Source organism: Erinaceus europaeus, chromosome 13 (assembly GCF_950295315.1).
Source record: "Erinaceus europaeus chromosome 13, mEriEur2.1, whole genome shotgun sequence".
NCBI lineage: Eukaryota > Metazoa > Chordata > Mammalia > Eulipotyphla > Erinaceidae > Erinaceus > Erinaceus europaeus.
This window is the reverse complement of record NC_080174.1, coordinates 42,793,671-42,933,519: the sequence shown is the minus strand read 5'-3', so window position 1 is coordinate 42,933,519 and position 139,849 is coordinate 42,793,671. Positions and strand designations below refer to the sequence as shown.

General features: G+C 49.9%; 3 protein-coding genes across 12 annotated transcripts in view; 2 read left to right on the top strand and 1 right to left on the bottom strand.

Moving 5' to 3' along the window:
* The window catches only part of STX12 (syntaxin 12), a 190,939-nt gene extending 179,993 nt beyond the window's left edge, over positions 1-10,946 (bottom strand). The window contains exon 1 of the mRNA XM_060205654.1: positions 10,937-10,946. The gene's annotated coding sequence lies outside the window, so the exon portion shown is untranslated. The remainder of the gene's footprint in view (positions 1-10,936) is intronic.
* Positions 10,947-29,941: 18,995 nt separating this feature from the next.
* Positions 29,942-54,366, top strand: FGR (FGR proto-oncogene, Src family tyrosine kinase). 3 transcript variants are annotated; one of them, XM_007532476.3, is made up of 13 exons: positions 29,942-30,092; positions 38,471-38,533; positions 39,456-39,685; positions 40,327-40,429; positions 41,182-41,280; positions 49,172-49,275; positions 49,525-49,674; positions 50,877-51,032; positions 51,109-51,288; positions 52,064-52,140; positions 52,333-52,486; positions 53,236-53,367; positions 53,462-54,366. In XM_007532476.3, the coding sequence occupies exons 3-13, from the start codon at positions 39,466-39,468 to the stop codon at positions 53,668-53,670; spliced, it is 1,584 nt and encodes a 527-aa protein (XP_007532538.1). In that variant the 5' UTR covers positions 29,942-30,092; positions 38,471-38,533; positions 39,456-39,465; the 3' UTR covers positions 53,671-54,366. The 3 variants fall into 3 exon arrangements, with proteins under 3 accessions (XP_007532538.1, XP_060061636.1, XP_060061635.1); XM_060205652.1 differs by lacking the exon at positions 29,942-30,092 and adding an exon at positions 37,207-37,282; XM_060205653.1 differs by lacking the exon at positions 38,471-38,533.
* An 8,521-nt stretch (positions 54,367-62,887) lies between these two features.
* Positions 62,888-136,549, top strand: AHDC1 (AT-hook DNA binding motif containing 1). Of its 8 annotated transcripts, none has more exons than XM_060205651.1 (8): positions 62,949-63,349; positions 63,584-63,678; positions 87,524-87,652; positions 110,301-110,478; positions 116,708-116,818; positions 116,950-116,987; positions 117,586-122,499; positions 136,129-136,549. In XM_060205651.1, the coding sequence occupies exon 7, from the start codon at positions 117,660-117,662 to the stop codon at positions 122,454-122,456; it is 4,797 nt and encodes a 1,598-aa protein (XP_060061634.1). In that variant the 5' UTR covers positions 62,949-63,349; positions 63,584-63,678; positions 87,524-87,652; positions 110,301-110,478; positions 116,708-116,818; positions 116,950-116,987; positions 117,586-117,659; the 3' UTR covers positions 122,457-122,499; positions 136,129-136,549. The 8 variants fall into 8 exon arrangements, 7 of the variants coding, with proteins under 7 accessions (XP_060061632.1, XP_060061634.1, XP_060061633.1 ...); XM_060205650.1 differs by having other exon boundaries at positions 63,581-63,678; XM_060205649.1 differs by lacking the exons at positions 62,949-63,349; positions 87,524-87,652 and adding an exon at positions 62,888-62,910 and having other exon boundaries at positions 63,581-63,678.
* Positions 136,550-139,849: the final 3,300 nt, after the last annotated feature.

The window sequence follows — 139,849 nt, the reverse complement described above, 5'->3', positions numbered from 1 at the left end:
CAAACCTATTCACCCTAACGAAATTTCTCCAAGACAGTTATGCTACACGTAACCCACACGGGAGTTATTTTCACCTTTTGAAAGCCCCCACCTAGTGCCCACCCCCCAGAGCCTGTCCCAGGCAAGGCACTGGGCGGGGCTTCCGAGGCCTGTTGAGTGACGTTTGAGAGGCGTGGCTATGCAGGCTTCTGACTTCCGATTGGCGGGCGCTGGAGGCGGCCACACCCACCGCCGTCGGGAGTCTTCGCCGCGGGAGTGGAAGGCTCTAGAGCCCTTGAACGTGGCCACCTAGACAACCGCGAGCTGGTGTAGCAGCCCCAGCAGCGACAGCTGCAACGCATCTTATCTCTGGGAGGCTTGTTCTAGAAGCTCCCAGCGCCCAGCTGGACTCTTGCCATTCTGCTGGGAGATAGGACAGAGGAGGGAACGCACACTGCGGCCGAACTGCACCCTGCAGCAGACTGTGTGATCAAGCCTGGGGTGCTCAGCAAAGAACGGTTATTTCAGGCTCTGACCTCAGCGAGGAAAGTCCCAGAAACGCAGCCCTCCCTTCCCCCCTCACTCTCGTGGACACGCTTCGCCTCCTCCCCCCACCCCAATCTCAGGCCCAAAAAAAACTGTGGGAGGAGGCTTGTGCTGACCTAGTTTCCAGCCCTAGCTCTATATGACCCTGAACTGGAGTCGTGCTTTCTGGACCTCAGTCTGCTCATCTGCAAAATGAAGAGGTATCTGCAATAAATGATAGGATATAAAGTGTCCAGCACTGGACAGGTACATACTAGGGCCTCGGTGGGTGAATATTAGCTTCTCCCTGACCTGGATCCTACTGCTGCTTGCTCTGTGGCCTGAAACAGTTTTTTTTTTTTCTTTGCCTCCAGGATTATTGCCGGGGCTCGGTGACTGCACCTCGAATCCACTGCTCCTGGAGACCATTTTTTCCCCTTTGTTGCCCTTGTTGTTTTATCAATGTTGTGGTTATTATTATTGTTGTTGTTGCTGTCGTTGGATAGGACAGAGAAAATGGAGAGAGGAGGGGAAGACAGAGAGGGGGAGAGAAAGACACCTGCAGACCTGCTTCACCGCCTGTGAAGCAAGTCCCCTGCAGGTGGGGAGCTGGGGGCTCGAACCAGGATCCTTACACCAGTCCTTGGGCTTTGCGCCACATGCCCTTAACCCTCTGTGCTACTGCGGACACCTCTGAAACAGTTTTATCTGGCCTTTGGGGAGGGTGTCTCACTTCCCACCCTAGGAAGCAATGGTTCTAGTCCCAGGTCCTGGTAGCTAAAATTTATTATTAGGTGGTAAAAAAAAAAACAAAAAAAAAACACCTCACTGTTTTCAGAGCACTGCTTTGCCATATGTGCAACCCAGTTTCGAGCCCAGCTACCACTGCACTGAAAGAAGCTTTAGTGCTGTGGTCTCTCACTCTTTGCTTCTCTGTCTATAATTCAATAAATAAAAGAAAAAAAAGATCTTAGATGAGTGATGAGCCTGAAGCTACACCCTGCCTCCTGGAACACCATGCTTTCTCCGTTCCTGAATCCTCATTCTCTTTCTTCCTGCCTCTGTACCCATATTCCACCTTCCCACCCCTTTGGAGCCTTCTGTATCACTTCTTGAGCTTCTTCATCCATTCTGAAAGCAGTATAACAAGAATCCCTAATTCTGTAGGGGTATTAGGGCCTGCAGGGAGACCCTAACACTCCTGAAGGGGTACCCCAAACAATACTCCACCAGTCCATTAGAAGGCCTTCAATTCCCACCCATCCCCATACAATACTCTGAAATGAGGTTCAGAGTGAGAAGTCGTTTGTGTGAGGTGTTTGCTTGATGCAGCAGTGCCAGTGCCTGCCCACCTGTCAAGCTAGGCTCACTTAGGGCCTAGGCACCCCCAGATGGCCTGAACACACTTGTATACCTAGGGCTCGAAACATCATCACAGCTCAAGTTTGCTTCACCTAGGAACCACTGACCAGCCTTTGATGGGGCTGGGATACTAGCAACCTAACCTGTGGGGGAGGGGGGGGCGAGGCCAGGAAGGAAGCGCTTTTAGATGGTGCTGGACTCCTAGTGCCTTCTTCAGTCCTCGAGCCTGGCCTATAATGCAGTAGGCACTGCTCCCAGTTGCCAGAGGCACAAACTGAACCTTCTGGGTTGGATGTTCTTCACTTAAGGTCACACAGTGAAATAGCAGCAAAGCCAGGTCCATCTTCAAATCACAACCTCTTTCCTCTGTCCCTCTACCTTGGTGCTTCTTGTCTACCTACGCCTCTCCATGGTCATTCCAGTCACAGAATCATGGGGGCCTGAAGGTTCCCATGGCTCCTATTTCCATCACCATATTCCCCACAATGGGACCTCACAGCTGTGCCTGGGCAGCAGCTAAGGGCTGGCTGGACACCAGGAGTCATTCCTCCTTTTTGCTCTTGGCTACACTTCTCAAAAGTGCAGATGGACTCAGACCCAAATTAGGCCAAGAGCTGCCCACTGGACATAAAGCCCCCACAAGCAGGCTATTGCTGTGTGACCTTGGGTAGGTACATTTCCTGCTTAGGACCTCAATTCATCATCTCTAAAGGGGGTAAATTATCCCTTCCCCAGGCTTCAGTGTGCCAGAATTCAGAAAAGCTACTCTTCTTTCTCCCAGACCAATCAGCTTACCCCTCAACAATCTCACCTTAAAAAATAGGGTCCTCTAGGCATGAGCAGTGGTGCACCTCTGTTGGGTCTACATATTACAATGTACAAGGACCCAGGTGTGAGCCCCCACTCCCCACGGGCAGGGGAAAAGCTTTGTGAGCTATGAAGCAGTGCTATAGGTGTCTCTTTATCCCTCCCTTCCCCTGGATTTCTTTCTGTCTCTGTCCAGTAAATAAACACAAACAAAAAGAAAAAAAAAGAAAGAAAAGGAAAAAAAAAAGGGTTTTCCTTCTAGCATCACCCAAGTTGGCAAAGTTCCAACACAAACTGCGTATGGTCTGGTCTTTGATGGGGGTCACTGATCCTGAGTTGAGTGGGCACTGAGCTGGGGAGAGGGCAGCTTCCCCTGTGTCAGCCTCTCTCAGCTTCTGTTTCTGCTGGGGACTCAGCTCCCTCTTCATATCCATTTCCACTACTGCCTGTGGCCTTTGCAGAGCCATTCCCAGGGGAAGCTGCCTCTCTTACCTCCTACTGTTTATCCTCCTTCCCTTCCTCAAGTGTACTCTGTGCCTACTCTGTGCATATATTACAGAATAGAGCTCTGCGCCTGTCCTTGCAAAGCTCATGCAGTTCAGTGGGGGAGACAGGCACAGAGAGCAAGTTACAGTTCATTCACCCGTCCCAAATCCTATTGCTCTTCCTGCTGCTGCCATCACTGGTACAGTCTGCTCTCCACACTGCAGCCTGAGCCATCCTGTGACAAGGGAGGTCAGAGCATGTCACTCTTCTACTCAGCCCCCTCCCATGGCTCCTCGCCTCAAAGGAAAAGCCGGTGTCCTTGCTATGACCTGTGAGGCCTGCTTGATCTACCTCATTGCCTCCCACTCTCCCTTCTGAACACTCCATTCCAGCTGCATTGGCTGCTTTGCTGTTTTTCAACATGCCAAGCATGCTCCTGCCTCAGGCCTTTGCTTTTACCCTTGATTCTGCTAGGAATGTTCTCCTCCTGGTGTCCCTGTGACCTCCTTTGCTTCCCTCAGGTATCTCTACTCCATCTAGGGGCTTGCCTTGGCTACCCATCTAAACAACACTTCCTGCTAACCAGCTGTCCTCTTACCTGCCTTTTCCCCCCCCTCCTCTGTGCTATATACCCCTCATCTATACTCTATAGTATATAGTTTACTGTTTGTTTTCCTATAAGGATGCAAACCCTGGAGGTCAGGCCAGTAGTGCAGTGGGTTAAGCGCACATGGTGCAAAGCACAAGGACCAGTATAAAGATCCCAGTTCAATCCCCCTGCTCCCCACCTGCAGGGGGTTGCTTCACAAGGGGTGAAGCAGGTCTGCAGGTGTCTATTTTTCTCTTCCCCTCCCTGTCTTCCCCTCCTCTCTCAATTTATCTTTGTCCTATCCAACAACAACAACAATAATGACAACAACAAGGGCAACAAAATGGGAAAAAATGGTCTCCAGGAGCAGTGGATTCATAGTGCAGGCACCAATCCATAGCAATAATACTGGAGGCAAAAAAGAAAAAAGAAAATGCAAACCCTTCTGAGGCTCCCCATCCTCCAGGAAAAGAGAGAGAGAGAGATATAAGAGAATAGGGGCTGGGTGGTGGCACACCTGGTTGAGCACACGTATTACAATGCACAAGGACCTGGGTTTGAGCCCCCTGCCCCCACCTGCAGGTGGAAAGCTTTGCGAGTGGTGAAGCAGTGCTGCAGGTGTCTCTCTGTCTCTCTTCCTCTCTATCACCCTCTTGATTTCTGGCTGTCTCTATTCAATAAATGAAGAAAATTAAAAAATGGGAGTCAGGTGGTAGCACCGCACGTGGCGCAGAGCACAAGGACCGGCATAAGGATCCCAGTTCAGGATCCCTGGCTCCCCACCTGCAGGGGAGTCGCTTCACAGGCAGTGAAGCAGGTCTGCAGGTGTCTATCTTTGTTTGCCTCTCTCTGTCTTCCCCTCCTCTCTCCATTTCCCTCTGTCCTATCCAACAACGACTACATCAATAGCAACAACAATAACTACAACAGCAACAAAAAACAAGGGCAACAAAAGGAAAAATAAATAAATAATTAAAAAAAAGAAAATTTAAAAGAATATACCTGGGACCTATGAAAAAAAGAAAAGACTAGTAACTAAGGAAGTGACTCAGTGGGTAGAGCACAGGACTTGCATACACGAGGCCCTAGGTTCAATCCCAGGCACTGAATATGATTAATATGACAGACCAGTAAATTCCCTGGTCTCTCTCTAATAAAAAAAAATGTGTGTGTGTCTGTTTCTCTGTGTGTCTCTGTGTGTGTGTGAGGGAGAGAGCACACTCTGGCTTATGGTGGTGCTAGGGACTGAGCATGGGCTCTCTGGGGCTGCAGGCAAGAAATTATACTGTGCTATCTCCTTGGAACAACAACAATAGTGTGTGTGTGTGTGTGTGTGTGTGTGTGTGTGTGTCTGTATGTGTGTGTTAAGGAAAAGAAGACAGTGGCTACTTGACAGATTATCTAGTAGAGAAATGTACATGTTATCATGCTTTAGGACCCAGGTTTAAGGCCCTGGTCCTCACCTGCAGTGGGGTAGCTTCACAAGCAGCAAGGTAGTACTGTAACTGTCTCTCCTCTCTGTTTCTCTCCCTCTCTCTACCTCTCTCTGTCTCTAATCTGCTCTCTAGAGATTAGGGGGGAAAAATGGTATCTGGAAGGGGTGACGTTGTGCAAGCACTGACCCCCAGCTATAACCCTGGTACCACAGAAAAATAAAAAAATAGAAAGAAAGAACAAGAAAAGAAAAAGGAAAGGGCAGTACTAAACTACTAGTAGATAATAATAATTATAATGAAAGTCTCAATAAGTAAAGAAACTATTTGGATTCAAGAAGAGATAAGCTGACTAAAGGACTAGAATAGAAAGTTCAGAAACAAACCCAATTGTCTTTGAGAAATGAATGTTTAATAAAGTGAAGAATTTAAATTCTTAAACTGTCCCATCAGAGATACTTAGGTAACCAACTGGGTAGCCAGCATGGAAAAAAGTAGATCTGTACCACCAAAGAAAGCTCTGAAGAGGTCAAAGATTTTAATGTTTTCAAAATCAACATACAGATGTGAGGGCGATCTGGCTGTGACATCTTACTGATCAGCAGGGTTGATCAGGCTGATCTGGCTGGCCAGGCGGGTGTCCCTTTCCTCCCTCACCACTCCATGTGCGTCCCTCCTGAAGCTGTGTGCTCGGTCGAAGAGGACGGCCTTCCCTGAATAGAGACGGACCGGTCTTCGGTCGAGGTTATACAAGTAGCTGTGCTCCCAGGCTAGAACCTCCAAACAAGCTGTCAGAATCAAAATACAACCATAAAAGCACTAGAGGAAAACATGGACAAACCCATAACCTCATAGTGGGAAAAGTCAAACCATGACTCAAAAGTTTAGAGTAATTTTAAAGAATTGATGAAGTGAAACAGCCTCTCTCTCTCTCTCTGTCTGTCTGTCTCTCTCCCCCTCTCATGGGAAAACACCATACTATAAGATTTGCCTGAGAAAACAGCCAGGATATAGTAGTTCACTTGGTAGGCTGCATACTTTACCAGGTGCAGAACTATGAATTCAAGACTCAGTACCATGTGGAAACATCACAACATGAGTGGAGTAATACTGTGGTGTCTTTCTTTTCATATGAAATAAAAATAATGTCCACTTGGAATCTGTGAATGCAATCTTATTTGGAAACTGGGTCATGACAGATATAATCAAATTAAGATGTAGTCACACCAGAGTACAGTTGGCCCTAAATTTGATTATGACTGATATCCTTATAAGAAGAAAATTTGGATACAGAGACAGACAAACATCAGAAAATGCCACATAAAGATAGGAGCTGAGACTAGAGTAATGGATCTATCAAAAAAAGTAAGGGCAAAGAATGTTAGCAAACACCCAGAGCCAAGAGCGAGCCTGGAACAAATCTTCCCCAATGCCTTCAAGGAGGAATGAATTCTGAGGACACCTAAAATTTAGATTTCTAGTCTCTAGGACTGAATGAACTCTCCCCTTCCCTTCCCTTCCCTTCCCTTCCCTTCCCTTCCCTTCCCTTCCCTTCCCTTCCCTTCCCTTCCCTCCCCTCCCCTTCCCTTCCCTTCCCTTCCCTTCCCCTCTCTCTTTTATAAAGGTATTTATTTATTTATTTTGATAGAGACAGAGAAATTGAGAGTGGAGGGTGAGATAGAGACTGAGAGAGACAGAAAGATACCTGCAGCCCTGCTTCACCACTCCTGAAGTTTCTCCCCAGCAGGTGGAGGCCCAGGGCTTGAACCTATGTCCTTGTGCACTGTGATGTGTGCACTTAACCAGGTGCGCCACCACCTAGCTGCTTCCCTCCCTTCCTCTCTTCTTTCCCTGCTCTTCCCTTCCCTCCCCTTCTCTCTCCTTCCCTTTCCCTTCCGTCCCCTCCCCTCCCCTTCCCTTCCCCTTCCCTTCCGTCCCCTCCCCTCCCCTTCCCTTCCCCTTCCCTTCCGTCCCCTCCCCTCCCCTTCCCTTCCCCTTCCCTTCCGTCCCCTCCCCTTCCCTCCCCTTCCCTTTCCCTTCCCTTCCGTCCCCTCCTCTCCCCTTCCCTTCCCCTTCCCTTCTGTCCCCTCCCCTTCCCTCCCCCCTCCCCTCCCCCTCCCTCCCCTTCCCTCCCCTCCCCTTCCCTTCCTTTTCCTTCTCCTTTCCTTCCTCCCCTCTTTTTTTTTTTTGGATATGTATTTATTAATGAGAAAGAAAGAGAGAGAACCAGAGCATAACTCTGGCACATTCAATGCCAGGGGTTAAGATCAGGATTCCATGTTTGTGAGTCTAACACTACCCACTGTGTCACCTCCCAGTACATTCAAATAAATTTGTTTGAAACTATCTGGCTTGTGGTAATTTGTTTTGGCAGTCTTAAGAAACTAATAGAATTACATAGAAACTGTGCCATCTTGGGCAAGTTACTCAGCCTTTCTGTGTCCTAGTTTCCTTGTCCATAGAAATGAGAATAATGTTCTTGGGGACAGGGTGGTGGCACACCTGGTTGAGCACACATGTTATAATGTACAAGGACTTGGGTTCAAGCCCCCAGTCCCCACCTGCAGGGGGGAAGGCTTCATGAGTGGTGAAGCAGTGTTGTAAGTGTCTGTATCTCTCTTTCTCTATCACCCTCTTCCCTTTCAATTTCTGGTTGTCTCTATCCAATAAATAAATAAATAAAGACAATAAAAATTAAAAAAAAAAGAATAATTGTTCTTACTTCCCAAGTTTGGGTTATAAGGATTAAATGAATTAATCCTTTAAAGGGTTTAAAATGCTTTAGGTCTGACACATCGCAAGTGCTATATAAATGTTAACTAAATATATGGTTGTATTTACATAATGAAATCTTGGAAGGACAACCAAGAAACTAATATGTGTGGTTGGTAGAAGGGAGGGAGCAGGGAGATGAGGGACAGATGGGAGCAAGACTTTGCAGAGCCTTTGCATTTTTGCAGGCTTCATATGTATATATATATTTTTTTTCTTTTGAACCATATGGATACACTATCCATTTAAAAATTAATTTAAATATTATTTTAAAAACACCAACAGTATTACTCTTCTGCTCAGTGGCTTTCAGTCACAAGGAGTAAAATTCACATGGCTTGGCTGTGACTGACAAATGCCACCTGAGTGTGAATGCTTCCTCCCCCACTGGTGGTTCATCTCCGGCTAAGTCACTCTCTTTGGGCCTCTAAGCAGCCTTGCTGTCCCGAGAGCCTGCCAGACACCCTCCCACTGCAGGGCCTGTGCACTGACTGTTCCTTTGCTTTATTCAGGCAGGTCTTTGCTAAATGTCACCTCTGCAGAGAGCCCTTCTTGCACCTAAAAAAAATTTCAAAGGTTAAAAAAAAATGTTGCTCTGATTCCCCATTGCCACCACACTCCATCTCCTTCTATGCTTTACTCCTCTTTGAGCATGTGTCACCGTTGACATAGCTACTGATGGTCTCCTCCTACTTCCAAGTGGAGAGAAACCATATCTGTCTTGCTCACAGGAACCACCACAATCTCTTATACAGAGTTTGGCCCAGCAAGCAAATATTTATTGAATGAATGAGATATACAAGATGAGATGAGATGAAATGTCACATGTAAAGTGTTTAGCATGTGTCTAGCACACAGAGAGAATTCCCTTGCCTTTTTTCCCTTTCTGTGACTATCTGCACACTCTCTATTTTTCCTTTTTTTTTAAATTTGATAGCACAAAGAGAAATTGAGAGGGGAAAGGGGAGATAGAAAGAAAGACACCTGAGGCACTGCTTCAGCTGCTCATGAAACTTCCCTCCTGTAGATGGGAACCAGGGCTTGAATCTAGGTCCTTGTACAGGGTAATCCATGCAATCAATCCATGCACCACCAGGCACCACCCCACTTTTTTTTAGATTTATTTACTTACTTGTGAAAGAAGAGGGAGGAGGGTGGGATGAGGGAAAGATGGAGGGAGGGAATGAGACAGAGAGAGAGTGAGAGTACACTGGTGCACTGCTCAACTCTGGCATAAAGTGGTGCCACGGATTGAACCTGCAGACACTGGGGTCTCAGGCATGCACATTGCTGTTCTACCAGGCTGAGCTATCTCCCAGGCCCTCCTAGAAACACCACCCATGTGACAGTATTTCAGGGATACCTTTTCCTCCCAAATGTCCCTTTGACTGACCAACTGGCCTTTATATTTGGCTGTTGACCTGGAGATGTACTGCGTCTCCTGTGGCAAACAATGGCTCCCCTGTGCAGAAACTGTGGGAACTACTGTTGCCTGGCTCTGGCTCCCTCCTTTCCCAGGACTCAGCCTGTGGAGCAATGGGGTGGGGGGCAGGAACCACTGTGTCACTTTCTGATTCTGGTATGAAAATCCAGCCTGGTTGCCCTTCTGCCAGTGCGTTCCTTCTGCAGTCTAACTAACAGCAGTCTCCATACAGCGAGTTGCTTCTTAGCTCTCTGGAGCCCCTGAGTGCAGCTGAGCAGACCTTTTCCCTGTCATTTTTGTCGGTTGTCAGGGACTTGGGGGTGGGCCCTCACCATGGAGTCTTTAGTCAGTCACACTCACCAGCTGCTTTATTTCTCCTTTATTCGACTCTGAGAATCTCCAGGATTGTGACCCGTCAGGTAGTAGGGGGTCAGGTACAAGGTATGGTGAACACAGCAGTGACAATTAATGAACCTGGATGAGGGGAGAGAGGAAAACCTGTGACCTTAACCATCTTGCTTTGACTTTCTCTGGCCATCCATTCACTCTGCCAGTGCAGAATAGATATCAGGAAGTCCTACTATGTGTCAAATGTCCAACTTTTATCTTCTCTAAAGCTTCCTTTCCCTGTCTATAAAAGAAAGATACGGGAGTCGGGCGGTAGCACTGCGGTTAAGCACAGGCGGCGCAAAGCACAAGGGCCAGCTCAAGGATAATGGTTCGAGCCCCCGGCTCCCCACCTGCAGGGGAGTTGCTTCACAGGCAGTGAAGCAGGTCTGCAGGTGTCTATCTTTCTTTCCCCCACTTTGTCTTCCCCTTCTCTCTCCATTTCTCTCTGTCCCATCTAACAACATCATCAACAACAATAATAACTACAACAACAATAAAAATACAAGGGCAACAAAAGGGAAAAAATTAAATAAATAAATAAATAAATAAATAAAATAAAGAAAAGAAAGATACTAGACTCTGTCATATGGTCAGTGTGAAGATTAAAAGTGCTAATGCATGTAATACCCTTAACACTATACTTTGCTCATTGTACATATTCCAAAGTGTCCATTATTGTTGTTGTTGTTGTTATCATCATCATCATCAGGGCTTCACTGCTCCAAGCTGACTTTTTCAGATAAAAAAAAAAACAGACAGAGAGATGAAGAGAAAGTCACCACAGGACCAAAGCTTCCCTCAGTGCGTTGGAGGCCATTCTCATGCCCATGACAAAGCAAGTGCACTATCCAAGTGAGCTATCTTGCTGGCCCTTATTTTTTAATTTAATTACTGAGAGATGCCTACTGTGAGTTGGTCTCTCCAAGGTCCATTGGGAAAGGCAGATATAGAAACATTAATAAAGTGCAAGCAATGGGTTCTTGGGGCAAGATAGGGCAGAAAACCCCTCTGTGGCATTCTCTTGGATGACCTTGGGAAAATATATACTCACTCTAGTCCTATCAGGAAGAAGACAGGAGTTAGGGTGAGGACTAAAACATAAAAGGGTGGAGGGAAGAGGAAGGACTTGAGGTTGAGACTGCAGGGCCTGCTGACAATCTGACTCTTTCCAGACCCGACCAGTATAACCTTGGGGAAACCCTTTTTCCTTTGACTCTGTCTTCTTTTGAACAGGGGATCAAAAGATTAAGTAGAAGGAGTTGGGTGTAGTGCAGTGGGTTAAGTGCAGGTGGCATGAAGCACAAGGACTGGAATAAGGATCTCGGTTCGAGTCCCCCGCTCCCCACTTGCAGGAGAGTCGCTTCACAGGTGGTGAAGCAGGTCTGCAGGTGTCTATCTTTCACTCCCCCTTTCTGTCTTCCCTTCCTCTCTCCATTCTCTCTGTCCTATCTAACAACAACATCAATAACAACAACAATAAAAAAACAACAAGGGCCACAAAAGGGAAAACAAGTAAATAAATATGGAAAAAAGAGATTAAGTAGCAAGGCGGTTGTGGTCCAGGAGGTGGCATAGTGGCATAGTGGCATAGTGGATGTGGTGTTAGGTTCTAAAGTGTGACTTCCTAAGTTCAGTCCCCAGCATTACATGCTCCAGTGGTGCTCTAGTTTCTTCTGCTTCTTTTTCTAATAAATAAATCTTTAAGAAAAAAGGTAGCAAGGCTGGGTGGTGTAAAGTACACATGTTATCATGTGCAAGGATCAGGGTTCAATCCCCTGGTCCTCACCTTTGGAGGAATCTTTACCAGTGGTGGTACAGTGATGCAGGTGTCTCTTTCCCTCTCTCCCTCCCTCTCAGTTTCCCTCTGCTTCCCTTAACACACACACACACACACACACACACACACACACACACACACACACACACACACACAACTGGGAGCAGTGGATTTGTTATATAGGCACCAAGCCCCAGCTTGGTGGCAATAAAAAAGTAAATTTTTGTAAGAAAGTAGCATGGTGGTTGCTTATAAGGAGGCAGGAAGAGGACAGATGGCAAACTGGAGGTGCTGAGTCCTTATGTGGAGCAACACTAATGCTAGCCCACCTGAGACTGAGGAAGAATCTCTTCCCCAGCAAGAAGAAGATGGAGCAAGGAGGCAGGGAGCCCTCTTTGCAGTGTAGCTTGGCTTATGCTGGTGGCTGTGCCTATGGCTGTAAAGCTCCAAGAGCCTGAAGACCCCTTCCTACCATTTCCCACAAGGCTGGCTAAAGGTCCCACAGGACATGGCACTGCACCTTGGGCTGAAGAGCTGTGTTTCCAGTTTTCTGAAGGCATGACCCAATTGGCAAGACTCTGGCCCCTGACACTGAGAAACCACAGCATTGTGCCACCTCATTGCACAGGGTGTGAAGCTAGGGCGTGGGCATAGGAGGTGGGAGCACAGGGACGTATGTGCAGGGGTGGTTTGGTGTTCTGGCAGAGAGGGTGTTGGGAGCTCTGTCCTCTGCCCAGTGAGTTCCTGGGGCCATTCGCCCTGAAGGTGGTGGAACAGCAGTGGAAGTAGTTGGCTCATTCTAGCTGGTACTGTTCAAACTTGACAACTCGGTAGATAGCTAAACTACATGAGCAAACAGACATTGTGCTCTGGGGGCCCAAGGCTACCCAGAGTTGACGCAGGTTCTTCCTTCCACCACCTGCTAACACCCTTCGCAGCACTGAGAACATCCGGCCCCCAAGGACCTCAGATCTCACAGGTTACATGACGAGGCCTCTGAAGCAGAGCAGTCTCTCCCACCCCAACACAGAATCTCATATTCAGGAAATCATCAAGCCTTCTACCAAAGCAGGAGGGACCACAGCTGGACTGCAAAGATTTCTGGAGGCAGAGAAGGCTGTGTCCAGCAAAGCTCTTTGTCTAGAATGGGAGTCTCACTCTTGGAAGAAGGCTGCTAATCCAGGGAAGGGATTCATATCCAAAGACAGAAGAATAGAAAAAAATTGACTCAACCCTAGCCTGGAAGCTCCTATGCTCAGATAGAATAATGAAGGAGAACTGGTTTCTCAGGCAGGGGGAGACAGCATAATGGTTATCCAAAAAGATTTTCATACCTGAGACTCTGAGATCCCAAGTTCAATCAGTACCACCACAAGCCAGAGCTGATCAGTGCTCTCACAAATAAATAAATGAATAACTATTATATATATTAAAATATTTAACAATAGGGAGTCGGGTGGTAGCACAGTGGGTTAAGAGCAGGTGGCGTAAAGTGCAAGGACCAGCATAAGGATCCTAGTTCAAGACCCCAGCTTCCCACCTGCAGGGAAGTTGCTTCACAGGCTCTGCAGGTGTCTATCTTCTCTCCCCCTCTTTGTCTTCCCCTCCTCTCTCCATCTCTCTGTCCTATCTAAGAATGACAATATCAATAACAACAACAATAATAACTACAACAACAATGAAAAACAATAAAGGCAACAAAAGGGAATATATATATACATATACATATACATATATATATATAGAAAAAAACTGGCTTCCTTTTGATGGCAGAGACTGGCCCCCAAGGCAGTGGTCACCATCATCATCTTGTAGCCCACACTGAAGGATTGTTTGGGGCTTAGCTGATGGTGATGGCAAGGCAAAAGAATGAGATTGGACTCGCTTGGAATCCTTGGACTGCAGACACAAGGCTGAAGGGAGCTCTCTGAGCAACCTCCAACACTGTTCTCACTCTGAAACACTCCAGCCCTCTCTGTAAAAGGCTCCAGACCCTCTGACATACTCCTATTCCCTCTTAAATAACCCAGCCTTCCCCCAGAAGACTTCAACCTCCTCAGTAATATTCCAGTTTTCCCTCTAAGAATGTGCTTGGAGATACTCCCTGTCATACACCTTTGGAAAGTCCCACCTTCAGTGAAATTCTCTACCCTCCACCCCCTCCCCATTCTGCAACATTCCAATCATCTCTGAAAGACTCCAGGCCCCTGCAGTGAAGCTGCACTTTAAAACATGTGCAGCAGCTTCAGCACTCCAGTCGCTCTGAAACATATCGACACCCTTGACACACTGTGCCTCACTTTCATTCTCTAGCTCTCACTCCCACTGGAGCTCTCCACCCCAGTGAAAATCCTCTAGCCCCTTCAGTGACACCTCAGCACCTCTATAATGCCCTGTCCTGTCCTGAGGCAAAAATGAATTCCAGGCACAGAATGTCCTCAGTCAGGCTCCTGCTGGTTCTCATATCCTCCTGGGCCTGGAGTGGCTCCCTGACATCATTGGAGGATACAGTCCACACCCAGTGTGGAAGGAGGCTGTGGGATGATCCGCCAGCTTCCTCAGAGCGCTCCCACACCAGAAGACTCCTTCTCCAGCAGAAACCCTCCCCCATGCCCAGGATGCGAGCCCCACTGATCAGACACATGGTACTAGTCCCCAAAGCTTATGGGGCATCCAGGCCCTGGGGATGGGACACCTTGACCTGGCAACTGAAATTGCCATGGGCTCCCTGGCTAGATCAGCCTCCCAGAGGCAGTGCTACAGTCACCCCCCAGTACCAAGCCAGGTGCCCTACTGTGTTGCTTTGAGACACCTGGCACATGGCTTCGTAAGTGTGTTGATGAAAGGGCAGTCAGGCCACAGCCAAGTTGTCTCTGCCAAGGAACACAGTGACCTAGCAATGGCTCCGGGTCATTGGAGAACAGAGCTAGATCTCTCGGGAGACCATAGGTCTCTGCCTGCCCTGTTATGTGTTTGTCCAAGAGCCGCTCACCTGGTCCCCTTGTGTAAGGATGAGTGTAGGCAGAGCCTAGCATGTTTCTGACCCCAGGGTCACTGCAACATGGAGATATTCATTATGGGCTCTGCAAGAAGAAGAAACTAGGTCCCAATCCCAGCTGTGCTGTGATAACTTTAGGCAAATCACTTTCTCTCTCTGAACAGTGGTGGTTTCACCACTGAAACAGATATCAAAACTCTTATCTTGCCCTTTGTCAATTTGTTCCAAAATGCAAGTGAGATAGTGGTGATAGAATAAATCATCTAACAAATAGTTGGTAGAGGCTACTATGTGTCAGGCTTCTTTAGAAACAGACATGAAACATTTACCATTTCTTGGCACCAGTCAGCTTATGAGAATTATGGGACCAGGGTCTGAAATAGTGGAGGGAGAGATGCTGAAACTCAAGATCAGATTTCCCTCTCCACCTCCCCACGGCTTCTTGTACATCTGCTAATGGTGCTTTCAAACCCTTTATGCCTCATCCTGGGAGACAGAGATTACTGTGCTGGTTTTATTGATGTGGAACTAAAGCCTAGAGTAGTTAAGTCACTTGCCCAAGAAAATACAGTTTGTCAACTGCAAAGGGAAGGTCAAGCATTACCAATAGCACCAACTCAAGCCCCTGCATTGTGGGGAGATGCACCATGTCTGTTCTGGGTATTCTGGCAGGCAGGCCTCTGTTTCTATAACACTGTCTTCTAAGTAGGGGGAGTGGGAGAGAACATAGTGATCATGCAAAAAGAACTTCATACCTGAGGCTACAAAACTCCAGGTTCGGTTCCCCACACCACCACAAGCCAGAGCTGAGTTGTGCTCTGGCCCCTCTCTCTTTTTCTCTTATAAAGGACAAGGGGAGCAGACTCCAAGAAATATACCTGGAGACCAAACAGGCTTTCTAGGGCATCATATCCCACTCTGTCCTTGTACAGTTTGGGAAACAGGCCCAGAGACAGGCAGGTTCTTGCTCAAGGTCACACAGCTGGCTAGAGGTCCAGCCTCTGACTCAAGTGAGGACTTATTTTCTCTTTAAAGGTAGAGCATGCCAAAGTCTTCCTAGTAGCACAGACAAGAAGTGCTCAAGGTTCAGAGAAAGGAAGAAAAACTGCTGTCTAGAAGGTTGAGCTTGTGCAGAGAGGAGAGAGAAGCTGCCAGTTGCGGAGGGGGAGACCTTTGGGCAAAACTTGGTGGTGAGCCATCTGGTATTTGCATCACTACAGAGCCTGCCCTCTGCCCATACACAAGACCAGGCCATGTGATCCCACTGCTTGCTCACCCCTAGCCTCCTGGGACCAGCCATTCTGCTGCTGGGTTGTTCTGATTTTAACTCTTCTAGCTCAAGAACTGGAAATCTTCCTGCCCCAGCATCCACCCATTAGGAAGAGATCTGCTAGATGGGCCTGGAGGGTGGTGGCAGTAGCATGAAAGTCATCCCAGGACCCAGAGTGGGGTTCTGTCAAGGATTTCACCTGCAAGCAATTTCCTCTTTATCCTTCTGCATATGCTGAGACACTCCTGACCCTGCAAAGTCATTCTTGCCCCCTGACAAAGTCGATTCCTTCTTTCATTCTTGTTTCCAACCAGACAAAGCAAGAACACTATCCAGGCAAGCTATCTTGCTAGTCTTCTCTAAAAAACAACAACAATAAAAACCAGATTTGTTTAAGGTTCAAGAAGTAGCTCACTTGGTAGAGTATACACTTTATCATACTTGAGGATCTAAGTTCGAGCCCCTAGCTACCACATGTGAATACCAGACAGAGGGGAATTGTACATCTTCATAAACTGTGAGCAATGCCGTGGTGTCTTTCCTCTTTCTATTGCTTTCTTCCTCCTTCCTTGACTCTTGCAGTCTATCGGGAAAGGAGAAAACAAAAGAAAGAAAGAGAAAAAGAAAAAAGGTCCACCCAGAGTGGTGGAATCATACAGACAAGCCCCAATAAAGCCCTGGAAGGGGGAAAAATGATTTACCTATTTATGAGAGAGAGAACCAGAGCATCACTCTGGCATATGCAGTGTCAGGGATCAAACTCAGGACCTCATGCATGCAAATCTAATTATCTACCCACTGTGCCAGCTCTTGAGTTGCTCTTTGATCTCTGAATATAAAAGTCTGCCCCCCCAACGGTAGTGCAGCAGGTTAAGAAAACATGGTGTAAAGCGCAAGAACCAGCATAAGGATCCCAGTTCAAGCCCCCAGCTCCCCACCTGCAGGGGGGTCGCTTCACAGGTGGTGAAGCAGGTCTGCAGGTGTCTGTCTTTCTCTCTTCCTCTCTGTCTCCCCATCTCTCTCGATTTCTCTGTCCTATCCAACAACAACAGCAATGACAACAATAATAATAACAACAAAGGCAATAATAAATGGGAAAAATGGCCTCTAGGAGCAGTGGATTCATAGTGCAGGCACGGAGCCCCAGCAATAACCCTAGAGGCAAAATAAATAAATAACTAAATAAAAGTCTGCTCCCTCCCCACCATCTTGCTTAATTCTTTCACTTCAGTATTATTGGTTTATAACATCATGTAAGTAATTTTTCAGCTCACTTACCTTATATCCAACAACAAAATTTTAGTTTCCATCCATCTCCATAAAGTTTGTCCTTTTTACTTGTTTCGTCCACATTCCTTTCCACTTCTCTTCTGGTATTCATTCATTTTTCTTTTCTTTCTTTTTTTTAATTTATTTTATTTTATTTTTTTATTTATTTTATTTATTTATTTATTCCCTTTTGTTGCCCTTGTTGTTTTATTGTTGTAGTTATTATTGTTGTTGTCGTTGGATAGGACAGAGAGAAATGGAGAGAGGGAGGGGAAGACAGAGAGGGGGAGAGAAAGATAGACACCTGCAGACCTGCTTCACCGCCTGTGAAGCGACTCCCCTGCAGGTGGGGAGCCGGGGTTCGAACCGGGATCCTTATGCCGGTCCTTGTGCTTTGCGCCACCTGCGCTTAACCCGCTGCGCTACAGCCCGACTCCCTTTTCTTTTCTTTCTTTGCTTGTTTCTTTCTCAATATTTTTATTTATTTATTATTGGATAGAGACAGAGAAATTGAGAGGGGAGAGGGAGATAGAGAGGGAGAGAGATAGACACCTGTGGGGGTTAGGCGGTAGTGCCCTGGGTTAAATGCATATAGTACAAAGCACAAGGGCCCACACAAGGATCCTGGTTCAAGCCCTTGGCTCCCCACATTCAGGGAGGCCACTTCACAGGCGGTGAAGCAGGTCTGCAGGTGCCCATCTTTCTCTCGCCTTCTCTATCTTCCCCTCCTCTCTCAATTTCTCTCTGTCCTAGCCAATAAAATGGAGAAAATGGCCACAGGAACAGTGGATTTGTAGTGTTGGCACCAAGTCCCAGTGATAATCCTGAAAGAAAAAAAAAGACAGGTAGATAGATAGATAGATAGGTAGATAGGTAGGTAGGGACCTGTAGCCCTACTTCACCACTTGTGAAGCTTTCCCCCTGCAGGTGGGAACCTGAGGCTTGAACCTGGGTCCTTGTGCACTGTAATGTGCCAGTATTTGGACCCTCCACTCATTTATCTTATACTTTAGAAGTTTTCTTTTTAGTTTTATTTATTAGTTCCCTTTAGAAAAAAACTAACTTTTTAAAGCGACCAGGCCAGTTGTCTTACAGAATGTTATACATTGTGGATGAGCCTAAAGTTTATCTTTCAATGTTGTTTACCTTATTCCTTTAAACCCTATATCTTTTTTTAAATTAATTTATTTATTCCCTTGTTGCCCTTTGTTGTTTTTTATTATTGTTGTTTTTTATTGTTGTAGATATTATTGTTGTCATCGTTGTTGGATAGGACAGAGAGAAATGGAGAGAGGAGGGGAAGACAGAGAGGGGGAGAGAAAGATAGACACCTGCAGACCTGCTTCACTGCCTGTGAAGCGACTCCCCTGCAGGTGGGGAGCCGGGGGCTGGAACCGGGATCCTTATGCCAGTACTTGAGCTTTGCACCACGTGTGCTTAACCCGCTGCGCTACTGCCTGACTCCCTATACCCTGTATCTTTTATAACTTGGAATTAGGAAGAGTACAGGGCTTGTCAAACTTTCTGTGAAGGACCAGAGAGTAAATATTCTTGTCTTTACAGATCATACAGTCTCTGTTGCAACTAATCAGATTGACCATTATAACATGAAAGCAGCCGAATGCAGTAAGTAAATGGAGCGTGACTGTGTTTCAATACAACTTTATTTATGGACGTTGAAATTTGCATTTAACATCATTTTCATATGTCATGCAATACTATTCTTCCTTTGATTTCTTTGAGCCATTTGAAAACATAAAAACCATTCTTAGCTCATGAGCTACTCAAAAACCTGCAGAGGGGGCATATTTGACCTGTAGTTTGCTGAACTGTCCATTGAAAAGAGATTTTGCCACATTTATGGCAGTAATGCTTCATAGTGAAGGAGTAGATAAACTTAGAAGTCATCACAAGAAAAAAAAAAAGAATAGCACACTGTATTAGCTTGCCAGAGGTTTTGTGGTGTCCATCAGAACTTTCTATGCAAATCCCCTTTTCAAATACCGAGTCAGAGGTCCCCAAAATCGCTGAGGCAAAGAAGAGTGGTACCCAATGTAAACATTCTGTCCTTTAAAACTGTTTAACTGTGCAGCCCAGGAGGTAACAGTGGGTAAAGTGTTGGACTCTCAAACACTGTCTTCCAATCTCTCTCAAAATAAATAAATAAAATCTTAAAAAATAGGGGGGCTGTGCACTCTCATTTGACTGCACACATTACAGCGTGCAAAGGCTGGGTTGAAGTCTCCCAGTTCCCATCTGAAGGGGAGGGAAATTTCAGAAGCAGTGAAGTAGGGCTGCAGGTGTCTTTCTTTCTCTCCTGCTCTGTCCCTCCTGCCCTCTCAATTTATTTCTGCCATTTCAAAATGAATGAGTGAATGAAAAAATAAAAAAAGGCTGCCAGGAGCAGTGGATTCACCATGCAGGCACCTGAGTACCAGCGATAACCCTAGTGATAATAATAAAATGAATGAATGAATAAAATAAAGTGAAACTGTTCAACTAATGTTTATAGAATCTGCTATGAACTAGTTTATGTTTTCCCCAAATTCATATGCTGAATTCCTTACCCACAGTGTGACTTCATCTGGGGAGAGGGTCCTTACAGAAGTAACCAAGGTGAAATGATGTCATAAGGGTATATCTTGAATCAGATGAAATTGTTTTCCTTTTAAGAAGAGACACCAGGGAACTTCAGGAGGCAGAGCAGCAGGTCAATTTCTCTCCTCTCCTCTCCTCTGCTCTCCTCTCCTCTCATCTCCCGGATCAACTAGGAATACCAAAGGAGACCACCTGGGACCCAAACAAGATAGGACTAGAATGACCACAGGAACCCAGTAAATCACCAGTGAGTACAAACTCATGTGGCTGGTGACAGAGAGGAGAGAGGGGCCTAAGGAGAGATTAAGTGACTGCTAACAGTTCAGCAGTTTATCAGTTGAGACACCACCTCCAGTCTGCTCCACCAACAAGGGGACAGCTGAAGGGAGGAGAGGACTCCCCAGGGACTCACCAAGTGCAACTCTGAGTCTCCATTGCTACTGCCCTCAGAATCTGGAGCAGTGACAGGGAGGGACACCAGGGGACAGAGATCTAACCAGGAAACTCAGGAGAAGACCTATACCTTGGTGGCATAGCTGAGGGGCTGTGAAAGTCTCTTTGCATAACCACTGGATTATCTCTGCCACACCCTGCTTTATCTCTTGGTCAGGAGTCAGTGATTAAGCTAAGAAGCCTATTGATAGTTTAAAAGCCCTCAGGCTCCCATATCCTACAGGGAAGAAAAAAAAGAAAGAGGCTTTTAAACCACTGAGCTCCAACTCAGAGATTTAAATACTATTGAAACAACTGTTAACTTCCACCACTGTGAACCCTTTAATTAGCTTACTTACACACAAGTCAATCCAGGCAATAGTGATCAATAATTTGAAAAGTACTGATAAAGGGAACTCATAACATAATATATAAAATGGTTAAAACAAGAAGAAGAAATATTGGAGAATCGAACCAGGACAAGAGCCCAGCTAAAAGTCCTCCAGAGGGTGAAGCACAAAATAATGAGTTCAACATCCAAACATTAGCTAAGGAAATAATAACAGGAGTGAGTAAAGAATTTGAAAAAATTGTAATCAGAAATACAGGAACAACAAATGAGAATATGGAAGAAAATACTAATTATCTCATGGTTATTAGAGAGCTGAAAGCTGAAATCGCTGAGCTAAGAATGCAACTAGCTGAACAAGCTAAAACAGTATCAGAGCAGGGCAACAAAATAGATGAACTCCAGAAAACAGTAGAGGTCAGAGAGAATAGAATCTATGAGGCTGAAGACAGAATTAGCAAGATTGAGGATGAATTAGAGACAACTAAAAAAGAAGTACGAGATCTCAAAAAGAGATTAAGAGATGCTGAAAACAACAGCAGAGTCCTATGGGATGACTTCAAAAGAAACAATATACACATTATTGGCATACCAGAGGAAGAAAGAGAAGGAGAGGAAGAAAGCATTTTCCAGGCCATAATGGCTGAAAATTTCTCTAGTCTAGACAACATCAAAGACATAAAGATTCAAGAATCCCAGAGGGTCCCAAACAGAATTAACCCAGACCTAAAGACACCAAGACATATCATACTTAGAATGGAAAGGAATAAGGATAAAGAAAGGATCCTCAAGGGCAAGATAAAAACAAAGAGTCACCTACAAAGGAAAACCCATAAGATTAGCAGCAGACTTCTCCATACAAACACTACAGGACAGAAGAGAATGGCAAGGTATCTATCGAATGCTCAATGAGAAAGGCTTTCAGCCAAGAATACTATATCCTGCTAGACTGTCATTCAAACTAGATGGAGGCATCAAAACCTTCTCAGACAAGCAACAGTTGAAGGAATCCACTATCACCAAGCCTGCTCTGAAAGAAGTTCTGAAAGGTCTCCTATAAACAATCAGACCACCACAAATAGGCCATATATCAAAACACTCTAAAACTCTACAAGAATGGCATTAAAATATCTTCAATCTTTGATATCAATAATGTCAATGGTCTGAATTCACCTATTAAAAGACACAGAGTAGGAAGATGGATCAGAAAACACAACCCAACAATATGCTGTCTATAGGAAACCCACCTAACTCAACAAGACAAACACAGACTTAAAGTGAAAGGATGGAAAACTATCATACAAGCCAATGGCCCACAAAAAAGGACAGGAGCAGCTATTCTCATATCTGACATGATAGACTTTAAAATAGATAAGATTTAAAAAGATAGGAATGGACACTACTTAATGCTCAGAGGATCAGTCAATCAAGAGGACTTAACAATTATTAACATCTATGCACCCAATGAGAACCATCTAAATACATCAAACTTCTACTGAAAGAGCTACAGCAATATATTAACAGTAACACAATCATAGTAGGGGACTTCAACACCCCACTCTCTCAACTTGACAGATCATCCAGGCAGAAAATCAATAAAGACATAAGGGAGCTAAATGAAGAGACAGATAAACTAGAACTATTGGACATTTTCAGAGTCATTCATCCCAAGAAACTGGAATACACATTTTACTCAAATCCACATGGGTCATTCTCAAGGATAGACCATATGTTTGGCCACAAAGACAGCATCAGCCAATTCAAGAGCATTGAAATCATCCCAAGCATCTTCTCAGACCACAGTGGAATTAAACTAACACTTAACAATCAACAAAAGATTAGTAACAGTGCCAAAATGTGGAAGCTCAACAGTACACTTCCTAACAACTTCTGGGTCAAAGAGGAAATCAAGGAAGAAATCAAAATGTTTGAGAGTTCAATGAAAATGAAGACACAAGCTATCAAAATATTTGGGACACAGCTAAAGCAGTCCTAAGAGGGAAGTTCATAGCTACACAAGCACACATTAGGAAACAAGAAAAAGCACAAATAAACAGCCTGATTGCACATCTTAAAGACCTAGAAGAACAACAACAAAGGAACCCTAAAGCAACCAGAAGGACAGAAATCACTAAAGTTAGGGCAGAAATAAATAACATTGAGAATAGGAAAACCATACAAAAGATCAACAAAAGTAAATGCTGGTTCTTCGAAAGAGTAAACAAAATCGACAAATCTTTAGCCAGACTCACAAAACAAAAAAGGGAGAAGACCCAAATAAATCAGACAGTAAATAAAAGAGGAGATATCACAACAGACAGTGCAGAAATTCAACATATCATGCGAGGCTTCTATGAACAACTATATGCCACCAAGCTAGAGAACCTTGAAGAAATAGATGATTTCCTAGATACCTACCAACTTCCAAAACTAAGTAAAGAGGAAGTGGATAACATGAACAGGCCCATCACAGCTAATGAAATTGAAGCAGTTATCAAAAATCTTCCCAAAGATAAAAGTCCTGGACCAGATGGTTTTACAAATGAATTTTACAAAACCTTCAAAGAAGAACTAATACCTCTACTTTTAAAAGTCTTCCAGAAGATTGAAGACACTGGAATACTCCCTGCCAGTTTCTATGAAGCCAACATCACCCTGATACCAAAAGCAGACAGGGACACAACCAAAAAGAAAACTACAGACCAATATCTCTGATGAACATAGATGCGAAAATATTGAACAAAATTCTAGCCAGCCGGATACAGCAGTATATCAAAAAGATTGTACATCATGACCAAGTGGGGTTTATCCCAGGCATGCAAGGTTGGTTTAATATACGTAAATCAATCAATGTGATCCACCACACCAACAAAAGCAAGACCAAAAACCACATGGTCATATCAATAGATGCAGAGAAAGCCTTTGACAAAATACAACATCCCTTTATGATCAAAACACTACAAAAAATGGGAATAGATGGGAAATTCCTGAAGATAGTGGAGTCTATATATAGCAAACCTACAGCCAACATCATACTCAATGGTGAAAAACTGGAAGCATTTCCACTCAGATCAGGTACTAGACAGGGATGCCCACTATCACCATTACTATTCAACATAGTGTTGGAAGTTCTTGCCATAGCAATCAGGCACGAGCAAGGAATTAAAGGGATACAGATTGGAAGAGAAGAAGTCAAACTCTCCTTATTTGCAGATGACATGATAGTATACATGGAAAAACCTAAGGAATCCAGCAAGAAGCTTTTGGAAACCATCAGGCAATGCAGTAATGTGTCAGGCTATAAAATTAACATTCAATAGTCAGTGGCATTCCTCTATGCAAACACTAAGTTAGAAGAAATTGAAATCCAGAAATCAATTCCTTTTACTATAGCAACAAAAACAATAAAATATCTAGGAGTAAACCTAACCAAAGAAGTGAAAGACTTGTATACTGAAAATTATGAGTCACTACTCAAAGAAATTGAAAAAGACACAAAGAAGTGGAAAGATATTCCATGTTCATGGGTTGGAAGAATTAACATCATCAAAATGAATATATTACCCAGAGCCATCTACAAATTTAATGCTATCCCCATCAAGATACTAAGCACATTTTTTAGGAGAATAGAACAAATGCTACAAATGTTTATCTGGAACCAGAAAAGACCTAGAATTGCCAAAACAATCTTGAGAAAAAAGAACAGAACCGGAGGCATCACTCTCCCAGATCTCAAACTGTCTTATAGGGCCATTGTCATCAAAACTGCTTGGTACTGGAACATGAATAGACATACTGACCAGTGGAATAGAATTGAGAGCCCAGAAATGAGGCCCCACACCTATGGACATCTAATCTTTGACAAAGGGGCCCAGACTATTCCATGGGGAAAGCAGAGTCTCTTCAACAAATGGTGTTGGAAACAATGGGTTGAAACATGCAGAAGAATGAAACTGAATCACTGTATTTCACCAAATACAAAAGTAAATTACAAGTGGATCAAGGACTTGGATGTTAGACCACAAACTATCAGATACTTAGAGGAAAATATTGGCAGAACTCTTTTCCGCATAAATTTTAAAGACATTTTCAACGAAACGAATCCAATTACAAAGAAGACTAAGGCAAGTATAAACCTATGGGACTACATCAAATTAAAAAGCTTCTTCACAGCAAAGGAAACCACTACCCAAACCAAGAGACCCCTCACAGAATGGGAGAAGATCTTTACATGCCATACATCAGATAAGAGTTTAATAACCAACATATATAAAGAGCTTGCCAGACTCAACAACAAGAAAACAAATAACCCCATCCAAAAATGGGGGGAGGACTTGGACAGAATATTCACCACAGAAGAGATCCAAAAGGCCGAGAAACACATGAAAAAATGCTCCAAGTCTCTGATTGTCAGAGAAATGCAAATCAAGACAACAATGAGATATCACTTCACTCCTCTGAGAATGTCATACATCAGAAAAGGTAACAGCAGCAAATGCTGGAGAGGGTGTGGGGTCAAAGGAACCCTCCTACACTGTTGGTGGGAATGCAAATTGGTCCAACGTCTGTGGAGAACAGTCTGGAGAACTCTCAGAAGGCTAGAGATGGACCTACCCTATGATCCTGTAATTCCTCTCCTGGGGATATATCCTAAGGAACCCAACACATCCATCCAAAAAGATCTGTGTACACATATGTTTTGGGCAGCACAATTTGTAATAGCCAAAACCTGGAAACAACCCAGGTGTCCAACCACAGATGAGTGGCTGAGCACATTGTGATATATATACACAATGGAATACTACTCAGCTGTAAAAAATGGTGACTTCACCGTTTTCAGCCGATCTTTGATGGACCTTGAAAAAATCATGTTGAGTGAAATAAGTCAGAAACAGAAGGATGAATATGGGATGATCTCACTCTCAGGCAGAAGTTAAAAAACAAGATCAGAAAAGAAAACACAAGTAGAACCTGAAATGGAATTGGCGTATTACACCAAAGTAAAAGACTCTGGGGTGGGTGGGTGGGGAGAATACAGATCCATGAAGGATGTTACATGACATAGTGGGGGTTGTATTGTTAAATGGGAAACTGGGGAATGTTATGCATGTACAAACTATTGTATTTACTGTTGAATGTAAAACATTAATTCCCCAATAAAGAAATAAATTTTTTAAAAAAAGAAGAGACACCAGAGTTAGTACTCTTTCTCTCTCTACCCCTGGCATAAAGTGACTGTCAGTCAGGAAGAGAAGCTTCATCAGAAACCTACCCTGATAGACCATAACCTGGGATGTTTAGTTTCCAGTACTGTGAAACATAAAATTGTGAGAATTGTCTGTTGTTTAAACCACCAGCCCACTGTAGTTTGTTATGGCTGACCAGACTGACTAAGATATCATTGATGATTCTCACATGAGGCTATCTCATTAGGGCTGCAAAATGGAGGCTGTCCAGGTTTCACATCCCTTCTAGTATATTTAGCTGAATTTTTTTTCCTACAAAGCTTTCCTTCATTAGCTAGAAAAGTGCTGCAGTTCCTTCCTCCGCCCCCAAACCCCCCAGACAAAACAAACAAACAAAAAAAAACAACAGATAAATGTTTAATTTTCTAAGGGCAGATTTTTTTTTCCTTCACAAATGGGAAATTCTAGAACCTGTTTGTATGCTGACAGGATAGTTTCATGGAAGGTGCGGGTAGTGTAGCAGAGGGGACTACAGGTGTGACACTCTAGAGTACAAGTGGAGAGTTAGAAGCTGAAGACCAGAACAAAAGTTGTGAACTGGCTTGGGTCCTCTGGTGTACAAGGCCATTTTACTGAAAAATGTGTGCCTAACCCGGTGCACCAACGCCCAACCCCTTCTCCGTCCCCTCTCAATATCTTTCTGTTCTACTCAATAAATTAGAAAAACAAACAAACAAAAAAATCCAGGGTTCTAGCCACTGCTTCACCTCCTGAGCTGCAGGCAGTACTCTTCTGAGGCTGCAGTTGTGGCTGTCTGCACTGCAGGTAGTTTCTCCCCCATCCTCATTCTAAGGAAGTGGATGGTTGGATGTGTACAGAGCTAGGACTTTCTTAGGGGGAAAGAGGCAAAGCAGTGCAGGGTTTTTGCTAATATGAACTAGCAACAGAATCCTAGCTGGTTGAAAACAATGAAAAGAACAGGAGGAGGTTAGCGGTTTGATGGGAAATGGATAAGAGGTTGGTCTCAGCAGGCTGTGATTTTTTAGTTTTTTTTTTTTTCTTAACTTTTGGTCTTGATATCAATTTTCAGAATTGTTTTAAAGGAACATGTCAGCATGGAGCTGGAAGAATACTGTGACTCATTGTCCCACGCCCACTATCTCCTATACCACATAGAGAGCAAGGACTGCATCTCATTCCTGAGCCCCCAACACATACCTGGCACAGAGAACTGACAGGAACGGTTTGAGGCTTGATTGAATGAACGGATGGTAGCAAACACATATACATCACTTAGTGTGTGCCACTCACTGGCAGCTCATTGATTTCTTCCAAAACTTCTGTGAAGTGAGAGATACTATTATTTTCATTTTGTTGATGAGGAAACTGAGGCACATAAAGGTAAGATAATTTGTCCAAACAGTCCAGGAGGTGGTATTGTGAGTAAAGTGTTGGACTTGTAAGCATGAGGTACCAAGTTCAATCCTTGGCATCACATGTATCAGAGTGATCTATGGTTTTTTTTTTCTCTCCTGCTCTCTGCATAAACAAATAATTATTAAATAAATAAAACATTATGTTCAAAGAACTAGGCAGTCTGGGCACAGAGTTTGTTCCTAACCAACAGGTTATTCTGAATGGATGGATGATTCACAAAAATCTTGAGGATGCCAGCTATCTTTTTATATCAGAGTCCTGACTGTTCAAGATAGATCCAGAGATAATAAACACTAGACAGTGGAAAATACAAGCCTCTAGGCCCAGGATCATTATGGGTTGCAGAAGGTGGAAGGTCTGGCTTCTGTAATTGCTTCCCTGCTGAACATGGGCATTGGCAAGTCAATCCATACTCCCAGTCTGCCTCCCTCTTTCCCTAATGGGGCAGGGCTCTAGGGAGGTGGGGTTCTAGGACACATTGGTGGGGTCATCTGCCCAGGGAAGTCCAATTGGCATCATGGTAGCATCTGGAACCTGGTGGCTGAGAAAGAGTTAAGATATAAAGCAGAACAAACTGTTGACTAATCATTAATCTAAAGGCAAGAATATTGTAGATGAAGATTGGGGGTCTCCATTTTGGAACAAGCTAGGAAGTCTATTTTAGGTATATTCCAAAGGGCCCATGACTTTACTAGTTTTTGCCTGAGTCTGACACTGTCCAGCCCTCTTCATTGGTTTTTTTGAATCTCACCATTTACTCCTTGATTCTTTATCATCAGAGTTTGGTTTTGTTTGTTTGTTTGTTTACCATAGCACCGTTCAGCTCTGGATTATGTTGGTGCTGGAGACTAGATCTGGGACACTGGAGTCTCAGGCATAAAAGTCTTTTGGATAATCACTCTGCTACAAAAATTTTTTCCTCTCTCTCTTACTTTCTCTTTTTCTCTCCCTCTTTTATTTTCACTGGAGATTCACAGCTCCGAGGGGAATTTTTCAGATAAAAACAAAGAGACAGACAGAAAGGATACCAACCACAGCAGCAAAACTTTCCTTAGTACAGCTGGACTCAAACCTGGGTCATGCCCATGACAAAGCAAGTGCATTATCCAAGTGAGCTGTCATGCTGGCCCCTCCCCAGTGATTCTTACCTTCAATTATTTATTATTTTTTTTGCTTTTTTTTGTTATCTTTATTTATTTATTTGATAGAGACAAAAAGAAATCAAGACGGGGGAGACAGAGGGGGGAGAGACAGAGAGACACCTGCAGCCCTACTTTACCACTCACAAAGCTTTCCCCTTGCAGGTGGGGGCTGGGGGGCTTGAACCCAGGTACTTGTACACTGTAATGTGTGTGCTCAACCAGGTGTGCCACCACTTGGCCCCTTTCGTTGGGATTTTATATGTCCAATTGTTAATTCCTTTGTTCCTTGATTGACTTGTGCACTCCTATGTCTAAAAATCCTGTGCCAGGACCTGTGAGAACTGGGGCATCTACAAGAGCCAGATTCACTCCCTGCACTTGTAGAAAACCTATTCCACACCCACATATACAAAGGGACTAATGGCCACCAGACAGAAGATGGTGAGTGCTCTGCAGGGAAAAGGGTGGCAATCAGGAAAGTCCTGCAGGGAAAAAAACAATAACAATGACACAGAGTCTGGGAGATAGGTGGATCCCCCAGGGGCAGGGCTCAGTCTCTTACATCTCTGGCAGTTAACAGCTCATGATAAATGTCTGTCTGCTTATTCATTGAACATCTAGGCCAATGGCCAGTGGAGGGAGCACTGTCCAGACAGGGTAAGGCCACCTTCCTGAGACCCTGCACTCACCTCTTCCTGTCTCCTTTCTCATTTTCTTAAAAGCATTTGTATCTGCACCCTTCTGCTCTCTGCCACTCCATGATCACATTGGGATACAACTGAACACTCAGACAAATACACACCCCTGTTCACACATACACACTGTTCACGAATACACATGAGCTTGCATAATGTATCCCACTGTTGACTCCAGAAGTTGCAAACACACACACACACACACACACACACACACACACACACACACACACACTTTCCTTCCCAGGCAGGAGGAATTTCTGTGGTCCTTGGCTTAAGGCTAAAGTTTAAGGCAATAAACCAGGCTGAGAGGGGTCTTATTTTGTAGAGAGATTTTTATTTTGTAGGGAAGGCTGAAACTGTCATAACAGGGTGATATTTAGTTATTCTGAAACAAACAGCTACAAGAACAACAGACCTAAGGTGGGGGCTTGGGGGTGGAGGCAGACTCCTTCCCTGTCCCACAGTGTGGCCTGAGGGCTGATTCTTTTGAAAACCAGTTCTGCTCTTCCTACACCCCTTCCTCCCGACACCTCTGTGCAGCCAGAGCACAGCCCTGAGGAAGGCCAGGCATGATGGATGGATCCTGTGACAGGTGACAGCGGTCTGAGGTCAATAGGCTGTGAGAATTTGGGGAAGGTCTCTCCTTATCAGGTCCTCGGTTTTCCCAGCTGCAAAGGGGTGGATGGACTCAGTGAGACAGAAAAGCCCTTCTTGCAGTCAAATGCAGGTGCTGGTGGGGGAGGGGGTTGGGGAATAAGGAACCAGACCCTTGGGTGGTGAGTCTGGGGAAAGCTGTGCTATGGGTCAGGGTAGGAGTTGGGGTGCCTGGAGAGGGTGAGAAAGCCGAGCCCCCGGTAACTGGCAAAGGCGGGGTGTGGGGACAGACGGACCTGGGATTTGAGGGCCCCTCCCCGGCTGTGGGCAGCTGGCTTGGGGCTGGGGCGTGACTGCGAGTTCTCCCAGGCGTCGTCCTCCTCCTCGTTGTCCTCACCACAGCCACCGCAGCCTCTGCAATAAGAGAACTCCCGAAGCAGCTTCCTCCTCCCTGCCAGCGGGGGCAGCGGTCTGGGACTGGCAGCACCCGGTTTACTACACACCCCCAGACTGGTGCGCGGGAACCCCCAGCTGGCTCGCTCTGTGGTGGGTGTGAAGCTGCCTCCCCGGGACCAGGTAGGTGGCCGTCGAGTGGGGCAGAGGTGCCCCGTCCCGGCTTGCAGAAGACTTGGGCTCGGGATGGGGACAGTGAGCCCAACTTGGGGAGGCCAGCACAGGGAGTTGAGGCTCAAGGAGCTATTACACCCCAGAGAGAACTTAGGGAGGAAAGCGGAGAAGCTGGAGAGTGAAAGAGAAAATTGGGGAAAGAACTGAGAGAGTATGGGGCAAGCAAACTAAACGGGTCCCCCCTCCCCGGAAAAAAAAAGTTGTGGTGAGGGAAACCTATAGCGTGAGAATGACATCCGGGGAAAGGGGCTATGCAAAAACCAGAAAAGTCTGGGGGAGACACACCTTTAGAGTGAGGCGCTGAAGGCACTGGGCGGGGGCGGGGGTCAGTTTGCAGTTGGGGGACCCAGGAAAATCATTTCTGGAGAAGGCTGAAAAGGAGGAGCCAATCCAGGGGGCCAGAACCCTCCCCCTCACCCCCGCCACATCCTGAAGTCCCGAGTGAAGCTTGTGAAGAGAAAGGTTGGGGAATGCACCCTTCACCCACCCTCTTGCCCCCCCGAGGGCCAGGGGGCTCCATCAAGGAGCAAGAGGCGTGGGTCCCGGCTTCCTGGGGAAGTCTCCGCCCTGAGCTGGGACGGGCCTCTCTGGGAGCCCCCTCCCAGCCTGCGGCTGTCTGAATTTCTGCACGGTCCCCTCGGGATCCGGGAATTGCTGGCCGCCCCGACGGAAATCCTGCCTTTGACCACTGTAGCCTAGAGGGGATGTCGCCATGGCAACAAGAGGGCGTAGTGGCGGAGCCCGCGCTTCACCAGTGCTGGGTGCATTGCTGGTGCATCTCCCTCTGGGTCACCCTTTCACTCCTCTTTGGGGGAGTCAATGACTGACAGGCCCTGCAGTAGGGCCCCTGGGTTCCAAGGCCTCTAGTTCCGGATGTGAAGGGAATAACCAGAGCTGAAGTCCTATACCTCTTTCATGTCCCCCAAATCTCAAGCAGACCTCTGGAGAGGGCAGTAGGTGAGGTGGAAGTGGGGTTCAGCGCTTGGTGTCTGGCTCCTGCTGCCTCCCTTGGGTGTGAAGCTGTGAGTGAGGATATGAATGTCTGCAAACGCCTTGGAGCTTTGAGTGAATCAATGTGAGCATCTGAAAATGTGCGTGAGTTCTGGTCTTCTCACATCACCTAAGCCTGATATGGCAAATGAAGTGGCCAGACCTCCGAGAAGTGGAGGAGAGGACCCGTGAACTAAGAGCTGGCCTGAGATAGAACCCTGGAAAGGTTTTTCTGTCTGGTTACTCTGTGGAGTCTAGACCTCCACTTTCTAAGAACACTGTGACTACCACCACCACCCAAAGGCTCCATCTTCTGAAAATCTCAGGTCTCTAGGACTCTTATTTTATAGGCTGTGAAGTGGCATTTTTGATAACAAGAAACCACTTTTCTCACAAGAAGCAGAGAAAATTCAGCTGACATCTTTAGGACACACTCTGCTCCACCAACCCTTCCACACTTGTCTCCCACACACCTAGTCCCATGAAGCAGTTAAAATTAGACTAAGGTATGTCTTAGCCCTGGGATTTTCAGGGTCTTGGGGTGTTAAGACCTCGAGACAGAATGGTCAGAGTTTCAGAGAGAGGGAAGGCAGGGTGGTGCTCAGTGAAGGAGATGGGGGCCAGTGAGGGTACTGGAGTTATTGAGAGGCAGCAGGTCTCAATGAGAATTGAAACTTTCAGATTTTTAGACAAGATTTACAAATTATTTTCTTTTTATTTTAGTTTTTTAAATTTTTATTTATAAAATGGAAATATTGACAAAACTATAGGATATGAGGGGTACAATTCCACACAATTCCCACCACCAGAACTCTGTATCTAATCCCCTCCCTTGATAGCTTTCTTATTCTTTATCCCTCTGGGAGTATGGACTCAGGATCATTATGGGGTGCAGAACAAATTTATTTTCTTTTATTTATTTATTCCATTTTGTTTCCCTTGCTGTTTTATTGTTGTAGTTATTATTGATGTTGTTGTTGGATAGGACAGAGAGAAATGAAGAGAGAAGGGGAAGACAGAGAGGAGGAGAGAAAGATAGACACCTGCAGACCGACTTCACTGCCTGTGAAGCGACTCCCCTGAAGGTGGGGAGCCGGGGGCTCAAGCTGGGATCCTTATGCCAGTCCTTGCGTTTTGAGCCACATGCGCTTAACCCGCTGCACTACCGCCCAACTCCTCAAATTTATTTTCATAAGCATGAGAAAGCAGAGCAATACTCAGCTCTGGCTTATGGTGGTGCTAGGGGTTGAACCTGGACTTCTGGCATCTTAGGCACAATAGTCTGGTGCGCTCCCCCTGGGCTGTCTCCCTGGCCCCAGTCAGGTCTTGATGAGGCAGGGTGTATAGAGTAGGGTAGATTTGTACCCTCCCCTCCAGCCTTGAACTGCCTCCGGACTGACCACTCAGAACCTTGAGGAGAAGCCGGAACTCTTGCAGTATGGTGGTTTCCTGCTGCTGTCCAAAGTCCCACTTCCCTTTTGGTGAACCCACCAGGCGACTGGGCCAGCTCAGCCCTCTCATCTCTCCATTGAGACTTCTTCTTGGCCCTGCCTACCTTTCCACTCCTACTCCCTAGGCCTTGTAAGGACCTTCTTGAAGGGAAAGGAGCAGAAGTGAAAGTTCACTGAACACCTACTGTGTGCTGGTGTTTTCAGGGGCTTGACCACATTTAACACTCAAAGACAACCCCATGAAGTAGGGGAAGAAACAGGGAGATGAACTAACTTGACCAATGACTCAAGCTAGTTGTCAGGCCAGCTAGAATTAGAGACTCGGTCTATCCTCAGATCCCACAGATACTTGGCAGGGTCTAAGGACAAACAGGAGTTCCAGTGTCTACATTCAGGCCTGACATGGTTTTGGAAAGTGTGGGCCTCAAAAAAGATGGGTGAGTGACCCAGGAGGTGACACAGTGGAAGAGTCCTGGTGTTGCAGTCGTATGGTCCTGATTTCGATTCCTTGTACTATGCATGCCAGAGTGATGATCTGGTTTTTCTCTCTTTCTCTCTCCTCTATATCTGTCTCTCTCTGATGAAATTAATCTAAAGAAAAAAAAAAAGGATTGGTCTGGGGACCCTTTGCCCAAGAGTAAGTGTGCGTGTGAACTATCTATCCCCTTGCTGGGTAGCCAGCTACCACATGGTGAGAGTGGGTATGTTTTGGCTGGGGGCAGGGTAGGAATGTTCAGTAGTCAGGGACAGCATAACCTGCTGAGGCTTTGGAGAACACAGGCACAGTGTAGGGAATAAAGTCCTGGATCTGAATTAAGTTCCTGGCTTTAAATCCCGCCTGACTGTTTAACCTCTAGCTAGCTAGTCACTTCCCCCCTACACGCCAGAGCGGGGTGGACTGATGAATGGTCCCTGGAGCCCATTCTGGCTCTGCTGCTTGCGGTTCTCAGCCTTACTTGGTTGCTGCATGCTGGACAAGAGCCACATCTCATCAAGCCTTCCTAAGACAGCACAGAAGGGACAGATGCAAACACTGAGGCTTATGGGACTTAGGTCAGCCATCTAAGATTCCAGGACTGAGGAGGGTCATGAAGGGAGATGTCAAAAGCAGGAAGTATCATGTTCCAAGGCTGGACCACAGCTCTGACAGCTACCTCCTGATTCTGACTCAGATGAAACTCTGGAAGCTGACTCCTATCAACCACATTTTAAAGAGACATATTTGTGAATAGACCTAAGTCCCCATAGGGGCCAGAATGCTGTAGCCTTTCTCCAAGCTGCTCCTTTTCTGTTAGCCAAGTTCATCACTGAGGAAAGAGAGACCAGGATTCAGAGTCTTAGGACTCTGAAAACCTATGGTTGCCTGAGAGGCCCTGGGCTGCTCACTTTCCTTTGTGGATGCTATTGATCATGTAGGATATGTACTAGTTCAGGCTGGTGCTCAGTAAGGGACTGAGCATTATTATTGCCTCTAATAGCACAACAAAATAAAATAGTTCTTACATAGGATCTAGAGCCAAATTGATTAGGGCTACATTTTAGTTTTCTTTTACATCTGGTAGAAAGCTACATCTTGTTGACTCAGTTTTCTTATCTATAAAATAAGGGTCATATCAAAATGTCAACAGTAAAGTTTTTCTTTCCAGAAAAAAAGTAGGGGTAACAATAAAACCCACTTTGTGAGGCTTGCTAAATGAGATATGCATGGAACTTACTTGGCACAATGCCAGCTCTGAATGGGTGTCTAATAAGTTAATATTTTTCATCCTGGGAGATGGCATAGTGGATAAAGTTCTGGACTCTAAAGTATGAGGTCCTGAGTTTGATCCCTAGCATCACATATGTAAAAGTAATACTCTGGTTCTCTCTCTTCCTCTTCTTTCTCTCTCTCAGAAATACATACATACATTTATTGAATAAATTAGCATTTCTTTATACTGAAAACTATTGCTGCTCAGACTTGCAAGGAGTCAAATTACTCATCTAAGAATTGATAGTATGTATTTTGTAGAAGGCAAAGGGTTTATTTGAAGAGAAACAGAGTATGATGATGGCAGGAATGATAGCATAGGACAACAAAGAATCCTGGTGCTGCTGTCAGGTATGGCTGAGCAGACAGGACCCAACCTCCTTCCTCTCAGTTTTCCTGTCTTTGTCTTTGGTCTTCCTCCTCCTTCTTTTTTTATTGCCACTAGGGTTATTGTTGGGACATGGTGCCAGCACTATGAATTCACTGCTCCCAACAGCCATTTTTCCTTTTTATTTATTTTTTTAATTAGATAAGACAGATAGAAATTGTGATGGGAGGAAGAAAGAGAGAGAGAGAGAGAGAAATGCCTTCAGACCTACTTCACTGTTTCTGAAGTTTCCCCCCTGCAGGTGAGAAGAGGGGGCTTGAACCCAGATCTTTGCACATGGTAATGTGTCATTTAATCAGGTGTGCCACCATCTGCCCCCCCCCCATCTTTGGTTCTTGACCTGCTTCTGATTAATTCTCATTGTCTTTGCCTTTCTCTTTTTCAGTCTCTGTTCAGTCACACACACACTCTCTCTCTCTCTCTCTCTCTCTTCCTTTCTTCTCTGTCTCAGTTTGTCTTTCTCTCTTTGTTTTCTGGCCGTAATATGTTGGAGCCAGTTAGTGTTGGCTCTGGGGAGCTGATTCTGCGAATCTCGTCCCGGCCCAGCTTCAGGAAGTCACTTCGCTAACTTGAAATTGGCCATGGTGGGAATATTTACACCATGGAAATCAGTAAATACTACAAATCAGGGGTTTTTGGCTTTTTTTCCCCCTCCTCCTCCTGTTAAGAGCCGTGTACTAGCACACCACACTGTGCCTCTTTGTATCTCCCTTCCTTTTGTCTCTGCATCTCTCAATCTCTGTTCCTTCTTTTTCTCTTTCCTTCTCTTTCTTTCTTCTGATAAAAGCCACATGAGTGGGGTCACAATCAGTGTGGCCCCCCCTTACTGCTGTGGGACATGCAGATACCAGGACCTATGTCCCACACCATTGTCTCACACACACTCCCACCTCCCACCCCCAGTTCTGTCAGCACTCTGGCACCTCCAGCTTAGCCTCAGGCTTTGGTTGCCATCAAGCCTGGAAGTGCAGACTCTTAAAATCTGCCTGCTGCTTAAAATCTGCCTGCTGCTGCCTGCTGACCATGCTATCAGCCCTGCCTGGGCTCACCTCACCAGCAGAGCTCTCTGCCCCTTCTCAGAGGCTGACAGTGTCAGCACCCTCACCCCATTCTTGACCTGCAGAATTTCAGGCTCCCTTTAGGCTGAGCCCTGTGCTCGTCTGTGACTTATGGAGGGGTGGTATAGCTTTGTCTGGCTCTGTGTATCTGTGCATGCTTGCAGGCATGGCTGTGCTGTGATTAGCCTTTGGTGACAGGGCAGTGGAGAGAAGTGGATCAGATTCTGGAGCCGAACACTAGGATACATCATATGTGTGTGACCTTGGGCAAGTTTCTAAATATCTGTGTCTCAGTCACCTTGTCAGTAATAATAGTGCTTGCTTTACAGGATTTTTATGAGAGTAAAATGAGGTAATGTATACAAAAGAGTTCAATGCACATCAGAGCTGGGGAGACAGCAGAATGGTTAAACCAAGGCTGAGTCTTGAGGCTCCAGAGTCCCAGGTTCAAGCTCCAGAATCACCATAAGCCAGAGCTAAGAAGTACTCTGATAAATTAATAAGTAATAAATCTAATGCACATACTAGGTTCTGTGAGTTTTGCATATGCTGTTTTTGTGGAGAGACTGTATGTGTGTGTACTTGAAGGTGCACATAGATAGGTAAGGGCCAGAGGAGTTTGTGTATGGGGATAGCTCTCCTTGAAGATTTGCATCTGGGGGCCACAGTGCACCTGGTTGAGTGCCCATGTTATAATGCACAAGAACCCAGGTTCAAGCCCCTGGCCCCCATCTGCAGGGGGAAAGATTTGGGAGTGGTGAAGCAGGGCTGCAGGTGTCTCTGTCCCTCTCTATCATCACCTCCCTTCTCAATTTCTGGCTGTCTCTACCCAATAAATAAATAAAGTTAATTAAAAAATAATAAAAAGAATTTTAAAAAGGAAGAAGATATGCATCTGTGGTCCTATACAGGGGTGCTTGGGAGCTCTGTATAAAGTGCCTTGTGTTATGTGTATTCCAGAATGTGTTGGGGACACCAGCCTTTGGCATACCAAGTAGAGCACACACGTTACCAGAGTGTGTGGAAGGGCTGCGTGGCCCTGAGTGCAGCTCCTGTGTGTACATGTCACCCAAGATGAAGGCTTCCATTTTCACAATTACCTTTGTTTCTTACTTATCTCTCTGTGTGTCCTCAGCACCTAATGTCCCTTCCCAAGGCCCAGGGCTCCTCAGCACCTGTCTCATCTCCCTAGCATTGACCAGCCCCAAACCATCTTGGAGTCTTTCAGACACAGTGGTTTCACCCCCAGGGGATGGCCTAGAGCTGAAGACCTCAGCAATGACTTGGTCAGTAGTGGCTATTTTCATCAAGGCCTCTCACCACAGTCCGCCTCACAGTTTGTCATGTGGGTGTATCCCTACCATCACCCCAATACACATACAAGAGAGCAGTTAGAGTAAAGTGTGACTGGGGGTGATGGACTTCAGCGGGGTTCAGGACGCTGACACAGTCTTTAGCTAAGTTGCTGGACCTAATTAATCTGGGAAGGCTTCCTAGAAGAGGTAAGTAGTATGGGATTAGAGGGTCAGGATGCAGAGAGGAGGATATGCATGGGGAAGCTAGATCAGGTGCTCAGTTCTCCAGAGTGTCCAGGAAAGGCAGGGGGAAAACTAGTCCCTAGGATCCTCAGACACTTCTGGGGGAAATCAGGGTTCACTGGGGGACCCACCCTGCAACTGCACATTATTTTCACATCTTGGGAAATTGGGTGCATATGCTCCCTCCCCCAGAAGTTCCTCTCTGCATGTTGCAATGGCAGAGTTTCTGGTGGGGTGTGGGGAACCCTTGCTCAATAACCCGGGGCCTGCCCTGTTGCTCAGAGGACACAGTTGTTGGGAAAAGCTGGCTTATTTGGGGAGGGGGCTCCTCCCCGGTGGCCTTGCCTTCTCACTTGGGCCTTGCACTGATGTTGGGGTCAGAGTAGAACTCTGGAGGTAAGTGTCACCTTCATTCTGCCACCAGATTTAACTCTAAGGCTAAGCAGGTTTGCCAAGCTCAGGTTGGGAGCAAATCAGGGAAGTGCTTATTATTTGAAGATTTGTTTTATTTATTTCATGAGATAGAAATAGAAGCAGAGGAAAGACAGAGCAGCACTCTAGCATATGTGATATCAGGGACTGAACTCAGGGCCTCAAGCTTGCAAGGCCAAAGCTCTACCATCGTGCCACCTCCTAGGCTACAAAGGATGGGCTTATTTTTTTCTGGCCATAATATGTTGAAGGCAGTGACTGGGAGCCTATGAGTGAAATAAGCACAGCATGAGAGAAATTCAACTCTCTAGGGGCCTAACATGGAACTGTGAGTATCCAAGACTGAGTGGGTGAATCTCAGAGGCAGCCTGCTTACATATATGTGTGCCCAATACTGTGCATTAGAGCAAGACTTAGCTTCTGAGGGTCTGTGGTGGTGGTGTCGAGTACATTCATTCAGGAGTGCTGATGTGTGCACATTACTCTATATATTGGTGCAAGGGTGGATATGAGTGTGTGAGAGATGATGTGGATGGTATGTTCTGTGTGAGTGGGCTGTGTCAGCATACCAGGGGTGACGGGAAGGAAAAATGAAGGCAGAAGTCATGCTGGGGCTGGGCCTAGGCCTTCTGGCTTCTGAAGTGGGTAGGCAGTGGGCAGCTGGCTTGCAGGAACATTGGCAGAGCCTTCACCTCCTATGCCCTTGTGTCTCATCCTTAGGTCTCTGGCCCCTCCCCAGGACAATGTCACAGCCTCTCTGACCCAGGAGCAGGGGCCTGCAGGGTGAGTGGTGACTGTAGGCTTTCATGGTCAGGAAACAGGCGGGGGCAGTTCTTCCTGGGCCCCACAACTCTTCACAGCCCCATCCTCCTATGAGGGCCCTGTTGCTAGGTAACAGATGGGGGAGCCAGAATGAGGCAGCTTGAGAGGCCAGAGGCTGGACCTATGACAGGAAATGGCCTTGATCCCCCTCTGCAGGGAATCTCCAGGTGCAGGCTCACAGCCTTCACACACACTCACACACAAACACAGACATACACGCATTGTACACCCACTCACACAGGCCAGCAGGTTCCTGGACACACATGGACAGACACATATACTTGACAGAGGACTATGCACATGAGCCTGAATGATACACATACTCCCCCCACACACAATCCCCTTCATGTACATATATGCACACACAGAGAACATATATGCACACACACACAGAAAACTGCATGTGAGCAAACCCTCATGTAAATGTGAACACAGAATCATCACATACACTGAAACATGGACACACACTCACAAAGAGCTGTGCACACACACACAAAGCAAACCCACCAACATTCAGAGGCACACAAAAGACTCACAGACATGAGCACTTTTAGGAGTCAAAGAAACACAGCATACTGAAGCAATAGGAGGCCAAACTATAAATAATGACAGCACCATCTTGAAGCAGAAAACCAGCCCCATTGAGGACGCAAATACTCTCTCCAAACGCACACTAAGGTAGCTGGGAGGCAGTGGCCCTGGCTCCCTTTTTATCCCTCACTAGGGAGTACCCCCCACTCTAGCCCTGAGAAGGGATGCCTATGTAAATGTGTGTGTGTGTGTGTGTGTGTGTGTGTGTGTGTGTGCGCGCGCGTGCGCTCACCTGCCTAATAGGCACTCCGCCACCCCACCCCCAGTGAGGAATGACTCTATTTTATAACAGGGTACCCAGAATGGGCTGTGTGTTCTGCAAGAAGTTGGAGCCAGGGCTCAAGGATGACACTGACCTGGAAGGGAACTTCAGGGACTATGGGGCTGCAGACCGATATGGTCCTGATCCCACACAAGCCCGGCCTGTGTCCTCCGTTGTCCACATCCCCAATTACAACAACTTCTCCACTCAGCACACCAGCCCTGCCTTCCTTGATGGGTGCAATGCCAGGGGTGTCTCAGGTGAGTCCAGTGGAGCCGAGGGTAGGATGATGTGACCTGTCCTCAGGAGCCTCCAGTAGGACATGGGAGACACAGTTGCAGGGACTGTTTATAGCTTTGCCCTCAGAAGCCCCAGTCTGAGCTGCTACTCTGTGCCTGGTTAGAGAGGGACTTCAGTGATAGACACAAGTGGTCGAGAGAACTATCTTGGCCTGGGTGCCACTTCCCAGGTGGGAAGTCTGTTCAGTGGGAAAGGAGTGTGGGAGGGTGGGCTTGAAGGTATGTGTCATAAATCCAATGGGGGGTGGGGGGGTAGCAAAGCCATGGAGCCCAAGAAGCAGAGCATTTGGTGAGGATAAGAGAGCAGAGAGCAGGGAATAGAAGTTGACTGGTGAATAGGACTCGGCTGGGTGGTGGTGCACATGTTACAATGTGCAAAGACTCTGGTTCAAACCCCTGCAAGGGAGACACTGTGCAAGTGGTGAAGCAATGCTGTAGGTGTCTCTTTCCCTCTCTATCATGCTCTTCTCCTCTCAATTGACCTGCCTCTGTTAAGTAAATAAATAAAATATTAAGAGACAGTGAGAGAGAGAATATAGGACTCTGGGGATGTCACTTTCCTGGTCTGTACCCTGCTCTGCTGAGTAGTGCTAACTCTGCAGGGCCTGGGGTGACCCTATTCACTGCTCTGTATGACTATGAGGCCCGGACAGAGGATGACCTCACATTCACCAAAGGCGAGAAGTTTCACATCCTGAACAACTCGTAAGTGACCAGGCCACCCAACCTGTGTTGGGAGCAGCACCCAGAGAAGAACACTTCACAATTCTCATCTTCAGGAAGTTCCAGCCTAGATGGGGACACAGACAGATGACCCTGAGGAGACTGTTATTATGTGGGAGGGTGGAAGGAACATGAGGAACTATGAGCACAGAAAGGAATCAAACATGGTTCCCAGGGTAGTGGTTAGGGAAGACTTCCCTGTCAAAGGCAATTTCTAAACAGAAGGTAGACTAATGTAACAGATGTTGAAGGGGAAGGTGAGAAAAGGGAACGAGAGAGAAAATGAGAATAAAGGATAACTTCCGGAAACCGCCCAGCAGTTCACTCCTCACTCTGAATGAAGTATGAGGTGTGGAATAGAGGGAGAGCAGGAGATGGTGAGGTGGGTGGGAACAGATTCTGCATGCTGAGGAGTCTGGACTTTATCCAGGAGGAAATATGTACCCACTGGAGGGTGGCTAGTAGGGAAGTGACCTAGTTAGCTGTCCACTGCCCACTTAAGCCCTGGCCCAGCTGAGGAGACAGAAGAAGAAACCAGGAGGCCCAGACGTCCCCAGACATACTCTTCTTGCAAGGAAAAGTCATCCTGGGACATACACTGTAGATGGGACAGAGCAGACCCAAGCCCCAGGACTGTGTATATGTATAAGGTGCAAGGTTGGCAGGAGCTGTCTCCACCTGGGTAGCACTGCCTGGCCTCTGGCACTAACACCTCTGTTGCTCTGTGCCTGCAGTGAGGGTGACTGGTGGGAGGCCCGGTCCCTCAGCTCTGGACAGACTGGCTACATTCCCAGCAACTACGTGGCCCCTGTGGACTCTATCCAGGCTGAAGAGTGAGTAGTGGCTGGGGGAGGGCACCCTTATGGAATGGACCCTTCAAGTTCTGATTCCAGGTCGCCTCTTGGGCAAGGTGCAGGGTCACTTTGAGGCTGTCCTCTGAGCTATAATTTTGTAATGTTACTGTAAGAATATAAGAAAATAATGATGCTGACAACAGTATTTTTTTAAGTAGCATCTTTTATTTATTTATTTATTACCCTTGTTTTATTGCTGTAGTTATTATTATTGTTGTCGTCATTGTTGGATAGGACAGAGAGAAATGGAGAGAGATGGGGGAAGACAGAGGGGGGAGAGAAAGATAGACACCTACAGGCCTGCTTTACTGCTTGTGAAGCGACTCCCCTGCAGGTGGGGAGCCAGGGCTTGAACCAGGATCCTTACACTGGTCCTTGTGCTTTGCACCACCTGCGCTTAACTCTCTGCACTACAGCCCGACTCCCGACAACAGTATTTTTTTTTTAATTTTTTAAAATTTAATCTCCCTTTTGTTGCCCTTGTTGTTTTTTATTTTTTGTTGTTGTTGCAGTTATTATTGTTGTTATTGATGTCGTTGTTGTTGGATAGGACAGAAAGAAATGGAGAGAGGAGGGGAAGACAGAGAGGGGGAGAGAAAGATAGACACCTGCAGACCTGCTTCACCACCTGTGAAGGGACGCCCCTGCAGGTGGGGAGCTGGGGGCTCAAACCGGGATCCTTAAGCCGGTCCTTGCGCTTCGCGCCACGTGCGTTTAACCCGTTGCGCTGCCACCCGACTCCCAACAGTATTTTTTAAAGATTGGATTTTGTGTCAGCAAAATAGCTCACCTGGATAATATGTCTGCTTTGTCATGTGCGCAGCCTAGGCTTGAGCACAGCCCTCAAGGAAGCTTCTGAGCTGTGATGCCTTTCTCTCTCTCCCTTATGTCTCTTTATCACTGTCTCTTTCTATCTGAAAAAGTTGGCCCAGAGTAGTGAAGCCCTGGTAGTGACAAAAAAGATTTATTCTATTAATTTCATGAGATAAAGAGGAAGAAGAGAGGAACAAGGAAGACAACATAATGGTTATGCAAAAAGACTTTCGTGCCTGAAGCACTAAAGGTCCTACATTCAATTCTCGGCACCACCATAACCCAGAGCCGAGCAGTGCTCTGGTCTCTCTTGTTCTGTATCTTTCTCTCTGTATCTTTCTTTCATAAACAAATAAATTAACTAAATATTAAAAAAAAAGAAGAAGAAGAAGAAGAAACAAGTAGGATAGTATTCTGGCATATGTGATCCCTACACTTGAACTCTGGACTTCATGCTTACAAGTCTAAAGTCCTCCCAGACCACAATGATTGTAGTGTTTAATACTTATCTGCTATATATACATATATGTATGTTCTGGGTACTATTCAAAGTGTTTTCTGTATATTGGTGGAGTTAGAAACTAATTGTCTTGGGAGTCGGGCTGTAGCGCAGCCGGTTAAGCGCAGGTGGCGCAAAGCACAAGGACCGGCATAAGGATCCCGGTTCGAACCCGGCTCCCCACCTGCAGGGGAGTCGCTTCACAGGCGGTGAAGCAGGTCTGCAGGTGTCTATCTTTCTCTCCTCCTCTCTCCATTTCTCTCTGTCTTATCCAACAATGACAACAACAATAATAACTACAACAATAAAACAACAAGGGCAACAAAAGGGAATAAATAAATAAAATATTAAAAAAAAAAGAAACTAATTGTCTTATTTTACATATGAGAAAACCAAGGCCCAGAGAACATAGACATCCTGCTTGAGTTCACATGACCAGTAACTAGAGCCAGTATTTTAACCCAGATTATCTGGCTGCATTTGAAAAACATTATACAAAGAGACTTATAGTGGTAAGCACAGTATATGGGCTTTAAAAATTATAAAATGGTCCTGGTGCGTGATGGTAGAAAATGACCCAAGTTGGGGATGAGAATGTCTTGCAAGCACTTATCATGGCCAGATGATAATTTACTCATGTGTCAGTAACTGTCCTGTTAACCATTAACCTCCTAATAAAGAGATTTTAAAAAGTATAGGGGAAAGGTGACAGTGCAGTTGGCTAAGCGCACATGGTGCAAAGTGCAAGATGGGTGCAAGGATCCCGGTTCAAACCACTGGCTCCCCACCTACAGAGGGGTCACTTCACAAGCTGTAAAGCAGGTCTGTAGGTGACTATTTTTCTCTCCCCCTCTCTATCTTCCCTTCCTCTCTCGATTTGTCTCTGTCCTATCCAAAAACAACAATAGCAATAAAAATAACAACTAGGGCAACAAAATGGAATGGTCTCCAGGAGCAGCGGATTCATAATGTAGGCACCCAGCCCCAGCAATAACCCTGGAGGCCAAATATATATATATGTAACCAAATACAAAGGGACACTAGAGTTAATTTTGGTAAAAATTAACAAGGAATTATTAGAGGCAAGGAATTATTATTTTAGATTGCTTTTATATACTTTTGATACTAACAGCATTATAGGTGGTTTACCTACCTTTATACGTTTAATTCTCACAAAAAGACTATTGATACTGGGTCTAGGAAGTGGCATAGTGGGTAAAACCTTGGACTCTCAAACATGATATTCTGACTTCAATCTCCAGAATTCTGACTTCAATCTCCAATGTGCCATATTGATGCTCTGGTGCCCCCCCCTCAACAAATAAACCTTTTAAAAAATCAGTATTGGGAGTCAGGCTGTAGCGCAGCCGGTTAAGCGCAGGTGGTGCAAAGCACAAGGACCAGCATAAGGATCCCGGTTCGAACCCGGCTCCCCACCTGCAGGGGAGTCGCTTCACAGGCAGTGAAGCAGGTCTGCAGGTGTCTATCTTTCTCTCCTGCTCTCTGTCTTCCCCTCCTCTCTCCATTTCTCTCTGTCCTATCCAACAACAACAACAACAATAATAACTACAACAATAAAACAATAAGGGCAACAAAAGGGAATAAATAAATAAAATAAATATTTTTTAAAAATCAGTATTAAAAAAAATCAGTATTATTATTTTTTTCCCTTCGTTATTGCTGGGCTCAGTGCCTGCACCATGAATCCACTGCTCCTGGAGGCCATTTTTTCCCCTTTTTGTTGCCCTTGTTGTTGTAGCCTCGTTGTGGTTATTATTACCATTGTTGATGTAGTTCGTTGTTGGATAGGACAGAGAGAAATGGAGAGAGGAGGGGAAGACAGAGAGGGGGAGAGAAAGATAGACACCTGCAGACCTGCTTCACCGCCTGTGAAGCGACTCCCCTGCAGGTGGGGAGCCGGGGTTCGAACCGGGATCCTTATGCCGGTCCCTGCGCTTTGCGCCACATGCACTTAACCCACTGCTCCACCGCCCGACCCAAAAATCAGTATTATTTTTATCCCCACTTTACAGATGAAGACACTGAGGCTCTTGAAAGCTTTTATATTTATTTATTTATTTCTTGTTGCGGTTTCACTGCTGACTTTTTTCAGATAGAAACAAAGACAGAGGGAGTTGGGTGGTAGCGCAGCGGGTTAAGCGCAGGTGGCACAAAGCACAAGGACCGGCATATCCCAGTTGGAGCCCCTGGCTCCCCACCTGCAGGGGAGTCGCTTCACAGGTGGTGAAGCAGGTCTGTAGGTGTCTATCTTTCTCTCCCCCTCTCTGTTTCCCCCTCCTCTCTCCATTTCTCTCTGTCCTATCCAACAATGACGACATTAATAACAACAATAAAATAACAAGGGCAAAAATTAAGTAAAAATGAATAAATAAATATTAAAAAATAAAAGAAACAAAGAGAGAGAGGGAAAGATAACATGGCACCGAAGTTCCCTTGAGTGCAGTGGAGACTGGGAAAAGGTCCTTCCTTCCTTCCTTCCTTCCTTCCTTCCTTCCTCCTTTCTTTCTTTCTTTCTTTCTTTCTTTCTTTCTTTCTTTCTTTCTTCTTTTTACTTTTATTAGAGCTCTGCTAAACTCTGGCTTCTGATGGTGCTGGTGATTGAAACTTTAGTGCCTCAGTCATGAAAGTCTTTTTGCAAAGCCATTATGCTATCTCCCCAGTCTGATTTTTCGAATCTGTTCTCTCTCAGAGAGAGAGAGGAGAAAGAATTGCAGAAACTCATAATGGGAGCCACCAGACCTTGCTGACTGACTTGCTGTCGGCCTATGGGGAGTGGGAGGAATGGAGATAAAGCCAAAGTCTCCTCGAGGAAATGACTGGGAGGTGATGTTGTTTGCTGAAGTGGGAAACACAGGCACAGGTATGTGGGTTCTGGGGAAAAGCAGCTGGGTCAAGGTCTGTGGAAAGGAGCACCCAGGTGGAGAAGAATGCAAGTGACTGGACTAGATGGTGTTCATCTAAGTGGTGCCCAGCCCTGTTCAAGCCAATTCTTGAATTAGCCCAGAGAAGGTGTGTCTTGTCCTAACTAGCACCAAGGCTCTTAGCTTTGGCTTTGGATCTTACAGAGGGTGTAGCTGGGCTGGGGAGGGTATTTGAGTCTCTTCAGAGTGAAATATAGTCAGAGGTGGAGAAAGAGGGAGGAGTCTTTGAGGAAAGCAGCTTGTGGGAGGAGGAGGCCCTGGAGAGGCAAAGACCAGGCCAGGCCTCATCAGAACAGCCAAGAGGGTGGAGGAGAAGTTTCCGGAAATAAGAGAGGGAGTGTCAGGCTGATGGATCTGGCAATGGGGGTGACCTCTGTGAAAGATCTCTGTGTGTGAAGTGGTAGGTGGAGGCCAGACAGCAGAGCCTGGGAGGGTGTAGGAGGTGAAGAAGTAGAGACCCAAGTGTGAAGTGCTTATTCAAGTGAAGGGAAGGTGAGATAGAGAGCAAGCAGAATGTTGATAGCAAGACAGGGTATAGAACATTTTTTCTTTGGGGAAGAAAGACATGTGGGCATATGTCGAGGCTGGTGGTATAGCATGGCTGCAGATGGAGGCTGCCTGGTAGGGGAGAGGTGTCCCTGAGCAGAGGGGAGTAGACAGGCTCCAGAGTTCCATCTGGACAAGGCCTTCATCTGGGGAGGGTGGTGGGGTGCTAAGTAGAGAGAAGCCTCAGTGGTACAAAGGGAGGGAGGTTTGGGGGCGGTGGTGCTTGTGTCCACCCTAGGGAGCAAATGTCACAGAGCTCTGAGATGGACGCAGTGTAGCAGTGTGGTTAAGAGCAGTGTCATGCGTGGTTAAGAGTGCAGACAGCTCAGGTTTCTATTCTGGCAACACGACTGAAGAACCATGTGGTGTTGGACCAGTTGCTTAACCACTAGGTATCTCAATTTCCTCATCTGTCTAATGGTGACTAATAATAGTACTTACCTCCCAGCACTGATGTAAGCATGAAATGAAAGCATAGATACATTAAGGGAAAACCTGACACATAGTAAGTGCTATTATTATTCTGCTAATTACTTTTTAAAGATGTATTCATTTTTGGGAGTTGGGCGGTAGCGCAGCGGGTTAAGCGCAGCTGGCGCAAAATTCAAGGACCGGCGGAAGGATCCCGGTTCGAACCCCCAGCTCTCCACCTGCAGGGGAGTCACTTCACAGGCAGTGAAGCAGGTCTTCAGGTGTCTCTCTTTCTCCCCCCTCTGTCTGCCCTCCTCTCTCCATTTCTCTCTGTTGTATCTAACAACAACGACATCGATAACAACAATAACTACAACAACAATAAAAAACAAGGGTAACAAAAGGGAAAATAAATACATATAAACATTTTAAAAAAATATTTATTCATTTTTTTTTTTGAGAGAGAGAGAGAGAGACCACAGCACTTTCTGGAATATGCAATGTTAGGAACTCAAACCAGTCTCACACATGTAAATCCTGCATCTACCACTGGGGCACCCCAGTGGGAGAATGCAATAGTTAATTCTATTAACTATTAAGGAAATCACTGACCATGAAGTAGTTCAGCCAGCAGGGTATGTCCCTTATTATGCTTGAGGTCCTAGATTTGAGCTGCAGTACAACATGGGAGCACTATAGATGGTGGAGCAGTGTTGTTCTCCCCTGTGTTTGTTTTCCCTTGCCTCTCCACACACACACACCCAAAAAGAGGAAAGGAAAGGAAAGGAAAGGAAAGGAAAGGAAAGGAAAGGGAAGGGAAGGGAAGGGAAGGGAAGGGAAGGGAAGAAGTTAAATCTGGGAGACTGCTTAGCAGTATCACAAATGCACAATATCCTCAGTTCATTCCGGAGTGCTGCATTAGAAAAAGAAAGAGGGGGTCGGGCAGTGGTAGCGAAGCAGGTTAAGCGCACATGGTGCAAAGCACAAGGACCAGTGTAAGGATCCCGGTTCAAGACCCTGGCTCCCTTCGTGCAAGGGAGTCACTTCACAGGCGGTAAAGCAGGTCTGCAGGTGCCTGTCTTTCTCTCCCCCTCTCTGTCTTCCCCTCCTCTCTCCATTTCTCTCTGTCCTATCCAACAATGAATGACATAAACAATAACAATAATAATAACCACAACAAGGCTACAACAACAAGGGCAACAAAAGGGGGAAAAATGGCCTCCAGAAGCAGTGGATTCATGGTGCAGGCACTGAGCCCCAGCAATAACCTGAGGCAAAAAAAAGAAGAAGAAGAAAGAAAGAAAGAGGGGTGGTGCACCTGGTTGAGTGCACATTTTACAAAGTCCAAGGACCCAGGTTCGATCCCTGAGTCCCCACCTGCAGTGGAAAAGCTTTGCAAGTGGTGAAGCAGTGTTGCAGGTGTCTCTCTGTCTCTCCCTCTCTATCACCCCCTTTCTTCTCAATTTCTGGCTGTCTCTATCCAATAAACAGATACAGATAATAAAATAAATAAATGGTAATGACTTAATTTTAAAAAGAAAGGAAGAAAGGAAGAAAGAAAGAAAGAGAAAAAGGGGGGCAGAGGTAGACAGCATAAGGTTTATACAAAGAGACTCTCATGCCTGAGGCTTCAAAGTCCCAGGTTCAATCCTCTGCATCACCATGAACCAGAGCTGAGCAGTGCTCTGGTAAAAAAGAAAAGTAAATAAAAAGGAAGTAGTTAATGTCATACGTCATTGGGTGTGGGTGAGGGTAGAACTTTGAAAAAAATGGAGAATGTGTCCCATCTACACAGTCTTACGACAGTTCCTTCTTCCCCGTTCTGCCTGCTTTCCTGGAAACTTTGCTTGCTGGTGTCTTTCCCAGTCGTGTCTAACACCCAGGTGTGGCCTGCCACCTCTCCTGACATGAAAACTATGTTCCTTTTAATCCAATCCAAGGTTTTCAGGAGTCAACTTAATAATAACTGATGTCGGGTTTGGCACTCATGATCACTTCAAATTCCTCTTCCTCGGTGTGCTTTTACAGTAGTTCTATTGCTATGATAAGTCCCAGGGAGAATATTCAAAAGCAGGAATGCTTGAGACTTGAAGTTGAGACTGGAATAGCGTCCCGAAAGGTTTTTGCTTTTGTTTTAGGATTTATTTATTTATTTGTGAGAAAGAGAGAGGAGAGAGAACCAGAACATCACTCTAGCACATTCAGTGCCCAAGATCAAACTCAAAACCTTATGTCTGAGAGTCCAACTCTTTATTCACTGTGCCACCTCCTAGGCCACAACAACCTCTAAACTTCAGAGAGCAGAGGGAGGGGAAACAACAGTCAGAAAGAGAGAAGAGGCAGGAAAGAGTGTCATTCTGAAAGCCAAGGAAGGAAAGGGTTTGGGGACAGGGACTGCTGGAGAGAGAGAGAGAGATCTAAGGGATGTAGGAAAAGAGCTATGGTGGTTGATGAAGGAATGCCTTGACCCAGTCCTTTCTATGTGCTGGACAGTCTATATTCTCTTCCCTGTAGCTCTCACAGCCAGGCCACAAAGCAGTGTTTGTAACCCATCTCACAGGTGAAAAAATTGACTATTGGCTTCTGGGGTGACTTCTCAGGAGACTGAGTTGGAAGTGGGTCTGGGTGTACCTAATGCTTGCTGTTCCTCCCCAAACAGGTGGTACTTTGGAAAGACTGGAAGGAAGGATGCAGAGAGACAGTTGCTCTCCTCAGGCAACCCCCAGGGGGCCTTTCTCATACGCGAGAGTGAGACCACCAAAGGTAGGAGCTGCATGAGGGCCCAAAGAAGGGGCACCTGGGAATCCCAGCATTAGCGCAGGCTAGGAGTAGTAGGAGTAGCAGAATGGTCAGGGTCAAGACTGAGACATGGTTAGAGGGCAGAGCTAAGACTTGGTTTCGATTTAAGTGATGCGGCTGTCCAGCTTCTGAAGCCTCCACCTCTGGGGCCTCTCTTGGCTCCCAGACAGGCCAGAAATGAGGACAAAATGTGAACATGAGCCTTCCCTATAGGTGCCTACTCCCTGTCTATCCTGGATTGGGACGAGACCAGAGGCAATCATGTGAAGCATTACAAGATCCGAAAGCTGGACATGGGCGGTTACTACATCACCACGAGGGCTCAATTCGACTCAGTGCAGGAGCTGGTGCAGCATTACATGGGTGAGAAGGGCCTTTGGAGATGGATTGGGCCTCAGACCCCAGAATTAACCTTTTGAGTCAGAGGCCCCCAGAAATGAAAGGTGTCCTAAAATTGGAGTGGCCCAGCTGGAAGGAGAACCCAGTCTGAACTTCCAGGCAGGATCTGGCTATGTAGGATTTCCAGGAAAACTGCAATGGTGTGAGTCTGTGCCCTAATGTATGAGCTGAGTAGAAAGTAGGATAGAATAGGCTGTAGGGTTGGAGGAAGGTGGAGAACAGAGTCTCACTTTCTGCTTTTATTGATAGGACTAGTGGTGAGGGCTATAGAAGCATGAAGACCAGACTGGCTAAATAGCTCAATTGGGAATTGTGCTGTTTTGCCATGTGCTAGGTTCGAGCCCAGCCCTCACTACATTGAAAACAGTTTCAGTTCTGTGGTCTCTCCCTCTCTCTATCTATCTCTCTCTCTCTCTCTTTATCTGCCTCTAAGAAGAAAAAAAGAAAAAGAACTATAAGTGTCTCCTGTACATACTTTTCTCTGGAGTTTCTAACTCCACTTTCACCTGTCAGAATCAAACTTTATCCTTGGATATCTCACTGGAGGCCACCTTTTATGGGATGGACCCCAATCCTTTTTTTTTTTTTAATTTTTAGGTATTTATTTATTTATTCCCTTTTATTGCCCTTGTTGTTTTTTATTGTTGTAGTTATTACTGATGTTACTGTTGTTGGATAGGACAGAGAGAAATGGAGACAGGAGAGGAAGACAGAGGGGGAGAGAAAGACACCTGCAGACCTGCTTCACTGCTTATGAAGTGACTCCCTTGCAGGTGGGGAGCTGGTGGCTCAAACTGGGATCCTTATGCTGGTCCTTGTGCTTTGTGCCACATGCGCTTGACCTGCTGTGCTACTGCCCAACTCCCTCCCCAATCCTTTTATAGAAAGATTTATTTATGTACTAATGATAGAGGAGAGAGAGAGAGAACCAGAGCCTCACTCTGGCACATGCAATGTTGAGGACCTCACAGTTTTAAGTTCAGCACTTACGTCACTGCACCACCTCCCAAGCCTGCTGACCCCCTATCCTTACAGATGCCACCACACTCATCATGGACCTTGTGCCCTGGTCTGTGACCTTACCTCCAACCCAGCTCCTTATCCTGGAAGCCAGGGTGGAATGGGGCATGTCTAGGGTGACTTGACCCACCTGTCACTCCCTCCAGAAGTGAACGACGGTCTGTGCCATCTGCTCACTGTGGCTTGCACCACCATGAAGCCACAGACCCTGGGCCTGGCCAAGGATGCCTGGGAGATCAGCCGAGACTCCATTGCACTGGACCACCGGCTGGGCACCGGCTGCTTCGGGGATGTGTGGCTCGGTACAGAGGGCCCCAGGGCTGGGCGAGGGTGAGGACTGGCTGGGAGCTGGTACTGAGAACCACCGCTGTTGGACAGGCACGTGGAATGGCACCACAAAGGTAGCAGTGAAGACGCTGAAGCCAGGCACCATGGCTCCTAAGGCTTTCCTGGAGGAGGCGCAGATCATGAAGCTGCTGCGGCACGACAAACTGGTGCAGTTGTACGCGGTGGTGTCGGAGGAGCCCATCTACATCGTGACTGAGTTCATGTGCCATGGTGAGGGGTGGGGCCACAGGCAGGAGCCGGGAGGCAGGAGGTGGAATCTGAAATTGGGGCTAAGGTAAGGTAGGCATTTGGGGAGAGATCCGGGGAGCCATCCGTGATGGGGTGAGGGACAGTGGGCTGAGAAAGAGTAAGGGGCAGAGCTAGAGTCCACCTGAGTGCTGAGTGGGGTGGGGCAATGTTGGCAGGCAGGGTCTGAGTCTGGGGGTGGAGCCTTAGGCCTAAAGGAGTGGGTGGTCTTTGAACAAGGGAAGGAAAGGCGGAATGGTGGAGGAAGGAAGGGTGGAGAAAGGAAAGAAGGAATGGTGGAGTCTGTGAGGCCTGCCTAGGGCGCTGGGAGTAACGAAAAGAAACAAAAAAACTAACAACAATGAGGTGGAGCTGGGAGGTGGTGTACCCTGTAGAGCGCACAGCAGAATGTGCAATAGACCTGGGTTCAAGCCTCCAGTCCCTGTCTTCAGGAGGATTGCTTCATGAGCAGGGAAGCAGTGGAGCAAGTGCCCCTCTTTCTCTCTCCATATTACCCCCTTCCCTCTCAGCTTCTCTCTGTCTCTAGCCAATAAACAAACTGGGATCTGAGATAAAATATAGGCAGAGTCCTGGTGTGTGGGGAGAGGGTCCTGGGCAGGCTGTAGCAGTGGTGGGCACACCTACCAGGATCCTGAGTGACAGCAGATCTAGGCAACAACACCGGGAGCAGGGGGCAGGCCAGGCTGTCCTGAGCTAGCATGGGAATCTTGTTGCTGATTTTACGGGTTCTTTTCCTTAGGGAGCTTGCTGGATTTCCTCAAAGGCCAGGAGGGTCAGGGTTTGAATCTACCTCAGTTGGTGGACATGGCAGCCCAGGTAAACCACCCTCCTATTAGCCAAACATAGATCCCTGTCCCCTGAAACACCTAGCTGAGTCCTGGAAGTATGGGCAGCTCCATCAGCTGTGCAACCTGGGCCTCCTCTCTGAACCTCAGTCTCCTCATCTGGAAAGTGGGTTTTCAAAGGCTCCTGTGTGCATTTCCTTGTCTCACTCCTTTGGCTCTCCAGGTGGCTGAGGGTATGGCCTACATGGAGCGCATGAACTACATCCACCGGGACCTCAGGGCAGCTAACATCCTGGTGGGAGAGCTGCTGGTGTGCAAAATTGCAGACTTTGGGCTGGCCCGTCTCATCGAGGATGATGAGTACAACCCCCAGCAAGGTGCCTGCCTTACCCCACCTTCTAGGAGTTCCCCCAGTGCACCAAGGAACTTCCAGGGGGCCCCATATACTCAGGAGCTTCCCCCTCCCTGGACCATTAGGGACATTCCCATCCTGATGGAACATAAGAGGCAACCCTGCTGTCAGAGTCTAGCTTATTCTCTTAAAGTCACCTGACCTTGGACCCATCACCTAACGTCTGTGAGCTGCCATACTATGAAAATATTCAGGCAGCAGTAAGTCAGCAGATACTTATCAAACACCTACTGCTGCTGCTGTCATGTTCAAGTGAAAGACAATAGGGTGTGATTGCGTGTGAATGCTGTAGCCAGAATGCCTGGATCTGAGCCATCTATATGCTATGTGATCTGGACAAGTGACATGACTTCTCAGTGCTTCCTTTTCCTCATCAGTACAATGGGGATAATAATTCTACCTACCTCAGGCTGTCTTTGTGAGGGTTATGAGTTAATGTATGTAGCTCACTTAAAATGGTGCCTGGTAACTAGTAAAGGCTTCACAGTGTTCACTATTAAGATGATGCGAAGAATTACAATGCGTATGAAGTGCATGCACTGTGCTGACGTGCAGTACATGCAGGCTAGAGACCAAGTGCTTCCTGTTGCTCCCAGAGATCTCTGTGCTCAGGATCCCCATTCCTAAAGACCTCATTCTCTTCCGCCAGCTATTCCCAGCTCCCCCCACCACCACACTGAGACAATCATTTTCCTTCTCCCTCAACCTCTTTAGGGGCCAAGTTTCCCATCAAGTGGACAGCCCCAGAGGCTGCCCTCTATGGCAGATTCACCATTAAGTCTGACGTGTGGTCTTTTGGGATCCTGCTTACTGAGCTCATCACCAAGGGCCGAGTCCCCTACCCAGGTTTGCTGAATGGTGGGAAACTGGGGTGATGGGGTATTGGCTACCTCTGTGGGAAGGACTGGGGTTCCTGACTTACAGAGCCCCCAACTTCTAGGAATGAATAACCGGGAAGTGTTGGAACTGGTGGAGCATGGCTACCACATGCCGTGTCCCCCTGGCTGTCCAGCATCACTGTACGAGGCCATGGAGCAGACCTGGCGCCTGGACTCAGAGGAGAGGCCCACCTTTGAATACCTGCAGTCCTTCCTGGAGGATTACTTCACCTCCACAGAGCCCCAGTACCAGCCAGGAGATCAAACATAGTCTGTTTGGGTAGCAACCACTTCTTTGGAGGTACCCATGGCCTCTTGCAGCCCTCAGAACCCACAGGTGTAAAACCTCTTAGAGTCCTAGCATGTCAGAGGGATCAGGTTGTTCTCATGTCATGGAAGCAATATGAAAGCCATTTTCTTTTCCTTTTTTAATTTAGCCAGAGCACTGCTCAGCTCTGGTTCATGGTGGTACCAGGGATTGACCCTGGAACCTTGGAGCCTCAGGTAGAAAAGTCTTCTGTGTTCTCAGCCCAAGCCAGTCATTTTAAAGATGGAACAAATCAAGGCTCAGAAATCATTTCGTATTGTCTCTGACTCCTGCCCCAAGCACTATCTCTCCCCTTTTTACTTAGCCACTCCATGCCTATGACCTCCTTCTCTTGCCCCCCCCAAGAAATGCTGAGAACTTGCCTAGTTATTTATGAAACTATATATCCTTTCCCTCACTTGTCTCCTTCACCTCCTTCCCTATCCCATTGTCCACCATGACTCAGGCTCCTAGAATTTACCTCCCACTCAGTTCTCTCATGTCTGTAGGTTATTTGGATATGGAAATCTCTGCTGGACCCCTTTATTTCTGGGTGTTAGGGTTCAAGACAGGGGTGTAAGCCCAGGATCAAGAGAGCACATTTCTCTTAATCATGTGTGTGTTTATTGATTTTTGTAAATAAGAAAATGACAGTATGAATCCTTGACTCATAAAAATCCCTTTCTTTGCGGATGAAATGTGGTCAGTGTGTGTGTATGGGGGGGGTGCCGTAAGTGTGGTTGCTTTGGCTGTTGAGGACAAGCGGGAAAGGTGAGCAAGTACCCTAACATCTACTAAGCACAGATGTGCTTTAGGACACTGAAAATTTCTGACTCTAATGCCCATGTGACCTTAGGACTAATTGAGAGAGGGATAAAGAAGACGTAACTGGAGATAAGAATGTCCCTTTCTGTGTGCAGTGGACTCGCCAATTCTTTACTTTACTTGAGTTCAGCAAATTTACAGCTCATCAGAGGCACGACCTTCACTCCACGGCAGGCAGGTAGGAACACTCGGTCTCCAGCTTATACAACAGATTCTTGTGGCTTTGGGCAGCCAAAGACTATGGCTGATCTTTTGTTACAGAAGACCATAGGGGTCCCTCCACAGCTCCCAAAACACAACAGGGGGGGTCAGTGGAGAGATGTGAGAGTTAGTTTTGTTCAGTGGATCTCATTTGGGGTAGCCCCACCTCCCAGGTGGCTTTAGGAGCCATTTGGAGGCAGTTTTCTTTGTGTCAACTTGGGGGATTCTGATGGCATGCATTTATTAAGACTTAGTGTGTTGAGAAATAACCTGCATGTACCTGTGAGTGAAGAATTGTCCCACTCCTGCTCCCCCATTGAGAAACTCTCAGGCAGAGCAAATAGCATGATGGTTATGAAAAAGGCTTCCATGTCTGAGCAACCAAAGGTCCCAGGTTCAGTCTCCAGCACCACCATAAAACCAGAGCTAAGCAATACTCTGGTGTTAAAAAAAAATGTTCTGAGAAACTCTCAAATTATAGTTGATGTATGTGCTTCCATGTAGAAACAAGAGAAACGGAATAAGGGGTCCCACCTCTCCTGTCAGGAAATTGTTGACCTCTGACTCACTATGGGAATAGATGGGTAGAGAGGCAGGGAGCTGAGACTCAGAGCCTATTGGCAAGTGGTTGCTAGGCATTTATTCTACCAAGGCCCCTTTGCCAAGATGAACTCCAGGAACACAAACAGGAGCAAGATCTGTCCCTGTCCTGGATGAGTTCACAGTCAGACTGGGGAGAAAGAATAACAACTCTCTTTCTTTCTTTCTTTCTTTCTTTCTTTCTTTCTTTCTTTCTTTCTTTCTTTCTTTCTTTTCTAATGCCTGAGACACTGAAAGTCTCAGTTTCTCTTTTTCTTCCTTCCTTCCTTTCTTTTTTTCTTTCTTTCTATCTTTCTTTCTTTTTGAGAGAAATGCAGAAATGCAGACACACACACACACACACACACACACACACACACACACAGAAACACCAGAGCACTGCTCAGCTCTGGCTTATGGTGGTGTGGGAGACTGAACCTGGGACTTAGGAGCCTCAGGCATGAAAGTCTGTTTGCATAACGATTATGCTATCTCTCCTGCCCAGTAACTTACTTTCAAAGTGTTTGCTAAATGCCAATTAGGTTTACACCCATCTTTCCATTTAATCCCATCCTAAATCTGGTTCTGTGATTAGTCCTCTAACAACAGGTGAGCAAAACTGAGTTTCAAAGGTTACATTATCTGCCAAGGCCCCATAGATGTTATGTGGCAGAGCTAGGATTTGCACCCAGGCCTCACACCAAGACCTGTGGTCTTTCTACCAGATCTCACTGCCATTAGGGGTTGGGGTCATATCTTCCCTGGATGTAGATGTTTGGAGGATCCTTCACCTTCTAGACACTGGAATAAAGGTTCCCTGAAAACCCCTCAACTCCTCAGCTAACTGACCTAAAGGACTGGGGAGGAGGTGACAAATGCACATTGAGGGTCCCTCTACTCATCCCTGTGCTGGGGTGGCTGAATGGGAGCCATAAGACAGAGAGCTGTCAAGTGACTGTTTATAGAGGTAGTCACAAGGCTGAGAGCCTTAGCTCTGCACATGTAAACTCTCAGGTGCCAAAGCTGAAAGCCACAGTCTCTGGTCAACAAATTCATGAGAGCCTGATGTAAACTCTAGAGACCCAATGTTGCTGATAATATCAGCCCTAGAGCCACAGTGAATTTTGTCTCTGCCACTTGCTACCTGTGTGATTTCTTACAAGTTATAGATCTCTCCAAGCCTCACCCTCCTCCTCTGAAATAACAGAATGCTCAGAGCATGTTAGCTCTCTTTGTCAGTCTCATTTACAAATTATGCAGTCGTCTTCAACCATCTTGCTCGTACATGTTGCCATTTAATCCTCATAGAACCCTATGAGAAGAAAGCTAGTAAATCTTCCTTTTGCTAAGAAGGAAAAGGAGGTGTGGTGAAACCAACAGGTCATAGGGCATACATGCTGGTGCAGGAACCAGGTCCTCTGGTTCCAAAATCAGTGTCTAAGTCTCTGTAGTCTTTCTGGGGCCAGAATTTTTTTTAAACATTTATTTTATTTATTTATTCCCTTTTGTTGCCCTTGTTGTTTTATTGTTATAGTTATTATTGTTGTTGTCATCGTTGTTGGATAGGACAGAGAGAAATGGAGAGAGGAGGGGAAGACAGAGAGGAGGAGAAAAAGATAGACACCTGCAGACCTGCTTCACCGCCTGTGAAGCGACTCCCCTGCAGGTGGGGAGCCGGGGTTCGAACCGGGTCCTTGTGCTTTGCGCCACCTGCGCTTAACCCGCTGCGCTACAGCCTGACTCCCGGGGCCAGAATTTTCTTGTCTGCCCGGTGGGGCTCTGGCTGGTACTACTTAGTTTAAATGAAGGCTTGGAGGGGTGGTGAACGTCTGCAGTTCTCTGCTCTTTGGTAGAGACCAATTCCACCTGAGCCCAGAAGGCCTGAATATGTGGGTTCCCTTCCCTCCCCCCACCGGGGCAAGAAGTGTATGATTTCTCCCTAGCACCCCCTTCCCTGTGCATTCTTCTGTTCCCTTCAGAGAGAGCACAATGCAATTGATTAGGCCTCTGTTTTCTCAATTTCAATCACATCCTCGCCCTGCCTCTCAGAGATTACAGGCGGGTCACCTTGATTGCGGTTTCCACTGCTCACAAAACTCTTCAGTCGTTTACAAAACCATCTCTCGCCTCATTCACTCCCCCACCTGGCTCTTCTCCTCCATGATGCATGGATTTTACTGGCTTAAGATTCAGAGGGCAATTTTATTTCCAAGTTCATGGTAGGGGAGGAGGACACCTAATTGACTAATGCTGGGTGTTTCACAGGCATCACTGAATTTGAGCCTCACCACGGAGCAGCACAGAAGTGTGATGATTTCTGTTCTACAACAGAAGAAACAAAGACTCTGAGTGGCTCCAACACTTGCCCAAGGTCATACAGCTGGATGGTAGAGTCAGAATTTAAATTTAGGTCTGTGTGGCTTCAAAGTCTGCTGTATCCTACCACGTTACATTCCTGTATGTGATGGGACAGCATGAACAAACATTACATTCACCTAGACTCAGGCTCAGGGAGGGTGTGTGTAGTTAGCACTCTGGGGATTTTACTCAAGAAAAAAGAATGAAGTGTGTAAGCAATTTTATACACATTCACTGATGCTCCCTGTGGGCTTGACCTGTCCAGGTGGCAGAATAGTAAAGGACTACATTTATGGACAAGGCCAGTCTGGACTCTGGAGAATGTGATAAAAACATTTGCTTGTCAAGACAGCCAGAGGGGGAGATCCATCTCCCACTGGGGGAACAGCATATGCAAAGACCCAGAGATACTGGTAGAGTGAGGTGAAGCCAGACAAGTGTAAATGGCTGTGAATGGAAGCGCAGATGGTGCAGGTGAGGCCTGGGAGAAGGTTGAAAAGTATCATGAATCATGGGGTATGATTTCTGAATTGTGGAGAAAATTCAGAGAGAAGAAATTTGGGGATCCAAGACCTATTGGGGTGGGGTAGTGAGTCAATCCTGCTTTAGTACTGATTCGGGTAGAGCCATGAGCACACACACACCACCATCCCCAAAATCTATTTTAACACTGCACACTAATACAGAGCAATCACAGAGCAGCCTGAGGTCCTGCAATGAGGTACACGCTCTCTCTAGTGGCGACTCTAGGTACTGCACCCAAATCTGTACACCTCTTTAGGACGCCAGGAGGATCTAGTTTCTTTAGAGCCTTCCCATCACAAGACGGGAGTCAGCACCACTTGTCTTCTCAGAGAGAGCACAGTTTAATGATGATGTAAATGAAGGAGACATACATGGGTGATAAGTGGCAATGTAGCATGTGTGGGTGGAAGACCAGGGAAGGGCTCTCACTCAGTTGGGAAGGAGAAAATCTGGAAAGATTCTCAGTGGAGGTGATGCTTCACCAGAGACTTACAAAAAGAAGAAAAACTGGCTCAGAAATGAAGCAAGAGAAGGGCATTCCAGACTTGGCAGAATTAAGTGAGCTCAGAGACAGGAAATGAGACTGTGAGGGAGTTACAATTAGGTAGGTGTGACTGGAGTGTAAAATGTGAGGGGGCCGTCAGTGGCTAAAGAGGAAGATAGTGAGACAGGCCTGGGTCTTACTGACCAGGCACTTGGGCTTGAATTCTAGTCCTTGGGCTGTGGGGTGTTACAGAAGGGTTTGAGCAGAGGAATAACAAAGTCCGATTCACTTTCAGGAGGAAACTCTGGTGACCAACTGGCCGGGCTTGGGGGGGGGGGGGCGGGGGAAAGGTGGGAGAGGATGTCTGTCCTCACAGACAGAACACAGAGTCACATCAGATGACATTCCTAGGAGGACACATAGCTTTGAGCAGATCTTTGAACCAGATGCAGGTGGTGACATCTATGGACATGTCAGTGGGATTCCAGACTGAGCACCACAGACACAAACATATACTGATGCACACAGAGACACGTAACTCAGGCACACAGGGTGAAAGGAAACTGAGGACACAGGCTGATAGGGCAAACCACATACACCCTGATGGACATAGGAATTTACACACATGCAGTGTGGCTGTCAAGGGCCCTCCCCTGCCCCCTCTGTCTCCCCAGGTCTCTTACCACCTCCCACAGGAACAAAGCTGACCTTTGCCCTCTGGCCTCTGGCCTCTCCTCCCACAACCCCTACCCAGAGGGAGGAGCTGTTTGAAGTCTGGGCTGCAGCTGGGGTTTCCTGTTGCCTGGAGGAATGTGGGAGGACTTGCAGGGGGGAGGGGGGGCAGAGCCAACCCAGAAAAGGGGGGCGGGGGTTAGTTCCTGCTTCCGTGGTCTCTTGGGCCTCAACTCAGAAGCTGTTCCACCCAGAGGAAGGGAAAAGCACAACTAGAATCCTCCAGTCCAATAGGCGTCTTATTCTTAAATCTATAGCTTCCTGGATTAAGACACGTCAGCAACCTCTCTCAGTCTCGGTTTATTCTTCTGTGAACTGGACCGAACCTCTCTCTAGTAATCCACACCTCCCCTGAGGGAGCTCCAAAAGCTAGAAAACTTCTGTAGAAAGACAGTGCAGTTCCTACCCACGGCTCGCCTCATTCTGTCCTTCCCATGAGCCCCAGGAGCCTGGCTCTAGGCTGCTGTGACCTTTTAATTATTGTCATTATTGTCCAGACTCTTTCCTTTTCTTAATTGCCACCAGGGTTATCACGAGGGCTCGATGCCTGTACAATGAACCCACTGCTCCTGATGGCCAACCCCCCCCCACTTTATTTTATTTGAAAGGACAGATAGAAACTGAGAGAGGAAAGGGAGACAGAGAGAGAGAGAAAAAAAGAGACACCCACAGCACTCCTTCATTACTCGTGAAGCTTCCTCTCTGCAGGTGGGGACCAGGGAACTTGAACCTGTCTTCCAATTCAGAGTAACATGAGTTCTGCTGGATCCACCACTGCCTAGACCCTTGTCATGATCCAATAACCCCTTAGAATGTTCTCGCCAGTTTTCAGAGTGCTTTGACATCTGTCCATACAATCAGCATAAATCTCAGTAGTCTTGCCTATAATGTGAGGAAGGGATGATATGTCTATTTCACACATAAAATATGAATACCGAGACGCAGAGTCGCTGAGGACACATATGTGAAAGTAGAATCAGATCAGATCTGACTGGTTTCTATTCCACAAGGTTTCCTACAACTTCCTACACCGGCACTTGTATTTCCTAGGATCTTGCCACTCCAGCTCTGCTTACATGGAAACACAGTGGTTGTAGTGTACAGAGCCCAGAAAGGGAAGGAAGTAGGTTCTTCCAAAAACCTAGGTCTACTTTTTTTCCCAGTGCTCACAGTGACACTAAGACTGGAAACTACAACTCCACTGTTAAAATCTGAGTTACCGCTCGAAGCAGATGTAGAGATAAGACACTAGGTGGCAGTAGCAGCCCATAGAATGACTTGCTTGAATTAACAGAGACCCTCACCCAATACAATTTTGGAAAGTCTCCAAGAGAAAGACTTATCTCCAAAATGACAGGAAACCCTGCAATGCTTGTTTTCGGGGGGGGGGGGGGCAGACACTCTGGGGGCTAGTAGCACTCACCTTCTTTGGAAAAAAGGTAGTTGAAGCAGTTTCCCTTGAGGAGGGGCATGCTTGGAAAATTCTACTTACATTCTGTCGCCTTACTTGTGGAGCCATGGGATCTACCAACCTCATTTTTCCTTTCCAGTGGCCACCTGGGCCTTCTCTAAATCCACCCTCTATTATTTCACCCCATTCCCTAAAACTTGCTTCAGACTGAGAAGGGCCTTTAGTGCCCTGGGGTAGAATCTGATGGATAAGGATGCATATGTATTGGGGATGGGGGTGGGAGGAGCTGGGTCTCCTCCATTCTCCCCAATGCTGATGTCTTTACTTGTGGAGGACCATCTAGGGCAAGACACCAATACCTCATTTATATGGGCTATGGTGCTACAGAGGACACCTAACTATTTTAACCACTGCTTTTGTTAATATCTTCCCATTCAGGGAGTAGATCTTTGAACCCAAGGCCTGCCTTGCCTGCAAGGAGAAACTTCTCCAAATGGAGACCTCTCTGGCTGAGCATATCATATCAATAGGTATACTGTTTAGAGCCCCAGACTTCTCCCGTTCCTCACACACCCTCACCCTCACCAGGACCTCTAGGGGTTTCAGAATGACATAGAGAAGGGGTCTGGGAAGAGTGGAAGTTTAGGGAGCTGCAGCTGACTAATGTCAACACCTGCTTTTGTGACATGCTAGCCATCATCCCATAGAGTCAAAGGAGAAGTCTGAAATAGGTGGACCAAGGACAAAGTCTCTGTTAGCGGAACTTCAGACATAGGACATGACAGATAAAGCCAGCAGACACCTCCCAGGCAAAGGGAAGGCAGATACCCAGACAAAGTAAGATTAGTGCAGGGCCAATCAGGACTGGCGTTGGTAGACGTTAAGGACAGCATGTTGAATGTATATTATTCAGCTGTCCCCTGTGAGCCCTACACACCTCAGATAACATCAGTCAAATTGGAGAGCCAAGAGAGGACACAGACACAGGGAAGAGAAGGTCAGCTAGAAACGTGGGGAGTCCCAACTCCCTGCCAGGATCCAGAGGTTAAGCTGGAAGCTTTGGAACCAGCTGGACTGGGCTCTACCATTTCCTAACTGGGGGGAGAGTGGCCTCTGTGCCTTCATCTCTAAATGAAATTGATTTGAGATGGTTTGAGCAGGTCTTTCTTTGCAGGATGCCAGGGCTCTGTAGTGTTCAGTAAATGGCGGCAGCAGCCGGTCTTCTTGAGCTGTCCAACGACCTCCCCTTGGTAATGGGCCCTGGCCTGCACATTCCCATCTGTGGGGATCAGCCAGGCAGGGGGCCCGGAGCTAGGGGCTGGATAACAGATGTGACCTGTAAAGGAGGTAGGTGAAAGTGCTGATCCCAGCCCCCAGGCCGCAGCAGGAGCTCAGAACTGTTGAATTTGAATCTTGTTTCCTGACACAATGAAAACGCTCAGTGCAGCTCAAGACTGGGGGGGTAGAGCTCTGTGTGGATTACTCAGGACTTTGGTGCCTGGCCTTCCCTGGAATTCTTTGCAAACTAGGCGTTGGAGGAACTTAACCCGGAGCTCTGAGTTTGAATGTAGTGGTCACTGAGGAAGAAGCCCCTGTTGAGGCTTGAGGTTTCTGAAGCACAAATCCCGCCCCATCTCACACATAAGCGCTCACATTTTACTCAAAAGAAAGCCTTTTTAGAAAAAGAGAACATCCTAAATTCACAGAACCGGTCGTCCCCTTTCTCCCCTCGAGTCCTCTGCCTAGTCCCTTGGTTCCCTATTAACTCTCTATTCTCAGACCCCACCCCTTGGCTTCCAGAAACCTCGGTTGGAACCAGAGCCTCCCCCACTCACACACGTTCACAGAGACAAGGAACACGACAAACATTTCCAATCCTTGGGGAGAATCAGTGCCCCCAGGTACAGGAGGACGCCCCCGCCAAAGAGGTCGCGGCGGAGGGGGCTCCCCGCCGGCTCGCGGCCGCCCCGTCGGAGCTGCGGGCTTGGCCCCGCCCGCCCGGCGCGCAGAGCGGCCAGGACCAGGACTACAAGTCCCGGCGTGCCGCGCGCGCGCTCCCCCCTGGGGTTCCGGATGGTGAGCGGCGAAGGTAAGGCGAGCTCGCAGAGGCAGCGGCGGCGGCGGCGGAGACGGAGAGGCAGGCAGGCAGGCAGGCAGGCAGGCAGGGCGAGGGCGAGAGACGGAGGGAGGGAGCGAGCGAGGCAGACCAGACAGACAGACAGGCGGGCGGGCGGGCGGGCAGAGCGAGCCACCCGCCAGGCTGCGCTCAGCCCCGCTCGCAGCGGAGAGAGCAGAAGGCAGGAGGAGGGAGGGGAGGAGGGGGAGGGAGAGAGGGAATCCAGCTACCACCACCCAAAGCCAGCGTCTGCTTTCTGTCCTCATTTCCTTTTCCCACCCAGCCCGGAGAGCAGAGAAAGGCAGAGAGAGCGACAGATAGAGAGGGTCAGAGAGACAGACAGACAGCCCGGGCGAGCGGGAGGGAGGAGGAGGAGCAGGAGGAGGACTACGCGGAGTGCGTTCCCTCCCAGGTTTGCAATCGGGGGCTTGCGGGCGGGGGTGTCCAGGGCTGTGGGAGTGTGTGCGCGGCGGGGGGAGTGAGGAGGGCGCAGAGAGAGCGAAGGGGCGGCGAGGTGGGGGCCACCGCGGGAGCGGGGGGTCGTGTCCAGCGGAGTTGGCGGCGGAGAATGTGAGCCGAGGCGCGAGCCATGCTGTCAGCCGCGGCGGGCGGCTCAGGGCTCCTGTACGACTCCTCTCCCCAGCAGCCGGGCGCCCGCGTTGCTGCTGCCGCCGGAAGACAGACGCCCCCCCAAAGCCCCTCGCCTGGCTCGGACCGCGGAGCCGGCAGCCCAGCACTCCGGTGAGTGGCGCCTCCTCCCCAGCCCCAGCCCCAGACCCCCGCTGGGGACCGGCCGGCCGGGGTCTTTTGTGCGGCGCGCCGGGAGGGAGCCCGCGCCCCTTCTGCGCGCCGGGGTCCGGTCGGCCGGACCCCTTGGCTGCGGTGCCCGCGGTGCGATCAGTCTTTGTTTCCACCGGGGCCCGCGGCTCGGCTGGGCTCGGCTCGAAGCCTGGCAAGCAGCGTCGGGAAGGGGGAGGGGGAGGTGGACGAGAAGGGGGGGCGGGGAGGGGGGGTTCTCGGGTTTCCTGGCCGCCCCGCGGCTCCCCTGGCTCGGGGGCGAGGTGCGCGCCCAGCTCTGCTGCGCGCCCCCTCCTCCTTCCCCCTCCCTCCGTCTTTGGGTTTTAAACTGCAATTTGCTCTCCAGCTTGCTGAGTATGTTGGGGGGGCACCAAGGGGGGACCGTGGGAGCGGAGAACAAGGCTGGATTTTGGGAACGGCGCTGGGAAAGGGGGAGACTGCGGAGGGAGGAGCCCCTCCCCTCCGACCCCCCAAATCCCAAGGTTCCGCTGGTGCTCTGGGAGTTGAGGGGCGGGGACCTAATGACCCGGAGGGGGTGTGGGGCGGAGGAGGGATTTGGGGGCAGCCAGGGCCGGAGGGGTTGGGCCGCGTGCCCAGTTACCTGGTGAACAAAGTCGGCTCACTTTTGCATAAATAAATAAATAATCACCTATGAATGCGTTTCCTCTGGGGTTCTGATTGAACCGGCCCCCTCTTCTCCAGGGGGTGGGGTGCTGAGTGACAGCTGTCAGCCCCCTGGGCCTGGAGCTGGGGGTCAATTGTTGAATCCCTCTGCTTTCTGTCTGAGGGCGCCTTTCCCTTGCTGGGCTCTGGGCCCCGGGCAGAGGCAGAGGGGGGTGGCTCTGAGTCTAGGAAATAACCTTGTTTCCTGTTTGACAGGAAAAGGGACAGCGACCCAGAGTTTGGGGGCTGGGGACAAGGACTGATGGGAGCTGGAGGGGTTCCCTAGCAGCCTGACCCCCAACCTCCTGCCAGGCAAAGGGGCCAGCCGAGGGAGGGAGGAAGGATGTGGGCCTTGCTGGCCGGAGGCGGGAGCTGGGGCTGTCCCTGAGGCAGGCAGCGGGCACAGAGCGGGAGGAGGGAGGGGGGAAGAGAGAGTGAAGCGGGGGCGGGAATTCTCTACCACAGACCCTGGGGGCCTGGGCCAGATGTGGAGGGGTGAGGAGTACCCCCTCCCTCCTAGCTTGGGGGCCCTGGGGCTGGGTTGGGAGGGGCTGAGCCTGGTGCCCTCCGTTCTGCACCAGTGCCTGACTGGCAGGGCCAGCTGAATTTGGGACCAGGCAGGGCCTGGCTGCACCAGCCTGGTCCCTGAGCACAAGGAGAGACCCCTGGGGGGCCTGTGCCTGTCTGACTGGGCAGACATTTCCCGCCGGACCAGTTGGTGTCAGGCGGGACTTGGCCCCAGCTCCCTGTGCAGAGCTCAGGGTGTGAGGACAAGCTTTGCCTCTGGGTCAGGGTGGCCACATTTTGTCCGCTGCTGCCGCTGCCGCCACTGGCAGAACAGGGGCATGTGCCCAGACCTGGGCAGAGTCTTGCCAGGAGCAGTGGGGGTGTTTCTATTGTTGGCTTGTTCCTGTTCCATGTGGCTCAGTGTGTGTGGCTGTGTGAACTGGGGCTGTAAGTAATCTTACTTACAGTCTGTCCCCCCCAGCCCTCCCTCTGGCTTGGGAGCTGACTGGGTTGTGGTAGTAAACTGGAGGGACCCTCCCAGGTGGTATGTGCCTGCTGCTTGCCATCTCCCTCCTTTGAGCAGATGTATATTTATTTTTATAGTAATGGAAAATCAAACTGGATAGTAAGTTGAATCCATTTTTTTTCGCCTTCTGTGTCAATAGTTGGAATAACCCCCAGAGACTGGTGAACTTCTTGCCCCAGAGCCCATACCCTTTCAAAGGAGCAAAGATCAGTGAGGGCATGAGCTTTGGGGGACTACTGGGCACCAGTCCAAACCAGAGATTCTTGTTTTTCTTGCTCTGGTACAGGGGCAGGTGCCCAGGTGGGTGGCATTGCCCCCTCCCTAGCCACCCCCCCCCCATCAGACACCAGGGTGCAGTCTGGCTACTCCACTTCCTCCCTGGTCAGTGCCCAAACAGTCTTTGGGAGACAGCCTCCTGGTGGGCTGTCACCCCCACCCCCTTGCCAGGGCTGCTGGCCCACGTGCTGATATTTATTTTCTGTAGTAAAATCCATTTTTAATGCCGTTACTTTTGAAATAATATAGAGAGAAACAGATGTGATGTGTTTAAGTTGCCCTCTATGAGTTTTTACTGTGATCTATGGCTGAGGTAGTGATGGAAGGAGCTGTTGTACTCAGAGAAATTTGGTGTCATAGAGCAGGAGAGCTGGCTGTTTTATTGTGAGCTCTGGGCTGGGGCGTCTGCAACAAGGTGGTGGGGGTAGGGGGTCCTAGCACCCCCTGCTCCTGTGGATGGACAATGTAACTTCTCAGTTTGCAATATGAGGGTCCCAGAACTCCTTTACATTGCTCCCCAGCCCTCGTGGGGGTCTTTGGTAAAGGGACTTGGGAGCTTGGGGGTGGTGATCCCCCCCATCTGCATAGATGCTGACAGGGAGGCTTCTGGAAGCCCCTGCTGTGAGCTAAGTGGAGGTGTGCTGTGGGGAGGTTGGATTTGGATTCTAAGGAGATTAGGAGATGGGCTTTCCATCTGATCCATTGTGCTGTGCTGAAGGGTTGAGGGGCAAACTGTTCCTGGCAGAAGACATTGGGGGCAGGAGAGGGGGGGTTGCTTTGGGCCCGCAGAGCCCCAGAGGGGCATTGCTAGTTCTCAGATCTGCCTGGAGCACTGATTTTGAGCCACTCCCTCCTCTTGCCTCTGTTCCCAGTGGGTTGGAGCTCCCTCCAGGCAAACCTGGTCTCCCTCTTTTCTACCCCCCTTCCACCCAACCCCTCCTCCCACCACCTCTTTATTTATTTATTTTCAGTTGGAATACAGAGCTCTGTGTTTCGTGCCAGCCACCCAAGACTAAGGGGTGCCATGCCTTTCTACCAGATGCCCAGACCCTTCTGGTCTGGTTGGGTGAGGTCAAGCAGACTCACTATTATGGGATGGAACCCAGCTCTTGCATGCTTCTCTCTCTCTCTCTCTCTCTCTCTCTCTCTCTCTCTCTCTCTCGGTTTCCTGGGTCTCTGGAGGCAGAGAGGGGAGGGGGAGCCAGGATGGGGTGGGGCTGGCAACTGCAGCAAGGAGCAAGGGTGACATTGTTGCTCATGCCAGCAGATTTCCCCCCCCACCCAGAGAGGTAAGGGGGGTGTTGGGGGAGGTAGGGAGGAGAGAGACCCAGACAAACACATGCTAAGCAGAGAGAGAGAAAGATGGTGACTGAAGCCAGTGATGAGGGGTGAGAGAAAACAGAAGAGCTCGGGGACCAAGAAGGGCAAGGCGTGTGCTGCTCCACAGCCTGAAATGAGGGGGTGCTTTGGGTCTCTCACCCCCAGTTACATACTGGGACTGTTTGGGGGAGACAAGTAAATGTCTGGGAAGAGGAGGGAGAACAGGTAGGAGAGAGAAGGAAAGGACTCCCTCAAGAGGAGGAAGAATGGGGAGACTGGAGAGCCCCTGGCAGGGGTGGGGGTGGGGAGTGGGCTGGCTTCAGGGCTTCCAGATGTCTGTGGAAAGCCTGAGCTCTTCATTGGACCTAAGGTAGGGGGCAGAGTCTGAAGCAGCTACTGCACCCCACAGGTTGTGGGTGCTCTATGCCCAGAGGCACTGGGGTTTTAAAAGTGGGGGCTGTTAGGATTTTAGAGATGTCAGGGTCATTGTCCAATTGAGCCTCTACTGTCATTCCATGTAGAGGCAGGTCTAGAGAGGGGAGCTGCTGGCCCTGGGTCACAGCACTTGGCAGGGCCCTGGCCTGAGCCCCAGGCTCTGCACACCACCTCTCTGTAGTAGAAAATTGGAACAGCTGCAGGGGGCCTCCTGGGTGCAGAGGGGACCAGGGCCTGGGGAAAGGAACAGGCGGGCACCCTTGTGGCCAGAGCCCCCCAGGGGAGGGGGAGGCGCTGCTGCTGGGAGGGAGAGAGGGAGGGAGGAGAGAGAGGAGGGGAAACTGTGAGTCAGGCTTCCAAGAGCTGAGGATGAGAGAGCCAGCTCTGGGAGGGAGAGGGCAGGCAGGGCTGCTCAGAAGTGAGAAGGGAGGGGGCCCAGGCATCGGCTAGGAGAGCTGTGGAGGGAGGGAGTCAGCCCCTGGCCCCAGCCCAACCCCAGCAGCAGGACTGTGCAGAGGGTGCAGTCGATGTGGACTTTGCTCACAGCAGGTCAGGAAGGAGCCAGGCTCTTCCCCTGCAGTGTCCCCTTTTCCCTGCCCTGGTCCTTGTGTGTGATCCCACCCTAGGGTCTTAGGAGGGATGATTATGGTCTCCTGATCCTTCCTCAGTTTCTCCATCCCTTGTGGGATTTGGACAGGAAGTGCAGTGGGGAGAATGGAGTAGTCTGGGAGGTACTGAGGGATGTGTCTCTGGCTGCTGGATTTGTGTAGGGACAGTGTTGGAGGCTGTCACCAGTGTGGGTGGGGCTCTCTGTGGAATACTGTGTTGCCAGGCTGGCTGGGGGCTGTCATGGTGAGGGGTGTTTGCTAGTCTGGTCATAGGTGAGCCACTGTGGGCCTCTCAGGATGACCAGTGCCCAGACAGGGACAAGGTCCCAGAATGTCCAGAGCCAGCCTCCACTTGGTGTGATCTCCCCATGACCCTGAGTCAGAGTCTCTGGCTCCTGTGGGAACTGTGAAGCCCTTCACACCTGGTGTTGGGACCAGAACTGAAGGGCTTCTCAGGGACCAGCTGGAAGAGTGGAGGAAAGGACCCCACTCCCACCCCAGGACTGGAAAATAGGGTTCCCAGCTCCTCCTTCCCCCAGGGGAAGCCCCTCCCTCCTGGATCCCCAGTCTTTCTTCTGTTGGCTAAAAGAAAGAAAGGTGGGTGCTGGGGAGCTCTCTCCTATAGGGCCTGGCTTTGGGGAGAAGGGTAAAGTGAGGCCCCTGCCACCCCCCCCCCCCACACACACACACAGCTGCAGCAACGCCCTGCTTTCTCTCATCTCTCTGTTCTGGGGTCCTTGGCCTGGGAGCACAGGGGAGGAGCGCTTCTGCAGCTGGCTGGCCCCGAACTCCCAGCTCAGCCCAGCTGCTACTAAAGCTTCAGAAGCTGCAGCTCAGCACTCCTCCCCCTCCCCCAGAAGAGGCTTTTGCTGACCTGGGGGAGGGTGTTTTGGGGAGTGAGTGGGTACCCTTAGAAGGACTAACACAGACAACCAGACAGATGGGTGTGGAGCAGATGGACAGAGACTCCCACGCATAGGCAGACAGAGAGAGAGAGAGAGACGGACAGATGGACCAGGACAGGGAGAGACGGACAGACAGAGGTGCTGGCAAAGAGAGGAGTCGGAAAAATGGAAGAGCCTAAGAGGAGAGAAGCAGTGACAGAGACTTGGATCTAGGGAGATCTAAGGAGAAATAGGAGGGAGAGACTGAGAGATAGGAAAAGAAAAAGAAAGGGGGAAACCCAGACAGGAGAAAGAGCAAGAGACTAAGAGACTTGAGGCTACAAACCACAAACAAGGATCTGATGAGAATCTGGAAGGTGTTTTCTCCTGCTTCCCTCCCCAAACCCCCAGGCCAGCCAAGTCTCCATTCCTTCCACCCCCGGCTCATTTTCCAGCTGCTAAAGAGGTCAGGGAGAAGGGGGTGGTGGTGGGAGGCTTCCAGAGACCCCTTCTCCCTGCTCTTTTTGTAGGGAGAGGGAGTTGCTGAGAGCCCTTCCAGTCTTGACTCACCTCCGCCCCCTACTCACAGATATACATACCACTCTCAGAAAATATCCCATCACACTCACCACTAACCAGGCTTAAGTTTCCTTGTGTCAGTGTATCCTATACACATGTCTGTCCAGTAGGCCTTGACACACACACACACACACACACTTTCCACTCTCACTCATCTCACACCTTGCAAACGTAACTGGCAAATACATACCTGTATGTCCTTATCCATGCAGGTGGTGACGCATGGGCCTTGTGGGGTCTAAGGGCAGGCTGGCTCATCTCACAGTCACACCAGAGCTTAGACTTTCTTTCTGGAGTAAAAATCCAGGTTCCCAGGGAACAGTGGTATCTGTGATAGGCTGATGTAGCCCCCCACTCTGACCCAGATAGCAGGGGGGATGGGGAGGGGGCAGGAGGTCCTCTCAATTGGCCAGAGCCCAACTGGGAAATGACAGGGTCCAGCCTGGATACAGATGAATTGGCTGGTGGACTGGTTAGTGTGAAAGAGTTAGTGTATGGGGGGGGGGGGGAGTGGCGTGTTTATGCATGAACCTCTGCGCCTCTGTGAAGGCAATAAGGGATGGTGGTGAGTGTCTGTTAAGGGGTGTGTGTGTGTGTGGACTAAGTGCCTGTGAGATGGGTTATGGGTGTGACAGGGAGCTCCAAGGTATGTGGAGAAAGAGAGAGGGAGAGACAGACAGTGTGATAGCTCCTCATCAGGTATGTGTGTGGCTGTCCCTGGCTTTGCAGGGTGTATAATGAAATGTACAGATGAAGGTCTCGGACCCTGGAGCTGAATGGCGTGCTTTTGAGTTCAATGTTCTGTGTGTGCAAAGGTGCTCAGGGTGTGTTAGTGTCTGTGGGTAGGGCTGTGCGTGTATGAGGGGGTGGTTGCCTGTGAGGCTGGGAGCTTGTAGCCTGGGTTGGAGGCCGTTTTCGAAGGCCAGGATGTTGCCTGAACAGAGGCCCTCGGCACAAACACTCTTGAAGGGCCCCAAGGCTCACAGTTGGGCACTGACCCACACAGACGCACAAGGACAGGCGTGCCCGCCCCTGGCCTCCCTCTTCCTCTCTCCTGGCGTCAGTGGTTTTCAAAGGAGCCTCCGCCAGGGTTGTTTGCTGTGCAGTCCCCCCACCCTCTATCCCGTTCCTCTTCAAACACAGTGATGCCCTCCAGGCAGCTTTGTGGAGGCTCCCTCCTCGACCATCTGAAGGCAGATGGGTGGGCTGGGAGCTGCGGCCGCATCCCAAGGAGGGAGGAGGCGGCTCTGCTCCTCAGGCCTGGGCACAGGCTGAGACAGATGGACTGCCTGTCTCCATACCTCCGCAGAGGGTCTGAGAGTGGGCTGGCACCCCTCAGAAGAGGGATTCTGGTGGGCAGTCCCCAGTCCATCCCCTGAGTAGAAGCCAGGGCCCTACCTGTTAAGCCCTCAGTGGGGTGCCTATTCTCACTAATATACCATCACCTGCCTGGGCACAAGGACCAGCCACAGCCCATCACCACCTCCTAAATATACACGTCTCCCTGCTTACAGCTCTAGCTCTGCACACACAACTACTCCATATACCAGGCCCTCCCTGACGCCCAGCTGCCCCACATACACATGTAGACCTAGCAGGCACCCGCACACAGCCATCACACCTACCTGCTTAAACACGTTTATAACCTTAGTACTTAACCAGACTCCAGATTTTAAACAAGATTTTATTTAGTTATTAATGGGAAAGATAGAGGGAGAGAAAGGAGGAAAACGAGTGTCACTCTGATACATGCACTATCAGAGACTGAACTCACAACCTCATGCTTAAGAGTCTAACACTTTATCTACTGAGCCACCTCCCAGGGCCCAGATTTTTATGACCTTCAATTTAGCCTTAAAACCCCCCAGCAGGAAGTTGGGCGGTAGTGCAGCGGGTTAAGTGCATGTGGCGCTAAGCGCAAGGACCGGCGCAATGATGCCAGTTCAAACCCCCAGATTCCCACCTGCAGGGGAGTCGCTTCACAGGTGGTGAAGCAGGTCTGCGGGTATAAAATAATAATAATAATACTAATACTAATAATAATAATAATAATAATACCCAGCATACAATACAATACACACACACACACACACAACACACGCCTTCTGTCACATTATCAAACTAACAACTTCTTCTACAGCGCCAACATCTTTCCAGGTACATTCAGGGACCCCACTATACCCTAATCCTTTGCACATGTTCAGGCTCTTGGAGCCCCAGCACCAGGCACAAAAAAATCCTGACAGCTGTAACATTTCCCTCAGCCACAGCTCAGCACCTCCCCAAATACACAGATACAGATACCTGTACCTTTCTAAACATACTTCTGGCCCCTATATATCACATGCACACACATATACATACCTGCCTCAGTACCCAGCCAAACAAGAGCACTGCCTGTAGCCACAGGTTACTTCAACCATAGAGACAGCTTCAGTACTGGACTATCTCTAGGACTGGGGAGACAGTATAGTGGTTGTGCAAAGACTTTCATGCTTGAAGCCCCCTAGGTCCAAGGTTCAACCCCCAGTGCCACCATAAGCCAGAACAGAGCAGTCCTCTGAAAAAAAAAAAAAAAAAAAACTAAGCAAAACAAAACAAAAAATGAAACACATGTAATGTTTCCTCAGCTTCTCATACTTTCCCAGGCATACATGTGCATGCATGCACAGCCCCCCCAGCCCATACCTCCTCTAGCAGGATCTGCCCCCAACAAGCTCCAGCTTCATCTAAGTAGGGACCTTCAGAGAGCTTCTGTACTTCTACAAACACCCATCTGTGCTCCTCAACAAATACAAACAGCCTCAGCTCAGCTACAGCCCTGCACCCGCTCACCCCTCCAAGCCTGAGAGCAGCCTTTCCCTGCTTCCCTGCACCCCCGCCTCACCCTGTCACATACCCCGCCTCAATTGCTCTGCAACCCTCACTCCCACCCTCACACATTCCAGCATACCCTCCCTCCACAGACTCTCCATCACAGCTCCCCCACTCTACCTTGCTCCCCTAACCCCCCTCCTCCAGACACCCACCCAGGCAGCCATAGCCTTGTGCGCACACGCACATGCACACACACACACATGCACACACACACGCACATGCACACACACACACACACACACACTTCTAAGTGCTTTCTCTCTTTCTCCCTGCCCAGTCCTCCCCCACTTCCGAGCACCTCCTTTGCCTGGGGAGGCATCTCCACCCCCTCACTGCCCTGGGTCTTTCATTCCTGGACAGTGAGGCTGTACATCTGGTTCAGAGCTGCCCCACCCAAGACCCTGTGCTCTAGGCACCCTGGCCTGGGCTTTGGGGGTTTGGAGCCTCCTTGGGGGCTCTTGGCACCTGATGATCCCAGTATCTCAGCCAAGAACTCTGAGTACCCAGCCCTGCCATGGCTCTGGCATGTGTGTGTGTGTGTGTGTGTGTGTGTGTGTGTGTGTGTGTGTGTGTGTGTGTGTGTGTGTGTGTTGGAGGGCACGGGGATTTACTCTCAGCCTGTACCTCCTCAGGTGCTAGCCATATCCTCCCTCCTTGGCTTACCTGAGAAGGACATTGGGCCTGGGGCTTCAGGGCAGGATATGGGAAAGGTGCTAGCTTGACATGTTCCTGTCACCCACCCCCACCTCTACCCTGCTGCCCCAATCTGGGCTTCAGGGCTTGGTCTCCCTGGGAGTCAGTTCCGACAGTGAAGGTTACTTTACTAGATGCATGATTTTAAACGGAATCTCCACCATCTGTTCCACCCCCTAATTACAGATGCACGGAATCCGCCTCAGAGGGCAGCATGAGGGGAGTGATTTAGAGGCTGAGCTGCTTCTGCCTGCATTAGAGCTGGGGAGCTGGGGGGGTGGTTCTGGGTATTGCTCACAGCCCCCCAGTCCCTTCTCTTTCCCAGAGCTCCTTGTGCCTCTTCTTTTGCTAGAGAAAGACTTGAAAAAAGGCTCCCTGACCCCCAAGATCTGAAAAAGGCAGCAACTGAAATGCTCAGAAAGGGTCCCCCACCCTTGAGATGTTGCCTACGTCCCAGACCCCGAATCCTAGGATGCAGGCTCCATTAGAGCCTTAAAAAATTCAGTGGATCGATCTCCTGCCTGCCTCTTGTGCCCTGGGGAGCCACAGGCGCAGCCCTGGCCCAGCTGTCTGCCCACCCCAGGGGTAGCAGGACTTGGTGAAGTGTAGGGAGGGGTCAGAGCATAGAGGGGGGGCAGCCAGGTTCTGGCTGCAGAGTGCATGGGTGGGTGGGCAGGCTAAGGCCCACTAAGTGTGTTCATGTGTGTGTCCACTCCCTTGGTGTCATAGGCATGCCTGACCCAGCTTTAGCCATGCCCGGTGGGACTGCACCAGCACAGGGCCCAGAGGAGGTGGGCCGAGGCCAGGGCTGCTGAGAGGCTGATGATGGGTCTGCCTTTGCCTATGGGTGCTGGGACACCAGGGCCCCATCCTACTTGTGGGCAGCAGGCATACTGCGGTAGATGCTGGAGCATTCACTGCAGGGAGAAAGGGAGCGAGGTTGGGCTGGAGGAATTTTAAAGATTGCTGCAGGCAGGAGGGTCTCTGGAACCCTGTGGTGCGGGCAGTCATGCAGAAGTAATCCTATCGCGGCCTGCCTGGAGGAGTGGAGAGGAGAGGGGGTGGGGAGAGGGAAGATGGAGCGTCTGCCCCTTTCCCACCTTCATCCCTGCCCCAGCCAACTGCAGAGGGCACCAGGGACCCCAGGGACCTTCCCTGAGGAGGCACCTTGTCGTCTCTGTTCCACTGTGGCATGTGCCCCCTGGGGGGTGGCAGTGCCACAGCTGTTGCTCGGCTCCGAGCTCTGGGTTTTATAAATAATGCAGCTCAAAGGTGGGGGCCAACTCAGCCCCCGGTCACCTTGGGTCACTCAGGGTGGCAAATCCAGCTGGCAGTCCTGTGGCAGAGCCCCTCTTCTCTTCTGCTGTGTTTGGGCCAGAAGCCTGGTCTCTCTGGGCTGGGCTGGGGCAGAGGCATGGGAAAGCCCAGAAACCTTGTGCTTTTTCCTCTACCCCAACTGTTACTTCCCCTGGTACCCTGCTCACCACCCCACCCCCAGCATACACAGGTTAACTGACAGCTGGTGCAGTCAGTCCAGGCTGAGAAGGGTGACCTACTCTGCCGGAAACTCATCCCTTCCGGCCCCTCCATTTTGCAGATGGAGTAACCAAGTCCAGAGAGGGAAAGGATGGCCAAGGCCATCAGCTGATGAACCCCCCCTTCCTGCCCCATTCTGCTGTCACTCAGACTCTTCTCAACCTCAGCTCAGCTCAGCTAAGAGCAGGGCCTGGGGGGGGGGCGGGGGATGTTTGGGAAAGTGGTTGCCTGAGAGGTTGCCATGGCGATGCTGCAGGATGCTGAGCTGAAGTGGGGGTCCTACAGGGTCTCTGGGGCCCCCAGCTCTGCACCCCTGTGGTCTGTGCCCCATCTCCTGTCCCCCATCCAGTTGCCTGTCAGACTGCTCTAGTGACGGGCTGGGTGGGTGACAAGTGGTGCAGGTGATGGGCTGGGTGGGTGACGAGCTGGGTGGGTGACAGGTGGTGCGGGTGCGAGGCAGGCAGGTGACAAGCTGGGTGGTGATGGGCCCTGCTGATGACAGGCAGGGGTGTGGTTGGTGAAGACACTGTCTCCTGGCTGGTGGCCTGTTGCAGCCCCCACCCTCACGCGTGTGCACATGCATAGACTCGAGGCTCAGAGCTTGGGGCTAAGATACTAATGAGACGATTATGTTTAGAGGGGCAGGCGCCCAAGCTCACTAATGAGAGGCCTTTAAGGAGTGAGGAGCCAGCTGGGGGCTTTGAATTCAGCTGACCCTCCTGCACCAGCCCTCCTCTAGCCAGGTCAGGAGCCCTCCTCCCTGCTGGGCACTTGGGTTTATTTAGTTCTGCCTGCAATCACATTAGTTCCAGCCCTTGCCACACTGTGCCAAGCCCTCTACATGCATTTTCTTATTTCTAGTCCATAATTGGAGTACGAAGCCACTACTGCCCATTTCACAGATGAGGAATCTGTGGCTGAGAGGAGGCAAGGGACTTAGCACACCAAGTTCCTGGTGAAGCCAGAGTTTAAGTCCAGGACTTTCGGGTCCCACCAGAAAATGCAAGTCAAATGCAAGCCTTGTTGCAGATCCAGTCCCTGTCTTGGGGTCTGTTTCACACATTTGGGAAACAGCTGTGTGGTGGAGAGGCCATCACCACCTACTCTTTGGCTGTGATTCAGGTATCCCTAACCATTTCCACGGGGAAAGGAACTTCCACAGGGTGCCTGGGTGATGATGCACTCAGTCAGAGCACACATGTACAAGGACTCAGGTTCAAACTTCGAGTCACTACCTGCAGGGGAAGCTTCACTAGCAGTGAAGCAATGCTGCGGGTGTCTCTCTTCTCACCCTTGTGTCCCCCCACCCCCACCATTTCACTCTGTCTCTATCAAAAATAAAGGGGAAAAAAGTCACTAGAATTGTTGCACAAACACCAAGCCCTAGCAATAACACTGATGGGGGAAAGAATAAAAAAAAAAAAAAAAAAAGAAAGAAAATTTTACTAGCATTGGAGAGATAGTACAACAGTTTACACAACAGACTGCCATGCCTGGGGTTCCAAGGTCCCAGGTTCAGTCCCTGCTACCACCACAAACTAGAGCTTAACAGCTCTGGTTAAAATAAAATAAGTCGTTTTTTTTTTTAAATCTAGGTAGCTGCCTTAGCCTCACCCTACCTGGCACTGGCTCCGAGTGACACCTCTGACCAGAGAGAGGGCCAGATTTGGTGCTGAGGGAGCTGACCTAAAGTGGGGTCACCTGGTTATCAGAGCCACTTTTTGCATTGTGCAGTGGGAAGCTGGAGGCCTGGAGGGGAGCAACAACTCTGGGAGCCCAGGTCTCTGGGACCTGTTGAAAGGGTGGGGCTGGGTGTGGTGCCTGGGCTGGGAGGCGACTTCCTCTGGGCCCCACCCACCAGCCCAGCTTCTTCCCTGGAGGTTTTGAACCTCCAGCTCCTGGAAGGCTTAGGGGTGGGTGGTGGTGTCCACCTCTTTAGGTCAAGCCCCCTCCTCATCAGTCTGGGCTGCTAGTGTCCCTTAAGTTCCTTCCTTTGCAACTCATTCGGGTGGAAACTCACTGGCAACAACTGATAAGTGGGTTAGGGCCTTGGCATTGGCCTGGGGCCACAACATGACCCTAGAGGGACCAAGCTGGGGCTGGGGGACTTAAGAGGACCTTAAGAGACAGGAATTGGTCTCATGAATCAGTTTTCCCCCTTTTCAACCTGAATCTCTTACCAAACCTGCTCTTGAGCTGCTCATCCAAGGCTGGAGGTTGAGGAAATCCAACTGCCTGCTCCCCTCTTCCTCTGACTGATATTCAGTCCTCCTGAAAATGAATTCCCTGTGTGTGTGTTGGGGGAGCCGTGGAACTGTGTGGGTCTAGGCTACTGGATTTGAGTTCTGATTCATGGTGGTAGAGAGAGCTTTGGTGCCTCAGTTTCCCCAGCCTTGGACTTGAAATCCTTTCCCGGTATCTGTCCCTTTGTGCAGTCAGGAAGCAGTGCTGAGACCAAGAGCAATTTTACAGCTGCAGGACACAGGGCCCCTGTCCTCAGAAACCTCAGTTGAGATGGCAAGCTCAGCCTTGCCCTTGGGAGCCCTCAAACCCAGAGGTGAGGTCTAGAACTCAGGCTGGGTGTGTGCTGAGGTTCAGGCAGGGAGTGGGTGGTGCTGGGTGACTGGCTAGCCTGGGATGGCTTTAAGAAGTAAAGGCTGAGGCTGGGGGGATGCCAGAGGAAGGGTGGTGGTTTGCCTGGGGGGGTGGGGGTTGGAGCTGGGATGCCATCTTTGATTTGGGAGTGGGGGGATGGCCCTGGGGCCAGAAGGGTCTGGCTTTCCCACAGGCCCAAGCAACAGTAGACTGAAGTTCTGGGGCCTTCCTAGCTCCCCAGGGAACCCATTGCTGCCTGGCCCTGGGGACCCAGGCGTCCTGGCGGGTGAGGGCGGGTCTCCAGCAGGCGCCCTGCCAAACCCCGCAGCCTGCTCACCAGGAATCTTGTTGCTGAGAGATGGAAAATCCCGGCCAGGCCTGCAGCTCATCCCTCCCCTCCGGGAGGAGGAGGGGCCAAAAGATTCCTTCCTGTACCCCCCCTCCCATCTGGGGTAGGGCCCTCCTCAGCAGTGGGTGGGGCTGGGGGCCCCAGGACAGGCCTCTGAGGCTCAGTCACATGTCCTGGAGCCCAGCCCAGCCTGCTTTGGGCACCAGGGCACTCTGGAAGCAGAATGGGCCTGCCTGGTGCAGCAGAGGAGAGGTGGGGGTGGGGTGCTATGGCCAGAAGGGGGACTGGATGGGGGCCTGTGCCTGGCCCTGGCCCCACTGGCTCCCCCAGGGTGGAGGGTGAAGAGTTGGTTCTCTCCTTGGACAGGAAGACGAATGATCCCATTATGGGAGCGTGATTTTATTCCACGTGTCACGGAGTCTGAGATTAACTTGCTCACCAGTCTGTGACAAACCCCCTCACACCCAACACACACACACACACATCCTTGGTCTCACAAATGCACGTCCTGCAGACACAGATAAACCTTTCCACACTGCAGCACGTGGAAGAGTGCACACACAGAGACACCAACACCTATTCACACTTTGAGACACCCACCTCTGGACCCACGGTCTCTAACACATAGCATCCCCTCACATTAAGACCACAGGGACCACAGATACCAACGAGGGGGTGATTCTCATCCTACTTAAACATGTGTGAGTCAAGGACACATAGCACCTGTGGGCACAGATACACTTAGGCACATGCAGACCCCCAGTCAGGTGGATGGGCATAAACCAACAGCCACACATACTGAGACAAAGGCCTACTACATACAGAGACAAAGACTGGCACAGACACACAGCCAGCAGGGCGCACACAAGCACAGGCGTGCACACCCGGACATAGACAAAGACAAATAAATGCCCAGAGGTTTTGCTGTGGACAGATGTACGAGGCACACACATCTGGACCACCTCCTCAACCTCCTTGCCTGGGGACATGTGATCTGGTTCCTGTGACTCCAGGAAGAACTCTGAAGAATCTTCTGCTCAGTCAGCCCCCTACCCCACCCTTTACACACACTCACACACACACACACACACACACACACACACCCCCCGCCGCCGGCCTTGGGCTCAAGGCCAGCCCCCATCTCTGGCACTGGGCCTGTAGCTGAGGCCATGGCTGACACACCCACAGCAGAACCCTGATATCTCTCACCTTGCCCTTCCCACAGACACCCAGGTCCCCTTGCACATGCTCACAGCAAACCCTCACACAGCTTCTCACATACAGCCCCCTGGGGTGTCCCGTCCTTGTTGTCTTTCTCAGCCATCAGCCCCCTCCTCAGCATGTACAGTCTCCAGCACACGCTCACACAGACTTCCTTAATTTACGTATGCATGACCTTCGTGGCTTTGCCCACACCCAGCTGTACCCTATAGGCTCTCCTTCACATCCGCCCTCTTCTCCCCACATAGAGCCCCTTACCAGCACACGTACCCTTGTAGACTTCTTTGCCTGCTTCTTTCACAGACTAATTCACAAATGCAACACACACACACACACATACACACACACACCCTCACTACTTTCACACACATACACATGTACTCTCTCTCCCAGAACCTCCCTCACACCATCACTCCCCTTCCTGTCTCTCACAAACACTCCTTCTGCCAAGAGTGGAGCTCAGTGGTAGAGCAGCCCTGACAGCCCTTGTCACAGCTTTCTTCTGTGGCCTCAACCTCCTTGGCCTCAGTCTTCTCCCCTCTTGCCCTGCATCCTGTAGCCTTGCTAACAGGTCTGTATGGAATATCCATCGATTTATTCAACATAGTGAGCATTTATTATGCCTTGTGCATTATCTGGGATCTGGGATGTTGAGCTGCAATATTGAAGGCTGGGTAGGAATTTATGAGAGGAAGCATGTGGGGAAGGTATACAGGGCAGAGGGAACAGCATATACAAAACCTGGAAGCAAATCATCATATGGTTTGCTAGGGAAGTGGAATGATGTTTACAGACTATAGGAGAGCAGAAGCCAGTAGTCACAGTGTAGATGGCATGCTCAGAGGCTTGGATTCTTTCCAGTGAGCTACAAGGAGTCATAGGAAGTACTTAGTGACAGGACAGGGTGGGAGCTGATTGAAGGCAGGGAGGCTAGTTGAGAGATTGGGTGGGATATGATAGTGGTCTGACCTAGGAGAGGCCAGCAGCATAAAGAGGCAGTTCATTTAGGAGCAAGAACTGGTAGGGTTCCATTTCTAAAGCTGTGTGACCACAGGGAAGTCACAAAATCTCTTTGAGTTGGGACTATCTTGTGAGAGTGGGACAGTGCAGAAGCCAGGCTTGGAGGAGTTGCCTTAGAAATGTTAGCCATGGTTCCAGGTGGTGTTGCACCTGGTTGAGCACATATGTTACAATACACAAGGACCCAGGTTCAGGTTCCTTTTCCCCACCTGCAGAGGAAAAGCTTGCAAGTGGTAAAGCAGTGCTGCAGGTGTCTCTCTGTTTCTCTTCCTCTCTACCTCCCCTTTCCTCTCCAATTCTGGCTATCTTTATGCAATAAATAAAGATAATAAAAATAAAAGTAAACGATAGCCATTATTGTCAGCTGTACATTGGGGGGAGATCAGATATGGAGGAAATTTACTGAGCACTTACTATGTGCTGGGTGCTATGCTGGACGCTAGACCCAGAGGCTGGTGAGCTTCTGCTTTAGGAAGCTCATACACTTGATAACCACAGTCTACACAGACAACTGGGAGGGAGGGCTGGGTGTGAGGAAAAGGCAAAACTCTCAGGGTTATTAGCGGATGAGAAGCACTGCATCAAGGCTCTGGGTGGCTCAGAGAGGAGTTGGCACAGGGCTGACCTCTAAAAATGCTGGTCATATTGGGGTGGGCAGAAGCTGAGGAGAGAGTTTCAGATAAAGGGACTTGTGAACAACAGCCCAAGGGCAGGGTGAGGAGTCTAACCCAGCTGTCCTGTGGGGGACAAGAAAGGGAAGTTGAGAAATGGGAGGGATCCTGAAATGACACCTCAATGGCCAGGCTAAGTAGGGTAGTGCAGAGCTGAGCTATACTCTAGAAATATAGTGTTTCAGACAGGGGAGACAGCATAATGGTTATGCAAAAAACTTTTATGCCTGAGGCTCCAAGGTCCCAAGTTCAGTCCCTAGTACCACCATAGGCCAGAGTTGAGCAGGGTGCTGGATAAAAGAAAAGGCAAGGAAAAGGAAGGAAAGAACTGCAAATTCAGTGTTTGTGTGGTGACATGGAACTTACCCATCAGAGACTTGGCCCCTGGTTCTGCTGCTAAGTTATTGGGTGACTACAAATGCTATGCCTCCCCTGACCTCAGTTTCCCCATCTGTACAAGGAGGTGATTATTTTTTCATGGGTGGAAATTCTGGTGTCATGTGCTAGGAATTAGTCCAAGCAACTTAGTTGGGCATCTTTTGGGCTGGGATTCTGCTCTCAGCAGTGAGTTCTTCCCAAACAGTTGGGACAAAGGAAATAAACAAAGTGATGGGTTCTCCAGAGGTGGACTTGGTACTCTCCATATCAGGGACTTTTTGGAAGAAAGGGGGTGGGGGGGGGTCCTGCCAAGATATAACTCAGGCCCCACAGGGACCCAGAAGAGAAGACCAAGGTCCCTCTTCCCTCCTGCCCAGACCTGTGTTGTGGTGAATGTGGCCAGGTGCCCAGGAGGGCATAGTTCCCAATCTCAGGTACAGTGGATTCAGAGCCCTTCCTGTCTATGGTCAGGCCGGGTTTAGGAATGTGACCTGTGACTGAGATCCCCTGGGAGTAAGAAGGTAGGGGTCCAGCCCAGGAGTGGCAGAGTGGTAAATGCCTGAGGGTAGCTGGTTTCTGCCCTTGCGTTTGGAGGTGTCAGCATCTGTAGTGTCAGGCAGGTTCTGGTGACCTTCCTGGCTGCCCTGGATCCTGGCTGCAGGGGCCCCTTTAAGCATCTCACCTGTGAGGTGGGGCTGATAGGGAATTAATTTCCTGTGCTATTTTAATTGTGCTGTATTTAATTTGCTGTTTATTTTAATTAATTAGCGGCGGGTAATAGTCTATTCCAACTTGCTGCCGCTGGCTCCTCTTTCTTTTTCAGAGGGGTGGGGGACCGGGCCACTGATTGGCAGTGTAGCTGTGGGGATGAGGCAGGGCCTTGGGTGCCAGCTTCAACCCTGGGTCTTGTCCACCCTCTGTGGTTCTCCCCCTTCTCTAATGGTCCCTCCTACTCCTCCCTCTTCTCTCCTGGTTCTGCTTCAAGATCTCAGATGTAGCAGTGTGATAAAGAGAAGCCTGACAGGAGGTTCCTGCCTAGCCTTCAATAAATAGTATTTTAATGTCACAAGGTGGGAGTTTAAAGGACAAGCAGCTTGACTTGCAACTAAGCAGCCCTTAGGGGGTACTGGGGAAACTTCTAAAGTGGAGATCAGCCTTTTATTTTATTTACTTTATTATTACTTTACTTATTGTGTATATATACCACAACTTGCTCAGCCACTCTATTACTTTACTTATTTACAAGAGCACTGTTAAGCTCTGGTTTAAGGTGGTGCTAGGGATTGAACCTGGGATCTCTGGTGTCTCAGGCATTGAAATCCTTTTGCATAACTACTGTGCTGTTTCTCCAGCCTGAGATCAGCTTATATATATATTTTTTTTCCCTTTTGTTGCCCTTATTGTTTTTCATTATTTTTGTAGTTATTATTTTTGTTGTTGTTGATATTGTTGTTGTTAGGACAGAGAGAAATGGAAAGAGGAAGGGAAGACAGAGAAGGGGAGAGAGAGAGAGATACCTGCAGACCTGCTTCACTGCCTGTGAAGCAACTCCTCTGCAGGTGGGGAGCTGGGGGCTCGAACTGGGATCCTTAAGCCAGTCATTGTGCTACCGCCTGACTCCCGAGATCAGCTTTTAATGGCAGCCTGCTTCCCCACTCCACTGCCCCAAACAGCGCAGCCATGCGTTGATTCAGGCCTGTGAAACACCAGCCTGTCCAAGCACCTATGGACACATCATGGGCATGGATGGTTTCGTTTATCAGCTAATCTCGGACAGACCTTTCGGGAGGTTCATCATCTTAGAGATGAAGAAATGAGGTTCAGAGAGATATGGGTTGTCTTAGGTCACACAGCAACTAAGAGAAGCCAGGCTTAGATTCTGCCAGTAATCTATGTGACTGCATGGAAAGAGTTGGAAGGAGAACAGGGTTTGGGGCTAAGAGACTAAGAAGTCAGAAGACTGATGGGACCAGGGATTCTCTGGCTTGGGGTAGAGGGACAGGCTGTGAGATGTTTCTCTGCCATGAGGGGCTTCTGAAGAAGAGATGTAAATTCTCTGCCACTTACGTGTCTTCAGTTGTCTGTTTAGAACTGGGACTTGCTTTGTTACTTACTCTGTGCTCTACCAAAGGGAGCCTTCTGCGGCTAGGTGACACCCTCTTATTTAACAAACATATAGTATTTACCATGTCCAGATACTCTTCTGGTATCTTAAAGTAGATAACCATTTAATCATAGTAGCCCATCATTATTGTTGTTGTCATTATGCCTTATTTAACATCAGAAAACTGATGTGTAGCAAGGGTAGGCAGCTTACCCAGGGTCACACAGTACCTGGTAGAGCCAACCTTTTAACTTGGAACACTAGACTTCAGAACCTAAACCACCTGTTGTCCTATCTCCATAGTGTTCTTAAAAAAGTATTATTTGGGAGTCGGGCTGTAGCTCAACAGGTTAAGCGCAGGTGGCGCAAAGCACAAGGTCGGCATAAGGATCCCGGTTCGAGCCCCTGGCTCCCCACCTGTAGGGGAGTCGCTTCACAAGCGGTGAAGCAGGTCTGCAGGTGTCTATCTTTCTCTGCCCCTCTCTGTCTTCCCCTCCTCTCTCCATTTCTCTCTGTCCTATCTAACAACAACAACATCAATAACAATAATAACTACAACAACAACGAAAAACAACAAGGACAACAAAAGAGAAAATAAATAAATAAAATATTTTAAAAAAACATTAAAAAAGTATTATTTATTTATTTAGGATAGAGACAGAGAATTTGAGAGAGAAGGGGGATATAGGGAGAAAGCGACATCTGTAACACTGCTTCTCTGCTCATGAAGCTTACCCTTCCAGGTAGGGACTGGGGTCTGGAAGCCGGTCCTTGTTTATGGTAATATGTACTGTCTGTTGGGTGTGCCACCACCCAACCCCTCTCTGTAATGTTCTCAGTGGGAGATGGGAGCCCTGAATTGCCAAAAGATACAACACCTTTGAGAAGCTTCTAATCTGGGTTAAAGGGGGGAGGTCCAACTCAGCCCTCACCCACCTCTATGTATGACTGCAGACCTGCTTTACCACCTGTGAAGTGACTCCCCTGCAGGTGGGGAGCCGGGGGCTCAAACCGGGATCCTCACACAGGTCCTTGCGCTTCGCACCACATGTGTTTAACCTGCTGCGCTACCGCCCGACTTTCCATGGCTGGAATTTAAGTCTAAGTACTCTTAGGTACAAAGGCCAGATTCCCCTCCTCACCCTCACTATTTCCATCCTGATTTGCTCCAAAGTCAACCCCAAGGGCAGGGTTTTTTGTTTGTTTTGTTTGCAAACATAGCCCACCCATCAAGACCACTTTGTGGGGAGACAGGTAGGGTGTCAGGGTACACTGGACTTGGAGATGGAGTCCAGAAGACAGGAGCCTCTGTGGAAGCCATAACGCTACAGCCCTGCTTACAGTCGGGACATGGAAGAAGACTGTGCCCCAGACTCTGTCGGACCTGCTCTTAGGCTGCTCATCCAAGGCTGGGGGCTGAGGACATCAGCTTTCAGAGTGCTTGCCATCCAGCTGCCCAGAAAAGCAAAGCATGTATGTGCGAACTGTTACCGACAGTTGTGTAAGATAGTGGGAGTGAAACTGATCAAAACATACAGTTGGAAGGGCTTGGTCTTTTAATCTTGTGTGACTGCAGTTACTAGACTCTTCTGATCCTCAGTTTCCTCATCTCCCAAAGGGAAATAATGACACTGACTCCACAGGGTTTTGTGAGGTTCAAACTAAGGAAAATAGGAAGGGGTTGGGAGTTATTACTACCCTTCAGCATACATCTAGATGCTAAGGTTCAACCAACATCCAGGCAAACAAACAAACAAACAAAAAACCCTGCCCTTGGGGTTGACTTTGGAGCAAATCAGGATGGAAATAGTGAGGGTGAGGAGGGGAATCTGGCCTTTGTACCTAAGAGTACTTAGACTTAAATTCCAGCCATGGAAAGTCGGGCGGTAGCGCAGCAGGTTAAACATACGTGGCGCGAAGCGCAAGGACCTGTGTGAGGATCCCGGTTCGAGCCCCCGGCTCCCCACCTGCAGAGGAGTCGCTTCACAGGCGGTGAAGCAGGCCTGCAGGTGTCTTATCTTTCTCTCCCCTCTCTGTCTTCCCCTCCTCTCTCTATTTCTCTCTGTCCTATCCAACAACGACGGCATCAGTAACTACAACAATAAAAATTACGGACAACAAAAAGGAAACATAAATAAATAAATATAAAAAATTATAAACAAAAATAAATAAATAAATACATAAATTCCAGCCATGGTGAATCCACTTCCCCTCTCTGGACCTTGACTTTTTTTTTCTCTATCTTCCCTCTTTCCTTCCTACTCTCCTTTCCTCCTCCCCTCCCTCCTTCCTTCTTTCTCTCCCTTCGTTTTCCTTCCTTGCTTCCTTCCTTCCTTCCTTCCTCCCTCCCTCCCTCCATCCTTCCCTTCCTATTTACTTCCTTATGAAAAAGACAGGGGGAGAGAGAGAGAGAGAGAGAGAGTGCCAGAGCATCACTCTGACATATTTGATGCCAGTGATTGAACTCAGAACTTCATGGCCTGTGAGTCTAACACTTAGCTACTGTGCTACTTCTTGGGCCACAGGACCTGAGTTTTCTTGTCTGTACAGTGAGTATAATAATAGTGTACATACTACTTAAAAGGTGTTATGAAAGGAGGGAGTCGGGTGGTAGGTAGCACAGCGGGTTAAGCGCACATGGCGCAAAGCACAAGGACCGACATAAAGATCCTCTTTCGAGTCCCCGGCTCCTCACTTGCAGGGGAGTGGCTTCACAGGTGGTGAAGCAGGTCTGCAGGTGTCTATCTTTCTCTTCCCCTCTCTGTCTTCCCCCCTCCTCTCCATTTCTCTCTGTCCTGTCCAACAACGACAACAATAATAACTACAAGAGCAACAAAAGGGAATAAATAAATAAATAAATATTTTTTTAAAAAGGTGTTATGAGGCTTAAACTAGTTCATTCTGGGTGGCAGATATTATATTTCTAGACACAAGTGATCAATACATGTTAGGTGTTTGTGTGTGTGTGTCTGTGTGTGTGTCTGTGTTTTCTCCAAAGCATTGCTCAGCTCTGGCTTATGGTAGTGCTGGGGACTGAACCTGGGATGTCAGAGCTTCAGACTTGAAAGTCTTTTGTATAACTACTATGCTATGTTCCTGACCTTAGCAATTTCATCATCAGTCATATTCCAGATGGGGATGCTATTCAGGAAACAGGAAGAAAGCAGATTGAGGCTTTTAGAAGGAGGGATAAGTAACACCACAAAATGCTACAGAAGTAATAAGAGGTTAATATTACTGCTTGCTTACTATGTGTCAGGCACATTAGCTCGTGAACTAATAACTCATTAATTTTTCCCATTTAACAGATGAGAAATAGTTTCAGAGAAGTGTAGTATTATGCCCACCAAAGACAGGTGAGTAGGTTTAGAGCTATTTGGGAGACTCAGAAATCAGGCAGGCTATTAGTCACAAAGATGTAAATTTAACTAAGAAATGGAATTGGATGGGGCCAATGAGCCAACAGGAGGAGGGAGAGACCTGGCCAAGAAAGGGACAGAAGTAGGCAAGGCCTTTAGGACTATTGATGGCCCTGCTGGGAGTTCAGGGAAGGGAGTGAGTAAAGACTGGAGGAAGGCTTCTTGTATGACCCTTGTCTAGAAACCTGAGAATAGAGGAACATGGGAGCCAGCACATTCCCCGCAGGGCACACAGCATGAGCAAAGGCCCTGAGGTGAGAATGAGCAGGATGGCTTACGGCTGAGAAGTGGGAGGAAATGGCTGAGAGAGATCTGAAAGAGGGTTGGGAAGGATGGTAGCCTCAGGGGTATAGGGAGAGTGACAGCCCCAGGGAGATATGGAGGGTGGCAGACTCAAAAGGCTTAGCTAATGTGGAAATAGAAACAACCTCCCATCTGAGCAGGAAGTACAGTATGGTGATCAAAAGGGCAGGCTCTGGACTCAAACCCAGCCAAACTGCTTCCTAGTGTGTGATCAGGGCAAGCCACTTAGGTTCTCATTTTTAAAATGAGTACCTATATCATCTGTGAGAAGTGCTTAACTTAGCACAGTGCCTGGAATACAGTAAGCACCGGATTCATTCATTCATTCACTCATTCTCCAACTGCCAATTGCACACTTGAGTCAGGTACTTTTCAAGGTCACAGTAGAGAACAAAATAAACAAAAATCCCTATCCTAGGGTTGGGGAGATAGCATCATGGTTAAGCAAAAGACTGTTATGCCTGAGCCACAGGAGGCCCTAGGTTCAACCCCCAGCACTGCCATAAACCAGAGCTGATCAATGCTCTGCAAAGTAAATAAATAAATAAATATCTGTGCTCTCAAGATGCTCACATTTAAGAGGATGAAACAGGCAGTTAACACACATACACACACATGTAAAACGTGATTTATTAGATGTAGGTAAGTGTCACAGAGTACTAGTAAGAAACAAGGAAAGGAACTGGGGACTGCCAACGTTTTCACATTTGGAATGAACTTGAAATGAAGGCTATTGTTATTAGTTTGATGTGTATAAAAGTTTCCGCAGAAACAGTACCTTCCAGTTTATAAAGCATCTCTCCTTGGACATCACCAAAGTACAGATGTTACTCTCCCCACTGTGTGGAAGAGGACATGGAGACTCAGAAGAATCCAAGCAGAGGAAAATGCTCTGCCTGCTGACTCCCTGGGACACCCTGTGGTGCTGCACCTCAAAAAAGTCCAGAGGACAGGTGAGACATTACCTGGAGAGAAGCTACGGGCAGTGGCCAAGGTAGCTCAGTGTCCACCTTGGAGCAGGGTTGGAGAGCAGGGGCAGGACCTGCTTCCTGTAGCTGGAGTTGTGGCTGTGGTCAGTGTACCCCAGCTTGGCAGATCAGAGAGCAGCTGGATGGACCCAGGGGCAACGCCGAGGGCAGAGCGGGGGTTGCAGGCTGGGCCTGAGACACTGTGTGATTAAGCAAAGAGGCAGAATCTGTCCAGAACTGAATGAGTGTGTGGGTGGGAGACCATGGGGAGGGGAGGAAGAAATCAGTTCCACTGACCAGAAGGAGGTTGGCAAGGGCCAGGGCTGACTATGAAGGCTCTCGAACATCAAGCTGAAGACCAGGGCCTTGATCTGGTTAACAGTAGGGAGCCACTAAAGGTTTTGGTGGAGGAGAATCTGACACTGGGTGGAGACTAAGGGGAAGCATGTGGAGGTGGGGCCCAAACTGGGGCTGTGATAGCTGAACAAGTGAAAAGCAAGGAGGCCAGATCAGAGAGGCAGCTTGGACTCATGGAAAGAGTGGGACCTGGGAGATGATACTGGGTGCTAGTCTTGTGTCTGCCATGACTTTCTTTCTTCTTTATTTTTTTAAAATTATTTAATTTGAGAGGACAGAGAGATATTGAGAGAGGAGAGACAGATAAAAAGGGAGAGAGAGATACTTGCAGACCTGTTTCGCCACTTGTGAAGTTTCACCCTGCAAGAGGGAACTGAGGGTTTGAACCCAGGTTCTTGCGCGTTGTAATCTATGTGCTCAACTGGATGCGTCACTGCCCAGTCCCTGCCCTTACTTTTTGAGGGTCCTTGAGCTAGTCCTCCCTTCACTGTGTCTGTTTCTACATGTAGATTGAATTAAAGCTACACCTCTTCTCACACCCTCCCCTTCCCCTTTGGTCTAAGGATGCATTTTGAGAAAATAAGTGCGATGGACCTTACTTTCAGAAAAATACAAAACCAATTTTCAGCTAAAATTTTGTGACACATTGCTACACAGTCCATTCATGGAACTAAGCTAGATGATCGATAATAATAAAAATGACAGCATTGCTTATTGTGGGCTAGGTGCTAGACAAAAGACATAAATATCACAATCATATTAAGTCCAGCCAACAACCCTATGAGATAGTTACCATTATTATTCTGTTTAGCAGATGGGAAAACTGAGTAAGCTTAACAGGGTGAAGTGACTTGACTGAAGTTAAAGCTGTAGCTGCAAGCTTGGATTTGTCAGCTCCAGTGCTTGTGATCTTAATAGCTAAAGTTAAAGCTAGTATTCTAGGAGAAGGGGTGTTGGTAGTAAGGGCAGATGTGAGGAAATGTTTAAAGAAAGACCTGGAGAAGTTAGAAAATAATCTGTGGAGAAGGATAGTGGGGGCTGGGGAGACAGCATAGTGGTTATACAAAAAGACTCTCATGCCTGAGACTCTAAGGCCCCAGGTTCAGTCCCCAGCACTGCAGTAAACCAGAGCTGACCAGTGCTCTGACCTTCCTCGCCGTATCCTTTGTTAATATGAAATAAGTAAATATAAAAGAAGAAGAAGACGAGGGATAGCGGTGCCAGCTCCCCTGAGGTGACAGGTAGGTAGCTGAAGGTAAGGGATTAGAGATGAAGATTTCATTTGAAACTTCCTAGTTTAGTTTTTTAAGGGATTCTATCCCACATGACTACCAGCAAAATGACCTGCTCTGTAACCTGCAGGGTAGGGGTGGAATGTGGAACTCTCTCCTTGGCCTGATTATGTCCTGCCCCTTGGTGGAGAAAGGATTACTCCTAATGCTTTGATTCAGCCTTTTAAAAAATTTTTTCTTCTTCTTCTTTTTTTTGACTCAGAGTACTCTCCGCTGGACATGGATGTTGACAGGTTGATCCATATTCCCAGTGTGTTTTTATCTTTCCCTAGTGGGGCAGGGCTCTGGAGAAGTGGGGTTCTAGGACAGATTGCTGGGCTCATCTACCCAAGGACATCAGGTTGGCATCATGGTAGCAACTGCAACTTGGTGGCTGAAAAGCATTAAGATATAAAGCAGAACAAATTGTTTAATAATCAGGAACCTAAAGGTATGAACATAGCAGATGAGATTTGGGGTCCTATCACTTTTAATAAAAGTAGACAGTAGGCTGGAATTGTTCTTTGGGGGCATAATTTGCCATTCCTGATCTAGAACCTTATTTCTTTTGAGGGTATCTAACCCCCCCACCCCCATCAATGACTGTGGCTTCACTGCTCTGGCTAACTTTTAGATAGTGAGACGGAGGCAGAGAGAGGGAAAGAGAGACCACAGCACTAACGATTCCTCTAGTGTGTCAAGCCTTGGTTACACACTACCCAAGTGAGCTCTTTTGCTGGTCTGGGCATCTAGATCTTAAATTTTAATAATAGTGATCTAATTAAATAAAATTGGGGTGTCAAGCTGGCTGGAAGGTGATCTAGAACCATGCTCTTGTTAGGATCTAGATATTTCAAATTAATGAACAAAAAACTACTAGACAGTGATTTAAGCAGATAGAACCATAATCTCTGGCTGAGCCTAGATTCACAGAAATCTAGGCTGGTGTGGGGTGGTGAGATTTAGACCCACCCACACAGAAGGCTGTGGTCTGGATATGGGGAAGTGGGTGAGTAGAAGCCACACAGATATTGATCTAGAACAGGCAAACTCTTGGTCCTAAGCCAGACCACTGTAAGATCTAGAACAGCACTGTCCAATAGAAATGTAATAGGACTCACATATGCAGTAGAATTTTTTTAAATATTTATTTATTTTTTGGGTTTATTTTTTAAATATTTATTTATTTATTCCCTTTTGTTGTCCTTGTTAAAAAATATTTTAAATAGTGATCTGGGAGGTGGCGCAGTGTATAAAGCACTGGACTCTCAAGTGTGAGGTCCCAAGTTCAATCCCTGGCAGCACATGTACCAGAGTGATGTCTGTTTCTTTCTCTCTCCTATCTTTCTCATTGATAAATAAATAAAAACTTTTAAAAACATTTTATTTTAATTAGAGACCGGAGCATTGCTCAACTCTGGTTTATTGGTGGTGCTGGGGATAGAACCAGGGACCTTAGAGCCTCAGGCATAAGAGTCTTTTGCATAACCATTATGCTGTTTCCCCAGCCCTGCAACAGAATTTTTGTATGCTACATTAAGCAGAGTTAAAAGAAGTGAATTAATGTTAATATATCTTATGCAACCCAATATATCCAGAATATTATCATTTCAACATGTAATCACAAAGAATTATGAATGAAATATTTTACATTCTTTATGCTTAAATTCAAAATCTAGTGTATATTTTATACTTATGGCATATCCCAATTCCAATTCACCACATTCTCAGTATTCAATATCTAGTTTCTACTATATGGAGTTAGGAGTAGGGTAGCACAGGTCTAGAAGGGAAGGGTCAGGGTCTAGAGGAGTCATGAAACAGAACGATCTGGAATAAACAGATTTGGACACACCAGGGGTATAGCCAAGGCTGGATTTACCCAGGGAAAACGTCTAGGATATGGGTTAGGAGGTGGGGGTAGAGAGGATTTCTCCTTTGGAATTATGATCTACAGGCCTCTAGTTCTCCTTGAGCTCTCCACCTCATGTCACCTCTGCCTCTGAAGATTGGTCTGGCCCTGCAAGTGGGAGTGGGGCAGGGTAGCAGCTGGACCCTTGAGGGAGTAGGAGCTCCACCCCTCCAAACCAGCTGCTGCCAGCCTTCCTGGACTGACTCTGTGGAAACAGGGGGCCCAGAGACAGAAATAAACTGCCAGGTTTCCGGGGCGGAGTGGGGGGCCTGCCAGTCTTTGTGCTTCCTTGCTGGGGAGAGGAGGGGGTGTGTGGAAAGGGGGCAGGAAGCAACTCCAGGTCCTATCTCCAGCTGTTGCCCCTACATGCCATCTCTTTTCCCCTCCAGATGCCCATACCCCCATGGCTCTAAGGCTGGGCTTAGTCTAGATTTTGGTGGGTTCATGGGGGTCTAGGAATCTGGGACAGAAAGTAGGAGGTGATCCCCAGGGCTCTGGAGACAGCTCAGTGCCCATGGGGTAATATCTCTATGTGCTCATTTCTAGAATCTAGGAACTGAACAGATTGAGAAGGCTACAGTATATTCATTAGACTAAAAGCTGCAAGATGTATTGGGTACTCACCTCTGTCACTAATGGGTCAAAGGGAACTCTGGGGAAATCACATTTTAAGCTTCAGTCCCCTATATAAAAAGGGGACAGTGTTTGTCCAGCTTGTCTCAGGGCACTGAGCTCAGTGGTTAACTTAAAACCTGGAACCAAAGTTTATCTTACTCTGGCCTCGGCCACTGTATGACCATTGACTGGGTCACTTAACCCTCCTGAGCCTCAGTTTCCTTATCAGCAAAAAGGGATTAATACTCCTTCTAGCATACTAAGCATGTAGGGCAAGGGCCCTGACTGCCTGCCATTGGATAGAAGCCGCTAAGCTTAAATGAATTGTAAGTGAAAATGCATTATTCAAATGTAAAGGATGCTTCCCCTGGAAAGAGTCCTCAAACATGCTCATTTTATAAATGGAAAAACTAAGGTCCCCCCCAGGGAAAAAAAAAAAAAAAAGCAAGGCGTTTTGCCCGGAGGGTCCCACAGGAAGGAAAACCTTCATCTGGTACCCACCACAGCAAGAAGCCAGGTAGCTCACCCCACTGTACAGGTGAGGAAACCGAGGCTGGTGATTGGCCGCTGCTGCACCGCGGCGCTATCCAGTGAGGCCAGCGTCCGCGCCGCGGAGGGAGTGCCCGGGCCGCGAGGGGCGCGCGGGTAGCGGGCGCCCTGGAGCCACAGCCCGAGCCTGGCGCGCTATTAATAATCCCGCCCGGGCCTCGGCCGCGAGCTCAGGTCCGGACCGCCGCCGGGCGCCTCCCGGGTCGGGCCTGGGCCGGGGCCGGGGCCGGGGCCGAGCCGGAGCCGGATCGCGGCGGCCCTCCACTCCCCTCCCGCCACGTGACCCCCCCCCTCTCGGCGGGCAGCCGAGGGCCCGGGCTGGCGGGCGGGGGGCCAGGAAAAAGCCGAAAACACCGAGGCTGGGCCGCTCCCCTCCCGCTCAAAATAGACCCCGGTCGGGGCTGCCACGCATTCCGCGGGGGCGCGGGAAGGGGCGGCTGAGGCCCCCGCCCGGCCCGACGTGGCTGCCCGGCCGGGGAGGGGGTGCGGCGAGGGCGGGCCGCGGCCGGCCGGCATGTGGCCCTCCTTCGGGGAGCCTTGGCAGCCCTGGCTGCGCTGCGCCGGGATGATGGAGAGCTTCTGGAATTTCCTGCAGCTGGAGAGCGCGGCCGGCCGGCCAGGGGAGCGGGCTGAGCGCGGCCAGGGAAGGGGCGCCTGGCAACCCGACCCTAGGGGGCGCCTCCACGGCGGCAGGGGGAGCGCTCGGGACCCGCCCCCAGACCGCACACCTCCCCTCCCCCGCGGGCTCCCCGGGTCTGGCGGGGGTCCAGTCCTCAGCCCGCCCCTCCCCTCGCGGCGGAGAGGGGCCAGGTGCAGGCAGCGCCCTTCCCCCAGCCGCCTGGTTTCCCTCTCGCCCGTCACCTCTCCCTCCGGAGTCAGAAGCGCCGCCGCCTCTGGGAGGGGGCGGGGACCAGGGGGCAGCCGCGCAGCCCGCCAGGTAGTTCCAGAGGCTGGGGGCGGGCCAGAACCTCCCGCTGGAGCAAGAGTGTCCCACGGGCTTCCAGGAGGGAGGCCAGGCAATCTTCTCCCGACAACCCCCCCTTCCCCTCTCCGAACTTGCCCAGTCTGGACAGTTTTCTCCACCGGCAACAGCTCTCTTGGGGGGGCCCAGTTCTGCACCTTTTAGATCCCAAGTCCAGAAAAGGGCTCCTGGGGGGAGGGGCTTCGCTTTGCAAGGGCCGGGGGATCGAAAGAGAGTAGGTAAGTGAGCCTTAGGGTTCGTTCTTGGCTCTGTGATGGGGCGGGGGCGGGGTCAAGGAAGACTACCCTGTTCTTCGTGGGGGAGGGGACGGGGTGCTTTCCCACGACTTTGCAAGTTCCAGTATCATTTGGTGCTCTCTAGTCTGATGGACCGTTTGTCGACTCAGTGGGCGCCTCCCACACCTGAGGGTGGATCCTAGCTCCCCCTGCCAGTGGGTCCTGTTCAACTTTATTTCCTGTCGGATCCTACACCCGCTGTGCACCCTGAAGGCAGCGCTAAACAAAAGCCATTGGGATAGAGACAGTTCATATCCCTTTTCTGCCACGTACTGACTGAGTGACCTTGAGCAAGTCCCTTCACTCCGTTAATGCCTTTCCTCATCCCCAAAAAACTAGCTAATCTTAGATAATAGTAGCCATGGCCTTGTGCCACTCAAAGTTGCACATTTATATACAGCACATAAAAAGTATGGGGAATAAATGGCACCTGTGTGACAGCCTGCCCTATACAAAGCCCTGGGAGTCTTTGAAGTTTCTTTCCTTCCTCAACAGCCCTGAGAAGTTTGGCTTCCCCAAGGTAAGTATTGTCTCTCAGTTGGGCTGAGGTAAAGACAACAGAGTGTTGTCTTTATGGAGTCAGTCTCCTTTTATTCACTAAATACATATTTAAAGTTGTTACTAACTAGCTCCAGACTTGGGGAGAGACTTCTAAATTTGTTCTGGGGTCCAAAAACAAGGACTGGTCATCACACTAGGTTAAAGATAGAAGGTCTGTAGAAGCCCTTATTACTGGACTAGCTCTTCCTACCAATGGGGAAACCGAGGCCCAGAAAGGGGGCTGATCTCCTCAGAATGCTCCTTCTGCTCTTGGGGGTTGTGGGGGAGTTGAGGCAGCCCCTGACCCAGCTCCCTGGGAGATGCTGGCTGAGGCCCACTGAGAGGCTGGTGGAATTCTGCTTTCTTCTCCCTCCCATCTCCATGCTGACCTTTCATTCCTCCACTCTTCAGAGTGGGAGGGGGTGGAACCCAGCTTGGGATTCAGATGCCTGTTGGCTCCCCTCAGCCCAGGATGTTGGGTCTGGGCCTTTTCAGCTCCCACCCTTCCCTCCCCAACTCCCCCTCACCCTCCACCTCGGTTCTCTCAGTTTCCTGTTGGGTTGGCCTTCTTCCTTGTGTGCTGGAAGGAGCTCAAGGCTCTATTTGTTGTCTCTGTGAACTTGAGCAACCTCTCCCACCTCTGTGAGCCTCAATTTGCCTTTCTGTAAAATGGAGTTGAAATACTACCTTACAGAGCACCTTGTACCCCAGAAGTTCCTGGTAGAAATCTACTTGAAAAAATAAAGGGCAGGAGATGTCCTACCACTTACATCCAAGCCAGGCAGAGAAAACAAAGTAACCGTGGGCCAGGCAGGTGGGTGGTGCACCTGGTTAAGGTGCACACACAATGGGGTGTAAGGACCCAGGTTCAAGCCCCTGGTCCCCACTTGTAGGGGAAAAGGTTCTTGAGTAGTGAAGTAGGGCTACAGGGGTCTTTCTGTCTCTCTCCATCTCTATCTCCCCCCCCCAATTTCTGTTTCTATCTAATAAATAAATTTTTTAAAGTTAAAAAAAGAAGAAAAATCAACCTTCCTTTATCTTTCATAGTGGAGACACCTGGTTGAGGACTTGAGATAAGGAGTGGAGCAGGGATTGTTGAGTTATCATTTTGGCAAGTCCAGATTTCAACCAGTCCACGTGGCCCAGATTCTAGGCTTCCAGGTGCCCATGTCTCTGAGTGCCCTGCTGGACAATTATTTATAGATATTTTATTCACTTTATTTTAATGACAGGGATTGAGAGAGAGAGAGAGATACCGGAACACTGCCCAGCTCTGGCTTATGGTGGTGCTGGGGATTGAACCTGGGACCTCAGAGCCTCAGGCATGGAAGTCTTTTGCATAACCATTATGCTATCTCCCTAGCCCAGGCAGTTATCATACTGCTCTGTAGAACTGCAGTTTCTTTTCCCAGTGAATTCAATCCCATCTCCCTCTGTCTCAGGGAAGCCTTCTTGGGCTGTTATGTACCCTTACCCTCTTCCCAGTTTCTAGCTCATAGAGGGCTGTCAGTGAAAGCATGTAGAAGAGAAAGTGGACAGTTGGGCTGTGTGGCTTTAAGCAGGCTCCTTCCCCTCTCTGGGCCTCAGTTTCCTCCTGTACTGTGGAGGAGGCTGGATTAGTGACTCCCTAAGGCGCCTTCCAGCTCTGACAGGCGCCAAGGTTGTGTTGACTGATGTATCCTAGGAGATAGGAGCACACAGAATGGAGTCAGCTGGGAGAATCCTGTCAAGGTATCCCCCCTTCCAGAAGGCTCGTGTGCCTCCCTTTCCAAGACACACCCATCAGGGATACTGGTAGAAACTGTGGTGGGGGGAGGGGGTATGTCACCCAACGAAGTGACTTCTGATTCCCAAGGTCCTTGTTGTCATCTTAGAGACGGTGAAACTGGGCTGGCTTTTAAGGAAAGGGAGTGTATGTGACCAGTCAGCCTCCAGGAAGTGGGGTACATAGGGCAGCTAGTTTATGGAGTGGTATGTCCAGAAGAGCAGTTGCAGGAGCAGTGTACTGGGGCATATGCAAGACGAGGCTGGCAACAGGAGAGAGAAAAACAGATGAACCCGAGAACCAGGCTTTGGGTTAGGGCAAGCTCTTTGGGGAGGCTCCAGCCTTCTGGGGAAGTGAGAGAAGATTCAGCACAGCCTGACAGGGTACAGTTTTGCCTGTGCCCGGATTTGTCTGCTTGTTTATAGGTGTTGAACCAAGCAGCACTGTTCCGAATTGCATTTGTCACTTTCTGTTGTGTGGTGTTGTCAAGGTTTTCTGAACAGTGAGTGACTGGCTTCGTGTGTGTGTGTGTGTGTGTGTGTGTGTGTGTGTGTGTGTGTGTGTACACATGTATACGTACACAGGTTGGTATTGCAAAGCAGCAACAAGCAGCACCTGGACATTTGGAGCACTCTCAGGCTGGACTCTGGGCATTGATTGTGGCTGTTAGGAAGCCTTGGGCTGTATTGGGGCTGCTGAGCTGTAAAGGAGAGTGACTTTAGACTGAGTGAATCCTGGCCGTGTTTTGGGTGCCTCTTCCCCTTCTGCCTCTTTCACACTGGGAGGCAGTCCACCCCCCACTCCCTCATTCCCCCCCTCCCCAGGCCTTAACCAGTCCCTCCACAGGTAGGCAAGCAGACTAGCAGTCACAATCCAGCTCACACTTGCAGTAACTTTACCACAGTACCTAAATCAGGAACAGGCTTGAAGTGACCTTTTAACCCCTTCCCTGCCACAGAATTAGACTCTGCTTCCTGTTCAATCTCTTCCAGAACCAGTTTCATCCCACCTGCCCCCCCTCCAAAAAATGGATAAGCAACCAACATACCCCCCCATTTCTTTTCTCCCCCATCCCCTGGTGAGCCTTGAGGGGGCCTAAGGGCCAAGCTGCTGTTGGGCCTGGCAGGAGCTGAGGGCCCAGGCGGGGAGTGATAAATATTGAAGAGGAGGGATTTCGGTGTGGGCTGGAGCAGCTGCAGTGGTTCGAGTGTCACACTATCTCTCCCCAGGTTTACTGACCCATTTCCATTCACGCGGCTGCTGGTTTCCTAGCAACGGCAACAGTCCCCCCAGAACAGGCGGAGTGTGTGTCTGCCATTAGCGACTGCTGCAACTGTGTCAAGGTTACCCCGCTCCCTGCAAACCCACCCCCGGCGGGTTTGTTTTCTGCCAGCGCCTGGCACACACCGTGCCAGCCTGGAAGGGGGAGGGGAGGAGGGGGCCAGGGGGCCAGCCCAGGGGCTTGGGTGGGGGGTAAGGAGGAAACTGCGGTTCCTGGTCCAGTGGGAGCCAACTTGGACTGAGGCCGAAGCAGCCAGCAAACCCCCCCCCCACCCCTTGGTGGAATTCCTGAGCCCGAGGGGAGCAGGGCAGCAGGGCGGGTTGTCCCTCATCCCTGACCCCCGAGATTCCAGAGCCTAGGGGGAGGGGTGGGTACTGAGGGGCCTCTGGGAAGCCTGCCCGATCTGACCCCACCTGGCTTGTTCTGCTCCTGCCCTGGCTTCCTCCCACTTCTGCGTAGCTCCCTGCTCTTCTCAGCTCTTTGTGCTCCAGCCTCTGTGCCTGGTATCCCCCCATCAGACTCCCCAAGGCAGGCTTGTATTTCTCCCTTCAGACTTGGGGCTCCTGAGGTTGGGGGTTCATGATGCCTCCTTTCCTTCTCTCTCCTCAGCACCAGCTCATAACTGTTTTTCTCAAATGTCAGGAGAGATGAGATCAAACAGTTGGGGTGGCAAAAGACAATTTTTTTGATAGGGGTTAGTGGGGGCAGATACCCCCTTTCACCCACTCTGTGAATGTGAACTGGCTTCCGCCTATACTCCCCTTGCCTGGCAGGTACCTGGTAGCACAGGATGGTCATTAAAAGCAGAGTACCTCTCCTTTTTTCCTTACAAGTCTGGCTACAAAGGGTTAAAGCAGTTCTCCCCCCCACCCCCATACACACACTCATACATACACACACTTTGCCTTGGTATGTGAGCTTCCCCAGGCTGAAGGCTGAGGGGGGGTGGTCTGTTGCCTTATAGCCACTCATGTGGTCAGCTCAGACCTGACCAGTCACATTCCTGCCCAGGAGGGCTGGAACTTGAGGTGCAGGGGCCTGGAGGGGGCTGGTTTTGTTGGAGTGGAAGGGGTGTGTGGAGAAGCAGGGGCCAGGGGCTTCTGGAAACATGGAAGTATTGTGCAATATAAACCAACCAACCAAACAGCCAACCTTCAGGAGGCCTGAAACCCCTTCCCTTTCCACTGGGTCTGTCTCGCCTTGTGTTTTGAAAAACAACAGCAACAACAACAAAACACCCAGATACATACACATTCTCCAGGTCCTCATAGTTGTGATACAAGGGCAGACCTGGTCCTACTTGTAACAAAAGGAAGAGTGTGGCAGAGCAGTTTCTGACATGACGGGTGTCACAGAGGCTTGTGGATAGCCTCCAGTATGACTTTCAGAGCCTGGGAGATTAGGGTACAGAGCAGGCTGTGCTGGACACAGAAGGAGAACTGGGCGGGGCCCAGGGAGCCTGGTTCTCTGCCCAGTCCTGTGCCTGACTCCTCGTGGCCTTAGTCCCCCATCTGAGGGGCTTAGGTCAGTGATCTCTAAAAACTCTTCTCCTATATTAGTCAGTGGCTCTGCTTGAGGGATAAGGAATGGGGGGTGATGGTCTGAAGGGGATATGGGAAGCTGCCAGCACAAGGGGGAGTTTGCAACACGATCCCAGAGCGAAAATAGCCCAGGTCATTTTCAGCTGCTTGGGCGGAGGTATCTGATCCTGGCAGGGCAGGGCAACTTGGGCAGGGGCAGGAAGGAGGGTTCTGTAAAGCTGTCTGGGAAACTGGACCCCAAGATGAGAGGGAGGGGAAAGGTTGGCAAGCCCACTGGGCTTCCTGAACCGAGGAAAGGGGAGGAATGCAGAGGGTTAACAGGAGGTGAGGGCTGGACTCTGGGCCCCCTTTGGGTCCTGGCCTGGATGAGGTGAAAGGTCAGCCCCAAGGAGTCCAGGCACAGCTGGGGACCAAGTAACCTGATCCTTCTCCCTAGCCAGGCTCAGGGGATCACAGAGCCGCCTCCCCCAGGAAAGGTGCTTTAACATCAGCAGGAAGGAGTTTGTTTCTGCTTGTTCTCAGCAGGGGTTGGGAGCTAGGAAAAGGTCCTGGCCCCAGGGGTCAGAGAGAGCTACAGGCCTGGTGCCCCAGCCAGTGTGACAGCGCTTTGTCATCCTGGGGTCAGGAGAGGTGGAGGTGAGCCTGCTGCAAAGGTTAGAGGGAGCTTTCTCTGGCCCTGCTGTCATCCTCTGCCCCATTTATAATGGTCCTGACAGCCAGCGTTTGGGATGGGGGCAATCTAAGAGGTTGGAGATACACCTCTTAGTAAACCTTCATATTGAACTGTGCCTGGGGGTGGAGAGTTACACTCTGAAATGGCTTTGCTGTCTGTGGGGGGTGTGTGATAGTGGACTGTTAGGGTATAAGATGGTGTGATAGGAGACAGAGATACTCTATGGAAGAACATGGTCTCTGAAAGTCAAGCTCGACCTGAGTTCAGAGCCTTCGTCCTAAACCATTTAAGCCAACCCTCAGTTTTCCCAACCACAAAGTGGGACTAATAACACCAGAAAGAGTAATTGTGAGGATTGGCAAGTGACCTCGAGGTCCACAGTATGGAACCTGTATTGAATCTGGCTGTCTAATTCTAGAGCAAGAGTCGGTGAGGGAGAGGGCATTTATTTATTTTGCAGAAGAGAGAGGTTCATGCATGCTGATTTCACTGTCATGTTCTCAGAAAGAGGGAGAGAAGGCAGTTTTGAGAATTGTTGTCATTGGCCCTGGGGCTTTGTATGAGGTTGTGGGGGTGTTGTGAATTCCCATTCACATTGTGCCTGGCAAGGGGTGGCTGGGGCAGTGTTTTTCTCAAAGCCTACCTCTGCTGATGGCGACAGCCCCCCACTCTCCACCCCTGCCCACCCCATGGTCTTTGTACAGTCCTGTGTGGGTGTGGCTGTCCCTAGAGTGTGGCAGTAGGTATGTTTGAGAAGGAGCAGGCATCCTGAGAAAGAACAAGTTGCCTTTTGTACAAGTCCAGCCTGGGGCTGGGCTAGGTCCTTTGGGGCATCCCCTGTTTCCTTGTCTAGCTCCCCGCCCACAAACAGCACCCCAGCCCCGCCTGTCACCTTGGGGGTGGGGGAGGGGACTGCAAGAGACAAGGCTGCCTACCTGGGCTTTTTAGCCTAGAGTTGGGGGGTTGCAGTCAGGGGGACCTCACCCCTGTGACATCACCCTAGGTATTTCCAGTCTACTGGTGTCTTGCCTGCCCGTGGCCTGCCCCTTCCCAGGCACTGCTCCCAGCAATCAGGACTTGCTGTGGGTGGTGGAGGAAGCCACTGGGGTGGGAAGAGCACTGAAGACCTGGCCCTTCCTGTTCCTCAAGGGGCTGAATACAGGTATCTAGAACCTCAGAAGTCCTCCTCACCGGTGGGGTCTTCTGCCTTAGTGCTCACCAGATATTCCACTTTATGTAGGAAGCTTTCCAGAACCAACCAACCTCCCCAGTTATTGTTTTTTCCCCCTTTCTGATTACCTAAACCCTTTTAGTGACCCTGTGTAATAATGGCAATGCCCGTGCTACTGTTAACACCATCTGCCATCTGCTGAGCAATTTACAGTGCCTGGGGCTGCCCCGTGTTTGTTTTTTTTTTTTTCATGGGCTATCTTACCTGATGGATCTCTGATTGCTTTCTACCTTGGAGTGAACCTTTCCCACCTAGTGAATTGGGAATTCCTCTGGGCAGGGATTCCAGACACTGCACTACTGTGTTTGAGATGGAAGATAGATGAAGAGACAGGCCATGAAGGGAAAATACCTTGCCCAAAGTCACACAGCAAGTAGGTAGGACAAACCTAGATGTCAGGCTTCCCAGCTGCATTCAGGTCATTGGCTTTGGGGCATTACAGAGAAAACCACCACTGGCCTTTCCATTCCCTGTGGGAGAGCCTCTGTCTCAACTCTTCCACCCATCACCCCCCCCAAAAAAAAAAATCAGAAGGACCCAAAGTCTTGTCTTCCTCTTCAACCCACCCATTTTGTACCAGAACTCCTGACTTTGAGGAGGAGGAGGAAGAAGAAATACTGGGGGCTATGGGAAGACTTTAGCAGGCCAAGAGAGCAATTTTGAACTCTTAAGGGAGTATTGTGGGCCCAGTGACTGGGGGCTACTGGTTCTGGGAACACAAGGATTTAGCTTGCAGGTGGGAGGTTCCAAGTTGAGCAAAGAGGAGTGATGGGAGCCAAAGTATGTGGGGGTTCAGTGTAAGGGAGTCAGGGATTATGCTGGGCCAGCACTCCCCCCACCAACAAACTGGCCCAGTGGAATGCTGGGAGGCACAGGCACGGGGGAGGGGGCTAGGCAGCCTAGGTGTCTCGGTGGCACACAGAAGCAGTTAAGAGCTGCCTCAGCTCGTTCCTTCAGACAATTAGTGACATCTCGCTTGACAACACCACACTGAGCCCATGCAGACCTCAGCCCCCCTCCCTGCCCCCCCACAGCCGCTTCAGCTGTTTATTCTTGGGCTTTAACAATTGGGATTCTGACTTGGAGGAGCGGGCGCCCTGCGCTGCCCTCTGACCTTCCGTCGCCTTGGCAACTGGAGCCCGGTAGGCCTGGGCTCTGCGTTAGGATTACAGATCCTGAATTCACAATCTCACTGCTTCTCAGTAAGCAGCAGCAGCAGCAGCATGTGGGATCTTCAGCTAGACTGGAGGGGACAGGGAAGGAGGGTCCCCAGGGGGCAGCCAGAGGCACTGGTGGGAGTCCAGGATGCCCACAGGTAACCTAAAGACTAGTGTTCCCAGTGGAAGCTCAGGGTCCAGATCCCCCTCAGTGCTCAGTGTCTCCCATCCAGCTCTCTGGAAACTTCCTGATGGAGCCCCAAGGGCAGGGACAAGGCTTCTTCACTGCCTCCCTCTCCTCCCCTCATTCAGCCCCCTACCATGCCCACAACTCCAAGTGCCAGCAGACTGTGCCCCTGCCGTGCCTGCCGCCATGGCAACAGGCTCCCCTCCCTCACTAGCTTAGCTCCTTCCTTTCCCCCCAACCGCTGACCCCCCCACCACAGCAGCCAACTGCCCCAGCTGAAACCAGAGCTGATGCATCTGTGAGCCTCATGCCCAGACCCACATTCCATTTCTGTCCTCTGTCCCCCCAGCTCTGGCGACGACATCTCCCCCTTCTCTACCTCCTCTTTCTCCTCCCCCTGAAACCCACCACCTTTGCATGTCTACTCCTGCTGTCCCTCCCACACACACCCCCCCCACACACAGAGAGTACAACTTAGTGTCTCCCCTTTTATCCACCCCATTCTGAGTGTCTCCCCCTCTCTGGCCGTCTCTCCTGGTCTCTGGGTGTGTCAGTCCCTCTGCCTCCAGCTGCCTGTGGTGTCCTCCCTGCTCTGTGCCTTGTCCTGCCTGTGGCAGACTCCTCCATCTCTTCCCTCCATATGTGTCTGGCTTGGCCTCCCCCCCCCCTTCTTTGTCTCTGCTTCATCCTGCCTGTCTGTCTGTCTCTTTGTCTTCTTCCTCTTCTGTCCCTCTCTTCCTGTATCTCTTTTTTGTTGCTTCCCTTCCTCCAGCATATTCTCCCTTGCTCATCTCCCATTTCTCACCTCATTCTCTTTAAGCTGCATTTCTGTTTCCTTTGCCCCCACACTCTTCCTCTTTTTCTCTGATCCTCTTCGATTCTCTGACTCTCCCTCTAAATACTAGGTCTCTTTAAACTCTTCTATTTTCCATTTGATCATTCCCCTCATGGCCCCTGGGTTAGATCTAGGAGAGAGAGGCCTGTGTCCTGGCATCCCAAAGACCTATGTGGTTGAACAGGAGATAAGGAGTAGGGCCTAACAAGGGTGGGGCCCCAGGCAACAAAGACACTAGGCCTCCCTTTCAAAAGATGGGTTGTTTCCATTTCACCTCTTTATTGGCCTAGGTGGAAACAGAGGGTAGTCCTTGAGACTGAGCTAACCCAAGGATCCCCCTAGCTGTCAGGATTCAAGGAGGAGCCTATCTAGGACTCACTGAGTCCTAGGCTTTGTCACTTCTCTGCTACAGTGATGACTGGCTTAGGTTGTGCCTCAGTTTCCTTCAGTGGCTCAGGGACATTTGCTCTTTCTCTGACTTCTTTGAAATACTTTGAATTTCTGGAGCAAAATCAAAGTTATGAGAAGCAGGGAAAGGACAGAGTGACTTCTCTTTGCACCCTAGCCTCAGGGAATACTTTTCACAAATGAGGTAGAATAATGGTCCTGTCTTCTTAAGTATCCAGTGGATAGCAGTGTCCCACCTTCCTCCACCCCCCCCCCCAACACTGGCAGCCCCTGCTGTCAAGCCCTCCCAGTCAGGGCAGTGGCCTCTGGTCCTCCTCCCCACTATTCCTCTTCAAGTAATGAGCTTGGAGTCTTAGGAAGCAGCCCCTGGGATGAGGGTGCCAGGCCTCAAGGGCCTAGTCCTTCCTTCTAGGTGTGATGAAACCTGATTGAGTAGACCCTTCTAGGACCTGGGGTCTGGACCACCACTTACCAAGGGGCCCTATGGGGGAGCAGGGGTGCCTGGGGGAAGCTGGTTGCACGCAAGGCATTCTGGGCCCCCTCTGCGGGTGGGTGGGGGGAACAAAGCTGGCATCGAGGCCTCAGCTAAAATTAGCCGCTTCCCTGCGCGGGAGCAAGCATGCCTGCCAGCCGCCCAGATCGCCGCTGCCTCGGCAGGCCATCTGTCGCCACGTTTTGCTCAGTCCCCCAGGGCTCCCCAGCTCCAGCCACCCCCGGGGTTGAGGGGGACTCTACTCTGAGACGTCGCCGACCAGGACTCTGAGCTCTGCCATTGTCATGCTGTGTGACCTCAGGAAGGGCCTGTCCCTCTCTGAGCTCCTATACAAGGAGAAGGCTCTGGACAGTGGCATCCCAGATCCTCCTAGTCCTTCCAGTAATCAAGTGTTGGCTCTGGTCTTGGGGTATTGAGGTGTGGATCTCTTCTCCCCCGCCCCTTACCACTACCCATTTCATCCAGGGTTTGTGAAGTTGAGCTCAGCAGGGTTTGCAGTAAGGTTTGGTCCTGTATGATGGACGCTTTAGTTTTCTTGATCTCCACTAAAGACTAGAATGTCATATTCCCCACTCTCCACACACAGCACACTAGTGATCTCTGAGTAGCCACATGGAAACAGATCCAGGTGGGAAGCTGGGAGGAGGAGGCCAAGCTCAGCTGATACCAATCTGCTCTGTGGCTTATCACAGGTCTCTGCCCTTTCTTAGCCTCTTTATCCTCTTCAGTGAGCAACAGCATTTCTTGAGCACCTGCACTCTGTGTGCATGTTGCATCTTGAGGCCTGACGTTCTCATCTCCACTTTACAGATGAGGAGACTGAGGCACAGAAAGTGGATGGTCCATGTAAGGGAATAGTGAAGCTGGGGGCTGAACTCATCAGTCCTCCTTTTTTTAAACAAAATATTTATTTATTCCCTTTTGTTGCCCTTGTTGTTCTATTGTTGTAGTTATTATTGTTGTTGATGATGTTGTTGTTGGATAGGACAGAGAGAAATGGAGAGAGATGGGAAGACAGAGAGCGGGAGAGAAAGACAGACACCTGCAGACCTGCTTCACCGCCTGTGAAGCGACTCCCCTGCAGGTGGGGAGCCAAGGGATTGAACCAGGATCCTTACCCTGGTCCTTGCGCTTTACACCACGTGCGATTAACCCACTGCGCTACCGCCCGACTCCCCAATCCTCCCTTTTGTAGTATTCTGCCCATGCCAGCGGCTTTCCAGGCTTCTTCCCAGCCCCCAGCCTCAGCTTCTTTCCACCCTAGCTCTCCCCTGGCTGCTGCCCCTGTCTCCTCCCCAAAGCCAGAGAGACTGAACTGCTGCTCCAAGGTCACTCAGCTTGGCCTGGGAGGAGCTCAGACTGGAACTCAGGCCCTTTGGCTTCTGTCCTCCCTCACTGTGGCCAGCAGGCTGGGCCTGTTCCCTGGGTGAGTCATGCCCTGGACTTTGGCCTCCTTGTCAGGCTCTGTGGCCTGAAGTTTGGAGAGGGGGCCTTTGTAAGCAAAAGGGGCTCCTTCTCTGGCAACAGTGGGGGTCTGAAGCTTTGCTCCTTAGTCCTGGACCCTAAAGGCATGGTGACAGCCATTCCTAACCAGCTTCTGCTCCATTGAGTTTGAAGAATCTTGCAGGGGCAGCTTCCCAGCCTCCTCAGTGATAGCCTTCCCTCTACTGTCGTGCCCCCAAATTATAGTTCGAATCAGAAGTGGGGTGGTGTGAAAACTCGGGGAGGTGGCATTTCCAGGTCATATGTGTACCCAGCTGACTTCCTTCCCAGAAGTGGACAGCTGGGTTACCCAGCAGGGAGGCCATAGTGCCTGCCCCCCCCCCCCAATGTCCAGGGACCAAGGTCACGCCCAGAGTCCTGTGTGCCTGCACCTCCTCCTGGGGCCATGGGTGTTTGTCACTGGGGCAACGTGCGGCTATGCCCAGCTCTGGCAATGCTGGGGTGACATTCATGCCCTGTGAGCTGTGACGCCTCTGCAGGCAGAGGACAGCACCACCCTGGCTGGCAACAGTGATGGGGAGGGTGGGGGTGAGCTGTCACCTATCTGAAGCAGTTGGGGGGATGACATGTCACATACCATGCTGCAGTCTGGAGGAAGGCTCCATGGGGAAGGGGCCAGGTCATGTCTGGCTCCTACTGTGGGGTGGGGAGAGGGGTGAGTCTGTGCTTCACTCACCCCCAAGAATTGTGAATTGAGGGTGTGTGTGTGTGTGTGTGTGTGTGTGTATCCTGTTGTTTTCTGAGTGTGTGCAATGCCTAGTTGTCTATTAGTTACACCATTGTGAGCATGACAACCTGTGTACCTATCTCACACTGTCTGGGAGTGTCAGGTACCCATCTCATGCTCTTGGAGAAGTGACAGGTTACGTGCCTAGCTCATCATCTTAGAAGGGTAGTCACCAACTCTTGTGCCAATCTCTGTGCCCATTGGGTGTGTGTGAGATATCACCGTGTGCCCATCCTTTGCCATTGTGGGGTGTGACACATGATTGGCCTCTGCTGTCGGGAGACTACCAGTAGCCTGGAGGCTTGTTGCTCAGTATGGAGTTGATGGTTGACGGGGTCTTTCCGTGCAAACCACAGGCCTCCCAAGGACTGATCGGAGAAAGGTCCTCGGCACAGGGACAAATGTGGGCTGGGGGTGTCTCAGTCCCGCATGACCTACCTTGTGCCCCGGTGCCAGCCCTTGGGACTGTTCCCCAGGAGGGAGGACCCAGTGTTTTTCAGACGGTGTAGTAAGGGGCCTCTGGGGCTAAGGCAGGTGTAACTGGGGAGGAGAGGCACCTGGCAGAGTTCGCAAGAGGGACAGGGTCCCCAAAGGCTTGGAGGACCCTATTCCCAGTCTCTTCTGCCCCTGAAACTGTTAAACTAATTAAGGCTGTGGAGCTGGAGGATTAATCGGGGCAGCTCGACGCGGGCCGGGAGCTCAGGTAGTCGATTAGTGCGCTGCGGAGGATATTGGATTTCTGAACCGCAAGTCAGCACTATTCGGTCCTGTTATCTCTCTGAGGCTCGAGGGTCAGGAGGCGGGAGGCTCCGGGCACGCTGACCGCCCCCGCCTGGCCAGCTCCAGAGTGTCCACTCCCCCTGCCCACACAGACATCGCCTCCCTGTCTGCTGCATAGCCCCCCACCGTGCCACACTCTGCTGCCCACCTGCACCCTCACCTAGCCCTTCTCCCTGACCTGCCCTGGCCCTGGGTCACTCCTTTGTCTCCCCCTACCCCCTGGCTGGCTTCTCCAGTGCCCTGTCCCCTTCTGGCCTGACCCTCGCTCTGTCTGTGCCTCACTGTCACTGCCCCATAGCCGAATCAGACTCTGCAACAACAGGGTTGTTGTCCTTGCCCACCATTCTCTCTGTGAGCCTCTCTGGTCTCTGTGTTTGTACTCTCCTATTTCATGGTTTCTTACTGTCACTATCTCTGTCTCTGGTGTCTCTGTTCGTCTCCTCCACCCCCACTGACTTTTCCTCTCCCTCTGGTATTCAATCTCTCTTCTCCTCGTATCTCTCTCTCTCTTTCTCTCTTCTCCTCTCTCTTGTGTGGTCTCGGCTGGTGTCTGCAACCAGAACAAATCTCCCCCAGCCAACACCCCCTGAACAAGGAGGCCAGAGCAGCTAATGGGAAACATGTGATTCTGCCTTGCGCCTGGAGCACCGTGAAGGGAGCCTTAGTCCCAGCTCAGTCCCCGCTCCCCCTCCCCACCGCATTCCCCCTACCACACTGTCCCCCACCTCCCAGCATCACCCCCAGCCTTCGTGGGCACAATTGTCAGTGCCCCGTAGAGTCATTTACATTTGGGGGAGCTGGTGTTTATCAATTGAGGACTATCAGGTTGTGGAGGGGGCTGGGAGCAGCTTTGTTCATTAGCTCCCCCAGCCCCCCCAAGACCAGGCAGACCCCATGCAGACTCTTCCCCCCCACAACCACCATATGTAAGAAGGAGAACAGGGCCAAGATGAGCTGAGCTGTGGGGGCCTTGATGGGGGCAGCTAATCTACCCCCACTGAAGAGCTGTAGGGCCACCCAGATTTCCTTCTCTTCCACCCTCCTGGGCCTCTGTGCAGGGGTGGGGGCTCCCCAAGGGCTTAGGAGCTGCTGGGCTGCATTTCTGTGCCCACCCAACCACGGGGGGGGGCGCGGGCTGGGGGCGCAGATCAGAGGAGGGAGGCTCTGGCAGGTTGGAATTCTCTTCTGCCTGTGGATAAATTGTCCCTAATCCAGGCTTGAGGAGTTGTCTGGCTCCTACAGAGTGAGAGAATGAAGCAGAGAGAGCGAGAGAGCGAGAGTGAGCAAAGATAGGGAGGAGGAAAGCAGGCGTACAAACACAGTGACACAGGCACACACCATCTCACAAAGGGTCCCTCACATGCACACACTGACGAGTCATACAATGGCACCACGCAAACATGAAGGCAGTGTTCTGACAGGTACGCTGACACACAGGCCCGCTCCCATGCTGACAGGGACATCGTTGCACTGGCCCTGCACGGTGACTTAGCACACAAGGGCCCACTGACATACATGTACACACAGTGGTCAGGTCACATAGTGCACACAGGGATGGACACATGCAGTGGCATGAGTTGACCCATGGTGAAACCAACCCACAGGGACACCACCATGACTAGGCACACGATGCCACACCATGACCCTGAAGACCTGGAGAAAGGCAGGAAAAGTGGGAGGGAGACAGCCCTCGCCCACGGTGACACCAGTGGCCGCAGCTGTAGATCTCTAGCTGGGGAACCTGAAGAAACACAGAGTCAGCTACCCACCCCACATACACATGCACACACACCCCACCACCACCGCCACAGAGCCACGAGACGGGCAGCAATGGGTTTGGCTCCTTACATAGCAAGCTGCATGTAACATGTGCATCATGGGCACACTGGCCACAGCTGTAGACACGTCTCTGCCTCAGTATCCTCACAGATGTGCAGACACAGGCTTAGCTGTTCACACAAACTGAGCTGAGCAGACCTAATTGTGTACACACACACAATTTTAATTATTTAATTAATTAATCAATTTTAGCAGAGCACTGCTCAGCTCTGGCTTATGATGCTGCTGGGGATTGAACCTGGGACTTCAGAGCCTCTGGCAGTAAAGTCTTTTTGCAGGGAGTCGGGCAGTAGCACAGCGCACATTGCGCAAAGCACAGTGACCGGCTTAAGGATCCCGGTCCAAGCCCCCAGCTCCCTGCCTGCAGGGGGGTTGCTTTATGGGCGGTGAAGCAGGTCTGCAGATGTCTGTCTTTCTTTCCCCCCTCTGTCTTCCCCTCCTCTCTCCATTACTCTCTGTCCTATCCAATGATGACATCAATAACTACAACAATACAACAACAAGGGCAACATAAAGGGAAGAAAGAAAGAAATATTTTTTTAAAAGTCTTTTTTCATAACCATTATTCTATCTCCCCAGACCCACAAGTATATCTAAAGATACCCAACCTGGATCATACTAACACACATATGCACACGCACACGCACAAACCTGAGCAACCACGCAACCTTGTACACATATACTCTTAAATGCATGTGTATACACACACACACACACACACACATTTACACAAGAGAAGCATGCAGGAGGCTAAGTAGACCTAAGAACACACATACAGGAATATTTATCCAGGCAGCCGGACATACACAAACTTGTGTTTAGAGGTGCGCTATAGGCAGGACCTTTAGTAGACATATGCATTCCCAGGCATCCAGAACTATAAGTAATCCATGAGGCCTGGTTCCCAGACCCCCTCTGGGCTCTAGTAGAGCCCTCAGGGAGGCAGACAAATGGGCAGGAAGCAGGGAGGTAGAGAGAAGGGCCATGGTTATTAAAGAAAACAAGAGACATAACCAGTTGCTGATGGAGAAGGGTGGATGCCAGCTGCATATGCACCACTCATGGAATTCTGTGTTCACCATCTCTTTCCACAGCAGCTCTACACCTGCATTATAAATAAGCCCTTAGCATTTATGGTTCCTCCAGAGCACTCTTCACTTGTAAAGACCTTGCTATTTGACTGCCCAGGAAGGTGGGACAATAGATAAAGCACTGGACTCTCAGGCATGGGATCCCAAGTTCAATCCCTGATATCACGTTGCCAGAGTGATACTCAGCTTCTTTCTCCCCTCTTTCTTTCTCATAAAAAAAAAATTAAAATCTTTAAAGAACAGAAACAAAAAAACTTCCCATTTGATAGATGACAAAATCGGGAGCCAGAGAGGTCAACTGGCTTGTCTAAAATCAGACCGTTCTTGAGAGTTGAGCAGAAGACTGACTCCTAAAACCAGATGGTTTCCACTAAAGTGTGTTCTAAGTATCCATACCTGTGTTACATGTGCAAAGACACTGCTTCCCACTAGGAACCCGGAATGTCTAGAGGGGCTCCAAGCTCCCTACTGAAATGAAGTTTGAGCTGTTTGATTATGTGCAAGAGTGAACCCCATCTAGCAAGGCCTCCTCCTGGTCCTGTGTCCCTCTACACCCAGTCACCCTGGATGATTCATCCTGTGCTTTTATTTACGCCTGGGTGCTGTGTTCACTTTCACAGATGGGAGCTTGCCTGCTTGTCTGCCCGCCAACCTGTAACCTAGAGCCCACCCAGCTGAGTGTGTGCAAAGGGCCCCAGGCGCGGGGCGACTCTCGGTCCACTGAGGAGCCTTCTCTGGAACTGCGGGTGAAGACAGAACATTCCTGCTGAACCACTTCTGTCTCTACAGCCTATCCAGGTAACGGGGCAGAGGGAAGGCAGTTCTGTGCCTAGGTTACTCTGCAGAAGTGGGGGTCAGTTGTTCCTGGTCCCAGCCAGGGTCCCCTCCCAACTTAGGCCAATAAGTGCTTCTTTATAGAGTCACACTATATTAACCTAATTAAGTCAAATTCCTCACTATCCAGAAGAGAGTGAGGCCCATGGAAATATGGTATAGCAAATCATTTGAGTCTTGTTTCCTGTTCTGGAGAATTCTTCCCTTTACCTTGATGAGCTGAGGAAGCTGGGGAAAACAAACAAACAAACAAAAAACAGGTTGTGATAATGACCGGAATTCAGGGCAGAAGTAGAAACCAGAGTGAAACTGACAGGTAGCTGATGCTCCACACCTCATCAACTGAAGTCTGTAGAAGCACAGAGCTGGGAGGCCAAAGGGAAGTATCTGTGTCCTCCAGGTATTGCTAGCTGCCCTCACAGAATGAGCCTGGGCTAGGGCAAGAGAAGCATGCCTCTCCCTACTCCTGGCCTAGAGTAGCCCACCCAGACTCAGTAGCCAGAGTCCAGGTGTGACTCCCAGCCCTGCACAGGCAACTCCCTGAACTGACACATGGAACCTTCAGGCTCCAGGAAGCTCCCTGGAGTCTAGCCTGCTTAGGGACCCCACCCAACTTCCAAAAGAGCATTCCTGGGGCCTGAGGTCTGGGGTGAGGCCTCCTGGGATTGCAGGGGTGGGAAGGCAGGGCTGTGGGAGGATGCTGGGCTGTGTATATGTACAAGGCATCTTGTGTGTAAGCACTTGGGCTGGTGAAGGACCCTGACCGTAGGTACGTATACACGAGTTTTATGAGTGGACTGGGCTGGGGGGAATACTGGAATGTTGTGTGTGCCACACTGGGTTGCATCTGTGTCCAGGGTGCCTGTGTGCACTGGAGAGGTGTGGAGACAATATTCTGAACACACTGGGGTATGTGGGTACACTGGGGTGGGGTGTTGTGCATCTCTGCATGTCACTATAGGGAAGGGTGTTTTCAGGGTTCTTTCTGGGTGCTCTCTGGGGGTGGTGTGTGCACGTGACTTGTTTGTGCTTTGGAGGTGGGCTGGGCAAGCCTTCAGCAGAGCTGGGCTCAGCAGTGCCCAGCCTTGTGGCCAAATCGCTGAAGTCACTTCCTTTCCAGCAGCAACTTTCCAGGAGGAGGAGTTCTTCAGACCTGGGCGGGGAGGGGGTGGCGGAACAGGGAGCTCTCAGGGGAAGGAGGTGGGTGGGGGTGAGAGGCATAGGGAGGGCCTGGCGGGGCTGGAGGAGGGGTGTCCTCAGGGAGACAGAAGGAAAGACAAGGACAGGCGTCTGGAAGGGCCAAGGGCAGGAGGGGGATGAGGGTGGAGCAGGGCGGGAAGCACAGTCCCTGGGTGACCTCGGAGGGAAGAAGGGAGGGCCACCCTGCAGGGTGACCCTCAGGCTCAGCCAGAGCTGGCATCAGTACCTGCACACCTGGCACCCTGGGCAGGGGGCTGGCAGGGGGCGGGTCTAGGGCAGACCTGCTTGCCAGGTGCCCTGCTTCTGGCAGGAAAAGGGTGGGCGAGGACTGCACAAAGGAGCTCTGTGTGGCTGGGGGTAGGGTGGGGTGGGATGGGTTGTGTTGTGGGGGGGCCCTGATGGCTCCAGGGGGTGGGGCGGGGCTTGCTCCCCTTGGGGGCATCAACGGCTCTAAGGGGACACCTAGTGGCAAGGGAGGGTAGTGCATCTGAATGACAGTGGGAGGGGGTGAAGAAGCTGGGGGCAATAGGTTAGAAGTTAAAAATCGGTAGGAGGTTGGGGAGATGGCACAGTGAGTAGAATGCTGAACTTGAAAGCATGAGGACCTGAGTTTGATCTCCAGCATCCTATGTGCCAGAGTGGTGTTCTGATTCTGTATCTATCTACCTTGTATGAATAAATAAAATTGAAAACTGCAGGACCCCGGATGCCCTAAGCCTGAAGCTACTGCTGCCAGGACTGCAGGTGCTGGGCAGGGTAGGGGTGTGTCTCGCTTTAATAAAACTGCTGGTCAGTCAGAAATATCAATTAATAATAAATACACATTATTTTAAAAAAATCGGAACTGGTGGTTGAGACTAGTACAGTTGGGGGAGACTGTATGGTGTAGGAATTAATTCTCTGGATGACTAAATTCAAACTCCTGATCTTCCGTTTATCCTTAACAGAATAACTCAACCTCTCTGTACCTCCATTTAAATGCTAAATAAGTGACATCACCTTAGTACTTCTAAGATTGTTGTTTCTGTTGTTGACTTTCAGCTAGAGTAAGGTTGGGACTAGATCTTTAGGTACAGTTGGGAGGACAGGAAAGGGCTGCAGAGATGAAGATTGAGAGAAGTGGTGGATTGTTGAAAGGGGTGTGCTGATCCTGGGGAGGTTGGTGGAGGAGGTCTCACAGCAACTGTAATAGCCCCTTTGATGCACTGTTTTCCATTTGAGGACATCCCTAGGCCTGGCTGGGAGGGAAATGGTGGGGGGGGGTGGGGAAGCCTGTACAAGCTGGAGAGAGAGAGGGTCATGAGGCCGGAAGTGAGGGCTGGGGCTGGCAGCTTGGCTCCCTGGGGGAGGTTGGTGGGGGGAGGCATGCTGGGGAAGGGGTGGGGTGGTCACAGCCACAGCGGGGGAGGGTGGGGCTGGGGACTCAAGGATGTGGGCTGGCGCTTCCCGGTACAGTGCACAGCAGGTTGGGGCCCCCCAGCCTCCTCCCAGCCAGCTGCTGTCCCCAAGGGTAGGTTCAGACACACTGACCCAGAAGCAAACAGAGGGACAGAAGGACCCTTTCGACTTTGTTCACTGACCTGGCTGGGGCTAGGTGATACCCTTGGGAGGGGGCCAAGGGAATGGCTGCTGGGTGTGGCGTGGAGGGGAGCCAGCTGCTTCCCTCAGATCCTGGAGCCTATAAGAGCACAGCGGACAGCCAAGAGGTCGGGTGGGAGGACATGCCCAAAGGTCTTCACCGGTGGGTGGAACAGAAGCAACCACTGGAGAGGAGGTTTTGTTCTTCTGCCAGGATCATACCCTTGGGCCCCAAGTGGGAGGCCTCCAATGATTTGGGGAGCCCAACCCTCAGTAAGAAGGGGAATGATGGCTGCCGGTAGGCATCTCAAAGAGTGATTGGAGCCACAGGTCCACCAAACTGTTGTAAATTGGACTTAGAGATGCCAGATTCTGAGCCCCTTCTCTCCTTTGCCAGGGCGTTGCCGGCACTGCACTCGTTCCTGCAAGAGCAGCAATGGAATCCTTGAAGCAGAAAGCCTGACCAGGGAAGGGCCAGACCGTAGTCTGCAGCAGGCAGTGGGGGAGAACAGAGCCCCAGGGAGTGAGTGCTGGGTGGGGCCTAGGACCTGCAGAGAGGGGAGGGCCAGTAGACCCAGGGATGTTCTGCCCTGCTGAGCAGTAGGAAGGCCCTCCCTATGCCATCATGTGGCCTTGGGCAAAGTCTCCTCCTCTCTGTGTGTCTTGGTTTCCTCATCTGTAAAATGGCAGCGGCACAGGGTGGCACCAGAACAATGTGTCCATTTGGGGAGCTGATTAAAAATACAGATTCCTGGGAGCAGTCTGGGCAGTAGCGCAGTGGGTTAAGTGCAAGGACCAGTGTAAAGATCCCAGTTCGAGCTCCCTGCTCCCCACCTGCAGGGGAGTCGCTTCACAGGCAGTGAAGCAGGTCTGTAGGTGTCTATCTTTCTCTGCCCTTCTCTGTCTCCCCATCTCTCTCAATTCCTCTCTATCCTATCCAACGACAGCAGCAACAACAACAACAATAATAATGACTACAGCAATGATGGAACAATGAGGGCAACAAAAGGGGGAAAAAATGATCTCCAGGAGCAGAGGATTCGTGGTACAGGCACCGAGCCTCGGCTATGGAGGCAAAAAAAAAAAAATGCAGATTCTCAGAAACCCCTTCAGATCTATGAGTCAGACTCCCCTGGATTAGGGCCTGGGTATCTGGAATGTTGCACAGCTCCCCAAGCCCAGGGTTTGGAAGCTAGTGGCTTAGATGACTTTAAGCTTCCTCCCAGCCTTAAATTAATTAGACCAGAGCTCTAAAAGGAGCATATTCAGGGGTGGCCGAAAGAGGTATAGGAATTGGAAGTAGAAGACAACTGACTTTGGATTTTGGGCAGACACAGGGATCCCACCATTGATGTGACTGCAGGCAAGTTATATAACCGCTCTGAGTCCTGTTTCCTCTGAAACATGCGGAGAGCAAGCCCAGTCTCCTGGGCTGCTGTGAAGTCTCAGTGGGTCATGGCTTTGGAGGTGTTTTCTAGATTGCAAAAAGGAGGGGAGGAGTGTTCCTTCCCCTACCCACCCATCCCTGAATCAGCTCTGCAGTCTTGGGGGAGATGGGGAGGAGGAAGAAATACATAGGCACTGAGCCATGTGGCAGCCAGTGAAAGTCCATATACACCTGGGAAGTGGGTCCAAGAGATCAGGTCAGGGCCAAATACTGGGTAGAGGTGGGGGCGTCAGTCCTTAAGACCCTCAGTAGTGTTTGGGGCCCACTTAGCTCTCCGTTCCCTGCCCCCGCCTACACCAAGATCCTAGCTTCTGGGGATCAGCCAGAGGCCTGAGTCCCTTGAGGATCTAACATGCCTAGATCTAAATCCCAACTCTGCCCTGACCAGCTCAGGGAGTCAGTCGGTAAATATTTATGTAGCATCCATAGCCCAGGCCCTGGGGTCAGGGAATACAGTGATAAACAAGACAGACGCAATCCCTACCCCTAAGAGCTCGTGTCTGCAGTGGGGTGGGGGTCGGGGGGATGGCACACAGAATAGCCAGTCATACAAGCAGATTGCAGTTGTGATAATTACAGTGAAGGAAAAATAGAGGAGGCTTTGAGAGTATGTTGCAGGGGCTAGAAGTGGCCAAAGGTAGGATAGCAGGGAAACTTCCTGATAACAGTGGAAAGAGAGTGAGAGATTGCCCCTCTCCATATTCTTATCTCCCCCCCCCCACATACTTCTTGGCTGGTGACACTTAGGTCTGTAGAATTGAGACCTAAACAAACAGAAATATTAATTTGTAATCACCTCCAAAGCCGTGACCTACTGAGTCTTCACAGCAGCCCAGGAGACTGGGCATCTCTGCAGGTTTCAGAGGAAACAGGACTCAGTGGTAAGACTGATCACTTTGTATGCCTTGTTCATTCATTTTGTTTAAATCACATGCTGATCTGGGTGTTGGGAGATACACACAAAAGTAAACATGACAGAAATCTTTGTCTTTGTGGTGTTTGCCACCTTCTAGTGGGGGTGGTTTTCTTGCCTGTGAAAGTGGGGATGATAGTTATATTGATCCCTGGTTTGCAAGAGAGTTGAGAAAGAAAGAAAACATCAAGGGGCCGGGTGGTGGTGCACCTGGTTGAGCGCATGTATTACAATGTGCAAGGACCCAGGTTCAAGCCCTTGGTCCCCACCTGCAGGAGGAAAGCTTTGCGAGTGGTGAAGTAGTGCTGCAGGTGTCTCTCTGTCTCTCTCCCTCTCTCTCATCCTCTTGATTTCTGGCTGTCTCTATCCAATAAATAAAGATAATAAAAAAAAAAAAAGAAAGAAAACACCAGTAAGAGAGGAGAGAGGGACAACCAGAGCATTACTCTAGCACATGTAATGATGGGGATTGAACTCAGGACCTCGTGCTTTTATGTCTAGTTCTCTAGCGACCATGTCACCTCCCAGGCCAGAAAAGTACTTGTTAGTCCACTGTTTGGCGATAAAGTATCTGAAAAGTTTGAACTACTATTTCTGTTTGTTTATGAGAGAGAGAACCAGAGCATCACTCTGGCACATGTAATGACAGTGATGAAACTTGGAACCTCATGCTTAGGATTCCAAGGCTTTATCTACTGTCCCACTTCTGGGGCCGCTGAATTTCTGTTGTCATTGTCTCCCTGGTATTGTCATTAAACCTCTGACCCCAGCCATTCTTCACTTTTCCTTTGCAACTCTTGTCCCAGTAATAAATCATATGTAATTATATGATCAACTTATCCAGTCCTGGTGCTCCATTACTAATGAGTGTATGAATGAATGATATTACTTCTCTGTGCCTCCATTTCTTTACCTGCAAAATGGGGTTATTAATAGCCCCTACCTCACAGGATTGGTATGAAGAATTAAATGAACTGATGCCTGGACAGCTACCAGCCCAGTGCCTGGCGTGCAGTAGGTGCTTACTAAACCTGAGCTGCGATGGTCCTTTCCAGGCGCTGTCCACGCCCCAGGACTGGGCTCGGGCCGAAGTTGCTCCACAGCACCCCCAGCTGACAGCCAGCAACTGGCAGAGCCCCCAGACCCTGGGGCCTACTCTCTCCCAGGTCAGTCTGGTGTGTGCACTTAGGGGAACACTAAGGAAGGGGGGGTGGAGGAGGCTGTGCCAGTGGGCAGGTGGGTGGAGGCTACACTGAGGTCACCTAATCATTCAGATCTTCTATCTTGCTGCCCACAGAGATCGCCAGTGTGACAACCCAGGCGACAGAGCCGAGGGTGAGTAGCTAGGGTTCTCCTGAAGGCCCTGGGAATGGTGACAAGAAAAAGAGGCCATACTAGGGTGGGGGAGACAGCATGATGATTATGCAAAGAGACTCATGCCTGAGGCTCTAAAGTCTCAGGTTCAGGTTCAGGTTCAGGTTTAGTCCCCTACACTTACCACAAGCCAGAGCTGAGCAGTGCCCTGGCTTAAGAAAAGAAAGGAAGATAGAAAGAAAGAATGAAAGAAAGGAAAAAAGAAAGGAAGGAAGGAAGGAAGGAAGGAAGGAAGAAAGAAAGAAAGAAAGAAAGAAAGAAAGAAAGAAAGAAAGAAAGAAAAAGAGAGAAACCATATTCTTGATGGGGACTTGCTTGTCCCTCTGAATTTCCACCTGGAGTGGTCTCACCACTCTGCTGATGGACTTCCTTCTCAAAAGCAGATGCTTTGTCCTTCCTGAGCTCATAACCAGGATCAATGGAATGGGGACCCCTGGGGGTTCATTCTCCCTGTGGGTGGTAGAGCTTGGGGAAGAGACATAAGGGCACACTGTAGATTTGGAAAGTTGAAGAGGACGTGGGTTTTCAGTGAGGGACCCCCCTCATGTCTGCCCAGCAGGTCCTGGTCCCGGCTTCTCGCACCCTCATGTCAGCCCCGGCCCCGCCCGGCGGCCCTCGGAGGACAAGGTCAGGATGCGTGTGAAGCCCCAGGGCCTGGTGGTGACTTCCAGTGCCGTGTGCAGCTCTCCTGACTACCTCCGGGAGCCCAAATACTACCCCGGCAGCCCTCCCACCCCCCGGCCCTTGCTTCCCACTCGGCCCCCTGCCAGCTCACCTGACAAGGCCTTTGCCCATACCTTCTCCGAGAACCCACGTCCACCCCCACGCCGGGACCCCAGCACCCGGCGTCCACCAGTCCTTGCCAAGGGGGACGATCCATTGCCCCCTAGAGCAGCCCGTCCAGTCTCCCAGGCCCGGTGTCCCACACCTGCTGGTGACAGCAACAGCTCCCGACGTCACTGGGACAACGGGCGGGTGAACCTTCGTCCAGTGGTGCAGCTGATTGACATCATGAAAGACCTGACCCGACTCTCCCAGGATCTGCAACACAGCGGTGTGCACCTGGACTGCGGTGGGCTCCGGCTCAGCCGCCCGCCTGCACCACCTCCCGGGGACCTTCAGTACAGCTTCTTCTCCTCACCCAGTCTGGCCAACAGCATCCGCAGCCCTGAGGAGCGGGCTGCCCCTCACGCCAAGGCTGAGCGGCCCAGCCACCCCCTCTATGAGCCTGAGCCTGAGCCTAGAGACAGTCCTCAGCCCGGCCAGGGCCATAGTCCTGGAGCCACAGCTGCAGCCACTGGTCTGCCCCCAGAGCCTGAGCCAGACGGCCCTGATTATTCTGAACTTGCTGATGCTGACATCCTTAGCGAGCTGGCCTCCCTTACTTGCCCTGAGGCCCAGCTGCTGGAGGCCCAGGCCCTGGAGCCACCATCGCCTGAGCCTGAGCCTCAGCTCCTGGACCCCCAACCCCGCTTCTTAGACCCACAGGCACTAGAGCCACTTGAGGAAGCTTTAGAGCTGCCACCCCTGCAGCCTCTTACTGACCCCCTGGGACTGCCAGGCCTGGCTCTGCAGGCACTGGATACTCTGCCTGACTCTTTAGAGTCGCAGCTGCTTGACCCTCAAGCACTAGACCCCTTGCCCAAGTTGCTGGATGTATCAGGCCGCTGTCTGGAGCCCCAGCAGCCCCTGGGGCCCTGCACGCTGGCTGAGCCCTTGCGACTGGACTTGTGTTCACCCCACGGCCCCCCTGGACCTGAGGGTCACCCCAAGTACGCCTTACGGCGTACTGATAGGCCAAAGATCCTGTGTCGCAGGCGGAAAGCCGGAAGGGGACGCAAGGCAGACGCTGGTCCTGAAGGCCGCCTGCTGCCCCTGCCTGTGCCTACAGGGCTGGCAGCCACCTTGGCTGAGCCCCCACCACCACCTCCACTGCTTCCTGCCCTGCCAGGCCCAGGCCCAGTCCCAGAGCTGGAGCCAGAGTCCTCCCAGACCCCAGTGAACCCTACCCGCAAAAGCAAGTGCCGGGGTGTGCGGCGCATGGTGGTGAAGATGGCCAAGATCCCTGTGTCACTGGGGAGGCGGAACAAGACCACGTACAAGGTGTCATCCCTGAGCAGCAGCCTGAGTGTAGAAGGCAAGGAGCTGGGCCTGCGCGTGTCGGCAGAGCCCACCCCACTGCTGAAAATGAAGAATAACGGACGGAATGTAGTGGTAGTCTTTCCACCCGGAGAGATGCCCATCATTCTCAAGCGTAAGCGAGGCCGCCCGCCTAAGAATTTGCTGCTGGGTCCTGGCAAGCCCAAAGAACCAGTGGTGGTGGCAGCTGAGGCAGCCACTGTGGCAGCAGCCACCATGGCCATGCCGGAAGTGAAGAAACGCCGACGCCGGAAGCAGAAGCTGGCCTCTCCCCAGCCATCTTACGCAGCAGATGCCAATGATAGCAAAGCTGAGTACTCGGACGTCCTTGCCAAGCTGGCCTTCCTGAACCGCCAGAGCCAGTGTGCTGGGCGGTGCTCACCACCCCGATGCTGGACACCCAGCGAACCTGAGTCGGTGCACCAGGCACCTGACACCCAGAGCATCTCCCAGTTCCTGCATCGAGTGCAGGGCTTCCGACGGCGTGGGGGTAAAGCAGGTGGTTTTGGTGGCCGTGGTGGGGGCCATGCAGCCAAGGCAGCCCGATGCTCCTTCAGTGACTTTTTTGAAGGCATTGGCAAGAAAAAGAAGGTGGTGGCAGTGGCAGCTGCTGGGGTGGGAGGCCCTGGCCTCACTGAGTTAGGACATCCCCGCAAACGGGGTCGGGGGGAAGTGGATGCAGTAACTGGAAAGCCTAAGCGTAAGAGGCGGTCCCGGAAAAATGGAACTCTGTTCCCAGAGCAGGTGCCCAATGTCCCTAGTTTCGGGGAAGCTGGTGCAGAGTGGGCTGGGGACAAGGGTGGTGGCTGGGCCCCTCACCATGGGCACCCAAATGGGCAAACTGGCCGAAACTGTGGGTTCCAGGGAACCGAGGCCCGGGCCTTTGCCTCTGCTGGACTAGAGAGTGGGGCTTCAGGCCGCAGTGGTTACTACAGCACGGGCACAGCTGCGGGCCAGACCGAGCTCAGCCAGGAGCGCCAGAACCTCTTCACTGGCTATTTTCGCTCACTGCTCGATTCGGACGACTCCTCTGACCTTTTGGACTTTGCCCTCTCAGCCTCTCGCCCCGAGTCCCGGAAGGCATCAGGCACCTACACAGGTCCCCCCACCAGTGCTATGCCTGCCCAGCGGGGCCTGGCCACCTTCCCCAGCCGGGGAGCCAAAGCCAGCCCAGTAGCAGTGGGTAACAGTGGGGCTGGGGCAGACCCCTCCTTTCAACCTGTACTCTCCGCTCGCCAGACCTTCCCACCGGGCCGGGCAGCAACCTATGGGCTCACCCCAGCCACTTCAGACTGCCGGGCAGCTGAGACCTTCCCAAAGCTGGCCCCCCCACCTTCAGCGGTGGCCCGCTCGCCTACTACCCACCCACCCGCCAATACTTACGCTCCCCAGTACAGTGGCTATGGGGCTGGACAGAGTGTATTTGCCCCTGCAAAGCCCTTTTCAGGCCAGGACTGTGCTAACAGCAAAGACTGCAGCTTTGCCTATGGCAGTGGCAACAGTCTGCCTGCCTCTCCCAGCAGCGCCCATAGTGCTGGCTATGCCCCACCACCTACTGGTGGCCCCTGCCTGCCACCAAGCAAGGCTTCCTTCTTCAACAGCTCTGAGGGGACCCCCTTCTCTGGTTCAGCCCCGACACCTCTGCGCTGTGACAGCCGGGCCAGCACCGTCTCACCTGGTGGCTACATGGTGCCCAAGGGCACCACGGCCTCAGCCACTTCTGCCGCCTCTGCTGCCTCTTCTTCCTCTTCCTCCTTCCAGCCCTCGCCTGAGAACTGTCGGCAGTTTGCGGGGGCTTCTCAGTGGCCTTTCCGGCAGGGCTATGGAGGCCTGGACTGGGCCTCAGAGGCCTTTAGTCAGCTCTATAATCCTGGGTTCGACTGCCACGTCAGTGAGCCCAACGTGATCCTGGACATTTCCAACTACACACCACAGAAGGTAAAACAGCAGACAGCCGTGTCGGAGACCTTCTCCGAGTCCTCCTCTGACAGCACCCAGTTCAATCAGCCTGTTGGTGGTGGCTTTCGGCGTGCCAATAGCGAAGCCTCAAGCAGCGAGGGTCAGTCAAGCCTGTCCAGCCTGGAGAAACTAATGATGGACTGGAATGAGGCCTCGTCTGCCCCTGGTTACAACTGGAACCAGAGCGTTCTCTTCCAGAGCAGCTCCAAGCCAGGTCGTGGACGACGGAAGAAGGTGGACCTGTTTGAGGCTTCACATCTGGGCTTCCCGTCATCTGCCTCAGCCACAGCTTCAGGCTACCCATCTAAACGGAGCACTGGACCCCGGCAGCCTCGTGGTGGACGGGGCAGTGGGGCCTGCTCAGCCAAGAAGGAGCGGGGCGGTGCCACGGCCAAAGCCAAGTTCATCCCCAAACCACAGCCGGTCAACCCACTGTTCCAAGATAGCCCAGACCTTGGTCTGGACTACTATAGTGGGGACAGCAGCATGTCACCACTGCCTTCACAGTCAAGGGCCTTTGGTGTAGGAGAACGAGACCCCTGTGACTTCATGGGACCTTACTCCATGAATCCATCCACACCATCCGACGGTACCTTTGGCCAAGGTTTTCACTGCGACTCGCCCAGCCTGGGTGCGCCTGAGCTGGACGGCAAGCACTTCCCACCACTGGCCCACCCACCCACGGTGTTCGATGCTGGCCTGCAAAAGGCATACTCACCCACCTGCTCACCCACACTGGGCTTCAAGGAAGAACTTCGGCCGCCCCCCACAAAGCTGGCTGCCTGTGAGCCCCTCAAACACGGGCTGCAGGGGGCCAGTCTGGGCCATGCGGCTGCAGCCCAGGCTCACCTGAGCTGCCGGGACCTGCCGCTGGGCCAGCCCCACTATGACTCTCCCAGCTGCAAGGGCACAGCATACTGGTACCCACCTGGGTCAGCTGCCCGCAGCCCTCCCTATGAAGGCAAGGTGGGTACAGGGCTGCTGGCTGACTTCCTGGGCAGGACGGAGGCTGCATGCCTCAGTGCCCCACACCTGGCTAGCCCACCAGCCACACCCAAGGCTGACAAGGAGCCGCTGGAGATGGTCCGGCCACCTGGTCCACCCCGCGGTCCCACTATAGCCGCTGCTGGCTATGGCTGCCCACTCCTTAGTGACTTGACCCTGTCCCCCGTGCCGAGGGACTCGCTGCTGCCCCTGCAGGATACCGCCTACAGGTATCCAGGCTTTATGCCACAGACGCATCCCGGCCTTGGTGGGGGCCCCAAGAGCGGCTTCCTGGGGCCCATGGCGGAACCTCACCCCGAGGACACATTCACCGTCACCTCCCTGTAGTGCCAACTGAAGTGCCGACTGGACCTCGAGGTTTTGTTCCTGGGTGAGTCTGGGGTGTGGGTTGCAGTGGGCAGAAGCCTGGGGACAGAGGGATGAGGACATGAGTACTTGACCAAGGGGGAGAGTTATAGTGATTAGCAGGTGGGATTAAAGATAGATTGAGAACTGGGATTGGGATTCAGGAAGGAGCCTGGGATTAGTTGTTGGGAACAATTTTCCATTTAAGGAGTGTCAGTGATTGAGTTGGGGATCCAGCATGGAACTTGGACATTCAAGGGGACCCTTGAGTGGCTGGATGCCCATGCACTGAACAGAGCCATCTAGTTTGGTTCATCAAGTCTTTATTTTCCCATCCATGCTAGGTCTGGGACAGTCACCTCCCAAGTCCCTGGAAACATTCTCCACCTGGCCTCTTATAAGGAAGGGTGTTGACATGAGGGTGAGATGAGTGCCAGGACACTTATCTGCCAGGGCCTTTCCAGAGTACCGGCCCTGCTGAGCACCTTTATTTTGCTAGGAGCTTCATTTAATCCAAATTCAGTTGAGCAAAGGCCAACCTAAGGGTGTGGCCAGTATGTTTTGGTCACACAGTCTGCATGGGCTTTATGAAATAGCACAAGACATCCTTTCCTGATCTCCCAAGGTACCTCCCAAAGGCTATTTTCAACAACTTTGACTTGAGGTGTGCCCAGTGGTGAAGTACATTGGGGTCTGGATCCAGAAGTGGAGGAAGTGTACTGAGACCCCCTGCTCCCCCAGGAAAAGCCAGTCCTTTTCCTAAAATTACGCTTTCTCAAGAGTTTAACTAAATATAGTTAGATAGGGCAGGAAGACAGAATAATGGTTCTACAAGGCTTTCATCCCTGTGGCTCTAAAGTCTCAAATTCAGTTCCTTGTACCATCATAAACCAGAACTGAGCAGTGCACTGGAAAAAACAAAACTGTATATATGTGTATTTTGAGATTTTTTATTTTGCTCTTTTAATGCAGTGCCAGGTTGGAAACCAGAGCCTTGCCCATAACACCATTCCATGGTCCATGGAACTCCACATGACTCTGCCCTTGCTGCTGTCCTGTAGTATCAGGAATCTAATTCAGGGCTTATGCGTGTAGGCATATGTTCTACCCACAGAGCCACCTCCTGACCCCTTGTTACCATTTCTCATTAACTGTGACCTCATTCGTTGTAGTTATGTTTTTGTTTTTGTTTTTTTTCTTTTATAATCTCAAGGGAGTTTTCACTGAAGGAAAACAAAAAAAAGGAAACTAGCAATAAGGGAGGTAGTTCAGTGCGTAGAGCACTAGATTTGCACTCATCAGGCCCCGGGTTGGATCACCGGCACAGCAGATCTGTAGCTGCTAGAATTACACTCAGGCCTTCCCAGCCCCCTTCATAAGTAAAGACATTTTAAATAAGAGAGGAAAGCTGCCCCACCCACCTACCACCACCCTCAACTTGGGGCATTTTAGCAGAACCTTTTTTTTTTTTTTAATATTTCTTTATTTATTTTCCCTTTTGTTGCCCTTGTTGTTTTTTATTGTTGTTGTAGTTGTTGTTGTTGTTGATGTCATTATTGTTGGATAGGAAAGAGAGAAATGGAGAGAGGAGAGGAAGACAGAGAGGGAGAGAGAAAGATAGACACCCGCAGACCTGCTTCACTGCTTGTGAAGTGACTACCCTGCAGGGGGGGAGCCAGGGGCTCGAACCAGGATCCTTACGCCAATCTTTGTGCTTAGAGCCACGTGCACTTAACCAGCTGCACTACCGCCTGACTCTCAGAACCTTTTTTTCTTAACCATTTTTTCCTTAGTTTATTGTACAGAGACAGAGAGAAATGATATAGAAGAGGAGATAGAGAAGGAGAGAGAAAGACACTTGCATCACTGCTTCACCACTCATGAAGTTTTTCCCCCTGCAGGTGGGGACCACAGGCTTGAACCTAGGTCCTTGTGTAACGTGTGTGCTCTACCAGGTGTACCAACACCCAGCCCTATAACCATTTTTTTTTTTCAATCTTTATTTTTATTTACTGGATAGAGACAGCCAGAAGTCGAGAGGGAAGGGGGTGATAGGGAGAGACAAAGAGACACCTGCAACACTGCTTCACCACTTGAAAAGCATTCCCCCTGCAGGTGGGGACTGGGGGCTCAAACCTATGTCCTTGTGCACTGTAATATGTTCACTCAACCAGGTGTGCCACCACCTACCCCCCCCCCATTTTCTTGAAGAACATTTTCCTCCAAAAATACAGCCACAAGGCCAGGAAATAGCTTAGCTTATTAGAGCACTAGTTTGCATACCTGAGGCCTTAAAGGCTCGGGATCAATCCCTGGTGTCACCTTATGCCAGAGCTGAGTGGTACTCTGATGGTTTCTCTCTTCCTTCCTTTTTCATCCTTTTTTTTTTTCCTGATACGTAAATAAGTAAATCTCTTAAAAAGAATATTCAGCCACAATTGGCCTACCAAATCCCAGGTTGAATAACAGACCTGTTACAGAATTGGCTCCAACAGGATGGACAGCAGTAGAGTGGGCTAGGGCCCTCCCTGGTTGCCTCACTCTCCACCTCTGCTGCTACCACAGCCTCCCATAGAAGGAATATAAGGCCTGGAAAGCCCCAGCCCTGCTATGGGGAGGCCATTTGAGGCCAGGGTGACTCAGGGTCCTAAAGTCATGTCAGTGGAAACTTATTACCCCTTCCCTGTCTGACGCCAGGTCCCCTGGTGCCTGAAGGTGGCAAAGAGTAGCACATGGGAGTCAGGAGGCCTGGGGGAGAACAGTTCTCTAATTAGCCACCAACTCGCCATGTGCCCTTGACCAAGCTTTTGTGCTCCCACCCTAGACCTCTGTTTCCCCATCTGTTAAAGGAAATTGACTTTGATAATCTCTTGGGCTCTTGCAACTCTGCATGGCAGAGACAATGGACCAAACTTTTTTTTTTTTTTTTTTTTTTTTTGGCAGCATATTTTTCTTCCTAATGAAGCCAAGCCAAGATTAAAATGGCCTTCCATTCCCATGTGTCTCATTGCAAGCAGCAGAGATACAGAGCCGAAGCAGACCAGGGAGAAGCTGCTTAGGGTTTAAAATGTCAAAGTCTTGATCCTTCTCACCAGAGGGGAGATGTCTCATGGATAATCCAAAAATGTGAAATAATCCTAAAACTGTTCCTCCTGGGCTCTGGGTGGGAAAATAAATGATGTGGAGTCTGGGTGTTTGGGCAGGTCACAGCTCAGTGAGATACATAATGGAACCACCCAGTGAGGCCTGAACACAGGAGGAACTGGGATGCCATCCAGCCCCACATTCTGGTCTCATTCCCTGCTCAGAGCTGGGAGTTAACAGCACTCTGCTCAAACCATTCAGTTGTTCAGAGACATCTGTCCAGCACACTACATGCAAGGCACTGAGGGCAACACAGTGGACACCATGTAGGAGGTGCTGGTCCTCGGGGGGCGTCCACTTTAGAGGGAGAGCCAGTAAACAGAATGCACAAAGTCTCTGATAATTATAGTCAGGGGAAGAGCTGTCTAAGAGAAGGAAAACTTGGAGGCTGCAAGAGCCTGCAGGAGGCTAACCAGATCCAAAAGCTGATGCCTGAAGGGTGAGAGGCGGCAGCTGGACAGTAGGAAGAGCGTTCTGGAAGAGGGAACAGCAGTGGATAAAGCAGGAAAGAGCTCAGCTACTCAGCTTTGATGAACTGATGGGAAGGCAGAAATGGTGTGCATGCAGACAGAGCTAGGTTATCAATGCACTGGAAAGAGTTTGAATTTTATCCCAAGACATAGGGAACCATTGAAGAGTTCTTGATTAGAGTACTTGGGTCACATGGGAACTAGGTGAGCATTAAAGGAGAGAGACAACAACAAGGGTGACTTGGACCCAAATGTCTCCCTTATTTATCTAAAACGGTACCTCAACTTCTTCACCTAGGGCCGCCCTCCAGTGCTAGGAACTAGAAAAGCTTATTGTGGAAGTAAGGGAGAGTGGAGGACTGCAGGGGGAAAGAATAGGAGGAGGAAGAGTTAGCAGAAGGAGTATCACTATCAACATTGGGCTTAAGTAAAAGAGGACAGTCACAGGCAGGCAAGACAATTCACGTGGACAGTGGTGCACCTATATCATCATGTGCTGAACCCAGGTTTGAACCAGGTGCCCACCACACTGGAGGAAGCTTCAGTGCTACAGTGTCTTTCCCTTTCTCTAGATCTGTCTCTGCTTCTCCCTGATAAAGTCAGTCTGGAGTGGTGAAGCCCCAGTGACAACAACAGAAAAATAAATAAATAATGATACATGGCACACCTAGTTGCATACACACCATACTCAAGGACCCAGGTTCAAGCTCCCAATCCCCACCTGGAGGGGGAAAGTCAAGACCAGTGCTGCAGGTCTCCTTCTCTCTCCCCTTTCCCTCTTGATTTTTCTATTTCTATCCCATAAATGAATAAATAAAATATTTTAAAAATGTTTAATTATGATAAGAGGGACAGTCACAGGCTCTGTCACAACAGGCAGTGAGCACTTTGACACCTTGCACTTGAGAAGCAATAAATAATTCAGCTCGGCCTCACATCTGGTTCCTCATGCCCATCCTAGCCCCAGGTTGGAGGAGATGAAACAGATGTAGTCCCTGCCCTTGGAGTTCAGCAGCCACCCCAAGAAACTAAAGCCAGTGTACAGAGAACCCAAGCAAGTCCTGGGCACTCAGAGACAGGAACAGACAAGACTTATACACAGAGGAGGGTGGGTGTTGGGCCCTTTGTTTGGAAAGGGACATAGATTTGTGCTAGGCTGTTGGCATCGCTCCTCATTGACCCTGTACAGTGGTCTGGGAGGTGGATTCACCCTCTCCCACCAAAGAATCAAGGAAACAGAATTACTACATAAGGCCTTGCCTGAAGAATACATAGTTGCTAACTGGTAGATCCAGGATTTGAACCCAGAACTATGTGCCCTCTCCCTTTCCACCCACAGCCTGAATTCTCTGCCACACTGTTCTCTCTCCACCTCTTTCTTGTCCTGATTCCCCATCCACACACTGACAGATTGGTTGGACGTGCCCTCCAGTTCTTTGGGGGTCTGACATTTTAAATGATTGTTGAGGTTCTGTGACAGAAGCTGCTTCTGAACTCAACCTTGAATAGGTGAGACTTGGAGGTGTGCAGAGTGGGAGAGGAGGACAGTCAAGCAGAGGCATTTGTGAGCCAGAGCAGATCTTACCCCAGTGTGAATTCAAGGGCAGTTTAGAGTGTGGAGTGCAGGGGCCCAGCTGGTCTGAGCACTGTGCTGGAGCACTGAGACAGAGACAGGAGGGGGTAAGACTGACAACTGCCTGCTCTGAAACAAACTCCTCTCTCAGGTCCTTTGAGAGAGTGGGGCTAGACAAAATGGCTCCCCATTGGACCTGCATGGCTGAAGATCAGCTCCAACCAGACCTGAGGACTGGATCAGAGGGTAGGAACGCCACCCTCCGTGGTGTTCAGCAATCTGAAATCCTCCTCTCCTCCTGATTCCCCTTCAGACCTAGACCTGAGGCCAAAAGAAATGTCACAGGTCCTCCAAGGTTACACCATCTGGGGTCTGAGCAGAACAGGAAGCAATTTCAAGGCCAACATCCAGACAGGGTCAGCAGGCATGTCCAGACCTGGGCCAGACTCTACTGCTCTGGGCTTTGTCTCGCCATGTCTTGAAACCTCCTGAGGTCATTTGATCTTGCCTCTGGCTTTGAGCGAGAGGCCCTCATGTTAGGGGACAGCTCGTCCTGCTGAGCCTCTCCTGGACTCCCCTTCCTGCTCTCTGAGGCCGTCCTCCCTCCAGTCCTGTCTCTGGCCTCTCCCACAGCCATTTTTAGGCCTGGCCTTATTGTTCTAAGCTCTCGTTTCCTGGAAATACAATCTCTCTGTGAACATGCCCACTCACGCTCCTCCTCTCCCATCTCCACACAACTTCATGGATCTGGAAGAGCCCGGAGGAACATGACCCTGAGACAGAAGGGTGGTGGCTAGGAGCATGCCTGTGGGTACAGATGGCATTCTCTGCAGAGCCTGGTTCCAACCCTTGCCAGCTATGTGACCTGGTGAGTCACATCACCTCACTGTGTCTCTTGTGAGAATTAAACAAGATTACCCATGAAGCATTTCCCCATAGGGAACACATAGTCACTGGTCGATAAAGGATGGATAAATACCTCCCCACATCTGAATGCTGAAGCCTCTGACCCTTTCTTGCTTGCTCAGTACTCCAGAGCCTTTATCAGCTCTCTCTTCTCTCCGGGGAAGGATTTTGTATTCAAGGGTGGGTTGGGGGCCTTTGGCAGGAGGTTGTGAAATACTGGTAGTTCTTTGTCTCGGCAGTGGGGATCTCTCCTTAGGGTGTCCAGAGACCAAGGAAATCACACCCAACAAACGCAAAGCCTCAGTGAGCAATAGGACCCAGACTCTTGAATGACCCAAGTGTTCTTTCTCTCATCTGAGAAATTACTAGGCCAATGTATAGCTCCGAGGTATATATAGCATGCTTTACATGTGAAGACCCTCAGTTTGATGCCCAGCAACCAAAACTTTTTTTTTCCCCACCTTGTCCCTTGTGGCTTTCTCTTCCTATTTTATGGCAGTGGGTCCCTGGGTCCTGGATCTTGTGTAATTCCACCACTCTTGAGCCAATTTTTTTATTTACTATTATTGCCACCCTGGTTATCACTGGCCCCAAGTGCCTACACAGCTCCACCACTCCTGGCAGCCTTTTTTTTTTTCCTCTAGAGGTTAAGACAGGTGGGAAGACACTGCAGCACTACTCCACTGCTCATGAAGCTTCCCCCTGAAAGCACTCCCATGTGGAAACGCAGGGCTCAGACCTAGGTCTTTCCTCATGATACTGTGTGTGCTTTACTGGGTGAGCCACCTACTGGCCCCCCTTTCTGTTTTAAGATGAGGCTAACAAGGCGAGAAAGAGAAGACAAAGTACCGCTCCAGTACATGCAGTGCTGGGGATTGAACTAGGGGCCACAGGCATGAAAATCTACTGCTCTACCAGTTGTGGCATTTCCCCAGCCACTTGCTTTTCTTTAATCTCAGAAAAAGACAGCTGAGGGAGACCAGTCCACCATGTGATACTTCCCCCAGTGCTGTGGTGCCATGATTTCCAGCATAGTAAGGCAGGCTCTTTACCAGGTGAACTATCTCCCAGCCCTTCCTGTGACTTCATGTCCCACCCTACAGATTTGCCATCTTTGTTGTCCTAACTTGCATTGCCATGGTGCCCTGTCTCTGCTAGAGGTCAAGGGGAAGCAGATTAAGTCTGTTCGTCACACCTGAACCAGCTGGCGACCCTGGCCATCGTATCTGGTGCTGAGGGCACTATGAAACAAGACAAATCTCCTACCCTTATGGAGTCTGCATCCTAGGAATGGGTATTTATTAAAAAGCTTTCAGGAAGGGTGGGGTAGATAGCATAATGATTATGCAAAAAGACTCTCAAGCCAGAGGCTCCAAAGTCCCAGGTTCAATCCCCCACACCACCGTAAGGCAGAGATGATCAGTGCTCTGGTAAAAAAAATAAGAAAGAAAGAAAAAGAAAAAGCTTTCAGGGATAGAAAGTACCACCTGCAGCCCTGCTTCACCACTCGTGACGTTTTCCCCTCTGCAGGTATGGCTTGAACTCAGGTCCTCCTGCACTGTGATATGTGTGCTTAACCAGGTGTGTCACTGCCTGGCAGGGAAACAGCATAATGGTTATGGAAAAGACTTTGATGCCTAAGGCACCAGAAGTCCCAGGTTCAATCCTCAGCACTGCCATAAGCCAGACCTGAGCAGTGCTCTAGTAAGAAAGAGAGACCAACTTTTTAAAAAATATTTATTTTATTTATTCCCTTTTGTTGCCCTTGTTGTTTTATTGTTGTAGTTACTATTGTTGTTATTGATGTCGTTGTTGGATAGGACAGAAAAAATGGAGGGGGGGGAGGCAGAGAGGGGGAGAGAAAGATAGACACCTGCAGACCTCCTTCACTGCTTGTGAAGGGACAAGCAGTGGGGACCTGGGGCCTTGAACCGGGATCCTTATGCCGGTCCTTGCGCTTTGCACCACCTGCACTTAACCTACTGTGCCACCACCCGACTCCCGAGAAACTAGCTTCTATGATTCCACTGTTTTAACGTATTTTTGGTTGCATCCTAGTGTTTTGGGTACTGACATCCTCCTCTTCCATCCCTGTGTATGGAATCAGGATGGAATTTGGGATTGCTTCCCCCACCACCACCACCACCATTGTACCTTGCCTTTAACTGTTCCCTAGCCAGAGCTACTTACCCTCTCTACCTATTATCCAACTCCCATCTGTCAGTTTCTATCTTTCACTCAGACATCACCTCCTCCAAGAAGCATTCCAGGATCCTTCCCAGACCCTACTAATCTCTAGCACTTTATACACCCATGACAACCCTTCTTGGGAACGTTCACTTCCTCATGCCTCCAACTCCTTTAGGCTGTTTACTCATCTCTGTGCACAGTTCCCTCCTCCCTCCCCAGCGTCTCATCATGCCTGGAACATTTCAGGGTTCAGGGTTTGTGGTGTTCCCCTGAGTCAAAGAAGATTAGGGAGAAGTGTGAGAGGAAAGGTTAAGCACTGGGGAGTGGGTAAGAGACAATTTCTGTCACCTCCCACTGTCATCAGGATACACTCCTGGAAATGGGGTGGGAGGTATCTCATTACAGCAGTTCAAACTCTCAGTGCTTTTGGAATTCTTCAAGTACAACCCCTCCCAGAAAGGGAGAAGGGCTCACCCAAGGACACATCGCCACCCAGACAAGGAAGCAAGGTGGAGGAACTAGGAAGGACCTTTAGTGATCCCCCAGTTCCTTGTTCCTTTGATACGTGTGCACTGAACTAGGTCCCTGGCCCCTCAACTCTTCTGTTTTTGCCTTTTCCTCAGCTTTCACTTGGGTCACATGCCCATCCGCAACCCCTAGATTGTTGTTTTTAATTGCCACTAGAATTATCACTGGGTCTCAGTGCCTGCACAACAAACTCACCTCTCTTGGAGGCCATTTTTTATTCCTTCCTTTTTGTTTTTGATAGAGACAAAGAAGTTGAGAGTGAAAGGGGAGATAAAGAAGGAGAAAGAGATGCCTGCAGCACTGCTTTGCCGTTTGTCAAGCTTCCCCTCTGTAGGTGGGAAGTGGGGTCTTGAACCTAGGTCCTTGCTTATGGTAACATGCTCTCTGCTGGGTATGCCACTGCCTGACCCTTATTTATTTTTGAAAATTTTTTAATTTTTTATTATCTTTATTTGATTTACTGGGCAGAGACAGCCAGAAATCGAAAGGGAAGGGGGTGATAGGGAGAAACAGAGAGACACCTGCAACACTGCTTCACCACTTGAAAAGCATTCCCCCTGCAGGTGGGGTCTGGGGGCTCGAACCTGAGTCCTTGTGCACTGTAACATGTTCACTCAACCATGTGTGCCACCACTCGGCCCTTACTTACTTTTTTACCAGGGCACTGCTCAACTCTGGTTTATGGTGATGCCAAGTATTGAACCTGGGATGTCTGGTGCCTCAGGCATGATTAGTCCTTGTCTTTACATTGACATCTCCAGTCAGGAGGGTAAAGAATGTGTGGGTGGGGGAGTCGGGTGGTAGCACAGGGGTTAAGCACACGTGGCACCAAGCGCAAGGACTAGCGTAAGGATCCCGGTTCGAGCCCCTGGCTCCCCACCTGCAGGAGAGTTGCTTCACAAGCTGTGAAGCAGATCTGCAGGTGTCTTTCTCTCCTCCTCTCTGTCTTCCCCTCTCTCAATTCCTATCTGTCCTATCCAACAACGACAACATCAATAACAACAATAATAACTACAACAGTAAAACAACAAGGGCAACAAAAGGGAATACATAAATAAATATTAAAACAAAAAAGACATATTCTCTGTCTCTCTCTCATTTTATTTTAATGAAAGAGAGAAAGAGACCAGAGCACCGCCCAGCTCTGTTATGTGGTAGTGTTGGGGATTGAACCTGGGACTTCACAAGTCTTTGTGTAACTTTTATGTTCTCTTTTCTAGCCCCTCAACTCTTATTTTATATAGAAACTGAAGCCCAGGTTACATAGCAATGCAGCCTCTCAAAAATTTGTGCATTCTCTCTCTCTCTCTCTCTCTCTTTCTTTTTTTTTTTTGCCTCCAGGGTTATCACTGGGACTTGGTGCCTGTACTATGAATTCACTGCTCCTGGAGGCTATTTTTTCCCTTTTGTTGCCCTTGTTGTTCTTATTGCTATCATTGTTGTTGGATAGGACAGAGAAATGGAGAGAAGAGGGGAAGACAGAGAGGGGGAGAGAAAGATAGACACCTGCAGACCTGCTTCACTGCCTGTAAAGCGACCCCCCTGCAGGTGGGGAGCCGGGGGCTCAAACTGGCATCCTTACACCAGCCCTTGCGCTTTGTGCCATGTGCGCTTAACCTGCTGCGCTACCACTGGGCCCCCCTGCATTCTCTTTCCCTGCACTCTTCTGTTTGACGTGGAGACCCACTTCTGGAGGGCAGAGACTAGAAGGCAGGGGTTAGACCTTAATTCAGGGCCAAGTAGTTAGTGTGTGTACTTCTCTAGGGTGTGATTTATACATGATCTGCAGCACTCTTAGTCCCTGCTCAGCTAGCCCTCAGTGCCCCCGGTGCCAACTCCCACTAGCATGCAGAGACCACTTAATGTCCTGGCACCTCTGACAGTAAAACCACTGGAGTGCAGGGACTAGGGATGGGCTGGCTGTGGTCATTCATTATGGAGCTGCTTAAAGATGAAGTCGCAGGAATAATGGCTGGTGTCCTGGAGCACCAGGCAGGGATACAGAAGTACCACACACAGGCCTCTGCCCTGGAGGAGTATGGAAGGGAATGACAAGTACACAGGTAGCTATGGTAACACGGTGTGCTAAGGAGGCATCCCAGAGCGCTGTGCAAGACCTGAGCTGGACCTTGACATGCTATTCAGACTTAAGATGTTGTATGTCACTCAGCACACAGCCTTTTCTTTCTTTTCCTTTTTTTTAACATTTATTTTGGATAGAGACATAAATTGAGAGGGGAGGGTGAGAGACATCTGCAGCATTGTTTCACCACTCATGAAACATCCATCCTATAGGTGGGGACTGAGAGCTTGAGCCCAGGTCCTTGCACACTGTAATGAGTAAACTCAACCAGGTGTGCCACCACCCAAGGCCCCACCCCCACCCCAGCACACAGTCTTAACCCTAGTGTGCACTAGACACCATGCTCAGCAGAGAAAGAGCCACTGTCCCTCGAGCCAAAGCTGGTCTAGGTGCCTCCTCCTTGCTCCCCAAGGTTCCCCAGTCTTCCTTTAGCACAGCCCCCATCTGCCTGCATTGTCATTGTCTGCTCTGGGATCTTGGGTGTGTGCTCTCCCACTTTATCTCAGTGCACAGGCTCTGGGCTTCCTGGCTCCGCTCTGTCTTGTGGAAAGCTGAATCTAGCAAGGTGAAGCTGCAGCGCTTTCCCTGCTTCTGGGCTCAAGAACCTCTGGTTTTGATTCTCTCCCCATCCCCCTCTCCCTCCAGCCCCCAGATTCTGGCCAAGTCAGGAAAGCTGGGGAGGGTGGTAGGAGGAGGAAGGTGAGACAGGCATGGCTTAGCAGAGGCTGAGAAAGCTCCCTGCTGCCTGGCCACTGGCACCACGGGAATGGTTCTGGCAGTCGCTGCCGGCTGCACTGAGATCACCATGGAGACCTGGCTTGGAGAGGGTCACTGGTGGTGGCTGAGGGCTGGAGGGGGTGGGGGCTTCAGATTTATGCTGAGTCTCCCAGCCTGCCTTGGGGTCCTTGGGGGAGCAGGAGAGGTTACGTTTCCAACACTCAAGTCTCCTAGGCAGTTTGGAATAGCCCACCTAAGTTGCCCCCTCTCATCATCCCAACACACTATACCTGTCACCCCAGTGAGGGCCCTTAGTTTGGCAGCTGTTCTTCAACTTCACTGAAGCTGTACTACAGTAGATAGATGGCCTCAGCTTGCCAACCCAACCTGTCCCCTGCAGATATGACAGTCCTGGCCGCTAATGGATACCCCTCTGTCTCTGCAGCTGTTCCCATTTGTCACCCTAGCTGCAGAGATCTGACATCCATCCCAACAGTCCCTCCACCCCCAAGAGCTGCATTTCTACCACACCCCAATTGTAATACAGCTGTCACCTTAGCAAGCATACCTCTTACACCTACAGCTAGTATTCCATCCTCCCTCACCTGCAGAGGCCTGACAGCTTAACAAAGACACAGCCTCGACCCTCCCTGCACGCCTCTGCTCACCACCTGGTTTCCTACACCCGGATAAGGTACTGCCCCTCCCTGGGAGAGCCCACCTGGCTCTCCTAGCTCCTGGGGGAGTCCTGGCAAGTCCAGCCTCAGGACAAAAAGTCTTCCCTGGGGCTGACTGCCCAGCAGACAGCGGCTGAGGCTGAGCAGAATTTCAATGTAGCCTGGTGGGAAGGGAAGCCAAGAAAGGACAAGAGAGGAGAGGCTTTCTGTAGCTGCCTGGTTGCTGTGGGGGTGGGGGAGGGTGGAGGGACTTGCTGAGGAGTCTTAAAAGGCAGTTCTAGTATCCGCAGGCCTGCCCCCTAATTCTGGTGGGATGGTCACTCACCCAGCGTGGGAGACTGTTAGATCTCAGGCTCTGAAAGGACCAGGCTAATGAATGACTGGCAGTCTTGAGCATGACCTAGCTCACCCTAGCAAAGCTGAGGGTCTGCATAGGGAAGTCAGGTCCCCAGGTGCCCTGAACATGTAATTAAGACCATCTAGGAGAAAAAAAAAAAGGGGAGGAAGGGTTCCTTCAGACCTCCAGGGTCTGGTGATTGTAGGGATTGGGGATTTGGGCGTCTCTGAGCTTCAGGAAGGCAGAGGTGCAGCCAGATACAGATGGTATTGTGCTAGGCAGGCTTTGTTCCTTTATTTCAGACAGACTTCCTCATTCCCTTACCTCTAAGGAACAGAATGGTATTGGTAGGGACTGAGTAGATGGCTGCTGAAGAAGAAATTAAAGCTGCAGCTTATACCTGTGCTAAGGCACTACCTCTCCCTTCGTGTCATCCAGCTGAAGAGCTTAGGTTGGAGGAATTGCAGGACTCAGCATTGCATGAGGAAATCGAGGCTCTGAGAGCCCTACTGGCCTGGGCCCCGGGAAAACCATGAATAATAATTAGTATAATTTATTATGCATTTACATGCCAAGCTTAATCTGCCTTAAATTACTGAATCCTCCCTCCCAACCAGTGCATTGGCTCATTCTCTAATCACAAATGAGTAAACTGAGGCTCACAGAGATTCAGTTGCATGTCCAGGGCCATAGAGCTAATTAAATGGCATTGCAGTGATTGAACTCAGCTGTCTGACTTGAGATTACTATTGATATATAACAAACCCCAAAGCCTGGAATTCCAACTCCTCGCCTAACACCAGTGTGGGCCTTGGGCACACACCTGCTTTCCCTATAGGGAAGCTGAGCTTAGAGGAGGCCCTAAGTGGTTAAGAATCTCCTGGAGACTGCTTGAATTTTCTAGAAGGAACTTGGAACTGGGTGGGGATTCTGTTCCTGTTCTTAGTCTCCGTGTCCTAGAAACTCCTTGTCTGTGTCTGCAACTTACTTATGCTGCCTCTTTTCTTGTGTGTTTTTCTTTTTTTGCAGCTTTCAGAAAACCAATGCCAAGACCCCTCCCAGCGTCCACATCGTCCTCTGGCAGGAGCTCCTGCCCCTCTGCCTCCCACGCCACCCACCCACCCCCTGCAGTTCCCTTTCACCCTACCCTTCCCCACCCATCTCCTCCATGCAGAAGCCGAAGGTGAGCCCTTTCTGCACAAAACCAGCAATTGTAAATACTTTTTAAAAATGTACAAAAACTTAAAAACAACTGTTTTAGAAAAAGACAAAAAAAAAAAAAAAAGAGCGAGAGAGCGAGCGTGTGCAAGAGGTTGCGAGCAGGGCCCCAAGGTGTCCAGAGCCCTGCAAGTATGCACTGAGAAATTTATCTACAGGTCGTTTGACAAAAATGAACAATATCCTATTTATTGTATATACTGTTTTATTATAAATCGTGGATTGTATATTGCATTCTGTAAACTGCTGTGGTCCCGTGGTGTGCAAACTCGCATGGTGGGGGGGAGGGAGAAGAACCTCTTGCGGGAGCTTTTTTTTTTCTTTCCTTTCTTATTTTTCACTCTTTTGGGTTTTCTCTTCTGTTGTTGTTGTTTTCTGTTGGCAGGACACACCCAAAGATCCCAGTTTGTATTAAAAAGAAATGGAAAGGGCGGAGGGTAGATAGCATAATGGTTATGCAAACAGACTCTCATGCCTGAGGCTCCAAAGTCCCAGGTTCAATCCCCCGCACCACCATAAGCCAGAACTGAACAGTGCTCTGGTTAAAAAAAAATAATAATAATAAAAATAAAATAAAAAAAAAGAAATGGAAAAAAGCAAAAAAAAAACACACACCAATCTTGTGTCTTATGAAAGGGGGTAAGTGAGGGTGGATGGAAGGAAGGGAGGGGAGGAACCTGGCTGAGCTTTGTCACCAGCCACTGGCTGCCTAGAGGAATTGAAATACTTCCATGCGTTGCCTCCCTCAGATCGGAGTCACCTGTGCAGATGGGCCCCTTACTCCACCCCAGGCCCTGGGTCTCCCCAGTCTACACTCTGCTTGGCCCTTGGTCCATGCATCCTATGCCAAGTTCAGGGATTCTGACAGTTCTATTTTGTTCTCTCTCATATATATATATATATTTCCCCCTATTGTTGTCATTGGAGCTTCACCGTTCCAGGCCCACTTTTTGCAGCTACAGAGATAGACATCATGGCACTGCAGCCTTTCCTGTTGTAACAGGGATTCAAACCTGGGTCACATGCATTCCAAAGCAGATGCCCTTCCAGGAGAGCTGTCTTCTGATCTGGGACTCCTATTATATTCTAAGGCTCAGATCCCTCCCTTTTGCTCTGAGCCATTTTTTCACTCGGAGAGAGGCACCTTAGTTTTTCCCATGTGGTGCCGGAACTTTAGTCTGGGTCCACGTATGGCAAGGGACACACCCTACTCAGTGAGCTCTCTCTCAGGCCCTGGATCACCATTCTTTCCTAATTGAATTGGGGACCAGGGCCATGAGATGGCTCACTCAACAGAGTACACACTTTGCCGTGAGCCAGGATTTGGGTTCAATCCTTTAGCCACCACATGAGAGCTTCACGAGTGGTGGAGCAGTGCTGTGGCTTTTTCCCTTCTCTCTTTGTCTATTAACCGCTAGCTAGGAAAAAGAAATGAGAAAATGCAAATCTTCTGGGAGCAGAGAAGTCATGCAGGTGTGGAGCACCACCAATCAACCTAGTGGCAAAAAAAAAGAAAAAGAAATGCAGGGGTGGGACATGGACTGTGGTGTACCTGGTAGAGAACATGTTATGTTACGGTGCTCAAGTTTTGTACCTGGATTCAAACCCCTGGTCCTCACCTGCAAGGAGGAAGCTTCAAGAACATTGAAGGGGTTCTACAGATCTCTCACTCCCTCCCTGTCTCCCCCTTCCCTCTCAGTTTCTCTCTATGTCTACCCAAAATAGGAAAGTAAATAAATAAATAGTATTAAAAAATAGACAGGGGTGCCTTCCTCCAGGATCCCTACCCCTCTTCCCCTGACTTTCCCAAGGAACCTCCATTATGGATCAGGTTTTGAGTTTCCTTCACCGTTGAACACTACAATTCTATTCTGGCTCAAGGACACGTATCTTTGAGCTACTCACTCTAGCCTACATCCAAGAACCCTTGTAGGAGGGAGAACCTTGCCCCTCTTTTCAACAAGGACTGTAGTATCCCCTATTTGTGTTTCCTTTGTCTTCAACACCACCACCCACCCATCCCAACCCCCATTTTACCCCAGAATTTCTGCATCTGCCTGTGTAAACATGAGGTCTGCCTAGGTCATTGTTTCTCTGCCTTCATTTTTGTTTCCACCCTGAACCCCAAATGCGGGGTCTGTGTTTCCTCCCAGTTTTGGTAAACTCTGAGAAAAGAAAACTACTAGCCCCACTGCCTATTTCTGATGGATCTGGAAAAGCTGAGCTGGTTTCCACTCCCTGACCTTAGGGAACTCCTGGCTACCCTTAACCAAAGCACAATTGCCTGGCCTTAAAAACAAACGAACGAACAAAACAGCTTTTTCCATGGCCCCATTTAATGCTAAAACCCTACTGAATATGGTTTATCTGGGGCTCTCCCTGCTGAAACTGACGGCCACCCAGAGGGACAACCCTAAGAGATGTGCTTTCAAGGCCCAGACCTTGGAGACTCAAAGGAGGCTTTCATCTGAGGAAATAAAGCCTTATCTTGTAGCCACCCCTGAAAGAGGAGGCCTGAGGACTCAGACAGGGAAAGGTAACAGTCTGTAAAGCTGCAGCCTCTGCTGGATAAGGCTCCCCACTCACCAACCTCCAGGCTCCTCCAGACGCAAGAAGACACTGCCCCTCCCCAGCTGCTGTGTGAAGGAGAAGCCATCCACTGAGCTCAAATGAGCTCAAGCCCACAGTCCAGTCTGGAGCAAGAACACAAAGGTTTTCCAGAGCTCAGGCTAAGGTCATGAGCATAAAAAAAATAATAAAGAGGGAAAATTCCTAAAGGAGAGAAAAGCTGGAGGTGTGAGGGAGAATGGCAAAGGCAGAACCACACATACTTAGGCCTGCTTGAAGTAGACATTGCCTACTGTTGGGGCAAGAGAGGGAAGGGGCTCTGGCAAGGTCATTGGGACAGGGTGGAAGAAGGAATGGGAGAGCCAGTGGAGGGAGGCCTAGAGAAGCTTGTCTTCTGTTCCAGGAGTCTCCTGCAGGGAACAAATGAATAGGTTCAGAGACACTGGAGGCTGGAGACACTTGGGCATGCTGTCCAGGTGGACGAGGCTAAGCAGGCAGAGCAGAACCCTGGCAGGTGTGGGGTAGGGGGGCTTAGGGCTCGGTGGGAAAGGAATGATGAGGTGAGCAGTGAGGGGCTGGGAGTTATTCATCGGAAGGGACTGAGGCTCAACTTGAGTGGAGCTGGAAGGACTGGGAAGGGCCCTATGCTTGGGAATCGATGGTGTGGAGAAGAGGAGACCTAGGGAGAAAGTGAGAATTTAGTGGAGTGATTAATCACAACCCAGCCTGGAAGCTTGCTGACTTGGAAAGGGCTTTGTGGGAAGGATGGAAACGCACTGCAAGGAGAGAGGGGCCTGGAGTGGGGAGACTTGAAAAGTGAAGGAGAGGGTTGGGAGCCAGCATCATGATTATGCAAAAAGACTCATGGCAGAGGCAACAAAGGTCCCAAGAGTCAATCCCCAGTACCACCATAAACCAGAGTTGAACTTTTCTGATTGAAAATAAACAAAATAAATAAAAATTT

Coding starts and splice junctions, on each gene's coding strand:
- FGR (XM_060205653.1), top strand. CDS start 39,466: ATGGGCTGTGTGTTCTGCAAGAAGTTGGAGCCAGGGCTCAAGGATGAC. Junction 52,487..53,235: donor TGAGTACAACCCCCAGCAAG/GTGCCTGCCTTA, acceptor CAACCTCTTTAG/GGGCCAAGTTTCCCATCAAG. Junction 53,368..53,461: donor GGGCCGAGTCCCCTACCCAG/GTTTGCTGAATG, acceptor CCCAACTTCTAG/GAATGAATAACCGGGAAGTG.
- AHDC1 (XM_060205649.1), top strand. CDS start 117,660: ATGCGTGTGAAGCCCCAGGGCCTGGTGGTGACTTCCAGTGCCGTGTGC.